The 121,896-nt window shown below is 49.0% G+C and overlaps 3 protein-coding genes across 8 annotated transcripts; 1 reads left to right on the top strand and 2 right to left on the bottom strand.

The window, feature by feature from the left end:
* The first annotated feature begins 1,803 nt into the window (after positions 1-1,803).
* On the top strand, positions 1,804-14,979 carry SDCBP2 (syndecan binding protein 2). 4 transcript variants are annotated; one of them, XM_073308975.2, is made up of 9 exons: positions 1,804-1,887; positions 9,612-9,689; positions 10,120-10,189; positions 10,722-10,831; positions 11,558-11,719; positions 12,185-12,360; positions 12,457-12,628; positions 13,648-13,739; positions 14,556-14,979. In XM_073308975.2, exons 2-9 carry the CDS (start codon positions 9,636-9,638, stop codon positions 14,608-14,610), a joined length of 891 nt encoding a protein of 296 aa, XP_073165076.1. In that variant the 5' UTR covers positions 1,804-1,887; positions 9,612-9,635; the 3' UTR covers positions 14,611-14,979. The 4 variants fall into 4 exon arrangements, with proteins under 4 accessions (XP_073165076.1, XP_073165074.1, XP_073165075.1 ...); XM_073308973.2 differs by having other exon boundaries at positions 11,555-11,719; XM_073308974.2 differs by lacking the exon at positions 1,804-1,887 and adding an exon at positions 1,912-3,712 and having other exon boundaries at positions 11,555-11,719.
* Positions 14,980-16,417: 1,438 nt separating this feature from the next.
* On the bottom strand, positions 16,418-49,430 carry SNPH (syntaphilin). Of its 3 annotated transcripts, XM_073309178.2 has the most exons (6): positions 49,319-49,430; positions 48,965-49,058; positions 27,059-27,149; positions 25,668-25,775; positions 22,463-22,612; positions 16,418-21,091 (listed from the first exon to the last, which is right to left on the bottom strand). In XM_073309178.2, exons 3-6 carry the CDS (start codon positions 27,106-27,108, stop codon positions 19,855-19,857), a joined length of 1,545 nt encoding a protein of 514 aa, XP_073165279.1. In that variant the 5' UTR covers positions 27,109-27,149; positions 48,965-49,058; positions 49,319-49,430; the 3' UTR covers positions 16,418-19,854. The 3 variants fall into 3 exon arrangements, with proteins under 3 accessions (XP_073165279.1, XP_078704441.1, XP_073165276.1); XM_078848315.1 differs by lacking the exons at positions 48,965-49,058; positions 49,319-49,430 and having other exon boundaries at positions 25,668-25,874; positions 27,059-27,123; XM_073309175.2 differs by lacking the exons at positions 27,059-27,149; positions 48,965-49,058; positions 49,319-49,430 and having other exon boundaries at positions 25,668-26,116.
* A 13,733-nt stretch (positions 49,431-63,163) lies between these two features.
* On the bottom strand, positions 63,164-96,760 carry RAD21L1 (RAD21 cohesin complex component like 1). Its single transcript, XM_073309517.1, has 11 exons — positions 96,617-96,760; positions 93,779-93,908; positions 90,760-90,859; positions 88,544-88,650; positions 87,361-87,546; positions 83,780-83,881; positions 82,838-82,951; positions 80,286-80,515; positions 77,304-77,406; positions 72,818-72,957; positions 63,164-63,352 (listed from the first exon to the last, which is right to left on the bottom strand). The coding sequence occupies exons 1-11, from the start codon at positions 96,758-96,760 to the stop codon at positions 63,164-63,166; spliced, it is 1,545 nt and encodes a 514-aa protein (XP_073165618.1).
* Positions 96,761-121,896: the final 25,136 nt, after the last annotated feature.

Below are 121,896 nucleotides of genomic sequence, written 5' to 3'. Positions count from 1 at the left end.
ACAGCAAACAAGTGAAACCACATGAAGGTGAAAAAGGAAACTCACAACAAGGCAGGGGTTCACCCTGGCTGTTTTCAGTACAACACAGAGGAGGGAGACACACTCTGTATCCATTCACTAAGGAAACCCTTTGGGGAGCAGGGCTGTTTTCATGGCCTTTTGGACACTGGTTCCTGGGAAGCCAGCCAGCTCAGCAACAAACTGACCTTTGTGAGGATGGGGGAAGGACTTATTTTATTAGCTAGGAAAGGGAACTATTAATAAGAGTAGGCCCAGGTTGGTATTTTGTTGTTTTGTATTGTAACCATTTGTTTCCACCAGGCTCTCTTGTTTCTAGTTGAAACTTTATTCTTTCTTAAATCAACCTACGTTTGTTTTATGATAAATGCTCACAAGTGCTGTGTGCTATACAGGAATGGTGATTTAAGATAAACCTAGTCAACTGGGGTACACAGCACCTTTGGGGGCAGAGGATCTGGGATTTCTGTGAGTAGTCAGGGGCTGGATATCACAGGGGGATGAGTCAAAGGGTCTTGAGGCCTGGGGCGCACGTATTGTTAACCAGCTAGGCATAGCCAGGACTGGCATAGCCCAGAGGAGAGGGAGTGGCTGATAGGCTGGTGGTGGTAGGAGCTGCCACCCAGCCAAGAACAAGCGAGTCTCCGCACTCTGGAGGCAGAGTGACTCACAGTCCTGGGTACCCCGAGAACCGTCACAGTGTCATATCAATGCTGAGCATTTAGAATACTATGTAATAAATCCGTATCCAGGGACACATTGTCCCTGACTGCAGGGCTTTGACACCATCAGGCTTCATGCTGGAAGTAGCGGTGACACTCCAGAGCACAGATGGAGCTCTTTAAAGCCAATGGAATCTGACGTGCATTTCTCACCTTCAGCAACTCCGGCATTAACTGCTCCCTGGGTGTGTCTGTCTGTGTTGCTTTGTATCCACGTTACCAGGCCACACAACTTGCAGCCATGGCCATTTCTGCATTTGGGGCCATTGTGTCTGTTCTCATCAGGACGGCTAAGGTACTGATCTCCACGCTGTCCCAGCCCTCGTGTCTTGTTGCTGTCTGTGGTGCCCAGGCTGTGCGACGTCGTTGCCAGAGAAAACATGGCTCTCTGGGGGGCAATTAGACTTTGCAACAGCTTTAAAAACGTCCCAGATGGTCCCATTCAGTTGCAAAGAATTTTCAACCAGTGCGCTGAAGCGTGGGAGCGATAGGTTGTGTATCATCAACCCCAGTGTAGAGCCGGGAGGTGACTTACTCATGGCCACAGCGCGGGTGTCAGAGCCAGGCGTCAGCCCTGGTCCCATGACCTGCATCCACAGTACTAGGCCACACTGCCTCCCTGAGGGGCGCCAATGACCGACCTAGACCTTGCAGATAGGCTAGGAGAAGCTGTTCCCCCAGACTAGTCCTGCCTTCCAGCTAGACCCTGAATCCTGGAGCCCATGGGCCATTTTAGTTCCTGTGACTTGTGTAATACAAACCGTCTGTGCTAGACAAAGAGCCAGGATCGTGCCCCGTTGAAGCCATGCACCCAAGAGTCCATGACTCCAGGTTTGCTGCACAGAGCAGCCTGAGTCTCAGACCCACACATATTCCACGCATGCTCCTTGCTTCGGGCCTGGGTGATCCTCACACATTTTGCCAGCGTGGAGCAGGGACAGAGCTTGGCTTCCTCTTTCCTGCACCTGCCTGTTTCCTAGGCTGCTGAATTCCTCTCTGGTGACTATGTCGTGGTCAGCTGACAGGGTGACGCCCCTCCCAGGCAGGCGGCACCTGTGTTTTGCTTCTATTATAAAATCACAGACCTTTGGAAGAGGAAGGCAGAGTGTGCTGGAGAAGAGAAACCTACTCCAGAGCTGTTCGCCAGGTAAGGAGGGGAGGGGAGGGGGAGGGATGCACTCAGCTTCACCTGGCTCTCCCACCCCACTGCTCCTTCTTTGGGCTGTCGGTTTCCTTAGGGTTGGTAATCAAGCCCAGATGTTTGCTGTGGGCTCAGGTTCAGCCCAGCTCTGCATTCAACTCCCCGGAGCAGTAAAGGTTGGTTGTCCCAGGTGGGGTTCTCCTCTCTGGGACACTTGGCTGGGGGTTTGTCTGGCGGGTGCTGTATGGGATGCAGTCTGTTTTTTTCAACCAGGCTGAGACAAGGTGCTTTCACCTGCTCTAACTGAGCATGGTATAGGCACAGATTCTGCTCTCTGGTGGCAGCCCTTCCCTTGGGACCAGTGCGAGCCCCCAGTGCTCATGTCACAACAGGATTAGGCTCAGAGGGCCAGATTGTCAAAAGGGAGCATCACCTGGGGTGCACAGTGGGAGCTCAGCACCTTCAAAAAGCTGGCCTGAAGAGTCACCCGGGGAGCTGCTGGGCGCCGAGCACGGGAACCTCTGGGCCCAGCTGTGCGTGTGACGCACTGGAACATCGGGAGACAGGCCCTCAGCTGATGTAAATTGCCCTAGGTCCATGGACTCCAACTGAATTCTGACAATTTCCACATGTTGAGGAGTTTCAGAGTAGCAGCCGTGTTGTCTGTATCCGCAAAAAGAACAGGAGGACTTGTGGCACCTTAGAGACTAACACATTTATTTGAGCATGAGCTTTCGTGAGCTACAGAATGCATCCGATTAAGTGAGCTGTAGCTCACGAAAGCTTATGCTAAGGTGCCACAAGTCCTCCTTTTCATGTTGAGGAGGTGGCCCGAGCCCTTTGCCCCACAGTGTTAAATTGCTGAGGTCCCTGTGAGGCTTGTGTGAAGGGAGCTCTGTTCTTTTTGCTGGGAAATCACTCTGTTTGGCTTTGGGATCTGCTTCCCTTGATGGTTATCGCGCGTTCAAAGCTGGTGGAATGGTACTAGAACGAGGGGGATTTTTTTTCCTGGTACATTTTCCATCCACCCTGGAGTCATGTTGAGGGCCCAATCTGCTCCCACTGGAGTCACTCAGCAACTGACTTAACTTGTTGAGCTTGATCCCGAAGTTTCTCCTCCAGGATTAGTGCCAGGGACGGGGAAGATGATAACGTTAACGCAGCTCAGGCTGGAGTCTGTTTTCCAGATGCCCTCACTGGCTGGATCTGTGAGTGGAGTTAATGAATTCCTGCTACTTCTGTGCTTTCCAGCTCTGAACTCCTGGGCACTTGAGCGTTTTTGGGTACTTCCACATTCCAGAAGGGCTGAGGTTTAGCCGAGTGTGGGGCATCAGGACCCAGGGTGGTTGTTTTCTCTCTGGCCTCAGGTTTGTGCTGCTGTTCTGAGATCTTGGCCCTTTTCGTCAGTGGCCATTGTCATGGCATTTATTCCAGCAGTTCACGTCATTCGGGAGACCCTGATCTTTTGGGCTGTGTTTTCAGAGCCAGGGGCTGTTTCCCAGCATTCAACATGCCCTTGGAAGCAGGAGCCCTGCTAGCGGGGGGAAATAGTGACCCCTCCAGAACATGGTCTGTTTTGTTCTGACTAATCCCTGACTTGGGCAATCGCTGACCTGCAGAGCGGTAGCGGAACAGAAGGGCGGCTGATGTCACCATGTCAATAAAGTGGGCAGGGATAGCCTTTGCCTTTGCTATTAGATCAGCTGATAGTTTCTTAGGGACGTGGGTGGAAAAAACAACCCCTGCATCACTGGGACATTGAAAACCAGGCTGGACAGCTCAACAAGGAAGAGTGTGACGGGCAGGGACTCAGGCTCAGAGCTGTATTTAGGTGAGTTCAATGGGAGTTGGGCACCTAGGATCTTGGCCTGAGTACCCTAGCAGCTGGTTTTTGTTCTGTAGGATCGGAATGGGCAGAAGGCTAGATTCTTTCCAGGTGTACCCAGAAGAATCGCACGCATTTACACCCACTGAGAACTTGGCCCAGAATCTTTAGGAGAGGTTCAGACCAGACTGCAAGAAGGGTAGAAAGTAAAGCTACACCGCAGAGTAAACCAGGAGTCTCATGTGTCTAACCCTCCCCGCCACCACTCCCCTGCCACCACTCTCCTTCCCTGGTTGGTTTCCCATCACTCCAGCTGCAGACAATGGCAGCTTTGCCTGAGGCCAGCCTGCAGGGTTACAGGCAGTGATGAGCGAGCAGATCGAGGGATGTGATCGTTCCTCTCTATTCGACATTGGTGAGGCCTCATCTGGAGTACTGTGTCCAGTTTTGGGCCCCACACTACAAGAAGGATGTGGATAAATTGGAGAGAGTCCAGCGAAGGGCAACAAAAATGATTAGGGGTCTAGAACACATGACTTATGAGGAGAGGCTGAGGGAGCTGGGATTGTTTAGCCTGCAGAAGAGAAGAATGAGGGGGGATTTGATAGCTGCTTTCAACTACCTGAAAGGGGGTTCCAAAGAGGATGGCTCTAGACTGTTCTCAATGGTAGCAGATGACAGAACGAGGAGTAATGGTCTCAAGTTGCAGTGGGGGAGGTTTAGATTGCATATTAGGAAAAACTTTTTCACTATGAGGGTGGTGAAACACTGGAATGCGTTACCTAGGGAGGTGGTAGAATCTCCTTCCTTAGAGGTTTTTAAGGTCAGGCTTGACAAAGCCCTGGCTGGGATGATTTAACTGGGAATTGGTCCTGCTTCGAGCAGGGGGTTGGACTAGATGACCTTCTGGGGTCCCTTCCAACCCTGATATTCTATGATTCTATGAGCTGCCAAAATCTTAAACCAGTTCCCTCTAAAACGTTCTGATTTAAGGGACATGCCCCAGTATGTATTTTTTGTACCCACAGGGTTACCAACCCTCCGTATCCTCCCGGGAGGAATTTTTAAAATTTAAAAATTCCTCCTGGACAGCAATTTAAGAACCAAAAAGCCTGACCTGTCCGGGAAAATATGGGTGTGTGTTAACCCTGCCGAAAGCTCTTTGTTAAAAAGATGGGCCTGAGCTAGAAATGAGCTCCGTTTCCCATGTGTGGGGCCCTGCCATGCCCTGGGGGTGTGCTGGGGGATCAGATTTCCTGATTTTATAGGGACAGTCCCGATTTTGGGTCTTTTTCTTATATAGGCTCCTATTACCCCCCACCCCCCTCCTGATTTTTCACACTTACTGTCTGGTCACCCTAGGGTGTGCACATGTGTGGGTCCCAGCTGCTCCCTGCCCCCCTCCTTGAAGCAGGTGTGCAGGGTTACTGCCCTGGGAACTGCAGGGCACCAGTGGATGCTGGACCAGCTGCAGACAGGGGCGTGGGGCAGGGCTAGCTGGAGGCAGGGGGTGCGGGGCTGGCTGCGGGCAGGGCAGGGGGTGTGGGGGTGGCTGAGACAGGGGCTGGTGCAAGCAGGGCAGGGGGTGCGGCAGGGGCTGGCTGCGGGCAGGGCAGGGGGTGCGGGGGTGGCTGGAGACAGGGGCTGGCTGCAGGCAGGGGGTGGTTGGAGACGGGGTTGGCTGCAGGCAGGGGGTGCGGGGGTGGCTGGAGGCAGGGGCTGGCTGCAGGCAGGAGGTTCAGGGGGTGGTTGGAGGCAGGGGCTGGCTGCGGCCAGGGGTGCGGGGGTGGCTGTGGGCAAGACAGGGGGTGCAGGGGCTGGCTGCAGGCAGGGGGTGGTTGGAGACGGGGTTGGCTGCAGGCAGGGGGTGCGGGGGTGGCTGGAGGCAGGGGCTGGCTGCAGGCAGGAGGTTCAGGGGGTGGTTGGAGGCAGGGGCTGGCTGCGGCCAGGGGGTGCGGGGGTGGCTGTGGGCAAGGCAGGGGGTGCAGGGGCTGGCTGCAGGCAGGGGGTGAGGGGGTGGCTGGAGGCAGGGGCTGGCTGCAGGCAGTGGGTGCAGGGGCTAGCTGCAGGCAGGGGGTGCAGGGGGTGGTTGGAGGCAGGGGCTGGCTGCGGGCACGGGGGTGGCTGTGGGCAAGGCAGGGGGTGCAGGGGCTGGTGGCAGGCAGGGAGTGCAGGGGTGGCTGGAGGCAGCAGCTGGCTGCACGCAGGGGGTGCAGGGCTGGCTGCGGGCAGGGCAGGGAGTGCGGGGTGGCTGGAGGCAGGGGCTGGCTGCAGGCAGGAGGTTCAGGGGGTGGTTGGAGGCAGGGGCTGGCTGCGGCCAGGGGTGCGGGGGTGGCTGTGGGCAAGGCAGGGGGTGCAGGGGCTGGCTGCAGGCAGGGGGTGGTTGGAGACGGGGTTGGCTGCAGGCAGGGGGTGCGGGGGTGGCTGTGGGCAAGGCAGGGGGTGCAGGGGCTGGCTGCAGGCAGGGGGTGCGGGGGTGGCTGGAGGCAGGGGCTGGCTGCAGGCAGTGGGTGCGGGGGCTAGCTGCAGGCAGGGGGTGCAGGGGGTGGTTGGAGGCAGGGGCTGGCTGCGGGCACGGGGTGCGGGGGTGGCTGTGGGCAAGGCAGGGGGTGCAGGGGCTGGCTGCAGGCAGGGGGTGCAGGGGGTGGCTGCAGGCAGGGGCTGGCTGCGGCCAGGGGGTGCGGGGGTGGCTGGAGGGCTGCAGGCAGGGCAGGGGCTGGCTGCGGGCAGGGTGGGGGGCGCTCACGGGCAGAGCAGCTCGGAGCAGCCGGGGACCCACCCGGCAGCAGCGGGAGCCCCAGGGCCAGGGGAGCAGCCGCAGCTCCAGGGCTCGTGGCCAGGGCCAGGCCGCAGCCCACGTGGCTCCCGCAGCGCAGCGCCCCCGGCGGCCGGAGGAGGAATCACATCTCTTCCCGGTCCGGAGCCCAGCAAAGCCTCAGCGCCCCCTGCAGGGAAGCGGGTTAACAACCGGCTCCAGCTCCCGACTGGTTACGGGTTCGGGCCCCCGTCGGACTCGGGGAGATTCCTCCGCTGCTTTCCGTGCCGTTGGGGTCTGGGCCCCTGTCTCGTGCCCTCTGTCAGTGTCACTGGGGGGTGGGGGTGGGAGCGTGGCACGGTAAAAAGCTGGTTGTCACTTGGTTCTTCGGGGGAAGCCGTCACAGCTCTACCTTGGGGTTGACAAGAAGCCGGAGGGAGAAAAACCCGCAGTTCTGCACCTCATCGGGCTCGAGTCCGAGCACAGCAATCAACCCCAGGTTGCTGCTGTCATCTCAAGCCCCCGCCCACCAGTGGGGCTGCTGGCAGAGGTTGCTTCCACCGGCAGTGGACAGCAGTGCGTGCTCGGCCATCAGACCGAGTTTTAACAGGGCCATGTTAACTTAAACCCTGTGGGCCAACGCCCACTGCAATTGACTCTCATGGATCTATGCCAATTGATACCATATCTATAAAACCAGCCATACCCAGTATCCGGGCCTGTGCTACCAACTACCTACAACTGAGAGGGCTGGTCACACAGTTTGTGTCCTTTTTGCATCTCAGACAAGGGAAGTGACTAGTCAGTTTCACATGTGCTGATGGTCCGTTTCGACTTCTGACACCCCTGCCTCCCTTGCCTTGTTCGCCCTGCTGAAACGTTTGGGTTGTGGAGTCTGCAGGGGAACTTTTTTGGAAGACCCAGGTCTTGCCAGGGAGGGCAAATTGGCAGATTTGATCTGAGAATTTTCCTTGGAGCAGGATGTGAATTTACCTGCAGCATCTTCCAACAGGTGGGTAAGGGGTGTGTGTGCAAGAGAGAGAGAGAGCCTGGCTGTACCCTGGGTTTTGTGTGTGCATCTCTCTCTGTCTATGGAGGTCAGGGGCTGAGGCTGCGAACCGTATTGTCGTATCCTCCCCTGTGCTTCATTTGTAGGCTCCATTTCGGGCTCTCTCTCGCTCTCTCTCACACATGCAGAGGGACAGATGTGCTTGTACCCACACACACATACACAGAGGGACATGTCACTTGGGCACAGAAAGACATTAAAACACCCAGTCATAAGCCCACTGGAGCGCCCTGCAGGCGAGGAGTTTTAAGGAGCTGTGCCAACCTTTGTGGGTGGTGGAGGTGCCTAGGCGAAATAGAAAAGGGATCCTATCCCTTTAAGATGTTCTGGCATTAGGGCTCCTTCCCTTGATGTGCAGAAACCAATCATGTGATGCTGCAGAAACTTGGCCCGGACCCGAAGCTGTATCAGTTCCAGGCCCCACGTGACCAACCTGTTTGAATGGGATCTTTTCATGGGCAGTGCCTGCTGACACAGGCCTCCTGTGCTCTGAGCTCCCAGCGCTGGGGGTGGCTCACAGCTGTGGGGAAATCGGATGCCGGGGCAGGCGCCCACCCCGCTGCCTGTTTATTATGGGGGTATTAATGGCACAGAGGCAGCTATTCAGCCAGCAGGTCACACCAGCTAAAGCCACAGCACTTGGGTAGTTACTGGTAGGGGTTGGAAGCCAGCAAAACACAGAGAACAAATGTATGAGGCATGGCGCCAGTCTTCTACAGCAGCTACCTCTTGGTGTGTAGCCCCCCCAACCCTCGCCCCCCCCCCCGCCGGCCAGGGCTGCAGTGGTTCGAATGCAGTGGCAGGCTGGTCTGGTGGTGTTGGTGTTGAACCAGGTGCTGTGGGTCTATTCCTGGCTCTGCCACAGACTTCCTGTGCGACCTGGGGCCAGGTCCGAGACCACATTCTGCCTCAGTTTCCCCACCTGGCTATAAATAGCTTGTGGAGCTGACTGGATATGTGATACATGTGCACAAAATGAAAGCCTCAAGCGGCAGGAGGGGACAATGCAGTTTTAATTGCACGGGGTGGTGCGGGCACTGACATTGACGTGACAAGGGAAGAATTTGAACCAGGCACGACTCAGCCTGACAAAAACCTTATTGCCCTGGCAATTTCCACTGAAACCCTGATGCCTTATGTGATGCCAACGTGCATCACGTGTGGGGGACTGGCCATGATGCCATGATCCTGTCCTAAGCTCATGCCCCCGCTGGGCTTTTTGCCCATGAAGCTGAGCGGGTTACAGGGGGATGATTGGGCTGATCTCTTTTGCTTTGGCGGCTTGGAGCAGAATTGTGCCCAGCTTGGCTAAGAGAACCCAGACAGAGCTCATGTTCCAAACTAGACACTTGGGCCAGGTGCCTCTTTCTTGCAGATTGGTGAACCTGGTCTGAATTATCCTTCCTGTGGCTGTAGCCCAGAGGGAGGTGAACCATAGTGGTTTGGACTCAGGTTTTGCTTTGAGCTGCTGGGTTCGTTTTGTGGTGTATTTGAAAACTGCTGGAATTGTAGGCTGTCATTTTAATTTGCATGGGGTTTCCTGGTCCTGCTTGCAAGCTAGGGGATGCTGTAGCAAAGTGTGCAGGAGAGAAAGAAGAAAGAAAGAAGCAGGCGGCTTCTGTCTTAAAGCAAGACGGGGGGTGAGTTGTGCATCACTGATTTAGGGAGCCGCCTGCTTTCTCTCTCTGGTTTTGGTTCTGCTACATGAGGGTTCTGGAGTCTAAGAACAGAGCAATGTTACCTTGCAACTAGCAACACTCCAGCAAGAGTGTTTTATGTTTGATCTGACATCTTGGGCTGTGTGTCGTGAACATACCACATTGGAACCTGAAACTTGGGAACTGTGGGACAGTACTTGCCCAGCCCCATGTAGACTGCCCTGCAGCGTGCTGACTCTGGACATTAGTGTAGCAGTGTGTGAAGCTTTGTGCCCTGAGAGGCTGGGCCTTTCCTTGCACTGGTACATCAGGCAGCTCGGAATAAGGTTTGACAATGAATTGGGGGTAGGGGGGAGGAATGTAACCTTTGTTCTCTGCTCCAGAGCATTCATTTCACTCTTGCCTTCGCATGCCCTCTTACAGGTGGTTCCTGTGGACGAAGCAGCCATGTCAACTCTGTACCCGTCACTGGAGGACATGAAGGTGGATCAAACCTTGCAGGTAAGAGGCTGGGTTTTGGGTCCAGTTGACACCGAGCTCAGCTGTTGGAGCAGCTTCTGCCAAGCCTCCAGTGTGGCCCCGCCTGTGTGGAGGGGCGGTGACGGTGTGCCCTGACGGCCTTGCCCCGAGTGATGTGCTATGCCCCTTTTCAAGCGAAGGCCTCGCTTGACACTGAGTGAGCAGGGTGCCCACCTTGCCTGTGGTTTGGTTTCAGTGACCAGCTCAGCTTTGTCGCCCAGCACCCTGCCCTGAGAACGTGTTTCCCAGCCCATTACATGGTGCTGAAAGGGAAGGCGTGGATTCACTCCAGCCACTGACAGAGCGCAAGGACAATCCCAGCTCCCCAGGAGCTGTGGGGGTGGGGTGATAAAATGCACCCACCCTTCTCGCTCTCCATGCCCACATAGTGAGGTCTGTCTTCTCTTCACAGGCTCAGGCGAATGCAGCTAGCAGGGCTCTGGCTGGGGCTGCAGAGAAGTCAGAGCCAGCCAAGGCGACTGGTACGTCCCAGCTGAGACTCAGCCTCTCGCCGCGAGAGCTGGTTTTGAGGGAGAGTCTTCTAGACCAGGAGTGGTTTCCATAGCAGCTCAGGGGGCAGGGGAAAGCAATTATGCCCCAGTGACCAAAGGGTCAATCTCAGCTGCACTGCCCTGCCAGGCCAAGCACAGTGAGGAGGGGCTGTGAATTGGCTGCTTGGGGTGACGCAGGGGGGAGGGACCATCTGGGGGAAGGTCCGATCGTTGCCCTGAGGCTATAGGACAGAGGTGGCCAAACTTCCGAGCTGCCTATGACAATGCTCAGCAGTTCGAGAGCCAGGGCGCACCTGCCGGGGCTCAGAGCATCAGTCCTGCAGTGGGGCGAAGGGCTTCTATCTTGCAGGGTCGGGTGGTCTTGGGGTTGCAGGACGTGGGTAATTGCTGTTCGTCTCAAGGGAGGCACTCAAATCCTGTGGCAGGAGGACAGGGCCCCAGGGCGGTGCCTGGTCAGCTTAGCTCTCTGAATGGAAAATATTCTTCTCTCTTCCCCCCTCAGCCCCACCTGTTCTGTACCCAAACCTCAGGGAGCTTGGGGATTATATGGGGCTCTCGCTCTCCAGTGAAGAGGTCCAGAAGGACCTAGCCCTGGTCCCAGCAAGTGGCAACGTAGGTATCGATGTCTGGCCAGAGAATGTAACTGTGCCTTTCTGTCCCCCGGCTCGTACTACTCACGTCCTAGGCCCCAGTAAGCTGTGTCCTCGTCCCCACCCACGCCAGACACTCTGTAGCATTTCCTGGTAGGAGGGGAAGGAACTGGCAGGCCAGACCCAGGCAAAAGTACCCTTGAAGAAGCAGATGGGTGCCTGAGGAGTGGCCCTGGGAGAGCCAGCCTGAGTCTTGCTTCCTGGCCAGCCCATAGATCTCTCGGGGATTAAGCTGATGCCGGGGATTGGGCTGTCCCTCGTTCCTGGGGAATGTACCGTATCCTTGTCTCCTTCGCCGCTTGGAATCCCGCCTTCCCACACAGCCCCCAGCCACTGGCTACTGCTGATGCAGCCGGCTTTTGCTCCTGCCACCATTGCTGGGTTTTGCACTTGGCATCTGTAACATTCTGCAGCAGTTCTGGAGGAAAGAGCTTTGTCTGAGTCCTGGCCCAGTTGGGTCCAAGGGGCTGGGGGATATGCATGGGGGGAGGGGGTCACCTCCCTTTTCTGCTGCCTGGCTCTGCTACCAGAGAGTCTCCCATCTCCCCCCACCCCTGGCCCCCCACTGCCCACTCCAGTGTTAGACACATGTGAGGGACCAGCCCTAGTGCCATCTTCCCCCACCCCATGGACTATCTGCCCTTGAGTCGACTCAGATTGTTCATGTGCCGGGTGGATTCTCCAGCAGGCAGGGGCGCTGGTCCCTTCCTCCCAGGGTGTGCTGGTCGCTCCACTGACGGGAAACAACCTCGGGCTGCGCAGGGCAGAGATCAGGCCGGGCCTGCGGGAGCTCCACCTCTGCAAGGACGAGCGCGGGAAGACTGGGCTCAAGCTGAAAAGCATCGACCAGGTGGGTTCTGAGGCCAGTGTGCGCCGCTCACCTTGGGTTCACTGGGGTCCCATCAGGCCTGGCTCCTGAGCGCCGGGGCTGGGACCTGCTGAGCAACCTCAGCGTTAATAAGAACTAAGACAAGGAGAAGCAGGACCCCTTTGTGATAGTGATCTGTTTGGTCTGAGGATGCACTTTGCTGTGCTCTGACCGTGAGATGGGACACCAGGAGACAAACCCCTTGGAGCCAGCCTGGTGCCGGGCTCGTCCTGGCAGTGCCCACTGTGGTCCTTTACCTCTGTCACAAACCCTCACATTGCAGCCCCAGGTCTTTCCAGCTGAGGACTGGCCAGCATCCCTTGCTGAGCTGCTCCACAGTCAGCTGGAGTGGTCACCGTTGAGCGATGTGAGCATTTTCCTGGGCATGGGATGCCTGGTGCACCCAGCACCGCCCATGTGACAGTCGGACTCCTCCTCATCCCGCAGGGGGTGTTTGTGCAGCTGGTTAAGGCCAACTCCCCGGCGTCCCTCGTCGGGCTGCGCTTCGGGGACCAGGTGCTGCAGATCAACGGGAAGGACTGCGCTGGCTGGAGCACGGACAAGGCCAACAGGGCCCTGAAAAAGGCCTCCCCGGAAAAAATCGTCGTGATCGTGCGAGACAGGTGCGTGGGGTGGGGGGGCGCGCTCGGTCTGTGTCCGGCTTTCTCAGCGGCGCGTCAGGTCCCGACTAATCGCCCGTGTCCTGGTGCCTCCCCCAGGCCCTTCCAGCGCACGGTGACGATGCACAAGGACAGCACGGGGCACGTGGGGTTTGTCATCAAGAAGGGGAAGATTGTTTCTCTCACCAAAGGCGGCTCTGCAGCCCGGAACGGCCTCCTCATCAACCACTACATCTGTGAGCTGAACGGGCAGAACGTCATCGGCCTGAAGGTAAAGGCCCCCGGCGAGACGTGCCGGGAGGGGTGCGTGTGTGAGACTCCCTGAGCCAGGCCCCTGGCCAGGAAAGGGACCTGCTTGTGACCATCCCTCGCTCGGGGCCTGGTCCCACAGAGGGAGAATCCCGCTTCTCTGGGGCAGCCGTAGGAAGCCCCTTGCATCGGGCTATGGTGCCCTACAGCTGAAGATTTGTCTCTCTCCTGAGAAACGGGACTGAGTGGTCTGAGACGCTGCCACTGTGGGTTACTGCTGCCTCCTCGCGAATTGCTGCTGTTGAAGTGTTTCCTGTGGAGATGGGTCAGACCAGACAGAGCAGCTGGGTACTGAGGAGTTTGCAGGGAAGATTTTCTAGAGCCACCCAGCCCCTTTCAGTGGGACTCGGGTCCCGAACGCCCCCTTGTGGCTTTGAAAATCTCCCCCAGATGGTGTCTTTGATTAAAAGAAAGAACTGGCAGTTGGAGGCTGAAGGAAGCTGATCTCTTGTTAAACGTAGCGGAACTGAAAATATAAACTGGAGTAGTTGGCTGCCGAACACACTCAGTGGCTGTTTTGGTCCCTCTTCCCAGGCCTCCCTCTTACTGGGGGCCCAGCGTGGCCCCAGCACGGGGGTGAAACAAAGTCTTTTTTCATGTCATACAGTGAAGTTAACTGGTGTGATGTCAGCCTGAATAAGGGCTGGTTTGTGGGAGGTCCCTGCAGCTGCCCCTAGTGCAAGAGTCTTTTGGTTTTAAAGCTGCCGGGTTAAAATTTTTTTAAAAAATCAAGGCTGACGGGTTTTTTTTTTTTAACTAGCGAGGTTTGCATAGCAAATAGCCGCCCCATGCATGCCTAACTCATCACACCTAGCAGGGAACTGACAGGCCTACGCTCTGGCCACGCTACATCTCCTTGGGCTGCTGCAGGAGTGCACAGTGGAGTGGCAGGTGTGCGTTCGCTCGGCCTAGGGGGGAGCCCTTGGCCTGTGCAGTAGCTGGGTCTGTGATATCGTGTTTCTCAACTCTTCCCCCCTCAAGGACAAACAAATCCTGGATATCCTGGCTACAGCTGGTAACGCTGTCACCATCACCATCATCCCCACAGTGATCTACGAGCACATGGTCAAACGGTAGGGACATTGGCTTCCCACACACATACAATGGCAAAGTGAGTGCCTCCTGGCCCGGTGTGTCCCAGCTGGAGGCATCTGTGAGACCTTCATAGCGTTCTGTTAGAATTCAGAGCCTGGGCTCCAGCCCGAACCTGACCCAGGCCAGCCACAGCCGTGCCCCGGGGCTTTTATTACAGTGTAGGCATGCCCTCAGTGCCACTGCGCTGGTCCCGTTTGTGCACCGCGGATCAGCCTTCCTGACCCCGCGGGGAGCCTCTGAGCTGAAATTAACACGTTTGTGAAGTGCTGGGTGCTTTCAGTCACAGGTGCTAGAGAAGGGTCTGGTTAATTACTTTAAATTTAAGAAATTATGCCTTTCATAGGTGCCAACAATCCCCCACAGCCTCTTAGCACAATGGGGCCGCTGGCTGCCGCTGGACTCTTGCATCTTTCCCTTTTCAGTTAAAAGGATCAGAACCCATGGTGCCAACAATGCTCATGCAAAGTCCCAAGGACCCTCAGCAGGCTTTTTGCAGGCCCGTTCCTCCACCGTCCTCTGTACCTTGCGTGGTTAGAGTTGACGCTGTTTGAGGGACCAGGTCATGCTCCTTTTCTGACAGCACAGGGCACGCTCTCTGCTACGTACATTGGTTTACCTAGTACAGTTTTTTTGGTGCTGTTCATGAAGAGTCAATTCCTGCCCTCTCCACCCCCCACACATGTACGGCAGGCAGGCGCTGTCCAAGGGAAGGGGGAGGTGTGCTAGGCAAAGATACTGGGCAGATCCTTGGCACAAACACTTCCTAACTGACCTTTTTTCCATCTACTAACTAGGCTGTCACCTGGGCAGATCAAGTCGTCCATGGACCACTCTCTTCCTGATGTTTAAAGCCAGGCACCCGGTCAGTGGGAGCTCAGAGAATCTTCCTTCCTTTTATTAAATGCAATATAAGAAAGACTTTCCTACAATGCCTGGGAAAACAGGTGCATCTCTATGGGGAATATTCTAGAGCAAAGACCAACTGTTTCCTTTAATCTTTTATTCATTCACCTGGACAGGCTTGAGCCTTGTTTTGTCCATTGATCGGCTGGTGTCCGAAGGAGTGTGGGGAGGTGGATGTGGGTAGAGATGCGGGTGTACACACACAAAAGAGAGGTGAGTGGTTGTGGGGGGCCTCCCTGGTGGAGGCCATGTGATGCAACTCTTTCAAGACCCCACACACACAGAGCTATTTTAATAAACTAAATTCAAAATGTTCCTCTTTGCCTGTTCTTAAACCGAGGGAAGTGAGGGTAGTTTTAGGAGCTAATGAATCACTCAGTTGAGTGGCCATTGGCTCAGTGGCCACTCCAGCATCGAGTGTGCCCAAACCACTGTGCAATACTGCCCCAAAGTAGTTTACTATTGAAGGGTGAGCCCTGCGGCTGGATAGCAATGCATTCGCACTTGTTCCTCTTTGCACAAGTTGGGACGTGACAAACTGGGGTGGGGGGGAACCATGGGCATGAGTTCTTCCTCAGTTAAATCCCAGGCCAGCTTGAGGGAGGTGTTTGCAGAGCAGGTCAGATCAGAGGGGGTTTGTCCCATCACAGATTAAGGCGTAGAGAAGGTGAGAATGGGAAAGGCCTCAAGGCAGAAAGACAGGTGCATGTCAATACACCCAGGCTGCTACCCAAAGAGACGTAGTGGGGACTGGTGGACTGAAGTCCTAACACCCTGCAGCATAAATTCCCCAGTCCTGGCTCAGAACGCTGTACTCAACACTAGCAGACGTCGTCTTATTCCTTTCTCCATGGTCCACGAGAGCCACTGCTGGCAAGGGATGTTGTGCTGGGCCTCTGCCACGCTGAGAATCAAGGAGTTAGACGAGAAGTGCCCTATCCCCTGTTTGCTTTATCAGCCTTCCTACTTCCCCAGCCCTCCCTGAGACACACACCACAGAAGGAAACGTGACCTCACCAATGTAGCTTGCCTGAAAGCCTCCGCTGAGCCCTCAAGCACAAGGCTCTCTGGGCGTTGCTGCTTCTCCATCCCTGGCTCGGGTTTGACTGCCCAGGCCTGAGAGCTTGTTAGCGCCCCAGGAGCAGAATGCACATTCTGGGTCCAGGCTTCAAGTCCATGCAGCAGGGGCTAGGCCATGGGTGGCCAGCCTGAGCCTGAGAAGGAGCCAGAATTTACCAATGTACATTGCCGAAGAGCCGCAGTAATACGTCAGCAGCCCCCCGACAGCTCCCCCACCCCGCACCTCCCGCCCACCGGCAGCCCTGCCAATCAGCGCCTCCCCCTCCCTCCCCGCACCCCGATCAGCTGTTCCGTGGCGCGCAGGAGGCTCTGGGGCGGGGGGGCACGGCAGGCTCAGGGGAGGGGGCGGGAAGGGGTGGAGTGGGGGCAGGGCCTGTGGCAGAGCCAGGGGGTGAGCAGTGAGCACCCCCCGGCCCATTGGAAAGTAGGCGCCTGTAGCCCCAGCCCCGGAGCCGGTGCCTAGACAAGGAGCCGCACGTTAACTTCTGAGGAGCCGCATGTGGCTCCGGAGCCCTGGGTTGGCCACCCCTGGGCTGGGCCCTCACCCTAGCAGTGTTTCGCCACTCAGAGGCGGGGACACTTTGAAAGGGGAACATCTGCGGAACGTGCGCTCCAGCCCAGCTCTCTCCAGAGCAGAAGCCTACGGCTGGCTACATGGAAACAGACACGGCAGAGACCCAATGCCATTTATTACATCCACCAACAGACAAAGATTACAGGCCCCTGGGAACAAAAAGTGGTTACAGCTTTTAAGTTCTGTATTTAAAAAATATATAGATTTCTCTTTCAAATATAACCCTACACTGATTTCTCGGCAGAGCTTTGGATCGTCTAACAGACATGTACACACATTCACAAATACATTGCACAAGAGCCTTAGATCCTAGTTCCAATTACAGTTGCCATTTTGACTGGATTTTGTCCATTTCTCCCCAAATGCTTTAGATTACATTATCAAACCCAAGGCTCCTTCACTCCAGGCTCCCCCATGGCTACCACATTTTGAAAATCAGTAGCCCACTTTTACCCTGCAACAAGCGCTTGTCTCAAAGGGATATTGATTTGTGACAGTCCAGACGTGCTGGACACAGGTTGTGAAAGTACGAGCATGTGGCATCATCAACACATGCAGCAACACCCCTCTGCCCCCCCTGCCCCCCACAACAAATGGGCGGGGCACATGACCAAGGTAGCCAGCCATCTCTGGTAAAGTCTAAATAAAGCTGTTTGACAGTCTGACCAAAGGGCAAAAAACCCTGGGAGGTGTACCAATGTGATCAGCCCCAGATGATTGGACCCCACCAGAAAACTAGCTTTAAACCATCACAAAATGAAACTATTAAAATAAATACTCCCTCGCCCAATGTGTGTGGAGGAGATGGCAGCGGGACCGGGAGGAGATGGCAGCGGGACCAGGAGGGTTGGGGGGGATGTAAAAGAAGAAACATTGTTTGTTCAAGTAATCATCAGGGTAAACAAAACCTTTGCAGCCAGATTCAGAAACACGTGTGCAATTCTGTAAACAAAGTATATGTGCATAGTTATCACTGTGCGTGTGTGTGTGTGTGTGTGTACACAAAAATGCACTCGCCATTCTGAAGGCCTGGCCCTTTGGGTCAGTCACTTCACAGAGAAGACAGGGGCAAGGCCACCCAAACCCCAAGTTGATTTTATGCACTCTCAGGGCTGAACACTGCAGACAACCCCGAGCCGATTACCCGTCGGAGCGCTGGAGCGTACGCCAGCAGGCTTGCTCTGAACATCTAGATTGGCAGAGGAACTGGTTTGGATGAGGCCTCATTTTCTCTAGGCATTTGTCCCCAGCTGATCAATCTCGGCAGTGAAATTTGGCTTTTAAAGGGATTTCAGGAGGCCACTTGAAGATGTTTTCTGCCAGCCTAAGTTTTAGACAAGCTGCCTCCAGAGAACAGGGCTATGCGCTCCCTGTGCCCTGCATGGCCCTCTGCCTTCTCTGTTCTGTCCCCGCCACCACTGAAAACAAATCACCACTCCATGCCAGTTTCAGGCATCTCCAGCTGTCAGAATCAGCACCGAAAGCTCTGCGGCAATGGGCAGCCAGATGCCCCCCCACCCCTAGCGTAACCAAAACACTCTCACCCTGCACTCCTATCAGACATTTCAGTACTGAAGGGAGCCACGTCTCCGGCCTGAGGAAACCCCAGCTGCTTCTCTCTGCTCCAGGACGAAGAGCTGGGATGGAAGCAGAGCAGCATCAAAGGACTCCGGGGCCTTGGCTCGTCCTTGTCTGAGTGTAACCCTAAACCCTGCACCTGCAGTGCAGATGTCAGCCTGTCTTTGAAACCTGCAGCCATCTGAGGTGTGCAGCAGAGAAATTTCCACAATGGAGCTTCTGTTTGCAAAAAGTGAACATGGTGCAAAGCACGGAATGAAAGATACAGAATTTAAGGAGTTCTCACCATGGGCAGCCTGGGTGCATATGCAATACTGCACAGAGATACAGCAGGTGGCTCTGGCTATGGAGATTCACATGAGGTATATCTGGCTTCTCTCGCTTGGCCACTGGGCCCTTACTGTCACATCTTCCAGGAGGCGAAAAGCTTTAGAACTGGGTCAGCAAAGCAGGACTTGAACCAACAGGTCCAAATCCCCAGGAGGGGACAAGGATAAGGGAGTGACGTTCACGTGGTTTCCAAAGTGAATTTGTAGGCAAGCATCTGTCCACTCTGTCCTCTGACCCCATCCTCTGGGGGAAGGGATTCTGAGTCACTGACTCTGCCACTGGCAACGGGAGCAGACTTGGGCAACCCTCGTTGCTCCACCCTGCTCCTAGAAGGAGGGAAGCCATGTTCTGCATCGGCTCTCACACTGATTTAGACTAGACTCCTCTCTGCAAACCGGGAATTCAGTCCTCTCCCTGTTTATTCTGCAAAGCATGTTGGGAATAAGGACATCTATTCTAGAGAGGCACCTCCCCCATTCTAGCCCTTGTCCCCATCTCTCCTGCCCATGCCGTCTTGATTTCCCCTTTGTTCTCGACACGTTAAAATGAGTCTCTGCAAGCAACGTCACTTGAGAGCTGCAGCCACTTCAACCATTAACCTGTGTCCCCAGAGCACTGGGCAGGGTTTTACCCGCAGGACTCCCCTCACGCTGACGGCAGGCATGGTGTTTTCCTCTTGGGACTCAGGAACAACTGTAAGAACAAGTACGATACAATAAAAGGCCAGCTGGGCAGCTAGCCTTTCAAATGACCCAGCCATGTCCCGAGGGAACAATAGAAGAGGACTAGTCAGGGGAGGAAAGGTGTAGGGGGAAGGGATCCATCAGTCCAGGAAAGGGTTTGTAGTGCTCTTTCTCCCTAGATGAAGTGACCGTGGGTACATCTGCACAGCAAAAAAGGGTCCCGTGGCAGCAAGTCTCAGAGTATAAGGTTAACGGACTCGGGCTTCTGCAGCAGGGTTCAAAACAGCAAGTTGGGGTTGTGCTGGAGTCTGGGCTCCGATACCTGGTGTGGGGAGGGTGTCACAGCCTGAGCAGGAATGCTGACACTGCAATATGTAGCCCTGCAGCGCGAGCCTGAGACAGCTGACCCGGGCTCTGAGCCTTGCTGCCGCAGGAGGTTGCTCTGTGTAGACGCACCCGGTACATACACACCTGTGCTACGCAGACTTCGCTTGTGGACAGTGCAAAATCCATCAGCTACATCGCCTGCCGGGCAAGTGTCCTTCAGCAGGAGGCTGGGGTGGCCCCCCCTCAACTCTGCGCTTCCAGAATTGGCCTTTTTTAATTCCTCGAACATCTCAGAAGCCAAAGCAAATCCAGAAGCTCATTTCCTCAGGCCCCTGGCAGGCCCCCTGGAAGTGCAGATTCTAGATGCAGCAGATCAGAGGATGTCAGGGTGCATCCGATGAAGTGAGCTGTAGCTCCCGAAAGCTCATGCTCACATAAATCGGTTAGTCCCTAAGGTGCCACAAGTCCTCCTCTTCAAGTTGCCCATGCACTTCGAATAAATAAAACGAACGTTTTGCGTGTCTGGAATTTACAATCCGTGGTCAAATAAATTCTGGTGGTTTCGCAAAGTCGTACCTTGAAGCACGTGCAGTGTGTTTGGCTGGCGGAAGAGGGGAGTTAGGGCGGGGAGCTGCAGCTGCTATCTCGCACGCTGCCAACAGAACGACAGTTGACCTTCCGTAAGGAGTGCAGAGCGACCGTGCAGCACCCGCGGAGCAGCGAGCTGATATTGTATATGGGCTGGCCCTGCCTCCGCTGAGTACGGCACAGCCAGGCTACCGTGGGCACCGCTGGCACCACCACGGCCAGCAGATCCACAAGGAAATGGCGGCTCCAATAGGGTTTCGGTGCTGCGGGCTCCTGGCTCAGCTCGGCAGCGTCTTCCTCCAGGGTGCAAACGACGCTCACCGACTGGCTAGTGCTCGAGGGCTGCTGCACAGCAGGCTTGCTGGTCACCAGCCCCTGGCAGCCCCCTTGCCCCTCCGGAGTCTCTGGCCCGTCTCCTGCAGTCACCACCACAGCGGAGTTGGGTTCAGTCGCCATCAAGTCCGTGGTCCCGGAGAAGTTCTGGGCCTGAGTCTCTGAGCTGGGCACTATGTCTTCCATTTCGGACACCCACACTGAAGTGGGGCTGCCCAGACTGCAAGCCTGGGACTTCATGACCTTTTCCAGGATAGTGTCCAGGTCCGGTTCGTAATGCACAAAGTCAGTTTGGATGGCCTGCTCCTGCATGCAGCTCGCCTGCACTCCAGCCTCCACGCTGCCTTGTGTACCCAGAAGTTTCTCATAGGTGGAGCTGGTGGGAAGTCTGGAGCCCAGCGTGAAGGAGCTCTGTAGAGACCCCTCCTCTGTGCAGAACTCTACCCCTGATGAGAGCAGGCTGCTCTGCTCCAGCAAGTCCGTCCGGCTCAGCGAGTCATCTGCAGCCACGAAGCCACTGTCCACCACCTCCTCAGCTGACAGGGTCTGTGAGTCGCCAGCGTTTCTGTCCCCTGCTGCCTGGTCACTCAGCTTGGTGTAGGTGGAGCTGCGGGTGAGCGACCGGGCTGGAGAGCCCCCCACCGACTCCCCAGCCCCTTCCTCCTTCACAGCCCCATTCTGTGCTATCTCCATGCTGTGCAGCAGTGTCTCCAGCTTCTTATTCTGGATGTTGATGTCCACAAAGTATTTCTGAAGGCCTTTGTCCTTCTCCATCAGGTTGTTCTTCACTGTGTCAATCACCTGCTTTAGCTGTTTGATCTCCTTCCGGGCCTCCTTGAGTGCCAGCTGGGCCTCCACACGGTGGCACTCTTCCTCGATCCAGTCCTCCTGCATCCTTGAGAGCTGGGTCTTCAGATCCTCAATCTCAGTATCCCTGCACCAGACAGACAGACAGACAATCACCACCACTTCAACCGGAGGGGGCCGGCGTGACACGACTGGAGGTCGGAATTTTGCATAGGTGTTGACAGTCCACACTAAAAGTAGTTTGGATGGTGCATTTCTGGGGTCACTCTCTGAGGGCAAATTATTGTCCAAACCCCCTAATCACCATCTTTCTCCTCTCACCTACGCAAGGACCCTCTATACAAGGAGAAGGGCAGACAGGACTTATATGGGTAAAAATGGTCGTAAACCGAAACACAAAGTATTTTGGCACAAAGTTGTTCTGTGATTAGATTGTCCAATCCCAGGTTCCCTTGGGTAACAGCAGCACTGGGGAGGTGTGTGTGTTCAGTGGGGAAGGGGCTTAGAAAGCACACGGGGGGGGTACTTTCTGAGGGAAGCAAAGTGCGGGGACAGCCAAATAGAAACCCTGTGACCATCTCTTACTGTGGTCCCTTCAGATGAGAATCTTCTAAGCTCTGCAGGTTTAAACTAGTGTAAATGGTGGATTCTCTGGAACTTGAAGTCTTTAAACCATGATTTAAGGCCTTCAGTACCTCAGCCAGAGGTTAGGGGTCTGTGACAGGAGTGGGTGGGCGAGGTTCTGTGGCCTGAGATGTGCAGGAGGTCAGACTAGATGATCACGATGGTCCCTGCTGACCTTAGAGTCTATAAGTCTAGTTCACAACTCCATCCCTTTTCCTACACCGCCAAGATATTAGGTATTGGGGGGACGGGGACAGGGGGACGTGGATTTGTATTCATATACAATGCTCAATAAATATACAGTATACAGATAGAAATATAAGAACACCACAGTGTACTAATATCTGCTGCTCAAGAAAATCAGATCAGAGAGCAACTTGATGGAGAATGGGAGAGTCAAAAACCTGCCAGGTGAAAATCACGGTCTCTGCAATCTCCAAATTTGGCAACAAACTTCAAACTGATAAAAAGAAACACTTTGTTTTACACAACTCCTGACTAACCTGTAGAACTCACTGCCACAGGATGTTACTGACTGCTTAGTCAGATTAGCACAAGGATTAGACATTCATGTGGATAATGAGATCATCCACAGCTACACATTTTTATCCTATATACGGGATATAAACTCTCATGCTTCAGGGCACAAACCAACCACAAATTGCCTGCAGCTGGGAAGGCTGTTTCCCCTCTGGTCATAGTTGTCCACTACATGGATTCTGGCGCCGCCCTCTGAAGCAGTGGATACTGGCCACTGTCAGAGACTAGACACTGATTTGGAGGTTCCTATGCATTCAGTTACAACCTTCCCATTTCCTCATCCCCACTGGTGTTGGGACCCTCCTGTTACCTGCTCATCTGCGTCAGCACTTACCTGTCCTGGAGTCTCTCTTGGGTGTCCTTCAGCCGGGCCTTCAGGTGTCTAATGCAGACCTCCTTCTGCTGGAGGGGGGTCAGGTACTGCTCAGGAGTGGGGGGCTTTATCCCATGGTTATCGCTGCACAGACTATACTTGATGGGCCGCCTAGGAAAACAGGACAGTCAACAGCCCCACCAAGCACTACAAGTAAAATGATCCCAACCACATCAGTGCTGCTCCGCACAGAGCCGTTCCAACCTGGCCCTCAGCTCAGCTCATTCCCTTGCCTTTGCTGGAAGGAATTCTAGCACAGCCAGGCACCGGGACACAGGCTGATAGGAGCCAGGAGTCTCAAAGGGAGAGAGGAGTTTCACCAAGTGGGGAACTTTAACCTTTTCCTCCCCACTTCTCAGATCTGAAGTACAAACCCCCTGGATTACACACCTTCCTGGACTCCTGTGAGACATCCCAGCGTGCGCTCAGCTGACCACACCTTGAGCACTCCAGATCGGTACGGAGAAAGGAGCCTGTCTGTGTGACTAACAGAAGACCCCCCTCGCCCTCCAACACCCAGCAGTGTAAGAGCCCTGATATTCCTAAAGTGGGACACATGGTAAGACTATTAAGAACTGCTGAATATCACATATTTTCATTCAGAAATTAAAGCAGGTGTCCTCTGACCAGACTCCTTTAGGACACCCCCCCCCCCAGGTAGACAGTATTTGTGCAGCAGCCCTGAGCTATGGTGGTGGTGATTATTACTAGAGCTTCATGGGGGTACAAAGCATCATACGGACACACTGAAGACAGGCCCTTGCCCCCAGGCAGCCAACAGTCCCTCTGCTATCAGCAGACTGGGCTCTGGGGCATCTCCCTGGAGAGGGACTTCACTTTAGCCCTGGAAAATACAACCACCAGAAGCAAAAGAAAGGGTTCATTATAAAAAAAAGATGTTTATTACAGAAACATCGCCGGCCCTGGTTACTGACACATTCGAACGCTAACACTAAAGCTGGACCTATAAGAAGGGTAGATCCGTCGCAGAGCTCTGCTAGGAGAGAGGGGAACCCTGCAGACAGCAAACACCCTGACCTCTCTGAGCGAGCTCCCACGGCAATGCAAGATTCTTAGTGATTTTCTAAAGAGAGCCCAAGCTGGGATCTCGCCCCAGGAATACGTCACCAGGAGCACGTTTCCAAGAGGCAGAGAGCTCTGGATTAGAACTTGCTTGAGGCAGTTGCTCATCGTGGCCACAAAGGGTCACCCAGAGGACACTAAGGGGCTGGGTGAGTAGTCAGTCACGGGCTAGCTTTTTGCTCCTGCACTCCTACGTTCAAATCCTGGTGGCATCAGACGCGCAAATCAAGGCTGATGGCGGCCACCTGTCCACAGCACAAAACCACTGGACAATGGGGCATGATTAGCAGCCGCTGCTCAAGAAGGCCAGGGCTGAACTAGAAGAGGGGGTTGCCTCTCAGGATGGAAATGTATTGACATGCCTGCATGGGTGCCTGGGACTGGAAAAACAGGGAGTGAACCATGGATGAGGGTTGTGGGTCATTGCCAGAGCTATGGGAGGCAGCCCAGTGCAGCGTCCAGCCGCAGCCTCTGGCTAGTATCATTAGTCCATCGCTGTCCCAAACAGTGAATTCATTCAGAAATTCAAAGCAGAATATCTATCCTAACAGGGCACCCTTGGGCTGTGTGTGCCTCTGGAGAACCAAGGAGATTTGGGGGCCCATCTGGAATGGACTTCGATACAGCCCCCAACCCCAAACACACAAAACACAGCAGACAATGAGTCATATTCTCCGCTGGGGCTAATCAGCACAGCTGCCCTGACGTCAGTGGAACTACACTCATTAACTGGGGAGCAAAGCGTGGCAATGGGGGGACGGGAAAAGTAGAACTATCTTCTCAGCTGTTAAACCCCACTCCATGTATTCCCTGGCCACAGCGCCGACGTTTACCCAGTCCTGACACTTCCTGTTGTATTGGCTGAGTCAAGCACGACAAGACACAAGTGACACAGCAAGGCCCAGATCTGATGTGCAGCACGCGAAGGGCGAAGAGGCACGCGACAAACCAAGCCAGCTGTGCACTGTACTCTTGCTACAGCACTGGAGAGCTGGTCCGTTAGCTGCAGCACACACAGGCGACATGTGAGCAAAGAATTGGTGCCAGGCAGGGAGCAGAGGGGCTCACAGCAGCTGTAATGCAGAGAGAGTGGGGTTTCTGAGCCGCTAAGTCCTTCTCAGCAAACTCGGAGGGGGCCATATGTTTACTCATAGCGAGAAGTTGGTCGATTTCTCCATGATGAGCTTGGGCCATTCGTTGAGGAACCAGCGACTAGGTTTGGGAGTGGAGAAGAGGGATAGAAACGATCCATTACAGCCCTGGGACCAACTTAGCTGTCTGCAGCAGATATCGCAGCATTTCACGGCATCCCCAGGGGGAATTCTACTCCCAAGAGGGAAAGAAATGCAGTGGGAGCTGTGTTTAATATTTGGGGCCATTTCACATGCTCCATGCTCAACTGTCCTTTATCCCAGGGTAGAGTCAAAATTCTCCTCTTCCAACAAGTCCACCGGTCTCCTGCTGTCCAGTCCAACATCCCCCGGGCATCACAAAGGGACAATAACAACAACCTCTTGTTTGCATGGTGCCGTTCCTCCTGAAGGATCTCACGCTATGTCACCAGGGCGTGGGGGAGGGGAGCAGACAAGTGGCGCACAGCGCTCTATGCAACACCGCCTGTGGTGGCGGGGAAGGCGACAAAGGGAAAAGAGTGCTTGGAAATCAAGGTGATGGAAGGGAAAGAAAATGGAGCAGAGAGGGGGAATTTTTTGGACAAGGACACCAGGGCAAAACCTTCCTCTGACACGACCTACCGGCAGATCGGCTGTTCGAAACCCTCATCGCGCCACGCCTTGCCTTACTGCACGTGCACAATTCCCGCAAGCGTCCTGCGGGGACGAAGGGATTTGAGGGGTTTCAAGCCCTTGGCTCAGACTCTAACGCTGCTCTTTGCCAGCAGAGCCAGTGTCCGGGCAAGGGCTTTCAGACTCTGCGTAGCAGTCCGCTTTAGAGGCTTCCACACGCAAGACCCCCATGGGGAAATCTCACTGAGCCGCTGAAGGGCCCGGGTTCCTGTTCCATGTGTCATTGGAGCAGGTGGGCGAGGCTAGGCGGCCTCCCCGTGGCGCTATGGACGGGTTACCTTGGGGTGGGGCTGCTGTCGCTGCCCTTGCAGGAGCCCGAGTTGCTGCTGCTGCTGAGCGAAGAGGTGCCGTAGGTGTCCTGCATGCTCACGGGGGGAGAGGGGCGCCTGGAGGCAGGAAGAAGAGGCTGTTTCTCAGTCGGAGTGGCAGGGGGCGCTGAAGACTTAAAGAACGAGGCCAAGCCACTCCGTCCATAAAACCCCCGGCTTCCAAACCACCACAGACACAAGGACACACAAGACAAAAGGACAAAACAAACAGCGGGGATCAAGATGGAACAGAGCAAGGCTGTCTCACAACGGTTACTGCGACAATAGCAAAGGGAGGGCCGAGGGGCGCTGCACACCGGGCGCTGCCCTCGTTCCCTGGGCCAGGCCCCATCTGCGCCCCATCTCCCATGTCTAATGCCCATCGCAACCAAGAGCTCCTACCTCTCTTGAGCAGCCCTACAGAGGGCACTGCAGACAGGGGCTGGGCTAAAGGGCCCCAATCCACCCCATCTTACAGCAAGGGTCTTGCGCCCAATGACAGCCATGGTGAATTTTGCCTTGGGTGCCGTTTTGGTTTGGAGCCACTCTGCACTCTCCTCTCCCACCCCCGTTCTGTTATAACGAGAGAGCCTTTTCCCATCACACCACAAGCCCAACACTCTCCTGAGCCTGCTGGAATCTCATTGGGTTTTATTTAGAGCGAAGTCAACCCTCCTGCTCCCAAAACATCTGTCTGATGGGCCACCTCTGGGCTCCTCTTCTTCAACAGCATCATGTCGCACTCTGGAGGTACGGCTAGCAAGGCATTGACACAATCAATAGTGAAATAACCCCTGTCCGGGAAGGATGTGAACAATGAACAAACTCTGGTGTGAACAAGCATTTCTTCCCTGTTCTCTGATTGTACCCAGAGTACGGCAGCCTAGGGAACATTTCTTCAAAGAGCAAACCCCTTAAAGCCCCACACCCTCCACACCAGTGGCTGAGGACAAGGACACTCCATCAACACCTGCCTTTGGCCCAACAGAACTGAAGAGATAATCCCGACTTCATGCACTGCAGTGCAGAGACAAAGGCAAGCGTGCATGCAGGAACGTGGGCCCTTGTGCAAGTGCTGTGCAGAAGAGTTGTTAAGACATACCACAAGGTATTTCAGCAGCTGCCAGAACAAATGCCCGACCCTGGAGTCTGGTCTGTACACAATGCTGCCGGTCCAGGTCCAGAAAAGGACCTTGCTAGCTGCCCTTCTTAAATGAAAGCTCTTGGATCTACTCCTGCACTCTGGCTGCACTAATGCATTTGGGAGGAGGGGGAAAATGGCCTCTAGTTTGTATTTTTTATTGGCAAAGGCACTGCACGGATTCCATTGTCGTCTACAATAATGGGTTGGACGTACTCACCTTCGAGAGCCAGTGGAGGACCGTCTGCTTCCCGGCAGGGACATAGCCATAGCGCTGCAGGTCCCGGCAGTGAGGATAATCGGCACGCCAGCTAAATAAAGAGAAAGATAGGAGGAAAGAGAGTGAGAGCTGGAAGTGTGGACGACGTCACTTGAGAGGCACCCCGACTGGAGGGCTGGAGTGTGGTTAGTAATCTGTCTGGGGCAAGGGCCAGCCTTTTCATTGTGTGTGTCCTGTACCTACTGCTCTGGGGCCTGATCCCTGACTGGAGCCTGTCGGGTGCTACAGTAACACAGACAAATAATGGAAGCACTGTGGGATGCTTAGCCTCTCCAATAGCTGGGGAAAGGCCAAGTCCCATCTGAGCAGAGCTCTGCTGAGTTACACCACATGAAGATTTGGTTCAGCATGGTTTTTTTTTAAACTAACCATTCCTGTGCTCTGAATTATTCATCCTCCTTCAGTTCTATCCCCAGCCAGCTAATACTGTATACTCTGCTCTGTGCCTTCCATGCAAGGAACTCAAAACACTTTACACATATTAACCTCCGTTCCCCTGCACACATTTTACTCCTGTGTTACAGATGAGAAACTGAGGCCCAGAGAAGTGAAGCAACTTGCCTAAGGTTGCAGAGTGAGTCAGTCGCACAATTGGGAGTAGAAGTAACTCCCAGCTCTGGGCTTCAGCCAGACCTCTCTCTTCCGTCCGTACCAGAGGGCCTGGTCACGTGCATTTCTCAAGAGAGGTTATGTTCTCTTACTGTTTATTCCTCAGTTAAATCAAAATCATCCATAGCACAAAGAAACCAGATGTGGAAATAGAGGATTCCAGGCAATGCAGCGTGAGCAGAGAATCTCGTGAAAAATCAAAAATCCTGTTTTTAATGCAAATAATGGGCCTGATCTAGAGCCCATCGAAGCCAATTGGAATCTTTCCTTTGGATCAGGCCCCTGGGTGGGAATAAGAAACTGCGTGGGAAGAGAAATCTAGAAAATATGGGGTCAGCACCTAAATTCTCCTTTGATGATATTTTCTAGACCAGGGGTCTCCAACCTTTTTATGCCCAAGATCATTTTTTGAATCTTAGGGCCACCCAGGATCTACTCTGCCCCTTCTGCGAGGACCCGCCCCTTTCCCTAAGCCCCACCCTGCTCACTCCATCCCCCCTTCTCTCCGTCACTCGCTCTTCCCCACCCTCAGTCACTTTCACCGGGCTGGGGTAGGGGGTTGGGTTTCAGGAGGGGGTGTGGGCTCTGGGCAGGGGCCGAGGGGTTCGCAGTGTGGGAAGGGGCTCTGGGCTGAGCCTGGAGCAGGGGATTGGGGTGCAGGAGGGGGTGAGGGGTGGAAGCTGTGGAAGGGTGTTTGGGTGAAGGAGTGGGTTCTGGGCTGGGGCACAGTGTGAGGGTGTAGGAGGGGGCTCAGGGTGGGGCTTGGGGTACAGGAGGGGGTTCGGGGTGCAGGAGGGGTATGGGGTGCTGGCTCTGGGAGGGGAATCAGGGATGGGGGTTGGGGTGCAGCTTCCCATTGGGCTCCCTGCCTACCCAGGAACCAACTTGCTACCAGAAGGGAGCAACGCGCCCCTTTGGCCCCTGGGGCATGCAGGGGGCACGTGGCTCTGCGCGCTGCCCCGCTCTGCAAGCCCCGCCCCTGCAGCTCTCCTGGTCAATGGGAGCTGCGGAGGCGGTGCTTGCAGGCAGGAGCAGTGTGCAGAGGGAGACCCCTGCTTCCCCCTCTCCCCCCCGCCCCCCGGGCCACAGGGCTGTGCTGGCTGCTTCTGAGAGCGGCGTGGGGCTGGGGTAGGCAGGGAGCCTGCCTTAGTGGCAGCCCAGCTGCACCACCGGAGATCGTGATCGACTGGGAGATCCTCTCGAATCGACCAGTCGATCACAATCGACCGGTTGGTGACCACTGCTCTGGATTATAGCAGGCACAGCTGTAATGCTGCGGCGGATTCTCCATCCCTGGAAATTTTCAACTCAAGACCAGATGTTTTTCCTCTATTTCAAATAGGGATTAATTCAGGGAAGTTCTACGGCCTGTGTTATACAGGAGGTCAGACTAGATCAGTGGCTCTCAACCTTTCCAGACAACTGTATCCCTTTCAGGGGTCTGATTTGTCTTACGTACCCCCAAGTTTCACCTCACTTAAAAACTACTCGCTTACTCAACCAGACATAAAAATACACGCGTCAGAGCCACTAGTACTGAAAAAGTGCTGACTTTCTCACTTTTACCAGATAATTATAAAATCAATCCGTTGGAATATACAGATTGTACTTACATTTCAGTTTGTAGAGCAGTAGAAACAAGTCATTGTCTGTATCAAATTGTAGTGTGTACTGACTTCACTACTGCCTTTTCTGTGGCCTGTTGCAGAAGTAGGCAAATCTCTAGATGAGTTGATGTACCCCTGGAGGAGCTCTGCGTGCCCCAGGGGTACGTGTACCCTGGTTGAGAACCACTGGACTAGATGATCAGAGCCATCTCTTTTGGCCTTATATCTATGAATACAGTGTCTCTTTTATATGCCCTCATGTATTCTCACACTCTCCAGCACACCATAAACCTATGGAAAATATGGCTGCTCTGTGCCCTTGTCAGTGTGCTTTCTGGGGAGGGAGGTGCGTCTCCTCCTTTTGGCCCCCACCCAGGCCTCCTCTGCCCCACACGTGAAGGGCAGCAGATACGAGTGGCAGTTTTACGTTGCCGTCCTTGGTGCTTTAAATAGGACTTGACCAGTTTCGCCCCTGCATGGAAAACTCTGCCAGCATCCCTTAACTCATGCTCCTTGGGGGGCGGCAGGAAAGGAAGGGAGAGGGGATGACCAGGGATGGAGCCAATGGCTGTTGAAGGGCTCTCCAACATTCGCTGTAGCTCTCTTCCCTCCTTCTCTCTTCTCCCCAACCCCTTTTTTCTGGGCACATCAAATATGGCAAATTCTGCCTCGTGCCTCTGACTCAGTGCCATTCCCCACTGCCTCCCTGCCCCCCGCAACCTGCAGCCTCTGCGCAGAGGGCTCCCAAACCAACAGCGCTGAAACGGTTAAAGAATCAAAAGCCCTGGCAATGGATAGACCCAGATGAATGCACTGACCGAGCTCGCTGATCAGCGACTTGGGCCAGGTACCGCGTCCTCAGCTCGGGCTGCACAGCATCGAGCGTGCTCTTGGGGCAGTACAGAACGAACAAAAGCCTTGCGAGACATTTGACGTCTCCTTCGGGTCCTTGTGCTCCACCTCGAGAGCGGAAGCTCGGGGTGGCGGCAGCCGGGTGTGAAGGCAGGAGGCAGATGAGCCACGCTGGATCAAAGCTCCACACTCAGGAGCGGAGGAGCCAGTGTCTGCCTCCCTGAGCCAGGCCGCTGCAGGGGCTTTGCAAATGCACCCCCAACCCCACCGCTGCCGCTGCAGAGGCTCAGTGAGTGCCAAGTGCACTGACGGCAGCTTGGGCGAAAAGCAGTCGCTCCAGTGCTGCCAGGGAGTGCAGGAGGCAGCAGCCCCAGGAACATGGCAGAGGATTTCAGGCTGCAGGAGGTGGGCCACACTTCACCGGCTCTGGGTCGGGCTGCAGGAGAGCTGGGGGATAACACTGCAATAACCTGCTCCGAGCGCAGCCCCGGGGTACAGAGAGGGAGAATGTGAATGGCAGCCGCGCGGCGAGAAATCGCTTCTTTCGCCAACCGTTTTAAGACCAGCTGGTGCCTGCGGAGAGCTGCATGTGCTAGACAAGTAGCTCCAGGCCAGCTGGTTCCTGGCTGAATTCCAGGGTGAGCCACAGAACTCCCTAGGAAGGACGGTCTTGTGCCTAAGGCAGTGAATGGAGAATCCTGGCTCTGCCACAGATTCTCTGAATGCCCCATGGCAATTTGCTTGACCTCTCTCTGCCTCAAGTCCCCATATGGAAAATGGGGAGAATAATGCTTCCTCTCTGCTTGTCTAGTTAGGCCATAAGCTCCTTGGAACAGGGACTGTCTTACTGTGTTTCCAGACAGCGGCGAGCACACTATTCACAGCGGGGGCGAGGCACTAGTGCAATATAAATAACTTAGCACCCTCTCTGCAGTAGAATGGGGCAAATGTCTCCTTGCAGCTGGTAGTTGCAAGGTATTGCCTCGACCTCCTGCTCTTACGTTTGTCCACGCGTTTGTCCACATGGAGACACTCTATTTAGTGGGTGACTAAAGAGTTTGTCTTTGGGGGAGATTTCCAAAGTCACCAATGGGATGTAGGCCCCAACCTGCTCTGGGTGCTTCTGAAACCCCCCTCATTAGCCCCTTGCTTCTGGTGGCTGTCAGCACCAGGCTTAATGCAATGCTTGGGCTGGTCAGTGACCAAGTGCTAAGTAGCAAGATCATGCAGGGCTCTACCTTGAAGTATCACATCAGCTTCTGTTTCGGAGACACCCCCCATGCCCACTCCATGGTTAGATGGATACTCCATCTTTGTACACACCCGCTGCACTTAAACGTCCCCATACTGGTATTACTAATAATACCTCAGAATATCGCACCTGGATTGTTTTATTTTTTAAATAAGTCAAACTCAGCATTTCTCGTTTGTTACCTTGTATAGTTTGCTCAGTCTAGACAACAGAACGAACCGCTCCATTTCCCTGTCTGGTTCAGCAGCATTAGCTCAAGGCTGCCATGTTGGAGTTGCAAGGGCCAGAGCAGAGCATTGGGAGGCAAACGAACATGGCTTTTTGATGTTTATATATATTACAATTTTAGTCTGGTAAAACTTTAATTTAAAAAAAGAAAAGAAAAAGGAAAGACAAAAGCCGGATTTCAGGCCAACCACTCCGCCCCTGCCTCTTCATGGCACCAGGGCCCAGAACTGCAGCCAAGGGTTTTGCTTCTACAGAAAGGCAACCCCTCCAGCTGGAAAGTGCTGTCTTACATTCACCAAGAATTCTACTAAATTCCATCCAGCTTCAAACATTCTTTGCTAAAATTGTGTCTCACCTGAACCGCCAATCCCTTGGCCAACTATGCCGTGAAATGCAAACGTGCTCAGAAACCACACGTTCTTTCTTTGTCTTACACAGACATCCAGGTCTGCTTTGGCAGGCTTTTCTCACAGCTGTTTTAACAAGTATATTTGATTTTAATCACCAGTAATAAATCGTCACTATCTTTGCTCTCAAGAAGTCAACTTGGCTATCTCAAGCTTCAGTGTGCAGAAGGGCAGCCAGGGAAGGTCATAGAATCACAGAAGAGGAAGGGACCTCGAGAGGTCATCTAGTCCAGTCCCCTGCCCCCACGGCAGGACTAAGTATTATCTAGACCATCCCTGACAGGTGTTTGTCTAACCTGCTCTTAAAAATCCCCAGTGATGGAGATTCCAAACCTCCCTAGGCAATTTATTCCAGTGCTTAACCACCCTGACAGTTAGGAAGTTTCTCCTGATGTCCAGCCTAAACTTCCCTTGCTGCAATTTAAGCCTATTGCTTCTTATCTTATCCTCAGAGCTTAAGAAAAACAATTTTTCTCCCTCTTCCTTGTAACAACCTTTTACATACTTGAAAACTGTTATCACGTCCCCTCTCAGTCTTCTCTTCTCCAGACTAAACAAACCCAGTTTTTTCAATTTTCCCTCATAGGTCATGTTTTCTAGACCTTGAATCATTTTTGTTGCTCTTCTCTGGACTTTCTCCAAATCTTTCCTGAAATGTGGCACCCAGAACTCGACACAATACTCCAGTTGAGGTGTAATCAGCATGGAGTAGAGTAGAAGAATTACTTCTCCTGTCTTGCTTACAATTAGGTTTGAATAAAGACTGGGAATGGATGGGTCATTACACAAAGTAAAACTATTTCCGCATGCTAATTCCCCCCACACACACACTGTTACTCACACCTTCTTGTCAACTGTTGGAAATGCACCATCCTGATTATCACTACAAAAGGTTTTTTTCTCCTGCTGGTAATAGCTCACCTGAGCTCATCACTCTCCTTATAGTGGGTAGGGCAACACCCAGTTTTTCATGGTCTCTGTGTATATATATATCTTCCTACTGTATTTTCCACTGCATGCATCCGATGAAGTGGGTTTTAGCCCGCGAAAGCTTATGCTCAGATAAATTTGTTAGTCTCTAAGATGCCACAAGTCCTCCTGTTCTTTTTGCTGATACAGACTAACATGGCTACCCCTCTGAATACTCCTGCTAATACATTCCAGAATGATGTTCGGTTTTTTTGCAACAGTGTTACACTGTTGACTCATATTTAGCTTGTGTCCACTATGACCCCCAGATTCCTTTCCGCAGCACTCCTTCCTAGGCAGTCATTTCCCACTTTGTGTGTGTGCAACTGATTGTTCCTTCCTAAGTGGAGTCCTTTGCATTTGTCCTTATTGAATTTCATCCTGTTTACTTCAGACCATTTCTCCAGTTTGTCAAGATAGGCTAAAAAACAAAGTAGAGACTATAGCCTAGATTTCCATCGGATATATAGTTGTGGTAACTGTGCGTGAAAATGCACTAAAGTATCAATTTGCACGCGCCATTATTGCCACTATGGAAATCTGGGTCCTTGTTTACAGTAAGGAGATCGTCCTTCCACAACAGCATCAGCAAACGCAAGATTAGCTAGTCAAATCCGAAAGGTAAGGAGGATACCAGCAGCAGAGTTCAGTTCTACGTACCCTGCCTCAGAGCATTTTGTCAAGAAGAGAGAGTAGACCCCACCCAGTACAAAGCTAATAAGAGTATAAAGGGCAGGCAGTTCTTCACTGGAGGCACAATACTTATTCTGTGGAGAATCGGTGGAAGCATGGAAGCTTTGGTGGACTCCAGGGTTTCGCACTGTTACCTTTATTAGCCACTGGGGTGCTACATTAGGAGAAGCCTGTACACCTCCACGGAAGAATCTCTACCCTGCCCTCTTCATCCCCAGGCATTCAACTCCACTTGGAGCTCATACTCACTGGAAACGCCTGGCATTTCTGATGGCAGCTTTAACGAAATCTATCTTATTATAGCTGTGGCGATGAGCCCAAGCATTGCGGGCAACACGCTCTACTGCGGCTGTTTATCTATTAGTCATTAGGAAAAGTACACAGAGAGGAAATGGAAAGTGCTCAAAGATAAATGACTGAATGCCCACATGCTCTGTATGCTTTCCAGCAATAAAATACACCAGCTGCCACTGGGGATGGCCAAGAAAATGCAGAAGAGTAATCAAAGGCAGGAGAGAGAGAGAGGTGCTTCTGGGAGATCTAAAAGCATCTGGGGCAGGAGAGGATGGGCAGGATTTCAGCGCAAAATGGGAAGGCCAAAGCAGAGACGTGAGGAAGCATAAAAAGGGAAGGTGAAAAAGACATTTAATCTAACTAAGAAGTCACTGCATCAAACAACAGTGGGGTCAGGGGTTATTTACATCACCTAGAAAAGAGAGAGGGACATTGCTAACAATTAAGTGAACAATTCAGTGATGAAGAGTGCCGGGTAAGGCAGGTATCAGTAACAGATCTGTCTTAGCCAGGAGGAAGGACAAAACACTGAAGCAAACCACGATTGTGTCAATTATCCAAAAAAACACCAGGAGAGACCAACAAATTAGCAGGCATGAAGAGCCCCACCAAACCAGCACGGGATGGGTTCCACGGAATCACAGCTGAGAAAGTGACCAAGGGAATGGGGAGGAACATTTCAGAGATTACATATGTAACAGAAAAGCTCATGTCAACAGTTTGAATGAAATCCTGGCTCCATGGAAATCCGTCAGAGTTTTGCAATTGACTTAGATGGAAACAGGATTGCAACCTTTGTATCCAGACAATGGAAATGAATGCATAAAAAATGAAGTATGTATAACAAGCTGGTTTCTGTTTAAGGGTATGTCTACACCACAGCTGCTGCATCTGTGCCACCGTAAAGCCGTAGTGTAGACGCTTCCTACATGGACAGAAGGGGTTCTTCCATCAATGTAGTTAACCCACCTTTCTGAGAGGTGGTAGCTAGGTCAACCGAAGAATTCTTCCATTGACCTTCTTGTGTCTACACAGTGGGTTAGGTTGACCTAACCATCGCACTCAGGGCGTGAACATTTTTCACAGCCCTGAATGGCGTAACAAGGCCAATCTAATATTTAAGTGTAGACCAGGCCAAGCGTACACCCCGGAGCTTACATTGCAATCTCTTGGCTCTCCTCTTAATTAGAGGGCGAGGTTATGGCTCATTTATTGCAACAAAGGGAGCGATCAGCCTTGCTGGTCAGGACAGAGCGATACAGACCAACAGCCATCAGATCCACCTGCTGACATAATTACACAATGGCATTTCTAGTCCTCCTGCATGCAGAGTACAGGTGTCGTTCATACATTCATGCAGCACTGTCTCGCTGAACCTGCGGTGAGGATGCCACAGCACCAAACGAGATGTGAACTTCATCCATTCATCTTGAGGTGACTGTTCCATTTCCATTTGTTAAAGATCACACTTTCCCATCAGGTCGATTGGCTCTTGCTTGCAAGCTGGATTCTGTGATGTCCTGAATAAGATCAAAAGCAGGTGAAATAGTTTCCTCCTCCCATTTAGTTTTGGCAGCAGTTTGGGGACCAAGGATGAGGAGGAATGCTTTGCAGTACTCAAGCAGTGGAATCTAAGGCTTGGTCTACACCTAGAATCGGCATAGCTATCTTGGTCAGGGATGTGAACAAAAAAAACCCCAAACACCCCCCCGTCCAACACAACAGTGCCAACAAACCCTCAGTGAAGACACAGCTATGCCAAGAAAAGAGTCTCACACCTGCAGAAAAGACCTTTTGTAACTGTTGTTCTTCGAGATGTGTTGCTCATGTCCATTCCAGTAGGTCCAGTCCTCCTCCAACACTTCCCAGACCGGAGAGTCCACCAACACCAGACTCGATGGACTCCCCCTTCGAGGCCAGAGTTGACTGTGCCAGGACTGACGGACCAGCCTTCTGGTGTCCCAACATGGGATGCACCATGCCAGAGTCCTGTCCGCTCTTCTTGGTGGGGGAGCGGCCCTGTTCCACCTTCTTCTTTTTATGTGGCACCGGGGATTGTGATCGGTGTCACACCGATGAGCCGGCCTTCCACACGGGAATGGTGCCGATGCTCCTTACGTGAGTCCTTACTCAGGGCCGAGGCCGGTGTGCTGTGCACTGAGGCTGCCGGTGCTGGCTCTTGAGCTGGAGAGCAGGCTCCATCCAGAGGAGCTTCATACGATAGTCTCTCTCCTGCTTAGTTCTGGGCTTGAAGCCTCTGCAGATGGTACACTTGTCTTGCAAGTGACCCTCTTCCAAGCACTTCAGACAAGCGGTGTGCGGATCCCCTCTGGGCAAAAGCTTACCACACCTATCGCACGGCTTGAACGCCTGGGGCCACGGCATGCCCCGGTGACGGGGAAAAATATTGGGGGGGAACCCCAAACTAAAATGTACTAACAAACTAACTAAGATGAAGAATAACAACTATATACAGGGAAAACCACTAGGAAGCACTTGCTAAAGCAAGAGATCATTTGCTCCAACGACCATCACTGGCAGCAAGAAGGAACTGAGCAGGTGATGGGTCAGCAGGGACCTATATACACCATCATGAAGGCGCCACTCCAGAGGGTTCCCTAGCTTTGCAGTATAGACATAGCCTAACAGAAGAAACATGGCAGACTTGAGAGAATTCGATCAGTTCGTAAGTGAACTGATCCTCATATCTTCATGTCATTCGTCTTCAGCCTGTTCAGTCAGTAGGGAAGGAGGGATTACAGCAAAGAGTTTGAAAAGCTTTTAACATGCATAAGAACACCTAATCTGTGAGCACAACTTCTGAAACGGGGCATGCGAGCTCAGCATGCCAAATGTGGATCTGAAAATGCAGATTTTGAAAACCTGACCCTCCCCTGTTCACAGGCCACTTACCATCAGCAACCCTGGATAGCAAAGCTAGTGTCCAGAAGCACGTTTTCCAAAATGGAGTGACTCTGCTGGCACCTGAATACCCCGACACGCTCCAAAGATGCATCTAGCATAAGAATCACAAAGTGGGGCTATACGGGGGTTTAGTACCGGATGGAATGAGGCCTCATGGAATGTTGTAACAAAGAATCCTAAAATAGAGCTGGAAAGTAGTCAGATAATTTTTTTCTTTCTTCATTGCTCTGGGTGTTATCCTACAAGTCACCATTTGCCCTAAAACACAGCTGTCTGGGGAGGGGATAGATCCTTTGACTCTGCTACAGGGCCCGATTAACCGTCTTCTACCCTACAACTGGTATTTCATGAATTTCACCTCTCATGCCCAAACTGCCAAGCCCCAGCTCCCCCCACTTCCTGTTTGTTGCATTTACTGGAGAAAGGACACCCTGCCTTCAGCCACGGCCCCTGGACTTTGGCAGCCTAGCTGTCATTGAAATCCAGCGCCCTGCCAGCCCCCAGTCCCTTCTTCTCAAGGCAGCAGCTACCAGCACCACATAAAAATCCACGTTGGCCTCTAGGTTGCTATAACCCAGCTGAAAGGGTTCTCACAGCAACTGGGATGGGGTTTAAAGGATCAGAGAGCATCTGACGCTGCTGCAGATAGACAACAAACAGCATCCCCTGCGCTACCATTGGGCTGATGTGTTCCAACACCAGGCGGAAGAGCCAGTGGGTTCATATCCCCCAACCTCCAAAATATTCCTAAGACTCGGTGCTATTCAGAAAGTCAGTGGGATAGTCCACCAAAGTCCATGGATACTTGGCTGCAGTGGCTATCTGGGCAGTCCTACAGTTCTGAATTGCCAGCCAGAGCCTCACTCCAAGTCCCTGCCTTTGCTCCTGCTTGGCAGAGATGCCAGGGAGTGCAGAAGAATGCAAAGTTCCCCAACTGCAGTCACCTGGCCCACATGTGGAAACTGGCACTGCCAGCCCCAAGAGCAGGGAGCAACAGCGCTTCAGACAGGTTGGTGTGTGAGTGTATGAAAATGGGGATGGGTAGGGATGTCATGACCTGAGGGGATTACAGGCAGCCAGGGGGCAGCCGGCTCCTGTCGGGATCATGGTTATGTAGAGGGAATTGGATGGCCCTGCCCCCAAGTTATTTTGCATACCCCCACCCCACTAAACTGTAGGACCACCACAGTTGGGTTTATGAACAGGTTAGACAAACACCTGTCAGGAATGGTCTAGTTATTACGTAGTCCTGCCTTGAGCACAGGGGACTGGACTAGATGCTCTCTCGAGTCCCTTCCAGTCCTACACTGCTATGATGCTATGAAGTACTTTTGGGAATTTGCTCCGGTACAATCAGGTTCCATTGCCAGCCGTCAAACTCAGCAGAAAACCATCAAACCGGAGAGAAGCTGTTGGTTCTAAGTGTAACATACTAGCTAAGTGTGTCACACCCTCTTCGAGGGACTGGTCCATGAGAATAACAATCTACCATTGCTGCCACCTGATGGAGTTGCTCCTTTTGCTCACGTGCTAGGGCCTGTGTGCTGGTGCTGAAGCCTCAGGTTCAAACCATGCAGACAGTTGCTGGTGGTGATTGTTATGCAAGCAAGACCAAAAACACATAGGGTCAATCATTGTGTGGCTACAACTCATTTGCCACTTAACAACCCACTGTGAGGTGGTCACCAAGAGAGTATCCGACGGCTCCTTTTCCTTTCACTTGTGACAGAAGTTGCTGTTGTTTAATGCAGCAGATCATTTGGGAAACTCATGAACATCTCACCATGAATAAACTGAAATGGACCTGAAAAAGAGAGAGCTTCTCAGTTGTATTAAACAGTGACCATACTTTGCTCATTAGGCTTGGAACTGGTTTAGTAATCTCTGGAGTAGGGTCCCCACACAGCCAATGCTGCGAGAGATGCCATTATTCAGCAGGATGGTGGTCACCGGCAGGAGTCTAAAATGCAAAGTACAGTTTAAGTCCTTCCTTAACCTGGGCACATCAGTGACGGTCTACACCTGCTGAAAGGTCTTCATTCTGCAGTAATGTTCGGCAGTCACCACAGTACAGACAGTACAGAGTAAGGCAGGGGTTCTCAAACTTCATTGCACCGCAACCCCCTTCTGACAACAAAAATTACTACACGACCCCAGGACGGGGGATTGAAGCCTGAGCTCACCCAAGCCCAGCTGCCCCAGGTCGGGGGGAGAAAGCCAAAGCCCAAGGGCTTCAGCCCTAGGCGGGAGGCATGTAACCTGCCAACCAGGACTGAAGCTCTCGGGCTTTGGCTTTGGCCCCGGGCGGTGGGGCTTGGTCTTCAGTCCCAGGCCCCAGCAAGTCTAACACCAGTCCTGGCAACCCCATTAAAATGGGGTTGCGACCCACTTTGGGCTCCCAACCCACAGTTTGAGAACCGCTGGAATAAAGCAGAGCCAGAATGTGCCCAATCTTGTGTGCAGGGAGGCATGCAAGATGAGACCATCTACACCAGGCAAGGCATTGGGTTTTATGAAGAAGTATTTAGACTATGTTTGTAATCCCAGTTTGCTGGCAGGTGTTGGCAACTTCCTGAGACTCCCTACGCAGTCCAGGGTGATCTCATTCCAGATGGCAGTGGGAGGGCCAGCCATTTCCCAACTCAGAGAGAGAGAGACTTGCACAATTTCTATGGAATTCATATTAGCAGACCCCTCCCCATCCTTAGATCATTTCACCCCATAGACTCCCAAACAAGCTGGATGTAAATTATGCAGCAAGTCCCCTGGATTGTGTGGGACTCTGGTATGGCAGACTGGAATTCTAGGCCAGCTTCGTTTCAGTTTAAAAATGGAGATTATATTGAACTAAACATGAAAATTAATATTACAGTCAGAACACTGGCCTAGGTTTATTTTGATATTCAATTCTTCACCTGATTGCTGTAGTCACTGTTAGACTGCAAGAACTGAGCAGCTGGCTCAGTCATTGCAAGCTCTCTAGTCTGCTGCACGATAGCCGCGTGTACCGGCGAAGCCCTAAGGTTCAGCCCTATGTACCAATGTAAGACTTGTAGCTGGGAGTCAAACTGCAAACTTCCATACTTTGAAGTATACTTCCAAAATCCAGAAGAGCAGATTCTCCATTACATCATGTAACAGCAAATGAGCACATTGTCTCTGGGAGGGCTAGGGATACTATCATTCCAGTCTCAAAAAAGATCCTCTCTGAGCCTCTTACTGGGTTCTAAATTAGCTATAAATTCACAAAAAGAACTGCTATCATTGTGGACAGCTTGGAGGAGATCTCTGTGCTCCATGTGAGGCAGTGCTCATGAAAGACAACCAGATGTTAGAAGGAAAAGGGGATGAGATGGAGAGCAATATTATGCCATTTTATAAATCAATGCTTTGCCTGACCTCAAATACTTTGCTCCCTACACCACATCTCAAAGAGGATCTAACAGAAATATAGAAGGCTCTGAAATGGGCAACGAGAATGACATGGAAGAATGTGCATACGAACAGAGATGGAAAAGATCCGGGCTGAAATTCTCTGCTGTGCTTCTAAGAGGTACAGCACAGAAATGGCAGCAAAGGGGGAGGGAAGGCTAAGATGGCTTTAAGACATCGTTATATACTTTTAAACCGGGACTGCCTGGGGGGCTGGACAGGACCCCGGTGTAACGTAGACAGTCCTGGGGCCTTAGTTGTGGCAGCCTCCCAGAGCTCTGCTATGGACTGCAGCTATGCTCAGAAACTCTGCAGTGCTGCATGCTGCAGCCCTGCCCGCAGCACACCTCCGACACCAGGGCTTGCAAGGGGTTAGTTGGATGGCAGCCTTCCACCCTCACCCACATATGAGGCTTTAGGGCCTTTCTATGGAGCATCAAGGAGCCAGAGTGGGTAAGGATCTCACCCTAGAACCATTTTCCTAATGAACAAGAAGGGACATAAGTCAGAACAGATCACTCCCCAGTGCCAAATTCTTCATAGTTTAATTAGTTGGTTCTTTATTTTTATGTTATTGGTTTTTACTAGGGCTTTGAATGATGTGGAAAGGGTCCTTGGTTCCAATGTGCTGGAATTGAAGGCACAATAATGAATGGCCTAGAGAAGGTAGATCAGCACTTCTATTCATAACACAATAAGAGGAGGAGTGGGGAATATTCAATACAATTGAAAAGGAGCACATTTAACATTAATTAAAGGAAATGCCTGTTCTATGCAACACAATCAGCTTGTGGAACTCATTGCCTCAGAACTTAGCAAGAGCCAAAAAAAAAGACCCAGGCATTTCTATAGATAATGGAACCTCCAGACTTACATGATGAAGGTTAAACAGGAACAAGAGTTTAGAAATGGGAATTAACCCGCAGGGTCCGGGGCATAAGCCAGCCTCGGACTGATGGGAGTTTGGGCAAGTTTATTCCTAAGGCAAATTTCTCCAGGGTTTCCTGCACTTTCTGCTGATGAATCCAGTGCTGGTGGCCACTGTCAGAGTCTGGGTACTGGACTCACTTCTTTGAGCTGCCTATGTTCCTGTGCTCACCCGCTGATACTTTTACCTTCAAACCGCTCATCTGTTCCTTCCCCTTGAAATGCCTCAAGTACCTCCCTCCTCACTCCCACTGAAGATATCTGGCTCACACAGATCCTTGCTACCTTCTCCAGGGGCCTAATCCTGCCAGGTGCTGGACACCCGGGACTGCCGTTGAATGCAGAATCGCCATTTCAGTGGATGACTCTGTTCCACTTCAATCAATGGAGCTTTAAACAGCTCGGGATGGCCAGTCCCATTAAGGATTGGAAGCGAAGAAAAAACGGCACTTGAAGTGATCAGTCAGGAGCCTTTTGCTCTATCTTGTGATTCCAGCAATCACAGTCTGGTGCTTTGCAGGCATACCACAGCTACGGCTATTTCTGGCATTTTATAGGGACAAAATATATATGCAAGTAGACGGATTCAAAAGGCAGTCCTCACTGGAGTCAAAGCGCTAAGACCATCATATACGATCGTATATTACTGCCTGGCCGAGATAAAGATTTGAGTGTTTATATTACAGTGGAACACAGTGTATTGCACCGCATTAAAATGTATATTGGAATAAGTTTGCCATCCACCCAGGGAGGGACGCCAGCTCAGCCACCCTTTCTGTGCCAAGCAGACACACATTTTCAGGTGTCTCCCACACTGAAATTCTGAGCGAATCAGTGGATGCTGCCGAGGTACTGTGCTGGCTCCAGAACAAGGCCAGTGGAAGTCTAACGCTGCAGCCTAGTTGAGGCCTTACACTCCACCATCACGCTTACGGGCACACGATCCTGCTAGGTGCTGGATGCCCTCACCTCCCACCGACTCCAAAGGAAGTTGAGGCCCTCAGCACCATCGAAGCTCAGGCAGGCAGAAAGCTGCCACCTAAAAAGGAGCCAAGCTGTGTGAGAGGGGAATCTGAAGCTTACTGAAAGGGAAGAACAGGGTCTACCCAGTAAATGAATTAAACCCTTCAGTTTGGGGTCTCTTCTCTGCAGAGATATAGACCAGATCCTCAGCTGGGGTCAACTGGCATATATTCCACAACGGCAACAGAGCTATGCTCTTTTGTGCCAGCTGACGATCTACCAATAATGCCGAGAGACCATCTTGTACCTCTTGGCTCTGCCAGGAGCTGGGCGGCCCCTTTGGAGAGGACAGGGCCTGGTTACCGTATAGAAAAGTGACCAGAGAAAGTAAAGGTTGGATAGTTCCCAAGACGATATGAAAATGAACCAGAATTCTTTGATAGGACCCTGGCACGTTCACACTCCTGGGATGTGGCACCAGTGAGACTGGACCAGTGGAACGGCCTAGCAGCGGTGCCTGTTGAAGCGCTCGTGTCCCCGGGTGACTCTGAAGGTTCAGAGGGTGAGGCGGCGAAAGGGTGGCATGGCACTCCGACTCCCTCAGTTCCTTCCAACTGAGACAGCAGACGGACCAGGAACTTCACTGGGTAATTGGAGCAGGATCCATCAGATTGTTCCAAGAGTGGGAATGTGCAGAGGCCACACAGAGGAGACTTGTTTCAGAACATTAACTCTGATACTGAAATTGCATGGCCACCTTCTGTTCCTCACGCAGTGCTGCTATTTTGTCGGATTTAGGATTGTTTTCCCTTTCATTGCTCCTTTTGTTATATTTTACATAATCTGATCTAATGCTGACCTTTTCCAGTTTCTAACAGAATGGCCTCACCTCATGTTTGGGGGCTATGTTGAGGCTTTATCCCGCCTTTTGGAGGATTCAGAACAAAGTTCTAAATAGCAGTTTACATACATCCCAACTGAGATCGCCCTGGGAGCAGAGCTCAGCAAGCTACAACTCTGTTTCAAAATGGCTGTTGCTAACAGTGTTCTCAGGGTTCTCCTGACTGATGGGGACAATCTTTTCCCCCTGAGAGGTTGCAGACTCTGCTATGCTCCCACTCACACAGGGCTTTAAACAGAGTTTGAGAACTATCTTTAAGCAGGGTTTAAACTTGGCTGTGTCTGAATTTAGATTCTAAACAGAGTTTGATCTGTCAGTAGAGAGGGGGCCAGTTCAGTTATAATCGGGCTAATCTACTAGGCTCTAGCCCAGGAAAGCACATTCCTCTCAAAGGTAAAGAGTTTATTTGTACTAATCTAATATCTGCCCTTTGCAGCCTTTACTCTTAATTTAATGGGAATTATAGCCATTTTGGAGCAAGATTTTAACTGACGGGCAATGAATAAATAAAAAATAAAAACAAAAATGCCAGGAACTGGATGGTAAGTTCGGCTTCTGTCCCAAAAGTTAATTTGCACCCTCTTTCCCCATATACTTCTTCTGCACATCCCCAATCCTGCCTCAGGATATGCTAACATGAATCCCTGCACCTGTGGCATCCCACTAAAGTTGGATACACTCTGCATGGGTGCATGGGTCTGTGCGAGGATCCTGATTCAGAACCAGGGCCCTGCTTTTAGAAAGCAAACAAAATATGACATACTTCACACTTCGGTGTGAGCCTCAACCCAGCCTCCAATCCTGTGGGCATAATTCTGTGTCCGCAAATAACTCTGGGCACATATGTCCAAATTTAGACAGCTAACCATCTGATTTGCGGGTACAATCAGGTAAATGTCTAAATGCTTTCATCTGCAACCACAAAAGTGGAGGCCATTTCTGGAAAAACAACAACAACAGGCCCTAAAGGTCACTGACAAACCCCAGGAAATCCTGTGGAAAGGCTGTCTTGGCACTCCAGTGCAGCCACACAGCCCTGACTCTGATAAAAACCCAAAGCGACTGCAAAGCCACGACACAATGGGGCTGAAGGAAGAACAGAAAGACTATCTGAACTCAGAATTGCCTTGGTTTTCTTGTCACACATCACTCCAGTAGCATCAAGAACGCATTTCTGATATAAACATATTTAATAAACAGCAGCACTTACCACGAAATGGAGGATTTACATTTAAGCTCCTATACCCTGCTTTTCACTATACTATTGGGAGATCTCACAAGTACCAGTGTCACTTCCACATCCCGCAAAGTAGCTAATGGGATTTACCCAGCATTCAGCAACTCCAAAGGGTTAAAAATACAGGCACACAGTGAAGGCAGATCCGAACCTTAGTTTTGAAATGGCTAACAAAATGCTGAGGTGCACTTTAAAGAGGCCTCACTACACTATTCTATATTAGGCCTTTTTTTGTTTCGTGTTAAAAAAAAAAACACAAACGAAACATAAACCTGATATGTGGGAAGATGTTCTAAGTTCAGAAAGATCATTATAAATATTTCAATCAGTTATTTTTTTCCCAGGGGTGGGAGGAAGGAGGGCAAAGAATACAAGGTGTTTATATTAGGGTCACATTGAACATAGTGGCAGATTGAGACAGGCTCTTTTGAGCAATGGGATCCAGCCCCCCCCCCATAAACTGGAACCACATGGATTCCAAGGATCTGTTGTCAGTGGCATGGGAGCAGCTGCTCAGTCTGGAGACCTGATGGCCTCTGTACCGAATGAACTTGCACGTGCTACATTCCACTCCTCCTGCCAAAGGGTAACTCCAAGCACTAAGTACTGATCAGCAAATTGCAGCAAAAACACCTGGGGGGTGTTTTGAAGCCATTGGTCTCTCTGGTGCCCAAGTATGGAGGTGACTGTAGGAAGAACCTTGTAATTTTTGTGGCTGTAGGACACCAACAGTCTGAATCCCACCTGTTTGCAATGGAGCAGCCAACTGCCCCATAATACGGATGGACTTAAATTGTGATCTTACTGTTACAATCCAGTGGGGCAGTGTTTGTCTCAGATTTGTTACTTAATAATAAATATGTAATGGAGGGAAAGAAAGAGAAATTCCTGCCTTTGTTAAATGCTTCACCATTTGAACCCCGGGTCTTGGGGACAATACTAGCTTTGTTACAGCTTTGAAATCCAAAGCTTTATTGATCGTATTTAAACATATGTGGATTTGAATCATCTCATGCAGAATACGGAAGATTGGCCCTGATTACCCAGAATCCTTTCCCCTTCATTATCCACCCCGTCCCCAAACTGCTACACGGGGTGAAGTGATGGATTTGAAGTGCATCCGGGGACCTTGCAACCAGACCTGCTTTGCTTCATTGGCAAGGAATAGGCTTGGGTAATGCACAGACAGGTGTGCAAACACTGTCAAAAGCAGATTCACGTTTCCACCCAAAATTTGTTTCCCTGCAGAGCTTTGCAGTTTTCCACTGGGCCAACATCGATTTATTTCTGTGTTTCAACCCAAGCACACAAGCCATCATGGCTCCATTCTGTTTACTTCCTTGACTGCCGTGCTCTAGCCTTACCTACAAAGGTCAGCAGGAAAACACCCCATTCTGGGAGTGGAAATGCTTATTTACCAATGCTACAGAGTAGGGAGTATACAAGCAAAGATATTCTGGGCCAAATTTTCAAAAGAGCTTCATCTCAGCCTTTACATTTGAGCCCACATCATTTGCAGATACAAAGTAACAATTTTGACAGCTAGCTGGTTTGTGGGAATTACGGGCATCTTCAATAGATTTGATTAATAGATTATAAAGCCAGAAGGGAGCACTGTGCTCACCTAGTCTGACCTCCTGTATAGCACAGGCCACAGGACTTCCCTGAAATAAATTCCGGTTTGAACTAGAGCAGGGGCATACGCAAGAATTTAAATTTCACTGCTTTTGGAGGGTCACATTCTGTGCCCCCGCTGAGGCCCTGGGGCCAGAGGAACTCGCTGTCCCCTGCTCCAGCCCTGGGGCCAGAAGAGTTTTGTGTTCCCGCCCCACACTGATTATTGTGGGGTCCAAGGCCCTGCTTGCCCCCACTTGTGCACACCCCTGAACTGGAGCAGATCCTTCAGAAAAATATCTGATCTTGATTTATGGAGAATCCCCCACCACCCGTGTTAGATTGTTCCAGTGGTTACTTACCCTCGCTGTGGAATGTTTGTGCTTTACTTATGCATGACTGTACATGCACAATGGCAGTCGTGGACTGATTTTCAGATGTGCTAAGCACTTGTAAGGCCATGGAAAGCCAGCGAGGGCTCTGTGAGTAAGTTTACACTGCAGCTGGGAGTGAGCCTCGTTAGACTCGTGCTAACTGGGCTCAAGCTAGCATGCTAATGTTATAGCTCGGCTGCAGCTCAGGCTCTCAAGCCCACTCAACCCCCTGCGTCTGAGCTCGGGTGGCTAGCCCGAGTCTCTGCCAGAGCCACAACCGTAGCTCCAGCCCAGCGAGCGTGAGTCTGCATACCCAGGCTGGCAGGCTCGCCCTCCCCTGCAATGTAGACTTATCCTGTGTTCCCAGCATCTCTGACAGTGAGGCCCAGGGAGGCTGTTGGAGCCTTTGGCTCCCCCCAGCAAACACAGTGCTTATCCTTTTACATTTTTAAAAGCTTCTTATCTTAGAGATGGGATGATGGTTTTTAAAGACACAGAATCTGAAGGAAATTTCCTAGGCAAAGTATAACAATTTTATAATGGGGCAAATCTAAGGTTTGCCTTGCTTCCTGCTCCTTCAGATGAAGCATCTGCCCCACTCTAGGATCATTTGATCCTGTGGGCTCTGAGGTTTTTGGTGGTTTCCAGGGGACATCTAGAAGTGGCTAGGGAAAACCTGGTACTTTAGACTAACATGCACATTCAAGATTTGTGCTTTAAGGAGCCACTGCAGCAACAGAAAGGGATTTCTCTGAGAGCTGCTATTACACATGTAACTGGAAACCTTTTCTTTTTTTGGCTCACCGCTAAATGCTGAGTTTGCACCAAAGATCCTATTGAAAAGAGAAACCTGTTAGACAAGAATACATTTTTGTGTTAAGTAGCCAATCAGTTTTTCAAACTGATATTAAGGCGGACAAAGGACGCTGGTATTCCCAGGAGGAAGGGATCATCAGAGGGTAACCCTTTCCCTTCGTGTACAATGGGAAAGCTTCCCCATGTGTCTTCAAGAATAGCTTGAGAAACATATGGCAAGATTCTAAAGCTGGCCACAATTGACACAGTCCCTGTTGTGCAGAAGGGTTCAGTTCATCAGCTTTTCCCAGTTCCACGGGGGTTCACTTGCTGTCAACTTTACATTGTGCCTGATCCAATCTGCAGGGGGGCTGGAGCAATGTTTATAGTGGGGGTGCTGAGAGCCACTGAACCGAACTGTAAACCCTGCATATAATGGAAACCCCTTCAAGCCGGGTGTGCGGCAGCCCCCTTAGTTCCAGCACCTGGGCCAATTCACACAGTATGTGGCATTGTTAAAAACACAGTCTCTTCAAGAAGCCCTGTTTGACGCAGAGTCACCTATTCACGGGCAGAGGCGGGGGGGGGAGGGAGTGGAATTCTGTGGCAGATACTTAGGGACCAGCGGGGATAAGAGCAGGAGCAGATTAAAGGCAGGATCCCTGGGATCTAGGCCCCATGTTCCTAGGTGAGGCCCAGATAGACCAGTGAGTCAGAGAAGCAGCAACCCTGCAGAGCACAGCTGATTACAGAAGGCAAAGCGAGTTGGCCTGCTTGGGGGAGCACCCAGGGGTCGAAGAGACAATTCCATAGGGCGAGGGAGAATGAGGCGTGAAGAGAAATTCACTTCTCAATGTGGAAGAAAGAAGCGAAATGTTGGTATAACCAGCTCCCCTCTAACCTCAATCCACCCTGAGCCAGGAGACACTGTTCACAAAGGGCCAGCCCAAGGTCTATGGCCCACTGGTCCCATTTGAGCTTTATAGGGAGGCCTTTGGGGCTGAAGTGGGGTTTCTGTGGTGGTGGAGACCTTATGCTGGCCTCTAAAGCATGGGCAGAGCCCTTGCTTTCTTTTGAGGACAAGAGGCAGATGCTTAAAGATCAAAGAGACCTAAAAAAGGTTGGAAAAAATGGTTTAACCTGCAGGAGCAAGGTCATTACTTCAGATATGCCTGACCTAGAGACAGGGGCAGAGTGCTATTTTACAGGGATGAGACATGCACAGCAGGGGATTCTTACGGGAGAATCTGCCTTCCCTGACCTTGAGGGGGAAGAGATAAGCAAGGAGCACACGCCTCAATCACCCCCTGTGCTGCGAGCGGCCCCTTTGAGATGCGGCATAAATCATGAAATAACAACCCCACGGCTGCACAACAAGGCCCCGGGGGCGGTGCTGCCGGAGAGGCATCTGGAATGGCCCCTGGAAGACGCAGATTGGGTGTGTGCCTGACCCAAAGTGGCATATCCTCTCCTTCGCCCCAGGGTGCGATCCAGAACAACAAGCAGCCTGCCAGCCTCCGCGCCAGCCTGCTGAGCTCCAGAGCTGCGTTGCGTTTGCAGAGGGTTTTGTGCCGGTCACATGCATCATCATTAAGTTCCACTTATGGGGAGGCTAGAGCCAATGCAGCCTCGCCCCGTACCTCCACTCCAGTCTCCGGGGCATTTCCCCAGCCCCTGGCTTTCCTCCCCTCCAGCCGACACTCTGCCCGCCTCCCCCAAGGTGATGCAGCGCTTTTTGTGCGCATCTCCGGTGCCTTGCGCGCTCACCTGAGTTTGCTCAGCGGGGCCCGCCGGATCTTCTCGGCAATTCCTCCCGGGGGGTGCAGAACCACTGCAGCAGGCAGCCGGCTAGCTCAGCAACCTAGCAGCAGGGAACACAGAGGCAAGGGTAACCCCCCAGAGCCAGCCCCCCAGGCCCTGCCCCTCCCAACCCTCAGCCCCGGCCGGGAGGGATGGGCAGTTTCCTGCACCTATTCCGGGCGCACAGACAGACCCCAGCTCACAGCGGGGCGACCTGCAGGAGCTGTCCACCCCCCGCCATCCGCTCCGCAGCCGAACCCCCTGCAAAGCACCGTCCATTTCCCGTGCCGGCCGGGGGAACGGGAGCTCTGCCTCCATCACCTGCTTCCGCGGCCATGCTGCTGCCTCGCCGGGATGCTCCTGCGCGGCCGGCGGGGCGCTGGGGCTGGGGCCGCGGGGAGGGATGCTCACGGACGGGAGGCAGCGCTTGCCTTCGCTCACATGCTGCGGCGTAGCTGCCGCTCGCCTCTTAAAGAGACAGCGGGCACTGGGCAGCGGCAAGGGCGTCCCCGCCCCGGCGGGCTTTTCCTGCCCCCGCAATGGGCGGTTTTCGCAAAGTTTACAGCAGACCTCCCCCCACCCCCCGCTCCCAGCGGGTCCAAAGCGCTCCAGCCAGGCGTGTTAGGGGGCTCTTTCCTTGAATGACTAAATCCGCGCCACTCCGGCATGATGGGCCGCGTTCATTCCTGGTACCACTCCGGGCGTCAGAGGCCAGGACACGCCTACGGACACATCTCATCTAACCGCACTGAGTTACCTGCCTGGTTGCTCCGTCCCGCTGTAATTCACACCACCTCGCGGTGTTCCGAGTCAAGGGGGAGGGGGAGGGTTAATAAACTGCAGCAGGAGAGAAAGGACAAGAAACTCCATGAATCGCCCAATGGCTTGCACAGCGTGTGAAGGCTGCCACAAAACAAAGAAGAAGGAAAAAAAAAAACAACAAAACCCCAGGAAATGTCACACAGGCAATAATAGTTTCTATAGCAACAGGCATCCCATCCAGACAGATTTCCCCAAAGCACTTTACAGTCTCTAGGGCAGATTCTGATCTCAGGCACCATTCGTGTAAATCTGGCGTAACTCCAGTGCAGGCGATAGTTACTCCAAATTGACAGCACTGTAATCGGTCAGAATTTGGCCCTTCTTCACACCAAAATATGTCATTCTAATTGGAAATCAATAGACATGGCTTCATTCTCCTCTCACACTGGCTAAATGAGGAGTAACTGCAACAAAGTCAATAGAAGTGTATTGGTGTAAAATTGATGGAGAAGAGAGGAGAATCAGACCCAGAAGAGTCAAACAGGGAGATACAGTGACAGTTCATTTGATGGCAGGTGTTTAAGGTATTTGGGATTCTATTTTGTATTTCCTGACTATTCAATCTGTTTGTGACTAGATACTGTGGAAAATCTGTAAAGTGCTTTGAGAGACTTTTGGATGAAAGGTGCTGTCGTTTTAGTCTATAAAGACCGAATCCTGCAAAGACTTGTGTACATACTTAACTTTGTGCAGTATTTGTCAAGCATGTGCAAAAATCACAGCTCAATACACACATACGGCTCACTCACACAGGACAGAAATGCAGTCAATCTCTAGACTGCAATTTACAAAATATATAGCTACAAACACTAACAAACATTAACTAACAAAATAAAAGTTTATCCTTAGTAATGGAAACACACACATTTATGTTTGTACAGCTTTTTAAGAGTCTCTGGATGTCCCCTCAATACATTAGTAAAACTTTAATGGGAAACATCCATTCAGACTCTTAATCCATATTGACAGGTTTCAGAGTAACAGCCGTGTTAGTCTGTATTCGCAAAAAGAAAAGGAGGACTTGTGGCGCCTTAGAGACTAACCCATTTATTTGAGCATAAGCTTTCGTGAGCTACAGATGTATATATGTATATATATATAGAGATGTATATATAAATCTTCTTACTATATGTTCCATTCTATGCATCCGATGAAGTGAGCTGTAGCTCACGAAAGCTCATGCTCAAATAAATTGGTTAGTCTCTAAGGTGCCACAAGTCCTCCTTTTCTTAATCCATATTGACACTCAAGGCAGAGATTCCCTTGTGCAACATATCTTGATACAGGTTTCAGAGTAGCAGCTGTGTCAGTCTGTATCCGCAAAAAGAACAGGAGGACTTGTGGCACCTTAGAGTCGAACAAATGTATGAGAGCATAAGCTTTCGTGGGCTACAGCCCACTTCATCGGATGCATAGAATGGAACATACAGTAAGAAGATCTATATATACATACAGATAAGTTGGAAGTTGCCATACAAACTGTGAAAGGCTAATTAGTTAAGATGAGCTGTTACCAGCAGGAGAAAAAAACTTTTGTCGTGATAATCAAGATGGCCCATTTAGACAGTTGACAAGAAGGCGTGAGGATACTTAACTAGGGAAATAAATTTACTCTTGCTGGTCATACGACGACTCATACATTTTCTTTGATATCTATTTAATATAACTTCTTCTACATTATTTAAAATACAAACATCTAGATTAAATAAACCAAACTCATGGCTCAAATATATGGCTCAAAGCCTTTGCAGAAGGTTTCTGGGGAGGGCTGCCTTATTTCATCCTCCATGGTAGGACACTTTGCCACGCTGAGCCAGTTGCAAGTAGTCTGGAATCATTGCAGCACAAAGCATGGCAGGGAATGGTCCTGGGTTTTGATTGCATTCAAGCAACATTCAGTCTTTATCTTTCTGTGTTAGCCTCAGGAGAGTGATATCATTCATGGTCACCTGGTTGAAATAGGGGAATTTTTGTAAGAGAACAGTAAAAGGACCCCATTCATGCAGAGTTGTTTGCCCTTGGCTAAAAGGAAAAGGAGTACTTGTGGCACCTTAGAGACTAACAAATTTATTTGAGCATAAACTTTCGTGAGCTACAGCTCACTTCATCGGGATCATCCTGGAGAATAGCCACGCGGCGGGGGGGGAGGGGTGAAGGGACCATCCCAGAGAATAGCCACATGGTGGGGTGGGAGGAGGTGGGTGCTGCACCTCCACCAGAAAACTGCAGCCCCTCCTTTAAATATGAAACCCAACCGGCATTGCTTGCTACGGGAAAGGATGGCAATGCAGTTTGAAACCATTCCCACATGTTATGAAGGCATAAGAAGCCAATCCTGCATACCAAAAGGCTTACCATGGCTGCCTGGAAACTGAATTCTGTTGCCCAGCCATTTGTGATGTGTCACCATACTGGCAGGTGCTCAATATAAAAGGCAAAATGCGACCTTGTACCTCAAGCACATGTGCTGTCTGCTGTGAATTGCTTGATTCACTGTGAAAGAGTCTCCCTTTTGTTCTCAGAAATGTATCATCTTAAATTTTACTCTCCCTTTTTATCTCCCCCCAGGTGCAAATGTCTCTATGCTCCCCCATCATCTCCATCCCTGAGGTTATCGCAGATTAGAAGGCGAAAAAAAAAAACGCACTCGTGATGACATTTTTTACGACTGCATTTCATGCAGTCCTCCTGCACTGATAGAGCACAGCTTAATGCATAGAGGCATTCAGTGGCAGAGGCCAGGAAAGTATTAAGTGAGCGCGAAGAGCAGAGGCAGGAGGCGATGCTGAGGCTAATGGGGGAGCAAATGGACATGATGAAGCATCTGTTGGAGCTGCAGGAAAGCCACAAGAGCACAGACCCCCACTGCATCCATTGTATAACCACCTGCCCTCCTCCCCAAGATCCATATCCTCCTCACCCAGACACCCAAGAACGCTGGGGCAGGAGGCTCTGGGCACCCAGCCACTCCACTCCAGAGGATGGCCCAAGCAACAGAAGGCTGTCATTCAAACAGTTTTGATTTGTAGTGTGGCTACAATAAGCAATGTGGCCTTGTCCTTCCCTCCTCCCTCACCCCAACCCACCCAGGATACCTTATCAGTTATCTCACTTTTTTTTTCATTAATAAAGAAAGAATGTATGGTTTCAAAACAACACTTTATTTCCTTTGCCATCTGTGATTGAGGGCGGGAGGGTGGTTGGCTTACAGAGAATTAAAATCAACAAAGGGGGTGGGTTTGCAGCAAGGAGAAACACATACAACTGTCACACCGTAGCCTGGCCAGTCATGAAACTGGTTTTCAAAGCCTCTCTGATGCGCAGCACACCTAGCTGTGCTCTTCTAATATCCTGGTGTCTAGCTGCTCAAAATTGGCTGCCAGGTGATTTGCCTCAACCTCCCACCCTACCATAAACATCTCCTGCTCACTCTCACAGATATTATGGAGCAAGCAGCAATAACAATGGGAATGTTAGTTGCGCTGAGGTCTAGCCTAGTCAGCAAACAGCACCAGCAAGCTTTTAAACATCCAAAGGCAAATTCTACCACCATTCTGCACTTGCTCAGCCTATAGCTGAACTGCTCCTTACTACTGTCCAAGCTGCCTGTGTACAGCTTCATGAGCCATGGGAGCAAGAGGTAGGCTGGGTCCCCAAGCATAACTATTGGCATTTCAACATCCCCAACAGTAATTTTCTGGTCTGGGAAGTAAGTCCCTTCTTGCTACTGCTCAAACAGCCCAGAGTTCCTAAAGATGCAAGCGTCATGCACCTTTCCCGGCCATCCCACGTTCATGTCGGTGAAATGTCCCTTGTGATCCACCAGTGCTTGCAGCACCATTGAGAAGTATCCCTTGCGGTTTACGTACTGGTTGACAAGGTGGTCCAGTCCCAAGATAGGGATATGTGTTCTGTCTACCACCGCACCACAGTTAGGGAACCCCACTGCAGCAAAGCCATCCAGGATGACCTGCACATTTCCCAGAGTCACTATCCTTGATAGCAGAACATCAGTGATTGCATTGATTACTTGGATCACAGCAGTCCCCACAGTAGACTTGCCCACTCCAAATTGATTCCCAACTGACTGGTAGCAGTCAGGCATTGCAAGCTTCCACAGGGCTATCGCCACTCACTTCTCAACTGTCAGGGGAGCTCTCATCTCTTGGTATTCCTGAGCTTCAGGGAGGGGGGAAAGCAACTCGCGAAGTTCCAGGAAAGTGGCCTTACTCATGCGAAAAAGTTTCGCAGCCACTGTGAATCATCCCATACCTGCAACACTATGCGGTCCCACCAGTCTGTGCTTGTTTGCCAGGCCCAGAATCGGCGTTCCACTGTATCAACCAGCTCCACTGCCGCCATGATGTCCCAATTGCCACAGCCCATGCTTTCAGGAATGACTGTGTCCATGTCCTCATCACAATTGCCCTCGTGCTGGCGTCCCTTAGCCTGGTTCTGCACATACTCCAGGATAATGCATGAGGTGTTTACAATGCTCACAACAGCAGCGGTGAGCTGAGTGGGTTCCATGCTTGCCGCAGTATGGCATCTGCACAGGTAACCCAGGAAAAAAGGCGTGAAATGATTGTCTGCCGTTGCTTTCACAGAGGGAGGGAGGGGTGACTGATGACATGTACCCAAAACCACCCTCAACAATGTTTTTGCCCCATCAGGCATTGGGAGCTTAACCCAGAATTCCAATGGGCAGCGGAGACTGCAGGAACTGTGGGATAGCTACCCACAGTGCACTGCTCTGTAAGTCGATGCTAGCCATGGTATTGAGGACACACTCTGCCGACTTAATGCGCTTAGTGGGGACATACACAATCGACTGTATAAAATCGATTTCTAAAAATCGACTTCTATAAAATTTACCTAATTTCATAGTGTAGACATACCCTTGGACACATGCAAACTAAATAACCCCTTTCCTCCTTCAAATCCCTCTTCAAAACACACCTCATTCTGTGGAAGTCTTTCAAACAGTGACCTTTGCAAGGTTCCTAAACCAGCTACAGATCTTGATCTTTAAGTGGAGGAGTCAAAATCTCCAGCATTGAAATCTGGGTCCTATTGAAGATTTCCACAAGGGAGAGATGACCTTTTCTCCCATGAAAGACTTGAGGGGACAGCAGTATGCTTCCTACAGACACTACAGAGTCTGGTGACTTAAAAATACCTAAAAAAGAAAAGGAGTACTTGTGGCACCTTAGAGACTAACAAATTTATTTGAGCATAAGCTTTCATGAGCTACAGCTCACTTCAACAGATGCATGCAGTGGAAAATACCTGCAACACATTGAAAGTTGGGAGTGCCAGTTTTTCTGGACAACTGAACTGTTCCGTACTGAATGGGAGCTCAAAGGAGTTTGTGCAGTCCACAGCAGAAGCCAGAACCGTGAAAGCAGAACAAATAATCTGCTCCAACAATTGTATCCCTAGAGTGCAAAAAGAGAGCTAGGGAAGGTGAGAATGTCCATATCTTCCATCCACAAATGACTAGAGCGCAGCAGAACTCTCTCTAGCTAAGGAAGAGGCAGGGATAGTCATCCCTGCAAGAGAGCAGCATCTGGGTCACCATTACAATGTACCAACCAGTACTGTAGACTGTATTTTTGCTGTTTCATCTTCCTATTCACTGTTGTGTCCTTCTGTATTTGTATTATTGTAGCACCTAGGATCTGCAGTCGTGTCTTCTCATGCACTCAGGTACTGCAGTTATTTTCATGTTCAGACCCTTCTCCCCCCTGCTCTCCATCTCCTGCATCACTGGCATTCATTTTTCTCCACCTGAGTCTCTCATGCAACAATTTTCCTCTGGCTGCACCATACACTGCAGGTCTTTCCTGTTGCCTTCCTTGTATCATACCCTAACATGTCACTTCCTCTACTCTGCACTTGAAAAACAGCTATTAAACAGGGTAGCAGGGATTTATGAAGGCACACAAGGCAGTTGCAGATGTAAAATATGCAGTTAATTCCCCCCCCCCCCCAGTACAGAAGAATATAACATAAGAACAGCCACACGGGGTCAGACCAATGGTCCATCTAGCCCAGTATCCTGTCTTCCAACAGTGGCCAAAGCCAGGTGTTTCAGAGGGAATGAACAGAACAGGCAATCATTGAATAATCCATCCACTGACATCCACTCCCAGCTTCTGGCAGTCAGCTAGCATAAAAGTTAAAGCATAAAAGTTTACTCGAGGAGTGACAAATGATAGAGTCAGTAACTACTCCCTTAAATAGTCAGGCGTAGTCTCAGGAAGTCCTTGAAAACTACCTTTCTGACAAGGAAGCCATTTCCAAAAAATTCCTTTCATAACATCTTCGAGCCTATTTCTCACAAGTTTTCACTTTTGGTTTACAACTACATTTCCTAGAATGCCCCTCATTTGAGCCTTCCTGATTCATATACAAGATGGCTCTTAATGACTCAATGGGGAGACAGCAAGCTCTGATGGATAAGGCCTGGGGCTGGAAGTCAGAGACACTTTTTTATTGCTGTCTTGGTCATAGGCCTGCTCCCAAGGTAACAGTTGCTAGATTTTGAAAAACAAACTCCCTTTTTCTCCACAAATTGGTACTCAGACTCCTAAATAAAAGTGTCTGGCCAGCCCTCAAAGAAAAGAAAAATATAAGCCATTTATAATTACAGTCCCAGGCCAGTCTAAATTTGGATGAGATTTCTCCTGCACATGTCATCAGTGGAAAATGTTCTGCTTCTATAGAGAAAGACTTAGGTCTTTTAGTTCTGCCTGGTAGGGTCTCTTTCTTCACAGAAGGCAACCTATCAAATTGATAGCCCTGGAAAAACTGCAAGGACTCCTTGTTTAATTTGTACCTTAATAGGTTATCTCAAACTGGGCAACAACAAGCAAGCAAACAGCATTTAAGTAATAATTAATGGTTAATTCTACTAACTCTTACTCATGTGAGTAGTCTAACTGAATCAATGGGAAGGGCTCCTCTTATGCAGGATTGGGCCCCGATTCCACAAACAAGTAACTTTTTACACGTCAATGGTGAGCAACATTTGTTTGGGCCCTGAGGAGGTATCCAAACTGACAAATGTGTGGAAATTCAGAAATTCAAAATGAAAATTAACACCACTTATTTAACGTTTTTGGGGAAGGGGCAGTCCTAGGACTTAAACCAATGGCAAACCAATCTTTTTTCCAGTTTCCGTAAATAGTATTTGCTCCCATCTTTTAGACAGTAGAAAAAAATCGTGGCTGATATATTAAAATCCCCTCCATTTTTTCTAACCAGAATTGTGGACATACCCTTAATGCTAGCATCCAGATAAACAACCTGTCTGTCTTCAGTGATCCTTTCCAAAATACTGGATCCACCCATTGCCCTGCATATAAATAGCAATGTTTCCTATAACCAGCAATGTTTCCAATGGAGTATTAAGGACCCAGTCCTGAAACTATATTCACACATGCTCAGGAGTCTTCTTGCTCGTTATGAGCCCAAGTTTGTACTCAATCCATTAATTGAATTAATATTTTTTTTAATCACACTGCATGCATTTTTCTGTATGGATAGTATATGGTACACAGTGAAGCATTACTAACTACTGTATGATCCTTGACTTACCAGGCAGAGGTTCATTTTGCTTTGAAGACAGCAACGAAGCCTTCGATTGAAGTCAAATTATTCCTTATAAGAAGGGCCGTACTCGGTCAGATCAATGGTCTATCTAGCCCAGTAACCTGTCTTCTGACAGTGACCAATGACAGGTATTTCAGAGGGAATGAAGAGAACAGTGAATCATCAAGTGATCCATCCCCTATTGTGCACTCCCAGCTTCTGGCAGTCAGAGGCTTAGGGACACCCAGAACATGCGGTTGCATCCCTGACCATCTTGGACCTATAACAATTAATGGATCTATCCTCCATGAACGTATCTAATTCTTTTTTGAACCCCATTATATTTTTGGCCTTCACTAGATCCCCTGGCAATGAGTTCCACAGGTTGATTGTGGCTTGTGTGAAGAAATGCTCCAGTTTGTTTGTTTTAAACCTGCTGCTTATTAATTTCATGGGGTGATCCTGATTCTTATGTGAAGGAGTAAATAACACTTCCTTATTCACTTTCTCCACTCCATTCATGATTTATAGCCCTCTATCATATTCCCCCTTTAGTCATCTCTTTTCCAAGCTAAAAAGTCCCAATCTTTTTAATTTCTCCTCACATGGAAGCTGTTCCATACCCTTATTAATTTTTGTTGACCTTCTCTGTACCATTTCCAATTCTAATATATATTTTTTGAGATGGGGTAACCAGAACTGCATGCAGCATTCAAGGTGTGGGAGTACCCTGGATTTATACAGTGGCATTATGATATTTTCTGTCCTAATGGTTCCTAACATTCTGATAGCTTTTTGACTGCCACTGTACATTGAGTGAATGTTTTTAGAGAACTATCCACAATGACTCCAAGATCTCTTTCTTGAGTGGCAAAAGCTAATTTGGATCCCATCATTTTGTATATGTAGTTGAGATTATGTTTTCCAGTGTGCATTACTTAGCATTTATCAACAATGAATTTCATCTGCCATGTTGTTGCCCAGTCACCCGATTTTGTGAGATCCCTTTGTAACTCTTTTCAGTCAGCTTTGGACTTAAATACCTTGAGCAATTTTGTATCACCTGCAAATTTTACTACCTCACCGTTTACCCCTTTTTCCAGATCATTTATAAGTGAAAAAAAATGGTCATTTACTCTATTGTAGCTGTGGATCTTTGATATATGTTGCTCACATATATTCCACTCCTGGCATGCACGTGTCCCATGTGCACAAGATCAGAATCTTTTTGAACAGCAGTGTCCACTGGGGCTGCACCTGCACTCTGCATGCCCTCCAGCGCCCTGTGGAGCCGTCTCAACTGTGGTGTAGCGCCTTCATTAAAACAGAACTCAGTTGATACAGGACTCTGTAGTAGTGGGGGAAGGAAAGAGAGTTGTGGAATATATTGTGGACAACAGATCTAGGAAAACTACAGGTAGAGTAGCCAACCATTCATTCTTCTTCAGAGTGATTGTGAACACATATTCCACTTCTGGTGACACACAAGCAGCGAGCTGAAGGCCTGGATGTGGGTGCTCGGACTCTGTTGAAACAATGACTGTAAAACAGCTTTGCCAAAGCAGGCATTGGATCTGGAGTCCTCAGCTAAGGGACAGTGCTGGGTGAAGGTGAGCACTGAACTCCAGGGAGCTGATCTGTAAGTCTCTGAGACTGGACTGCCCCTTTGCAAAGCTGTCGAGGCTGCTTGAGCTCTGGCGGAACAAACCTTGATCTCCGTAGGGGGGTCCAAGTGAGCTATTGCAGAGAAAGTTGTAATGCAGACCAAAGCCCATTTAGAAAACTTTTGTGTGGATACAAACTGACTTTTCATTTTGTTGGCAATGGCCAGAAATAGTCCAGGAGAATTTCTGAATGGTCTCAGTCTGTCCAAAAGGTAAAAGATAGTCCTGACTGCATCCAAGGTGTGGAGTTTTGCTTCACCTTGAGTGGTATAAAGTGTGGGAAAGAAAACTGGCAAGTGGATTACTAGATTCAAATGAAATTAAGAGACAACCTTAAGCAAGAATTTTGGGTGGGGGATTTAGTGTCACATTGTCCTTACAGAACACTCTAGACGGGGTTCCTGCCATACAGACTTGGATCTGTCCTATTCTTCTGGATGAGGTTACAGCCACTAGGAAGGTGATCTTCATAGACAGGTGGTATAATGAACAGCATGCCAGGGGTTCAAAGGGAGGACTCATTAACCCCAATAATATAATTATGAGGTTCCAGAAAGGCTGAACCTCGACAATTGGTGAAACCTAACAACTGCTGGGTGTGAGAAGATCGAGTGACCGTGTATGAGAGGATGATAAGCAGAAATAGCTGCCAAAAGACTCTTATGGAGCTGACGGAGAGTCCTGAACACTTTAGGGCTAGCAAGTAAGCTAGAATAGTGGCTACTGCAGTCTCTAATGGAGGTATGGGCATCTGCATTGCCCAGACAGAGAATTGCTTCAATTTTTCCCCATAAGTTGCTTTAGTGGGGTCCTTTCTACTACAAGCCAGAATATCCTGGATGTTCTTGGAAGAGGATCTGTCTGTGGTTGTTAGCCAGCCAGCATCCAGACTGTGAGATACACTGATGTGGGTCTGGGTCTAGAATATGGCCCTCTGTTTCAATTATTATATCATGTTGAGCTGGAAGTGTGATCAGAGCCTGTATTGATGGACTTGATGAGCCTACCAAAACTGTTTGGGCCATATTGGGGCTATCATTATGATTAAGGCTGCATCCTGTCTGAGCTACATCAGGACCTTATGGTATTAGTTGAATGGGTGGGTAAGCGTACATGGAGGGGAATATAATTAGTCTAACTATAACACCAGTTACAACTAAGTAGGGAAAGCACTGCACCAGGAATGGGACACTGCAGCTTGCTGTTCTGGGCAGTAAGAAGAAACTGAAGGGCAGTTGTGGCTACTCTTCCCTTTATACCTTTGGCTATGGGGCACCGGAGGGCGTGCAGTGTGCAGGCACAGCCCCAACATACATTGCTATTCAAAAAGATTATGGTCTCAGGCGCATGCACACCAGAAGTGGAATACAGGTGGCCAATCACTCAAAGAAGAACTGAGAGATTCTGTCAGGTGGAAATCTATCTATGGCTCTGATCCTGCAGTTGACAGTCCATGGATGTACTGCTGTGCCCCATTTAAATCAACAGGACTCTATGTGGGCACAAAGGAGCACCTGCAGTTGCAGGACTAAGGCCTATATTTATACATCAAAAACTAAGAAAGCAATTCTTGAATTGAAATACAACATTAAAGTACAGTCCTGCTTTGAAAAGCAATGGTAAAAAGGAAAATATATATTAGAATTGGAATTGTGAGATTCCATGTTTATTGTGTCTCAAAGACTCTATAACCAAATGTGCTCACTTTAAAAAATATTTTTTTTAAATGCTAGCCCTGTAAACTTCATCTGGGCTCTGGCTTCTTTCCTTCTTACACATCATTCTCAGTAATGAAAGATCTTGCAAAAATCATAACTTTGGTAACATCTCTGCAGCCCACATGCCTTTAAATTATGCCTCACTTTACATGTGCAATGGAGCTAAGGAGCTGATCCAAATCCCCTTTGGATCAAGCTCTAAAACTCCATTCTTTTGCAATGCCCCATAAAAAATTTAAAAAAACAAACAAATCTAGGAGCTAGCCCCTCCTCTGAATTTTCCACTGTAGCCTGTCTCCTCTATGTCTATCTTTTAGCTTGTAAGCCCACTGGGACCAGGTCTATCTTTATGTCTGGTACAGTGTCAGGCATGTCCTTATTGTTAAACAAAGAATAAGTCTTCCTCAACTTGAAACACAGCTTAATATGTGGTGAATCAAACAGGGATCCCCAGAATTCTATCCAGGAGGCAGAAGCCCAACTGGGAGAAGGAAGGAGCAGAACTGGAGTCCTTGGGATGTACACTTGAGTTTACAGTATTTATTTTAATTTCTCAAAGGCCCTTGTCTGAAGTTCAAGGTGCCTGTACAAATATAAAATACATACAGTGCGATCTGCTAGATAAGTGTCAAACCAGCTCTGCTATTCCCTGTTTTCAGCGTCTTCCAGTCATTCTGGACATCCGTAACTTACAATTTTTCTGAGTTGCACACCAAATCCTAGGAGCAAGCATATCAGCACTTTCAATAACAGTGGTAATAAGCTCACTTTTTCATTAAAGCTACACAAAAATCAGATAATTATGGGGAGAATAGGAACCTTTAGCATTCTGTCTTACATTTAAACTGCTGACAGTTAAAAAGAGACATTTTCTCCAGGATATTTCCCAAAAATGGATCACTGTTAGGGCTGCCCTACAAATCAAGTGTAAACGCTATTTTTTTAACTGTATAATTTTCCAGGCAGCCAGGGAGATGCTAAATCAAGGAAGCAAATCCTGGCTCCAGGATGTCTCTGTTGGTTTTGACACTTTACAGCTGATACCAACAAGATAAGAAGATGTCTGCTTTTGCTTTTTACTGATTTAATCTCAATGGTTTGCACACAAAATACATTAACATTTTGTTAAAAAAATTTAGTGTACATTACCATCTCACATTTCAGTATATTTAAGATAACTAATTTCTCAATGCAGAAAACACCAATTTACAACATTGAAATAAAAGTGATAGAACATCCTAGGAGAAAAGGAAGGAAATGATATAATAATGCACTGAGTTAGTTACATATAAATTTAACAAAGAATTTTAAACATCAACAAATAATTTAAAAAGAAGTAATCTTTAAGAAAAATACTGAGCAGTATTTCATAGTTTAACATGTCTTCCTGATGTTATATGAATATTTTGGGTCTGGAGTAACTTCTCTACAAAGCCCCAAAGAACCAGCAGAGTAACAGAAAATGGAACTATTAGTTTTCTAGAGTAAGAGACATGGTCAGCACTGTTTGAAAATCTATTGCGAGAACTTAAAAAATAAAGTTTAAACTCTCCCTGTAAGAAAGTTATAATTTTAAAATGGATTCTAATGTTTCTGATAAAGACCACTTAAAGGATCACTGTTATCACAAAGTAGCAAAATATTGTTTATTGCTGTTATCCAATACAAATAAAGTTAAAAATAAATACACATGACTTTCAGTTATGAAATAAACAGACAGTACCATGGTTTGTGAGTTCTATATCAGTTTTCAGAGATGTACACAAGTTGAATATTTGCATTAGTTAGTAGGATTTCAGGGACCATTATATATGGACATTTGTATGTGACTTATATAACCTTAGAATGCCATAGGAAATAGTCAAATCTATTCATGGACCCTGTGACATCTGGACTGAATATTTAATAGGTCTTTTTTGAAAAATAACCTAGTGCAAAAGAAATTGGCTTAACAATTTTTAAAAACAGTGTTTGTCGTAACTCTAGACAGGTTTTATAGAACTTTCACAGAGATTTTTTTAAAAAAATTAATATTCAATACAAAATTAGCTTGAATTGAATGCTTATTTTTAGCTTTTCTCCATTAACAAAATATTGAACTATTGATAATATTAAACAAAATATTTTTTAAAAACCTAAATAAACATCTTCTTCATAAATAACCACGAAATATATATGACATCTACGCAAGGTTAGCTATTACATAATCCAGAGAGGAGGTGCAAGGATGAAAAAGGGGGAACTATTTGTCAATTCCTCATGGTTTGATGAGACCAACTCCCTCCTCTGGAAAAAAGAATTTTTGAAAAATTCAGAGCACAATTTTTAACCAGTCTCTGAATCATATGTATAGATAATGCTAGCTCTCAGATAGTATGGAACTTTGGACCCACAGTTGCTATAATATCAGCATAAGGAGCACACTGAGTAAGCTCAATAGCCAGCTGTTTCTTTAGAACAAGGAAGCTGTAAAACTTGGCTGAAACTTGTTTCCGGTCATCGTTCTTACAGAACTTCAGAAAACTGACAGAACTAACTCCTGATTTGTTGATGTTCTGTATAGAAAAAGAAATTGAAAAATATAGTTAGGTCAGTTTAACTGCTCATAAAACTAGATCCCATGGTGTTGGAGCCAAGGTACTGATTTTACAAAAATTTTTGCACAGGAGTAAATATTTACAGGACCGAGGCCTTAAGATGGTTTCTTATCTGTATATTTTAATGTATGTAATTTTCCTAAAGTTCTTCACAAATTTTACAATGTTGCCAACTCTTGCAATTTTATCACAAATCTCACAACAGTTTGTGTTCTCTTAACCCCTCCACTTCTGGAATCAAGAGATTGCACGGGAATCTAAACTTTCATTTAAAAAAAAAATTCTACCCTTTGTGGTTATGCAGAAAAGCTTGAAAAGATAAAGCAAGTGCATCCTAACAGGGCTAAAAAGCAAAAGGCAAACAAAATGAACCTAACATTTATTTAAAAATCTCATCATTTTGTGGGGTCTGAGTCATGGTTTTTGGACTGTTGGAGTTGGCAATACTGTTGATGATACAAGATGAAATGTATCCCATAAAAATCTACTTAGGCCTTGATCCTGCAAAACGTTACATGTATATTTACAGTATAAGTTATTCATTCCATTTAATTCAATGGGACTACTCAGATCCATAAAAACAATCACATGTGTAAGGCTTTGCAGAACTGCCGGTCCTTATGTTATAATTTACTGTGGCTTTTGCTATCTTCCCTTCTAAGTACAGCAAATACCATTAAAAATACAGTAAAGTCTATCACAACTTGGTAAACAATTGTGTGATTTTTGTAAATGGCTATGTGTATGACTATGTAAATATACACACAAGTATCACACCGGATGTGTGTGTGTGTGTGTGTGTGTGTACACACACACAAACTATGTTAAAAGAAGATTAGTAAGGTTGCAAAATCAAGCACTCCAAAGTTAGGAAATGCTCGAATTAAGTTTGCTTATACCCCCCTTGTATGTTTGCATTTTGATACATTCTTTAATTGTATGATCACTATTACTATTTTTTTCCACAGAATCCCTGCCTCATTCAGTGCACAGAATAGTCTATGCTCAATTAATGCACACCTATTCAATATTTTGTTTTCTCCTAATTGTTCAATGTGTGGCCCATGCCTTATTTACCACACATTATTCAAACCTTGTTCTGAAGAATTATTAATTTTCTTATGGGTTTTTCTATAGTACTCATCACTATAGCATCTGAATGCTTCACAGACATTAGATAATTAAATTTCGCAACACCTCTGTGAGATGGAGTTATTACTATCCTCATTTTACAGATTGGGAACTGACGCAGAGAGATTAAGATAAAAAGTATCCACTAACCGTGGGTGCCCATTTTTGAGACACTAAGGACCTCAGATTTTTCAGAGTATTTAGTATTATATAGCACTGTTCAAAGCAGAACTCCTATTGACCTCATTTGCAGCCGTGAGACCCCAGAGTCTCAAGCTAAGCACCCAGAAGGTGAGGAACACCCAAGGAATGACCACTTATGAAATATGTGGTTTAAGTGACTTATCTAGCATCACACAGGAACTCTGTGGCAGAGGTAGGGACAGAATCCAATTCTCCAGGACAACATTCAACTGTCCTAATTACAAGACCATCCTTCTCTTCCTGCCATAATCTTCCTGCCTCATTCATTGCACACTTTCCAACTTCTGCAACAAATGAAGCAAGGATCCTGCAGACAGCAGTCTCCTTTATTACAAAATCCTGATTAACCACCATAGCAGATCCATCCTGTGCACTGAACAAGATAGAGGTCTTGTGGAAAAACCTGTATGTGACTATGCAGTGGCAGACTGTATCATAACGCATGCATGCAAGCAGGCCGAATCAAAGTTGCACAGGCAGTTTTAATTCTGGCATTTCCTAGCTTTTGACTTTGCAGGTTAATAATGTTCTCTTCAAGTCGTTTTCTCTGTGTGCACTTGCCCAGGTTTAAAAAAAAAAGCAAACTTAAAAACAAGAAATTCCATCATGCGGCATCATATTGACACCCATATGGGTCATCAGCAGGGTTGGAATCTTCAGTGCCACTGCATCAACCCCTACCGCATGAGCTAAGGGAGCCATTGATAGGAATAGCAGGATGTCGTCCTCTAGGCGGATCAGCGCTAGCACAGGTTAAGACACTTTGCCAGTAGGTTTCACAGATACTCAAAACAGCGATTTAAATGGTGAGACTCAGAAATCCTGGGTCCCATTACAGGCCCTGGAAGGGAGTGTGTCCTAGTGGGCACACTTTTTTGCCCATTCCCCAAAAGTTTGACCCCTTCTCTCCTGTCCCCTCCCCTCCCATTCCCCACCTCCCCCGCCAGTCCCACTACCCTTGGCCAGCTACTGTCAGACCTCCCCACACTGCCTGGCTCCTTGTCCATGACCCACCCAAATTCCAACTCCTCATCTGAACTAGCCCCCTTTCTCCTCTGGCCTCCTATTGACTGCCCCCAGTCCACATTCCCTGGCCCTGATGGGTCTAAATGCTAATCTCCTGCCCCGGGCTCCATATACAATCTCTTTCCCCTGGCTCATAGTCCCAGTCTCTTTTCCCAGCCAGTCCCAGTCTCCTCTAAAGTCAGACTACAAGATCTAATGGTCCCTTCTGGGATTAAAATATGAAGGTTACTTACATGTAACCGGAGTTCTTCCAAATTACTTTGCAAATTCACATGCATGGGACGAGTTGCATCCGAGAGTGCTGAAGGAATTGGCGGCTGTGATTGCAGAGCCATTGTCCATTATCTTTGAAAACTCGTGGCGAACCGGGGAAGTCCCGGATGACTGGAAAAAGGCTAATGTAGTGCCAATCTTTAAAAAAGGGAAGAAGGAGGATCCTGGGAACTACAGGCCAGTCAGCCTCACCTCAGTCCCCGGAAAAATCATGGAGAAGGTCCTCAAAGAATCAATCCTGAAGCACTTGCATGAGAGGAAAGTGATCAGGAACAGCCAGCATGGATTCACCAAGGGAAGGTCATGCCTGACTAATCTAATTGCCTTTTATGATGAGATTACTGGTTCTGTGGATGAAGGGAAAGCAGTGGATGTATTGTTTCTTGACTTCAGCAAAGCTTTTGACACGGTCTCCCACAGTATTCTTGTCAGCAAGTTAAGGAAGTATGGGCTGGATGAATGCACTACAAGGTGGGTAGAAAGCTGGCTAGATTGTCGGGCTCAAGGGGTAGTGATCAATGGCTCCATGTCTAGTTGGCAGCCGGTATCAAGTGGAGTGCCCCAAGGGTCGGTCCTGGGGCCGGTTTTGTTCAATATCTTCATAAATGATCTGGAGGATGGTGTGGATTGCACTCTCAGCAAATTTGCGGATGATACTAAACTGGGAGGAGTGGTAGATACGCTGGAGGGGAGGGATAGGATACAGAAGGACCTAGACAAATTGGAGGATTGGGCCAAAAGAAATCTGATGAGGTTCAATAAGGATAAGTGCAGGGTCCTGCACTTAGGACGGAAGAACCCAATGCACAGCTACAGACTAGGGACCGAATGGCTAGGCAGCAGTTCTGCGGAAAAGGACCTAGGGGTGACAGTGGACGAGAAGCTGGATATGAGTCAGCAGTGTGCCCTTGTTGCCAAGAAGGCCAATGGCATTTTGGGATGTATAAGTAGGGGCATAGCGAGCAGATCGAGGGACGTGATCGTCCCCCTCTATTCGACATTGGTGAGGCCTCATCTGGAGTACTGTGTCCAGTTTTGGGCCCCACACTACAAGAAGGATGTGGATAAATTGGAGAGAGTCCAGTGAAGGGCAACAAAAATGATTAGGGGTCTGGAACACATGACTTATGAGGAGAGGCTGAGGGAGCTGGGATTGTTTAGCCTGCAGAAGAGAAGAATGAGGGGGGATTTGATAGCTGCTTTCAACTACCTGAAAGGGGGTTCCAAAGAGGATGGCTCTAGACTGTTCTCAATGGTAGCAGATGACAGAACGAGGAGTAATGGTCTCAAGCTGCAGTGGGGGAGGTTTAGATTGGATATTAGGAAAAACTTTTTCACTAAGAGGGTGGTGAAACACTGGAATGCGTTACCTAGGGAGGTGGTAGAATCTCCTTCCTTAGAGGTTTTTAAGGTCAGGCTTGACAAAGCCCTGGCTGGGATGATTTAACTGGGAATTGGTCCTGCTTCGAGCAGGGGGTTGAACTAGATGACCTTCTGGGGTCCCTTCCAACCCTGATATTCTATGATTCTATGGTATTGCACTGCCTGGTGGTGCCTAAAGGTAGACCTTCTCTAAGCAGTGCCCAGAACACGTGCACTCCCCTATCATTCCCCCGCCCCCAGTGTTTTTGAACATTCTGAGAGTGAGGCTTTATAATGGGGTCTTGCCCTCTGTACCGCTTCAGTCCCTTCCACTGTTAACCCAGAGAAACCATAATAAGACTCTGAGAAAGAGGGGATGGTGGGTGGGAACTGTGAATATGCAGTTATCTCACAGAACTCTTGTTACAAGGAAGTAACCTTCATTTCTTCTTCGAGTGGTTCTGCATATTCCCAATTATGTGTAGTGCTGAAAACTCAGGAGGTTGGAACAGAGTCCTAATTAAATAATGACTGAAGCACTGACTCCAAGAGTGGCGGAAGCTCTCTCAAACGGGGGGTGGAGGTAGGGGGAGGGGAAGCGGGCACCAGCACCCGAACCATGACCCCGCCTCCCACTCCGCCTCTTCTCCCAAGGCCACCGTATGAAGGTTCAATATGAATGCCATGCAGTCCACCAGGTCGTAGAACTGAAAAGTATCCTCAGAAGAGGAAGAAGCAGAAAGCACACTCACATGCTCATCAGCTGACATGAGCTCATCAGGTGACACTGAAGTCAGTGTCCATTTGTTCTTGTTCAAAAAGAGGAGCTCTCTCTTCATCTTTCTTTTCAGATAGTGTATCGGGCACCATTGCCTGAGCTGCAATGGATCTGGTGCAACCAGATCCAATGATTGTTGAGACACTGGATCCTTATCAGATGAAACATCACCTCTCCATCCATAAGGAGATGATTCAGAAATTCCTGCAGTGCAATGCAACATGGAGACTAGGACTGCCAGTCTCTCCAACATCTGGGATCTGGAAACACACCATAGGAGGAGAAGCAAAGGAGTGAGGGAATCCAGGCTGAGGAGGCATGAACTGGGATGAATCAGGTGTCTTAATGCTTTCTTTACTCCTCTGAATGAGGACACTACCTCAGAACCACTTTGGATCATACCAGAGACAACAAGGGAACCAGAAGGCAAAGAGAAATAAAAGGTGGGAAAGATCTGCCAGAGGATCTTGCAGGAGTCTTAGGAAGAGGATGCACTGATGGATATGGAGAAAGACGATCTCCTCTGCTCTTCTCTTTCCAGGTGAAGAAGACATCGACCATGGAATGGACGACACCCGTTTCTTCTTCATCGTCCTCTGACTCTCATTTGGTTCTGAGAAGTGATGAGAAGCAAGAAGGTGCACATCAGACAGCACTGTAAAAGTCCTCTTCAGGTCTGAGGACAGTCTCTGAACAGAAGCAGAGGATGGAGCCTGTCTCACTAATTTAAGTACCAGATCCAAGCTTGAAGTTGAATCCAGAATCAACCAGGGTTTCAGAGTCAGAACCACAAATGCCATGTCAGAGTTGTATGGAGCCGATAAAACTGACGTACAGAATCTGGCATTGTTAACACTGGCTGTCTTCTCCCTCATCTTCTTCCTCAGAACAGGTAAGGCTGGAGCCGATCATGTGGCTCCAGGATCTTCAGCAGGAAGATGGCCTTTTAACACGAGTGGTGCTTTCGAAGCCTTGACAGCTTTAACAGAAGGATCCGGAGACCGAACTATTGAAGATCCCAATGTCCAGGGAACCTTCAGGCAGCTTAGTCTTGCTGGAGGAAGCCTCAGGAGCTGAAACTGATCTCTTAGGCTTCAGATCCGATGACCATCTGGAACCAAAGGATTTAGCAGCTAAAGCCTCCATAAGCAGAAGCACCTGCAGTCTATTCTACCTGTCTTTGCATGCTCTGAGCATGAAAGCCCAGCAAATGGAACACCCAGAAGGAGAATTACCTTCAACGCAGCACTTCAGACATCTAATGTGGTCATCCAATGCCAGGAAGACAGCTGAGCACAAAGCACATCTCTTAAATCCCAGATTCTTCTTCTTCTTCTACTGTTCCACAATATAATGAAACCAAACCTACCAACTCTCCTTAACTATCTACACTTATTACTTAACTACACTGCACACTAAGAACAACAACAACTAAAACTATCAAAGGCACTATCAAAGGAGGAAAACCCCTGGATCTGAATGGCCTGGAATGGTTCACTTCTGTCTGCTGCAGCAATTGGAAGGAACTGAGGTGGTGGCCCCTCAGTGCCCCCTTATATAGTCTTGCCCTCAGAACATTCAAAAGCATTGAGGGGAAGGGTGGGGTGAGGGTGTGAGAACATGCGCTCTAATAGGCAGTGCTTGGAGAAGATTCTACTGTTAGGTGCCACAATACTCATAAGTGGGAATATGCAGGGCCATTTGAAGAACTATTAATTCTTTACCCCAATCTCTCACATCCAGTCTCCCCACAGCCATCTCCCAGGCTTGGTCCCATCCCTCTGTTTCCCATTCCTCCCAGGCTCCCCCACCAACTGCCTGACCCAGTCATCTGCCCCCACTACCAGATCTGGCTTATGTCCCCTGTACATTCAAATCAGACAGCTGCCTCCTCAGTGGTGCCTGGGTGCCAGCATGGGGGTGGGGGAGAGAAGGAGGGCATCAAGAGCACAGGAGAGGCAGTCTCCCTGCTCTTACTTCTGATGCCTAGCCCACAGCAGTCTAGACCTGTAGTTTTAGGGAAGTCCTGCTTAGTCCTGGGCTGGAGAATGCCAGATTCTGTATGAACCTTCTGAGTTTTTAGCTGTGAAGCTCTACTAAGCAGTTGTTGCAATTGTTCAAAGACTTACAATTTGGCCGAATTTGGGCAGATTTTCACAGGGAAGGTAAACAGCACATCCCTGACATAAAGGCAAAATCCTCTGCCAAATTTCAAGATCCTGCTGCAAAATATATGGACACAAGAGCTTCTTAAAGTAAAGGTCATCAGAATTTTTTTAATATGGGCAAAACAATGTACATTTCCCTAACATCATTCTGAGAAATGTCTGAATCATTTGGGCTGAAATTTTCCACAAAATTTAGCCTGATGCAGACACCCAGCATGTAAAACTTTAGCTTGAACAGTTTGGCAAAATTTGGCAAAGTTATGAGCAACTGAAAATAGAGGTCTTACAATGGGAAGTGTCAGGCAACCTTAATAATAGGCAGTGCTACCAGACCCACCAATAATAAGATCATGGTCCAGTGTTAAAGCAAACTTCAGAGTGAGAAATCAAATACTCCAAAGTTAGGAAATTTGAAAAATTCCAAAAATTGGGCAGGATTTGCCACTATACAAAGCATTCTGAAGCCTGAGAGTATCCATGTCAACACACAATAAAACATGGTTGTATCACACATGAAACTCTTTCGGAGACCAGTAGCACATGTAATGTATCAACAAATAGAAAGTGGTTGTACACTCTGAAACCTGTCATTATATTTTATGGTTCAATCCAAGTCAATAACTGATTTAAAAAGCATCTAATGGCTAAATCCAACATCATACCCGTAAAGTGTTCAATATTGGAAGAGTTCTTTTGCTCCACCTTCTTTCTTCACTGTCTTGATCATTCCTCACCATATCCTGTATAGGAGATTAATACAAGCATTAGATGTAACTTATAAAAATCACATGCCAAAATGTTAAAAATGGGACAAGTATTTTAGCTCACTCATTTAAATTTCAACACTTATTTACATCCCTACCTGGGGTAAACTTCACTTTTTAAGGCTGCAATTTTTTTTTATGTGACCCGTGTATTATCTATTTTGACAATGCCTAACCACATCAGAGATGTAATTAAGTGTGAAGCTGGGTATTTTGGTAGTTGTGTAGGAGACAGTTGGGGCTTTTGGCACCTGTGGAGTACTAGGCTGTGAGGAATTGTAAAAACATTAGCTAGATATTGCTACTCAGATGGGCTCAAATCTTGTTTAACAGCATTTTACTTACTATGCGAGCTGCCACACTGTCTTCAGTGGGGTTATTTGCAAAGTAAGGTGCTTATCAGTGTGAATAAGAGTATCAGAACCTTTTAAATATTTTGCTACTATTCATGGGCCAATCTGGCATTTAAAATGTTATCTTTGTATTTTGGAGTTAATGCCCTATTAAGATGAATGGGGTACTTCACACCACTCATAGCTACTGTTTCAGGCTGCCTGCAGATTCAAGTTTAAACTTGGTGCAAGTTTTTAAGATTTTCTTCACAACCATTAAGGTCAGAAACATTTTTTTAAATGAAAGCTTACATTTTGCAGCAAGGAGTTGATTTAAGGCAAATTCTACAATGCTTAAATGGTGGAATACATGGGGCCTTGATTACCAAACCAGGGTTTCATATTTGTGCAAATTTTGACACCCACAGGAAAAACCTGACAAACATGAATTCTACATTTTTAAAATAAATAACTTATGTGTTAATTTTTATTTGAAATTGTGGAAGGATATTGTTTTTACTGGCTTCATCCTCTCCATACAGAAAGGAGTATGTACTACCAGTCTTTAATATCTCAGTATTTTTACAGTAACTAATTTTCCCACCCCATGGGCAAGGCACAGACTTGTGTTCTGCAAGAGTGATTGCAATGCCTCCACAATCTCCAATGGAGAGTTGCAACTACCAGATTCATATTCAGTGTGTATGCACAGACTCTGCCCCAGCTTGTTCCCAACCTTCACCTGCACCAAACTGTTCAGAGTCTCCCTCTGTGGTGCACAAAGGATATAGAGGTCCCTCTATGTGACAGCAACACCACACCCTTCTGCAGTGCACTACAGCAATTGCTTAAAAAAAGAGCAGAATGTATTGTAGGACCCACCATATTGCTGTAAAAATATAAACTCTACATTACAGTAAAAACCTCAGATTAAAACAAACAAAACAAAGACATTTTCTAGTTTTGCTTAGGACAGTAAAGGACTTTATAATGTCCAGGCTGATGTTACTAAATATGAGGGAGATCTGAAATTCTAACCTTGATAAAAATGGACATACCATGTATCTTTTCCAGCACACATAAATAATAATTAGGTTCAATTTATAAGTAGTTTATAAAGAATTAATAAGTGAAAAGATACTTTAATAAATGGTTTATAAATTGGTATAGCATCCAACAAGTTTGCTTATAAACATGGTTTATAACCATCTATAAGACATTTTACTAATGTATTTAAAAACATCTATAACACAAGCTACTCATGTCTGTAACATACTTATAACATCTATTAATTATTTACCAGCTCTCTGTAAATGGAAACTTAATATAAAGCATGGCTAATAAATACATGCATTGGTTCTTTTACATTTATTGAAGGTGCTTACTATAGCCTCATCAATTTTATTAGCATCCTCATTTCTGCCATTCTGTAATGCCAACACAAATGAATCATCAGTAATAGTTCTCTCAGTTTCTGTATGAGCTGACTCTTGCAGGTAACTTGACTCTTCTATTATCAACATCTCTATATTAACAAGAAAACAAAGTTTAAAATGAAATTACATTGAATCTCAAAAATCAACCACCATTGACACCTAACGATCATGGAGGATAAGAATCGAAATGAGTGCTGAGCAGAGGAGCTACGTACCCAAGGGTACTTTGGGACAAAAAGCTAGTGGAAGAGTTTTCTTGGAAACATTTAAAGACCGACCTTTCACTTGCAGGAAAATTTTACAAAATAAATGACTGGTTAAGAAGCAGACTTTTTTACCATGGAATAAACACTGTTTTCCACTGCAAGTATAGTTCTCTCAACACATCCTACAGTGAAATTCGGCAAGTGACAATATCGCATTCTACTCAATGTAAAGTATAATGCTGGTTGTCACATTCTCAAATTAATAAAGGAGGAGGAATAAATAAGAAAAGGGACCAATCCCAGCATTGGAATAAAAGGTGCAATTTCTGTTGTTTTCTCTGCACTCATTTATGCCAGGACTGAAATTGATCTAAGGTATACTAGTGCCAAAAAGAGGCGGGATGGCTGTATGTGCGGAGAGAGCTAGTCTATGGTCTGTAACACTTCTGTCCACGCTTCCTTTTGCTTGTTTGGTTATTATGGGTAAGCATACTTAGCAAGCAGCCATCATACAGAGGTGGATTAATGTGTATGTGATACAGGCTGGGTATGACATGCTGTTTATTCACTACCATTGGGCAAACATTAAAGTATGCCTATAAATTTTTATAATTATGCCATGAGGCTGCTCAAAATGAACTGGGTGAATCTGGGTCTGAAAATCTTTTTAAAAAGAGACAGAGTACATTGCTAAGTACTGAGGAAGAATAATTGTGGATATAGGGGTATCCTAATCTATTCCTCTAACTAACTTTTTGACAACATTACAGATTGTTTTCTCTAGATGAATTGAAAACCAAAATTGGGTGGAACACCTGTAATAAAGAGTTTCCAGAAGAAACGTGTCTCCTTCTGGATGTTCCACAAAGTCTCAGTCATCCAGAATAGAATAGACCTAAATATCTGTTTTGGGACAGTGGGCTATTATTGATCAATCTCAGAATAAAATGAAAGCCTTTTTTTGTTTCAGTGGTCTCCCAGATAAAGAGACCCTCACAAACCTAACACACCACCAGGAGAAAAACAAGTCTGCTAACAAATGTACTATGCCTCTTATTCTTAAGCATTTTTTAAACAGGGCATTGAAGTATTTATAAAAGCAAAATATGTATTTCTTCTTTATAATTAATTAGGGTTGTCAAGCGATTAAAAATTAATTGCAATTAATCACACTGTTAAACAATAATAGACTACCATTTATTTAAAATTTTTGGATGTTTTCTAGATTTTCAAACATACTGATTTCAATTACAACACAGAATATAAAGTGTACAGTGCTCACTTTATATTTTTTTTATTACAAATATCTGCATTGTAAAAAGCAAAAGAAATAGTATATTTCTGTTCACCTAATATAAGTACGGTAGTGCAATCTCTTAATCATGAAAGTTGAACTTACAAATGTAGAATTATGTACAAAAAAACTGCATTCAAAAATAAAACAATGTAAAACTTTAGCGTCTACAAGTCCACTCGGTCCTACTTCAACCAATCGCTCAGACAAGTTTGTTTACATTTGCAGGAGATAATGCTGCCCGCTTGTTTACAACGTCACCTGAAAGTGAGAACAGGCGTTTGCATGGCACTGTTGTAACCGGCATTGCAAGATATTTACGTGCCAGATGTGCTAAAGATTCATATGTCCTTTCGTGCTTCCACCACCATTCCAGAGGACATGCATCCATGCTGATGACGGGTTCTGCTCAATAACAATCCAAAGCAGAGTGGACCGATGCATGTTCATTTTCATCATCTGAGTCAGATGCCACCTGTAGAAGGCTGATTTTCCTTTTTGATGATTTGGGTTCTGTAGTTTCCACATTGAAATGTTGCTCTTTTAAGACTTCTGAAAGCATATGCCACACCCTGTCCCTCTCAGATTTTGGAAGGCGCTTCAGAGTCTTGAACCCTGGGTTGAGTGCTGTAACTATTTTTAGAAATCTCACATTGGTACCTTCTTTGCGTTTTGTCAAATCTGCAGTAACAGAGTTCATAAATCAAACAACATGTGCTGGGTCATCATCTGAGACTGCTATAACATGAAATATATGGCAGAATGAGGGTAAAATAGAACAGGAGACATACAATTCTCCCCCAAGGAGTTCAGTCATAAATTTAATTAAGCACTGCTTTTTTAATGAACATCATCAGCAATGGAAGAATGTCCTCCAGATTGGTGGCTGAAGCCTGAAGGGGCATACGAATTTTTAGCATATCTGGCACGTAAATACCTGGCAATGTCGGCTACAAAAGTGCCAGGCGAATGCCTGCTCTTACTTTCAGGTGACATTGTAAATAAGAAGCAGGCAGCAGTATCTCCCATAAATGGATGTAAGCAGAGTCAGAATGAGCTCCACCCTGACATCTGGTGGTAGGTGTGGCAAGTTGTGGAAAAGAACTTCAGGGGCTGATCTCATTTGCATAGGCACACCCACCCCACCTAGAATGAGGCCATAGCTGCCCAAATGGTCACTTTGGCTGCTGTGGGATCCCCAGTGTCTCTGTTATTGGGGTAGGAAGATTAAATTGTTATTACCCTGATTATGGGAACTGTGCTTGGAACTGTACTGGGCCTTTTGTTATGATGGAGGGACTCGCCATCAACTAAGTAGCACTCGCTAGGCAAGGGACATGGGTTCCAAAACTCTGTGAATTGAGAGAGGCTGGGGACAGGTATTTATACTTGGTGGCATGGGCCCCCTGGTGAGGGCCTTACATGCTAATTGCACTTTTCCCTCTCTCCACTGTGGAATATCAAGAGCTAATGTTGATTCCATTAGGAGTCTAGTTACAGGCTGCTGAGCTGAATTCACTTTGGGCTAATGGTGCACCAGTGCTAAGGCTCCCCTACTACAAGCTGAAATCACAAAAGAGCTAAAAACTGACTAAGAGCTGACATCACTGAGTGTTGTGTTAAGTAGTGGGGTAACCTGAAGATATATTGGGGAGCAGTTTGCGGGATGGCTGGAGTGGCTTGTGGACCAGCTGGTGGAGCAGTTCATGGGACGGTGGGGGCTGCTTGTGGGACGCAGAGCAGAGCGGAGCAGTTTGTGGACTGGCTGGGGGAGCGGAGCGAAGCCCTATGGAGCTGTGGGGCAGTCAGCTTCAGATCATGTAAGGTGCCTCTTACCTCTCCCCCCCACCATTCTCCACCCAGGTTGGGAGGTAAAACTTTGCAGATAAACTTTCGAACTCTGGGGCTGCCCTGACCAGAGACAGAGACTTTTGGGCCATTGGACTTTTGGGACTTTGGGTGACTTCGGGTTGCTGGACTCAAGAACCCAAGGGAAAGGACATGCCCCAGTTTGCTTGGGGTGGGTTTTTGCTCATGGGCTGTGTTATGAATCCTGTTCGTGGTGTTTCCCCAACATAATGCCACATTGTTTCTCTCTGTTATTAAAAAGCTTTTTGCTACACTCAGACTCTGTGCTTGCGAGAGGGGAAGTATTGCCTCTGGGAGGTGCCCAGCGAGGGTGGTATATATTTGTCCCAGGTCACTGGGTGAGGGCTGGAGCCGGTTTTGCATTGTGTTGTTGGAATGGAACCCCTAGATACTGAACCCGGCCCTTGTTGCTGCCAACTCTGATAGGCAGAAGGGTTTCATGTAAACAAACTTAAAGTTTGTCTTAGTGATTGGCTGAACAAGAAGTAGGACTGAGTAAACTTGTAGGCTCTAAAGTTTTACATTGTTTTGTTTTTCAGTGCTGTTATGTAACCAAAAAAAATCTACATTTGTAAATTACACTTTCACAATAGAGATTGCTCTACAGTACTTGTATGAGGTGAATTGAAAAATACTTTCGTTTATCATTTTTACAATACAAATATTTGTAATAAAAACTAATATAAAGTGAGTACTGTATACTTTGTATTCTGTGTTGTAATTGAAATCAATGTTTCAAAATGTAGAAGAGCATCCAAGAATATTTAATAAATTTCAATTAGTATTCTATTGTTTAACAGTGTGATTAATCGTGATTACTTTTTTAAATTTTTTGAGTTAATCACGTGCGTTAACTGCAGTTAATCGACAGCCCTATAACTAAGATAAATGGTTAAGTGAGTAACTAGTTTTCTTAAACTTTCTTGCCTTTCTGGTTTGTCCAGTGATGCACATTGAATGTTTTGTGTCTGAAACACTAAATAAAATGTGTGAGTTTAAAACAAAATATTTGCTGGTGGTTAAATAATAAAATCAGTTGAGACAAGCAGAATTATAAAAATCTCACCTGTAGTCTCTCTCTCTTGTCTTGTTTCTTCAGTTTCAGACTCTGTCTGTATACCTTGTCTTCCAGTTTTAAAGCCATGATACTTAAAGCAATTTGAAAACAACTGTAAAAACAAAGATTTGTTTCTTTTTTATATTTCTAGAATGTAACTTCAGATTAATAACTAGCAACAAAACATAGCAGAAAATACAAGGAAATGATGGACAGTTACTGTATATTAATTGCTTTAATTCCGAATTTAGAGACACTGACTCAGACCCTGTTAACCAATTTTGCAGAGATTCTCTAAATCGGGGTTCCCAAACTTCATTGCACCACGACCCCCTTCTGACAACAAGAATTGCTACGTGACCCTAGGAAGGGGGACCGAAGCCTGAGCCCGCCCGAGCCCTGCCCCTCTGATTAGGGGGGTAGGGTGAGGCCTAAAGCCAAAGTCTGAGGGTTTCAGCCCCAGGCATGAGGCCTGTAACCTGAGCCCAACTGCCCAGGGCTGAAGCCTTCAGGCTTTGGTCCCAGACAGTGGCGATTGGGCTTCAGCCCCTGGCCCCAGCAAGTCTAAGCCAGCCTGGCAACACCATTAAAACGGGATCACGACCCACTTTAGGGTCCCGAGCCACCATTTAAGAGCAATTGTTCTAAGTGAGAAAGTGGCAAAGCTAACACTGGGCTGGCTCATCTCTCCCTACCAACCCCCTCACCACGCCAATAATGAAACCCACTGGAGAGGGATAAGGGAAAGAAAAATCTGTGAGGTTATTCACATGGGAGTTTCTCTCATATAGTTGTGGGGGGATGATTTGTCTCTATGTGGAACAGGGTGTGGCTCTGTCCCTAAACCTTGCAGATCTGAGGGATCTGTATGGATCCAAAGGATTAACAAGAGGTTGGGGCCATCTGCATGGACACCTGTGCCTAAACACCTGCTCTTGCACTCCAGTGTCCTCTTCCAGAAGCTCCCCTGGAACACTCTTATAGGGAGGGGTGACCCACTAAAGAGGTGCCCCATATAAAAGGTAATACAGCCTACACAATCTCTGTGGGGCCAGTAGGGGGACACTATGTGCTTCCTTTTGCATTACTCCCACCCAAGTTGGGCTCTCCCAGCAGTCTTCACCCCATCATGGACCCTGAACCAACAGAAAGTTGTCTGGAAAGTCCCTGAAATCATGGGAGAGGGAGCAGGGAACAGTGCCACAAAGCAACTGATACCTCCCTCCTGTGGAAAAGAGGTGAGGATCCATGCCTGGAAGGTTCTTCCATGCATGATTTGACCTATTTTTCCAGCCAACATCCTTCAGAATAATAAGAAGACAGTGTTCAAGAGATTCTTGTCTTGCAACGTGCTAAGAGATGTAGACATAGCTGGATACAGAGATAAGTTTTAGGTCAATGGCACACTAGTAAGTATGTTATTATCAAAAAAGATGTAGTACAGTGTCTTATTGTAATTAACAAATGAAGGTTTTTACTTAAAATTAAAAATTAAAAACATAGGTTAAGATTTTGAAAGCAGTGCAGGGGATTTTGCTACACAAAGACATGTATCTAAATCCCCTGCACTGCTTTGAAAATATTAATAATTATATTTCATGCAAATAGTCTCATTGGTTTCAATTGCCTTCCTCTAAAATAGTTAATAAAAGGGAAAATTAAAAACATTTCAAATAAAAGTATAAAAACAGGTATACCACAGGCTTCTGGTTTAAATATACACACTGTTGTTCAGGATTCACAACATACTTCTTCCTTCTGCTTTGCTTCAACATTTATCTGACAGAAGTATTCTTGTGATAATGTTCTATTCCAATTACTTTATTCCCATTATACTGAAAGACTGAAGTCTTTTGTCTAACAGTCGATGGAGCAAGATAGTGACAGCTGTTCACTGTACCATTATTGAATAGCTGAATTCTGATTGGCTTAGAGAAATGACTTGTGTGCTTCAGATAAGAGCTTAAAGTACAGTTTTGTTTTTTTAAAAGCATGTTCTACTTGTAACCAGATGAAGTTTTGTTTTAAATCAATAAATAAGTAGCCACCACCAGTGATCTGATTAGCTGGCACTATTTCCATTTGGTGCAACTGAAAACATGTTTCAGTAACTAAAATGAATGAAATGACAATTTCAGTAAAACTGGACATGTCTACAGATATTTAAAACAATTTTAACACCATTTCTCTGTAAGACCTCTTGCCTTATAAGACTGTTAAAATGTTCTTTCTAACATAAGGCTCTTACTACAACAGTACAGTGTCAGGTCAAGTCACACATTTTTCCTCAAGCTGATCTTATTTGGCTCTACAAATTTAAAGGTTAGTAATTTTTTTTCTTGGAATTCATTGTTCAAAACTAGGACATCCTAGAATATAATTCCTGCTCAATTATATTATATTAATAAAACAATAATCATAATACATTTGTATTTACTTGGTAGCCTGAAGACCTCAGAACACTTAAACAAAAAACAAACAAAAAGCACTTTGAAAACTACGGGTGGAAAGCACTATATAATATTTTTATTACTATTATAACAAACAATCATTGCAGAAGGTCAATATGGTCTAGTACTAATTACAGAGCAATACATCAGAAAAATAATAATGTACCAGTGTGCAATCAACGAAGTGCCTATATGTGAAATCACAAACATACGCTCATATTTCTATGCCGTCTTGTACTGGTTCTTGGAATTTTGAAGATTAAGGGCCTGAATTCTAGAGATGGCAGACTTTTCTGTAGAAGCAAATACCAGTAGATACAAATATAGTCATCAGATGTCCAATTACCTGAATTTCTGTACAATTAGATAATTCAATTGTTAATATTTTCACCTGCAGTTTATTGGACACACAGTTACTTGGGCACACAAAATTAAACCTGAAAAATTGGAGACCATCTCTGATAATCAGGTCCTAAATATGCAACAATCCCATCACTTATATGGTAATGTTGTAATAGCATACAAAGGCATAAACCTTTACCATTTGTAGCTCAGCATTAATCAAAGGCTGTGTAGTACGGGACAGAAGTTTATCCACTCCTCCTGACTTCTTCCATATCATCAACTTTCTTGTGGGGGGTGCAAGATCCAACATAGTGAGAGTATCCATGCTGTTGCTAAGCTGTTTGTAAATAGTACTGCTGCTGAGCTCCTTCACTACATCAACAAGCAACTTCCTCTTTCTTTTAAAGCTCCTTCTCCCTATGACAACTAAGCATAAGAAACATTCACAAACATGGACGTTTATCTACTTTTCTGATGGATGCTTATCTATTACTATACTAGGGTGCTGGGTATCACAGGACACAGCTGAAGTAAACTATGCTATTCAAATTGAATTCTTTTTTCCATATTTTCATTGTTCAGCATGTTGGTGTCAACATCTGAACAGGAGCTCTCCCTTCCTCATAGTTCTGATGACAGCATATACTGTACCAAGAGTGTGGAATGGGGAGGGGCTGGCTTGTGATCTTCTTAAAGCAGAGATTTGGATATTAGGCCACCCTGACATTGCTGACCTTCCCTTTGTGGGCCATTTTCCCCACTTTACTTCCAGTCCACAACTCTCTTCGTAAAACATTCTTGCAGCAACTTAGAGGGCATTTTGTTTATTGCATGTGTTCTGGTAACACTCCTTGAGAAGCTAAAAGTATTGCCTTCATCTCCCACACCCCCACATCCTGAGGTCAATCTTTAAGCTAAAAAAAAACAGTGTCAATACAGCAACCACCAGCCAAACAATAAGGACATTTTGACTACAGTTTAGAACATTTTCCTCTAATTTCTTGTTGAATTATGAATATATACGAACAAGTTCTGATGCTTTAAAACTTAAGCATTAATATAATAGTTGGAATAAAAAGGACAGGCTGGAAATAGTTTAGAAAAAAGTAGAGTGAACTGGAGAATTACATTGACAATGAGGGGACCATTTCACCAAAAGTTTTCAGAAAGACAGCCTCTTCATTTTTTTGGGAATTCTGCACACTCTCAAGTTCAAATACCTCTAAGTACAGGAAGATTTATGAATATTGTACTGAAAAAGCTGTAAAGTAATGGTTTATTTAAGTAAGAGGATATGATTAAGTGTGTGAGAGACAGACAATATACCTCAAAAGCTTGTACCTTCCACCAACAGAAGTTGGTCCAATAAAAATATTATCTCACCTCCCCTCTCTCTCAGGTATTGTAAAGGCAGTTTACTCTACTGAGAAGATAGCAAGGCAAAGAATCACTAACATCCATAAAAAATAGTATTTTAGAATTAATGTCTGTTTTTGTCAGTTTTAACCCTTTAAGAGGTTGAATGAGGAGAACACCAACACATGGAGACACACATATATGCATCTCAATAGTCATTTGGCAGGAAAATTGGAAAATGTAAGCATTCTAAGGTTTAGTTTCAATATGAATGGTGCGGGTGTTTATTTCATAACATTCTTTTCCATTGTATCATTTTATGTATTTGATAACACCCACAAATGTACCACATGAGTTGGCCAGTGGATGAAACAAATTACACTTTCATTTCTTGTATCTCCAAGGACTGAAGATATCTCTTCAAGACTTCCAATTTTAATCTTCTTGAATGAACTGACTTTGAACACCTGTTAATCACAGTAATGAGGAATTTTTTTCCTTTTTCAATATCTTAGGGAAATCTTTATGTTTAAGTAAAATTAAGACCATGAAAAAAAGCATTAAAAGGTTGGAAATCTGAAGATAAGACTGTCATTCTATGCATAAAGAATTGTTGATGTTCCAGAGAAAACTGTTAAAATTCATTTCTATACAGAATGTTTTCCAACCTTAGTGTGGAATTTTCAAAAGCACACAAGGGAATTAGGAGCACACATTCAATTGAATTTTAAATCAGACCTAGTTTCTGAGGAATATTTATGAACATGCAACACAGAGATAACAATTCATCTGAGAAATTAAAGTGTGACTTGACCCTAAAAAGTGACCATAATAATAGCATGACTTCCAAAACAAATCAGATCAATTTATAAGTAAAAAGATGTTTTTTTCTGACTGCAAACCCTGAAAATTCATCCTGGAATCTGAAAGTCAATGTTGGTTCTTTCTGGCCACAACTCACAAACAAAGATTCTGCAACTGGAATTGAGTTAACAATTCTGTTGATGGTATATAAGCCAGAATTGAATACAGTTCACTCTCCTACAGCAGTATTGGTTTTGCATTGCTCACAGGAGTGAAAAGTAATAAAACTTATTTTAGTAAGTGGAGAAGACTGTGAATACACATTGGGAGTGGATCAGTTGAGTAAGAAAATGCCCTTTTTCCATAGTCACTTTTCAGAACAGAACTGAACTTTGACAGCAGGAACAGATGAAATGTACGTAAATAAAAATAATCTCTGACACAAATATCCTTAGTAATAATGAGTGAGGAGAGTAAAGCAAGTCATATAACTAGAATAATTTTATATAAAATGCTTTTCAGGGTTTTCCATGCAGCAGGAATTGTAATCTTTGCATGCACCTAACAGGAAACTGATTGAACTCTGACCTGTAGCATCAACTGGGTCAAGTGTAAATCCTTCTTTTTCATTTGTCAACAGTGTAGTTTCACTCATCTGGTGGTTTTCTTCTGGATGCATAGAACCTACATAGCTGGAATTCACTGTAAAACACACATCCCACAATCCAATAAAAATAATTTAATTAATTCATTTGGTATCAAAACACAAATATTAGAGTTAGAAAAATGAGGGTAAGTCTTAAGGTACAACCGAATTTTTTTTCTCCCTGAAACTAGTTTCTAGAACAATACTTTAATACAAATATTTTGCACTCTGCAGTTTCTTTCATCATAGGAACATAGGACTAGAAGAGACCTCCTGGGTCATCAATTCTAGTCCCCTTCTATCACAGGTATCCCCATCAGGTAAACCCATACATAAATTTATCAAGCTCCATCTTAAATCTCGATATTTTTTTCCCCTGGTACACCTACTGGAAGACTGTTTCAGAACCTCACTCATCTGATGGTTAGAAACCTGCTTCTGATTTTCTGCCTAAATTTATTCATAGCCAGCTTATGCCCATTTGCTCTTGTGCCAACACTGTCCTTTAAAAAGCTTAAATAGCTTTTCTTCTTTCCTTGTGTTTACCCTCTTGACGTATTTATAAAGAGCAATCATATCCCCTCTCATCCAAGGAGCTGATATCAAACTAAACCTCACAACATCCTATGAGGGAGAAAAAAGGTATAATGTAAAAACATGTTTCTATCAATGTCGAGTTACAGACACAGAATTCCAAGAATTAATTATACCTGAAAGGGGAACAAAGTATATAAGAAAAAAGGAAAACAGAACCCAAGGCAGCAACGAAGCAAAGGATATGATTCTGATCACATAATGCCTGCATAACACTAGTATTGTACATTAACAAATAAGTGAAGTGCTGATTTAGGTAATCAGAAGGAACAGAAACACTACAGACTCACCCACTACATTATCATCAGGAAGCTCCTGTGACAAAGGAACTTCTTCCTCCATGTCAAGAATGTCATAAATTAGGCTATTTTGCTCAGTCCTCAGCAGATTTTCTTGAAAATAAAATGCATAATTTTAATCATTCTAAGCTTTAGTGGTAATAAAACAAATGACCCGGCCAAATGTTACTATTTAAATATTAGTCTTGCGTTTAAAGCAAGAGACCGACTTAAACAAGTCTGAAGATTTAGAATTAAAGGTTTCTTAATACAAAACAATGTGTATAAAGGAGAGAATTAGACTTAATTTTGAATTTTCTGCCTTTCACCTGTGAAAGTATGATCTTTAATGTTGTTTAAAAATTTTTTTTATATATAACTTCCTTATTCTAAAAAACAAACAAAGCCCCAAACGTGTTCTAGCTTATACACAGCAGGAATCACCAAAAGCTAAATAAGTACATTTCAAAATTAAAACTAATCTGCACATTATCATATTTTACAATACCCTATGGTATATCTACTACATTAATACAAATGTAAATTTACATTTCAATTTAAAAAGCTATTAAGTCAGTCAACAGGGTAGTCATATATAAAAATGTTTTAAAATAGCATTATTTATGCAATAGGCCAGCAGAATCCATTATAATGAATTATTTAGAAGGAATTATATAGAGCTCAATCCTGCAAGATGGTGTGCATCTCTTGCGAAATCAATGGGAGCTGAGGGTGTTTGGCTAATAAGAAGAGGTGTGCAGCATCCTGCCAATGAGGCCCCAGTGCTTACAGAGAGTGCTTTATAATTAGTAAAATTCTATGTGAAAATGTCAAAATTGATTAACTCATATTACAAATTTAATCACTTACAAGACAGCTGTTTGTAAACAAACTATTTTGAGATAAATAAGCAGAAAACACCACCATACTTTGGTAAAATGTCTATTATTTTATATTTTTACACGTCTTGCAAAATCATAATGAAAATTTAACAGACCACGTACAAAGTGTACTTAGCTGCTCTTGCTATTATGAGGAGGACGAAATTAAAAAAAAGTTTATGATATTTTACTTCTTGTCAAAAAAAAATATTTGGTTTAAGTTGGCATCTATGTTTCTGCATCTATGTTTCTCCCCTGAAAGTTAAAAACAATCATTTTTTTCTTCTTCCAGCAGTTTAAAAAAAATGTACATACCAACTTTTATCCAAGTTTTTTTTTATAGTTTCATTATTAACCCTTAAAATAAGGGGTTTGTATGTAAATTCTAAGACCATTAATTATAGCTGTTTACAGTGCTGGTCCTTCAAAACGGCAGGCATAATGACACACTTGACTTGCCATTAATTTCCAAATATTTCTTTTGAGAAAAGTATTTTGTTGTAGTACAACAGGAAAGGCTGTAGTTCTAAAATGTTTTTGCTTGGATATAGATGCAAAAAACACAAGTGGAGGAAAATGGACTGAAACCAGTTTTAAGCATAAATTTCAAATGATGATTTACTTGTGATGTTTTATTATGGAAGCACCACTTGCAGTGATATATTTCAGAGTAACAGCCGTGTTAGTCTGTATTCGCAAAAAGAAAAGGAGGACTTGTGGCACCTTAGAGACTAACCAATTTATTTGAGCATGAGCTTTCGTGAGCTACAGCTCACTTCATCGGACGCATACCGTGGAAACTGCAGCAGACTTTATATACACACAGAGATCATAAAACAATACCTCCTCCCACCCCACTGTCCTGCTGGTAATAGCTTATCTAAAGTGATCATCAAGTTGGGCCATTTCCAGCACAAGTCCAGGTTTTCTCACCCTCCACTGGGTGAGAAAACCTGGAGAGAAAACCTGGACTTGTGCTGGAAATGGCCCAACTTGATGATCACTTTAGATAAGCTATTACCAGCAGGACAGTGGGGTGGGAGGAGGTATTGTTTTATGATCTCTGTGTGTATATAAAGTCTGCTGCAGTTTCCACGGTATGCGTCCGATGAAGTGAGCTGTAGCTCACGAAAGCTCATGCTCAAATAAATTGGTTAGTCTCTAAGGTGCTACAAGTCCTCCTTTTCTTTTTGCAGTGATATAGTAAAGCCAGAGCTGAGTTTTGCACTTAAAGCAGCGATTCAAGTACTTTGTTACGTATGAAGATACAGCATATCCTTCCCAAAACTACTGTACTTACTCTTTGGGAACATAATTAATTTTCTCAGAATTTACAAGTAAATTGTTAATTAGATTAAGTTAAAATTAATTTAAAAAGAGATCCTCTAAAAATATGGCATAGAATGTAGGGCTCTTTAATTGTCCTGAATGATCTTAATAACAGAATAATACAAATGATTCAGACTTTATTTACAGTTAAAACTCACTCCATAGACTACATCTGAAGACTTTATTTTTTAGGATTAATGGTAATTTCTCCCTGTTTATTCTTTATAGCTGAACATTTCTCCTCAGCAAGGGGATAACAAATAACATTCCATTACAATGAATTCTGTCTAGAACTGCCCTCTTTCATAATGGCTGCCATCCCATTTTTCTCAAGAAGACTCTGGACATAACTTAAGACATAACTTGTCCACAGTTAGGTGATCATTTTGAGAAGGTCACCTATTTCCCATTGTTCTCAGTGGGAGTGTGACCATACAGTGCTCTTAACAAAAAAGATGGGTGGCTTCACTCTTCCTGGGAACAGTGGAAAGTAGTGGTCATTTTTAAATGGGGTACATTAACTGAGGGAAGACATGGCCTCAGTCCTGCGTTGAAACCATTTTGAAAATGGGCAATTCTATGTAAGTTTCACTGAAGAAGATTCTCATGTACAAGCTTGTGCTGATGGAGAGACTTTCACTGGTAAAAAAAAAATGACAAAAAGTGACAATTAATGCTAAACATTTGTTTTCAAAAGCAAACTGTTGCACCACATCTACTAAACAGAGACGACAGAATGGGGAACCAGGGGTATAGTGCAGGAGAGGATCAGTGGGGAAGGGGAAAACTGGTTTGTGTGCACACATATGCATGTGCTGGGAAATGTGGGGTGAAGGAGAGAGGGCCAAGCAGGTGACACAATGAGGTGAAATAAAGAAAAAAACCTAATGTGTTTTAAAATATCACTTTAATTGAATCTGGAACCAAAACCACTAAAATGCCTTAATCAAAATCAAATGGTTATTGCTTGGTGTCACGAAAGGGCAAAGTTAAGACTGTCTGAATGTCCTAACTGTGCATTTCCATACCTTAACGTGTTTGAATTTCTTTTAAGTTTAACCTTAACTCTCAATTTCCTGGTTTTATAATGCCTGATTGTGGGATAATTGCACATTCCCAAAATATATTTTACCCTAAACTGCTGATATGTACTCTCACCCTTAATTTCATTTTAACGGAGTTTTGGTCTGGGATTATATAAATGAGTTCAGTTTATTATTAAGTAGTGAAAAACTAAAAATGCAAAGGAAACACACAGTAAGTTTCAGAAAAAATGTTTTCAAATACAAGTTCTATTTTTATTTACATTTTGTGTAGGGTTTTTACAGTAAAAATACTTTAGATAGAATTGATTGGACAGTGTTCATCTATGACAAACCATACCAATCATATCCCCCGGGACATCTTCATCTCCAAAACCATCGAGTTTGAATCCATGTGTGTCGTCACGTAGTATAGATTTGTCTCCAGAGAGGCTCACTGAGCTCTGATCAAGCAAGAGACTATTAGTACTGATTAATTTGCCATCATTGAAGAAGCTATGTCCTCTTAGTATTTCGGTCTCCTCACCTGAACAAACATATATAATTACTGATAACTCCTTATGTCAATACAGTTGAAATACATATATGTCAATTTCCTCAGAATTTTAGAAAATTCTCAAAATGAGGTTGCATTATAGAACAAAGAATTTAAGCTAGTTCAGTAAAAACACAAAATATATTAGGCTATATCTACATTGCACACCTTACAGTGGCACAGCTGTGCCGCTGTAAGGTACGCAGTGTCGCCGCCCTTTGTCGGCAAGAGAGAGCTCTCCTGCGGACAAAATAAAACCATCCCCAACAAGTCATGTGTGTGTGTTTTTTTCACACCCCTGACCAACTTTACCAACGAAAGTGCAGTGTAGACTTAGCCTTCGGCTTGATTTTCCTTTACATTAAGGCCTCTTTACATTCCTCTAGCAGAGGAGTGGTTGTGTTAGCTGTTCAAGTGTGATCAGCGATCGGGCTTTAATCTGTATTCTCTGATGGGCCAGCCAACTCAAGTGAGAGATTTTTGTGTGTGGACGGGACTTGGGTTGGGGTTGGGTAAGAAGTCAAGTTAACTCTGCAGTTAACACAAGCCTAAATTGCATATATTATGTTTCCACTCACTTAAAGGGGCGGCACATTTTATTACTTGATTCGACTGAAAACAATTATGTATTATTATCTGTAAGCTACAGGTAAACAAGAATTGTGCCCATTAAGTTTTAAGGCACTTATTGCTCATTTCAAAGCCCACTTTAACCAACAGGTGCATTTTCATTGACTTCAGTGGTCTTTGGATCAAGCCCAAAGAGAATAAGTAGACTCAGCAATTACAACAAGCAAACAAATCCTTCATATGAGTAAAAATAAGCTTTATGAGCTTGCATACAGTAATTAAATCTTAAAGTGTAATTTTATAAATCATTATCAATGTAAATGCATTTGCTTATGAAGTACAAATCTAATAAATTAGAAAAAATGGCGGTAAAAATTCTTACAAATTTTTCAAATTCTAATTTATCAGCTGTTCTCACCAAAATTCCCATCACTGGAAAGCATAGTCCTTCTATAATCTTCTGGAAGTGTGATGTCTTCAGGTCTGCTCTGATTCAAAGTAAAGTGTTCAGCAACATCAATGGCACTAATGAAAAATGTAAAGATATAAAAAACAACATGAATTGACATTGGCCATGTTGCTGCATGGCAAAAAGCTTGTAACCAGAGGGTCCTCAAGCCTCATATGTTTTTATTTAAAGACAAAAAGCAATAAATTACTACTTTTTAAGACTCCAAAACACCCCAGCTGATGTCAACTCTTATTCAGGGAGAAAGGCAATCTCCCAGGTAGCCAGAGCCCAAACCACTTAGGGCTTTACTGATTAAAACTGACACTTCTCATTGCATCTAGAAGCTAAAAGGAAGACAGCATAGCTACTGAAAAATAGATGCTATATATTCCCTGCATTTGATACCTCGAAGCAAGCAGGCAGCTGCCTTCTGTACATGCTGAAGCTTCTAGGTAATCTTCAAAGAAGTTTGCACAACCCATTAAATAATCTAGTCATGAAGTCACAGAGGTACAAGGACTGTGGTAAGGTCCACACTAGAGAGAAAAGCATTTAGGGTAGTGATTCTCAAAGCCAATCCACTGCTTGTTCAGGGAAAGCCCCTGCCGGGCCGGACCGGTTTGTTTACCTGCTGCATCAGCAGGTTTGGCCAATCGCAGCTCCTAGTGGCCGCGGTTCACCACTGCAGGCCAATGGGGGCTGCAGAAAGCAGCGCGGGCCAAGGGATGTGCTGGCCGCCCTTCCCACAGCCCCCATTGGCCTGGAGCGGCGAACTGCAGCCAGTGGGAGCCACTATCGGCCGCACCTGCGGACGCGGCAGGTAAACAAACCAGTCCGGCCCGGCAGGGGCTTTCCCTGAACAAGCGGCAGACTGGCTTTGAGAACCACTGATTTAGGGTATATCTTCACTACCAACGTTAAAACACTGCCGCGGCAGAACTTTAATGTGGCTGTGTAGTCATGGCACCAACACTGGGAGTGCTGTAAAAAACCCACCCCCACGAGGGGAGTAGCTCCCAGCGCTGGTGCACTGTCTATACTGCCACTTTACAACACTGAAACTTGCTTTTATTCCCACCCCCCTGTGCAAGAAAGTTTCAGCGCTGTAAAGTGGCAGTGTAGACAAGGCCTTAGCCTAATGCACTTAGACAGAGGAGCTCTTGGCTATTAAAACTACCTCCGAATCCAGGAGCAATTTGTAATCAAGATATACCCCATGACTGCAAACTTGCTTGACAGGGGAAAACATCATCCCTATCATGTTCTACAAAAACTTATTTTTACCTACCAACCACACCTTCATGTTGTCCAACTTCAGCTTCTATCAATTACATACAAGTCCCATTTTCTGCCAGATACAATGTCACATAATGGACTCCTCAATATAGCATATCATCTGTAAATTAAACCCTATAAACTCTTTAATTAATTTGAAAAAGGGAGCTCCATCATTGTTCCTCACACAGTGGCACATTTTACTACTTGATTCGACTGAAAACAATTATGTATTATTATCTGTAAGCTACAGGTTTTCTGAAATTAGATTTATAACAAAAAATAGCAAAGACTTTCAGATCCAAAATAACTACATTTATTGAGATGTAAAGGGAAAATGTCTGAGAAGGTGCACTATGCTTTGGCTTTGACCCCACTAAAGTCCATCAGAAACAAGTGTTTTAGTTCCCAGATCTTAATAACTTCTGAAGTGTCAACATGCTGCCTCCCATTGCCTACCAGACCTCAGGGAGCAAAAGACCAGAATTTTAAATTCAGTTTTAGATCATAGCAGCGAAGGATTGCTATGCCATGGATCCAGGCTACTCTGTTCTTACAACAGAATGAAATTTAGGCTACTTGGGCTGCCTCCTCTGGAGCATAGCAGTTCAACTTTTCTGTCTCTAGTATTCATTCAAATAAATTAAATGAAAAACTTCTAAAGCCTAAATTGAAACAACTACTTCATTGAAAAGGACTGTGTTCATAAAATGGGATTGGAAGAACTATACCAATACATAATTCTATGGCTTAGAATATGGAAGAATCAGGTTATCAAATTCAAATAACTGGAATAACTGTACCACCTGCATGCTGAGTATGGGTCAGATAATAAGCAAGAACATACAGTTTTACCTCTGAGAAAATGAGGCCAGACAAAATATAAAAAAAAGCTGAGAAACATTTACTTCAAGTCAGGTAGTTGTGTGTCAAAATCAGGAAATTCTTCAGGCAATGTAATGGAATTATAAGCAGCTTCAAAGCTCTCTTCTGGAAGATCAACAAGTCCTAAAAGAAAAGCAAAATATAACAAAATAAGCAGTGATAAGGAGTCATGTTCTCACAAGTGTTTACAAAAACTTATGTTTACAAACACGAAAGCTTATGCCCAAATAAATTTATTAGTCTCTAAGGTGCCAAAAGGACTCCTCGTTGTTTTTACAATAAGACTGTTAATCTATCAAGGAGTTCTGGTGCCATCATAAACTAAGTTTACCATTGTTACTAGGACCCAAAAATGGAATTTAATCTTTAATTCATGTACATTTCAGAGGCATACTATTTATTGGCATACATACAAATGTATGGTGCCATTGAAAAATGCTAGAGGTTCTGAAATGCTGTCAGTCTGCTGGAACTACTAACTAGTAGTTGTTTAAAGACCATGGAAAATTTTGGTCACTAACAACCACTAAGGCAAGGTATACACTAGGAAATTAGGTTGACATAACTACATTGCTATGGGGTGTGACAAATCCACACCCCAAGCTACACAGTGAAACTGACCTAATTCCCTCCATAGACAACGCTAAGTCAACAGGAGAATTCTCCCGTTGACATAGCTATCACCTCGCAGGGAGGTGGAGTACCTACACCGATGGGAGAAGCGTCTCCCATTGGCATAGGTAAGGTCTTCACTGAAGCACTGCAGCTATGTCACTGCAGTGGTTTATGTGACGGGATCCCTGGGGCATATCCTGGGACTGTGGGACTGCTGTGTCCCCTTAACTCTCCAGCCTGGGCTGTCTCTCTCAATGCTTTGCTTGTGACAAGAAGCAAACCCCTCCAGGTGCTGTTATAACTCAACACAACTGCATGTGGAGCCCCATACCCAGCTAGAGTGCATGAATGCTCCCAGAGCCACTCATGAATCACACAGAGAAAGCACCAGCCAAATCCCCCCCAGCTCCCAGCCTTGTAATTCAGGACCATACCATTTTGCACTGCTCAAGACCCATGGGGCCACTCTGTTCTGTTTTATACATATCCCTTAGTCCAGTGGTTTTCAAACTTTTTTTCTGGCGACCCAGTTGAAGAAATTTGTTGATGCTCACGACCCAACGGAGCTGGGGATGAGGGGTTTGGGATGTGGGAGGGGATCAGGGCTAGGGCACTCGGTTGGGGTACGAGTGTGAGGGCTGCAAGGTTGGGCCGGGAATGAGGGATTCACTTTGTGGGAGGGGGCTCTTGCCGAGTCAGGGGGTTGGGATGCAGGAGGGGGTCAGGGCTCTGGTCTGGGGGTGCAGGCTCTGGAGTGGGGCCGGGGATGAGGGGTTTGGGGTGCAGGAAGGAGCTCTGGGCTTCGGGGGGCTCAGGGCTGAGGCAGGTGATTGGGGCGCAGGGTTGAGGCCCGGGCTTATCTCGGGTGGCTCCCGGTCAGCAGCACATCAGGAGTGCTAAGGCAGGAGGCTTCCTGATGGTCCTGGCACCGTGGACCGCGCTGCGCCCTGGCAGCAGCCAGCAGCAGGTCCAGCTCCTAGGCAGAGGTGAGCAAGTGGCTCTGTGCAGCTCTCACCCGCAGGCAGTGCCCCACCAGCTCCCAATGGCTGGGAACAGGCCAATGGGAGTGCAGAGCTGATGCTTGGGGTGGGGGCAGTGCACGGAGCCCCATGGCTCCCCTGCCTAGGAGCCTCACCTGCTACTGGCAGCTTCCGGGCGCAGCACGATGTCAGAACAGGTAGGGACTAGCCTGCCTTAGCCAGGCAGCACCACCAACGAGACTTTTAATGGCCCAGTCAGCGGTGCTCACCAAAGCTGCCATGACCCTTACATTCCGCAATCCCATACTGGGTCATGACCCACAGGTTGAAAACCACTTCCTTAGTCCATGAGCTTGGAGAACATAAGTCCAGGCATGTATGGCGGTCATTGCTGAGTCACCAGGCAAGGCTGGTTGAGCAATTCTCCTGGTGTGGCCTTGTTCAAACGAGTAATTGAATTGTAATTCCCTTGCTGGACAATGGCTGTTGGTTGTTTGATACCCACCCAGGCGTTGGTTAGCAACCTTGTCCTTGACTCTGGGGATCTAATACCTAGACAATTCCCCAACTCACAGCATATTTTAGTGACAACCATAAAACACAGTCTCATTACTTCATATGCACTAATGATATACGTATTTAGATAGAACAATGGCTTTCAGCATATCATAACCTTTCCTTTGATACACCACATGGCATGCTTTATGTGAAATATCACAGTTATATATAAATGATGAATATGTGGGTTACAGGGCACTCCCGCTAGGTATATAGTGTCACAGTTTAAGTGTAGACCTGCCCTAGACCATAAAAAGGTTAAATGACTTGACAAAGGTCATATAATTACTTAATGGTACATTTGGGAATAAAGCCAAAGTTCCTCTGTTCATAGCCCTCTGCTCTAAGCATGAAACAATACTACCTCCCCAAAGGAGCCAAAAAGATCAAATTACATTCAAAATAACCATTAATTCTTTTTGTTAAGCACCAGGAAGTCCAACTTGTGTTGAAATCAATAATGTATATCTGACTGGAATATCCCAAATGAAATTTAAAGATAAGAAGCTGTAAAGCAGTGGTCCTCAAAGCCGGTCTGCTGCTTGTTTAGGGAAAGCTCCTGGCGGGCCGGACCGGTTTGTTTACCTGCCGCATCAGCAGGTTCGGCCGATCGTGGCTCCCACTGGCCATGGTTTGCCGCTCCAGGCCAATGGGCGCTGCAGGAAGGGCGGCAGCATGTCCCTTGGCCTGCGCCGCTTCCCGCAGCCCCCATTGGCCTGGAGCGGTGAACCGTGGCCAGTGGGAGCCGCGATCGGCCGAACCTGCTGACGCGGCAGGTAAACAAACCGGTCTGGTGCACCAGGGGCTTTCCCTGAACAAGCGGCAGACTGGCTTTGAGAACCACTGCTGTAAATGACATGGACAGACAAATGCAGAATTCGGTACATACCTGGACGAAAGGCCATCTTCATTTTCACTAAAGCTTCACTGCAGTCTGCCAAAAGGTATTTTGCCTTCCTATGATAGATTCGCACCACTCCCAAAAGCAAGTGTCCTGAGGTGCGCAGAGCAATGTTAACCTTTAATGATTTTTTTAAATGGTTCAAGTATTAATATTCGTGGCAAAATCATTAAGACAAAATGATAGTATAGTTACTATACAAAGCAAAAGGTATACTAGTGAAGTCTTTGAACAGTTTCTTTATGTGCTAGCTAAGTATAGAAAAAGAGCTCAATTAAACAATAAAACAACATGGTATGTGTCATTCTGAGATATTCAGGCTAACACAGAGTTGGAGATCAAGAGCTATTGTCACTTAAAAGAAGACAATTCCTGGTGGATAGGGTACTGGACTAGGACTCAGAAGACTTTGGTTCTGTTCCTGGCTCTGCCACACTTGCTATGTGACCTCAGGCAACTCACTTCACCTCTGTGTTCTGTCTCCCCCACCCACACTTTATCTGTCTTGTCTATTTAGATTGCAAGCTTTTCAAGACATGGACTAGCCCTTACTATGCATTTGTACAGTGCCTTGAACTGGGGCCACAATCTTGGCTGGAGTTTCTAGGAAGAATTTTTGAACAAATGCACCATGAAACCAGGGTTGCTGGAACAATTTTTATAGTGGAGGTGCTGAGAGCCATTGAACCGAACTGTAAACCCTGTATATAATGGAAACCACTTCAAGCTGGGGGGTGCAGTAGTGCCCCCAGCACCCCTAGTTCTGGCACCTATACATGAAACCAATGATATACCTGAGATACATCAATTATATTTTCACCCTCTGGAAAGACAACTTAGAAATTCGTTATCGACAGCCAGGCACTCAGATACCACAGAATATGCACCAAGGAGAAAGTCCAGGATATACACCTTAACACACTGAAAAACATCTTCACCAAAGAAGGACATTCCACCAGAGAAGCAGACCACATCATGGAATGGGCCACCCAAATATACCTGCTTCAATACAGAAATAAAGCCCTCTCCGACCGCACACCCCTACCTCCGCACACTGGAACTCATATCGGATATCATCGAACAACTACAACTCATACTTGATGGGGATCCCACCCTGAAAGAAATCTTTCCTGAACCCCTTCTTCTGACCTTCAAACAACACCCCACCTCTCCAAGCTCATCATCAGAAAGCAAGCTCTACACAGATCAGGACCCAGCAACTCAATGCAGCACCAGACACAGCCAGAGCAACAGATGCAAAACCTGCAGACATATCTACACTGCTACAATGATCAACACCCCTGCAACTCACCTTTCAAGATTCATGGATCCCACACAAACCTATCACAAAATATGATGTACCTCACCAGTGCACTAAATGCCCAAATAACAACGATGTGGGTGAAACGAGATAATCACTCTGCTCTCAAATTAACTCTCACAGGAAAATGATAAAAGACAACACCACCACATCACCTCTGGGCAAACACTTTTCACTAAGTGATCACTACATATCTGACCTCTCAGTCCTTGTCCTCAAAGGAAACCTGTACAACACCTTCAAAACATGAGCCTGGGAGATTAAAGGCATAACTTTGATAGCCACTAAAAATCATGGGAACAGAGAGACTGAATTTATTGCTTATTACAATAATCTATGCTATTAACCATCCCCCCCACCAGCTGCCTTCCCCCTCTTCCGTTGCCCCACTTCACCTCGAAGGGTCATAAGAACATAAGAATGACCATACTAGGTCAGACCAAAGGTCCATCCAGCCCAGTATCCTGTCTTCCGACAGTGGCCAATGCCAGGTACCCCAGAGGCAGTGAACTTAACAGGTAATGATCAAGTGATCTCTCTCTTGTCATCCATCTCCACCCTCTGACAAACAGAGGCTAGGGACACCATTCCGTAACCATCCTGGCTAATAGCCATTAATGGACATAACCTCTATGAATTTATCCAGTTCTCTTTTAAACCCTGTTATAGTCCTAACCTTCACAACCTCCTCAGGCAAGGAGTTCCACAGGATGACTGTGCGCTGAGTGAAGAAGAACTTCCTTTTATTTGTTTTAAACCTGCTACCCATTAATTTCATTTGGTGGCCCCTAGTTCTTATATTATGGAAACAAGTAAATAAATTTTCCTTATTCACTTTCTCCACACCACTCATGATTTTATAGACCTCTATCATATCCCCCCCTTAGACTCCTCTTTTCCAAGCTGAAAAGTCCTAGCCTTTTTAATCTCTCCTCCTATGGGACCCGTTCCAAACCCCTAATCATTTTAGTTGCCCTTTTCTGAACCTTTTTTAATGCCAGTTTATCTTTTTTGAGATGAGGGGACCACATCTGTATGCAGTATTCAAGTTGTGGGCGTACCATGGATTTATATAAGGGCAATAAGATATTCTCTGTCTTCTTCTCTATCCCTTTTTTAATCATTCCTAACATCCTGTTTGCTTTTTTGACTGCCGCTGCACACTGCGTGGACGTCTTCAGAGAACTATCCACAATGACTCCAAGATCTCCAAGGTCCCTTGATATATGTTAAGTATTTATGCTAAACAATCCGTTCCACATTTTATTTAGCTGTGGCACTAAGGAGTACCTTTCCCACACCTGAAGAAGAGCTCTGGGTAAACTGGGCTTGGCTCCCACACCAACAGAAGTTGGTCCAATAAAAGATATTACCTCACCTACCTTGTCTCTCTGACTTCAGATATGGACCTTTACACTATTTGTTGATGTATTCTTTTTCAAAAAAAAAAAAAAAAGGATCTACCTTTCTCCAACTGGTCTTAAACATCTCAGTCAGTTACATACCTTTGGTGAAATGATCTTTTCAATGGTAGTCTCCAAATTGCATTCAAATATGTGAGTTTTTGTGAGCTTCTTCTCCCAGTGAGCGGCGAGCCATATTTTGGCCAATGGCCCACGCTTGTTCATAAACAAATGCATATAGAACATTTTGCCTATACTTGGTAGCTGAATTCACGTGAACTAGGGAAAAACATAAGAATTAATCTTAAAAACTGGAATGCACAATTTTAATGGAGATTAAAGAAAACTGACTTTAATGTTCATTATAAGATAAAGGGATAAAATACTTCGGATTGGATTTTCAGGCAGTTTAGGTCTGCAAAATGTTTGTGTAATTAATCCTATTGTGTGTAGAAATTGTGTGACTACGCATGAAAATGTGTCTGATTAGCTGTTTCTGTGCATAATAGTGGTAACTACACAATTACACATGATTTTTGGGCCCCTAGACTCTCTAAAAATCTAGATCTTTCAGTAAATTATTAGAAGCCATCTGCTGGTTACAGCCACATACAGCTCTTATTTTGATAGGGACATATGTCGGATAATCTGTATAAAATAAAGTGACAAAATGTAAGCCATGCTGAACATTTCTGTTGTCAGAAATCAAAGAGCGGGTGTTTTTTGAGCGGAATGCTTATTTTAAAAAGTACTTGGCTCAATAGTAGAGAAGAAAAGGGAATAGGAAAAAAGCAGGGGAAATGGAGAAAAAGTAGGAGAATTAAAAGGAAATCGATATTGAAAAGAAAAAAGGGCATGAGGTACACCCAACTACAGAAGACACTCTCTTTTGTAGCACTAGCTTATAAAGGCAAGAAAGGACCGTTTCTAGCTTCTGGGTAGAGGCGGGAATAATGCTACTTACTTTTCTTTGTACTTTTCTTTGAGATCTACAGACAAAACGTGCTATAAAATATATAAGTATTATTATCTCGTTACCCGTACAGAGTCAAGAAGCAGCCATTGGCTGTCTCCCACCACATAGAGGGTAAAAAGAGGCTGCCATATTCATTACAATCCCTGCTGAAGAAAGGAGCCACTGCCTCTGAAGTACCAGTGAGCCACAGTAGATGGCATTCTAGGGCATGGACTTCCCAAAATGCATTTTAATAAAATGTTGCCATGGTCTTCAGAAAAAGGAGGAGGAGTAAAGGGAATACTATAGATCTGCTGAAACAGAAAGTACAAGCAGTTACTTTTCAGATCCTCTTCCAAATACCCTTCCTCTACTTCCTTCTTGTGAATAGCCACCCATTGTTCCTCTCTTTCACCCCAATCTACCTTTTTTTTACTTTGCACATATCGAAAAACTTTGTCAGTATTATTCATTCTGTAAAGTGGCTTTGTAATGTGGTATGACAGAGAGCAGCTAAGGTGTCATAGTCCTTTCCGCTCCCCATGGATAATTGTTGAAGTATTGTTTCATAGCAGGTGGAGGCTCATGAGGGGAGCCAAGTGTGTGTGTGTGTACTGGATAGTTATGACAGTTGGATGGAGGCTTTATCTTTGCTAATGGGACAATTTCGAGTTAAGAAGCAGCTTTTCATGAAAGAATGGATGAGAGGAAGAATTTAGGGCTGCAAGGGTTTTCATTTGTGGGGGATAAGGTTGGAAGTTGGGAAGGTTTCACTACCATGGGGATTCAATTTATAGGAAGATAAGCAGATTCCAGCTAGGGTGTGGAATATTGCAAAAGCAGACTGGAATGGAACAGAAAGTTTCTGGCCTTCCATCCCCTCTTTCCAATCACCACCAACTAGCCGTCCAGCCTCTTGCCCTCCTCCTCCGAGTGTGCCACAACCCATGAAACTGTGCACACCAGAGTGTGCAAAACAACTGGTGCACACCAGAGGGTGCAAACCCATGTCATTAGCACACACACAACTCAATGTGGAAGTTCTTGAACCACTGCAGAAGGATCTAAATTTGTTGGTGCAGGGAAGAGAATGTTTTCAAAACATGGGCTGCCCACCTAAGCTTTGTTTAGTTTGCCAGAATAGAGAATGAGTGTGAGGGGGGTTTGGGGAGATAAAGAAGCGGGGGTAGCTGGAGAGAGGAAATAAAGTTGGAGAGTGGGAAAATGTGTAGGGGCAAGGGCTAGGGGAGCAGCTATGAACGAGGTATGTGGAGAAAGCAGGTTGTAAGCCAGGTACATGCAGTGGAGAATGAAGTGAAAGAAGGGGTATGTGGGGATGAGAGCTGTATTATATGGCATGTAGGGGAAAGGGGTATAGGATGAGGGGGAATCAGGAATACGTGGGGAGGGGCACAGGGAGAAGGTGCAGGAGAGATGTGGGGCAGGGAATGATGGATTATGTGCAAGAGGAGGGTGGTAGAGGGAATGAGAGGGGTACATGGGAAGAAGACAGAAGGGGCAGGGGTATGATAGGGCATGGGGGTACAGAGTGAAGGGGAAGATAAGGCATATATAAGAGGAGGGGTGTATGGTATGATAGGTAGAGGCAATATAGGGCATGAGGGCACGTATATGGAGTAGGGATATGATAGGACACACGACATAGACTGTGTGTGTTGGTGTATGGGGTGAGGGCAGGGATGATATAGGGCATTGGAGTACATGGTGGGATGGTATGTGTGGGTGTATGCGGTAAGGTGGTACAAGGCATGGGGAATGCAGGTTAGGGGGGTATGTGGTACTCCTGAGGGCATTCTGTGCCAAAAATTTAAAAATTCTGCGCACAATATTTTAAAATTCTGCAAGTTTCATTTGTCAATAAACAAACGTAGAGGCTCCAGCATGGCAGCAGAGAGCACAGGCCATGGGCTGCACGAAGGTGGGAGATCACTCTGCAGCCTCCCTACCCCTGACCTCAGCGGTGAGGCTGCACCAGACCCTGACAAAGCACAAGGCCTGGGCCTGCCCCAGAAACACCCTGGGGTCCTGACCCTCTGAGCCAGGTGCACTAGGTGTAGGGCAGGTAGGCTCAACAAGGCAGGATCCAAGTGTGAAGGGGCATAGTGTGGGGGGATCCAGGTGTGGGGTGAAAGGGTTCTGTGTGGGACAATATGGGTGCAGGCAGCTCAGTGGGGGGACCTAGGTGTCGGGGGATCTGGATGCACAGAGGTTCATGGTGGGGGTGGGGGGAGTTCCAGGAACAGGGGCAATTGGACTGCAGGGGCTTCCAGGTGAAGGTGCTCAGAGGGAGGGGTCTGGGTGCTGGGGGAGTGGGGCTTGGTGGGGGGGGTCTGGGTGCAGGTACTTGGGGGTCAGTGGCATGGGGGTCTGGATGTGGAGGCTCAGGGTGGTGCAGGGGGTGGTGTAGGTGCATCAGGGTGGGGGTTTGAGTGCAGTGAGCTCATTGGGGCATGGCCTGGGTGCAGGGGTTGGAGTCCGGAAGCTAAGGGGCCAGCTGCAGGGGGGGCTCCAGATGCAGGGGTTGCAGTTGAATAGGATGGGGTTCAAGTATGGAAAGCTAGTGGGGGTTCTGGATGTACCGGGTTAGGCTTCACAGGGGTGTCTGGGTATGGGAGGTTCGGATGCACGGCGGTTGGGTGGATGAGGGAGCAGCTCCCTGTATAGTAACCCCACCCTCCCCCAGTTGAGGAGCGATGTGGGCAGGAAGCAGGGGAGGCGGCTGACCTTCCTGCAGCTGGGGGAGGTTCTGACACAATCCCAGCAACTCCTTGCAGGCGAAGAGGAAGTCCCATCCTCTACTGCCTCCACCCCAGATGGGACTAGCAGCTGATCCCGCTTCATGTTATGAGCCATTGGCTGGGGTGCGATTTACCTCTCTGCCGGCTGCCTGAAACGATGTACCCACACGGCTAGGGAGTGGTACGTGACTGCTCTTGCAGCTTCCCTTTGCTTCCCTGTCAGAAAGTCATTTTTCTGCAGGGAAGCAAAGAAATCTGTGGGGGACATGAATTCTGTGCACATGCAGTGGTGCAGAATTCCCCCAGGAGTAATGTGGGGAGTACAGGTATATGGAGTGAGGATGGCATAGGGGTGCAGGGGATGCTGGATGGGGGGGTACGCAGGGATGTATGGGGTGTAGGGCATGGGGTATACATGGGGGTGGAAGGTAGGTGTGTCAGGGTGGGGTACATAGGATATGAGGTGATGGGGTGGAGGACATGGGGTGTATATGAGGATGCAGGTTGGGGATAGTGAGGTGAGGGGGTGTGGAGTACAGAGCAGGGGTGAGGGTGATGGAGGTCCTGGGAGTGCAGGGTGTGATACATGGGGTGAATATGGAGGGGGATGGAGGTGCAGGGTGGGTACATGGGGTGAGGGGGACGGTGGTGGAGGGCACAGGGTATATACGGGGATGCAGGGTGGGGTACATGGGGTGAGAGGATAGAGGGCATGGGGAGTGTGTGGGGGTGCAAGGTGGGGTACATGGGGTGAGGGGGATGAAGGGCACAGGGAGTACATGGGGATGGAGGGATGTGGGGTGAGGGGTACAGGGGAGAGGGGGGTGCAGAAGGCACGGGGAGTACATGGGGGTGCAGGGTGGGGGATGTGGGGTGAGGAGTACTTGGGGTAAGGGGGTGCAGAGGGCATGGGGAATGTGGGGCTGCAGGGTGGGGGATATGGGGTGCAAGGGTGAGGGGGGTGCAGGGTGGGAGACGGGGGTACAGGGGAGAGGGGGATGCAGGGCACGGGGAGTACATGGGGTGCAGGGTGGGGGATGTGGGGTGAGGGGTACATGGGGTGAGGGGGGTGCAGAGGGCACGGGGAGTGTGGGGGGGCTGCAGGGTGGGGGATGTGGGGTGCAGGGGTGAGGGGGGTTCAGGGGCACAGGGAGCATGGGGGGTGCAGGGTGGGGGATGGGGGTGCAGGGGTGAGGGGGGTGCAGAGGGCACAGGGAGTGTGTGTGGGGGTGCAGGGTGCATGGGTGGGAGTACATGGGGGTGGAGGGATGTGGGGTGAGGGGGGTGCAGAGGGCACGGGGAGTGTGGGGGGTGCAGGGGTGGGGGATGCAGGGCACGGGGAGTACATGGGGGTGGAGGGATGTGGGGTGAGGGGGGTGCAGAGGGCACGGGGAGTGTGGGGGTGCAGGGGTGAGGGGGGTGGGGGTGCAGAGGGCACGGGGAGTGTGGGGGGTGCAGGGGTGAGAGGGGTGGGGGTGCAGAGGGCACGGGGAGTGTGGGGGGTGCAGAGGGCACGGGGAGTACATGGGGGTGGAGGGATGTGGGGTGAGGGGGGTGCAGAGGGCACGGGGAGTGTGGGGGTGCAGGGGGTGGGAGTGCAGAGGGCACGGGGAGTGTGGGGGGTGCAGGGGTGAGGGGGTGGGGGTGCAGAGGGCATGGGGAGTGTGGGGGTGCAGGGGTGAGGGGGGTGGGGGTGCAGAGGGCACGGGGAGTCTGGGGGGTGCAGGGGTGCAGGGGTGAGGGGGGGTGCAGAGGGCACGGGGAGTGTGGGGGGTGCAGGGGTGAGGGGGGTGGGGGTGCAGAGGGCACGGGGAGTGTGGGGGTGCAGGGGTGAGGGGGGTGGGGGTGCAGAGGGCACGGGGAGTCTGGGGGGTGCAGGGGTGCAGGGGTGAGGGGGGGTGCAGAGGGCACGGGGAGTGTGGGGGTGCAGGGGTGAGGGGGGGTGCAGAGGGCACGGGGAGTGTGGGGGGTGCAGGGGTGAGGGGGGTGGGGGTGCAGAGGGCACGGGGAGTGTGGGGGTGCAGGGGTGAGGGGGTGGGGGTGCAGAGGGCACGGGGAGTGTGGGGGTGCAGGGGTGAGGGGGTGGGGGTGCAGAGGGCACGGGGAGTACATGGGGGTGGAGGGATGTGGGGTGAGGGGGGTGCAGAGGGCACGGGGAGTGTGGGGGTGCAGGGGGTGGGAGTGCAGAGGGCACGGGGAGTGTGGGGGGTGCAGGGGTGAGGGGAGTGTGGGGGGTGCAGAGGGCACGGGGAGTACATGGGGGTGGAGGGATGTGGGGTGAGGGGGGTGCAGAGGGCACAGGGAGTGTGGGGGGTGCAGGGGTGAGGGGGGTGAGGGTGCAGAGGGCACGGGGAGTGTGGGGGGTGCAGAGGGCATGGGGAGTACATGGGGTGGAGGGATGTGGGGTGAGGGGGGTGCAGAAGGCACGGGGAGTGTGTGAGGGGGTGCAGGGGTGAGGGGGTGCAGAGGGCACGGGGAGTGTGGGGGGTGCAGGGGTGAGGGGGGTGGGGGTGCAGAGGGCACGGGGAGTACATGGGGGTGGAGGGATGTGGGGTGAGGGGGGTGCAGAGGGCACGGGGAGTGCGGGGAGGGCACGGGGAGTGTGGGGGGTGCAGGGGTGAGGGGGGTGGGGGTGGAGGGCACGGGGAGTACATGGGGGTGGAGGGATGTGGGGTGAGGGGGGTGCAGAGGGCACGGGGAGTGTGTGAGGGGGTGCAGGGGTGAGGGGGGTGGGGGTGCAGAGGGCACGGGGAGTGTGGGGGTGCAGGGGTGAGGGGGGTGGGGGTGCAGAGGGCACGGGGAGTGTGGGGGTGCAGGGGTGAGGGGGTGGGGGTGCAGAGGGCACGGGGAGTACATGGGGGTGGAGGGCACGGGGAGTGCGGGGAGGGCACGGGGAAGGTGGGGGGTGCAGGGGTGAGGGGGGTGGGGGTGGAGGGCACGGGGAGTACATGGGGGTGGAGGGATGTGGGGTGAGGGGGGTGCAGAGGGCACGGGGAGTGCGGGGAGGGCACGGGGAGTGTGGGGGGTGCAGGGGTGAGGGGGGTGGGGGTGCAGAGGGCACGGGGAGAGTGGGGGTGCAGGGATGAGGGGGGTGGGGGTGCAGAGGGCACGGGGAGTGTGGGGGGTGCAGGGCACGGGGAGTACATGGGGGTGGAGGGATGTGGGGTGAGGGCACGGGGAGTGCGGGGGGTGCAGGGGTGAGGGGGGTGGGGGTGCAGGGGGCACGGGGAGTGTGGGGGGTGCAGGGATGTGGGGTGAGGGGGGTGCAGGGAGTGCGGGGAGGGCACGGGGAGTGTAGGGGGTGCAGGGCACGGGGAGTACATGGGGGTGGAGGGATGTGGGGTGAGGGGGGTGCAGAGGGCACGGGGAGTGTGGGGGGTGCAGGGGTGAGGGGGGTGGGGGTGCAGAGGGCACGGGGAGTGTGGGGGGTGCAGGGCACGGGGAGCACATGGGGGTGGAGGGATGTGGGGTGAGGGGGGTGCAGAGGGCACGGGGAGCACATGGGGGTGGAGGGATGTGGGGTGAGGGGGGTGCAAAGGGCACGGGGAGTGCGGGGGGTGCAGGGGTGAGGGGGGGTGCAGAGGGCACGGGGAGTGTGGGGGGTGCAGGGGTGAGGGGGGTGGGGGTGCAGAGGGCACGGGGAGTGTGGGGGGTGCAGGGGTGAGGGGGGTGGGGGTGGAGGGCACGGGGAGTACATGGGGGTGGAGGGATGTGGGGTGAGGGGGGTGCAGAGGGCACGGGGAGTGCGGGTAGGGCACGGGGAGTGTGGGGGGTGCAGGGGTGGGGGTGCAGAGGGCACGGGGAGTGTGGGGGTGCAGGGGTGAGGGAGGTTGGGGGTGCAGAGGGCACGGGGAGTGTGGGGGGTGCAGGGGTGAGGGGGGTGGGGGTGCAGAGGGCACGGGGAGTACATGGGGGTGGAGGGATGTGGGGGGTGCGGGGAGGGTACGGGGAGCACATGGGGGTGGAGGGATGTGGGGTGAGGGGGGTGCAGAGGGCACGGGGAGTACATGGGGTTGGAGGGATGTGGGGTGAGGGGGTTGGGGGTGCAGAGGGCACGGGGAGTGTGGGGGGTGCAGGGGTGAGGGGGGTGGGGGTGCAGAGGGCACGGGGAGTGTGGGGGGTGCAGGGGTGAGGGGGTGCAGAGGGCACGGGGAGTGTGGGGGGTGCAGGGGTGAGGGGGGTGGGGGTGGAGGGCACGGGGAGTGTGTGAGGGGGTGCAGGGGTGAGGGGGGTGGGGGTGCAGAGGGCACGGGGAGTGTGGGGGGTGCAGGGGTGAGGGGGGTGGGGGTGGAGGGCACGGGGAGTGTGTGGGGGGTGCAGGGGTGAGGGGGGTGGGGGTGGAGGGCACGGGGAGTGTGTGAGGGGGTGCAGGGGTGAGGGGGGGTGGGGGTGGAGGGCACGGGGAGTGTGGGGGGTGCAGGGGTGAGGGGGGTGGGGGTGCAGAGGGCACGGGGAGTACATGGGGGTGGAGGGATGTGGGGTGAGGGGGGTGCAGAGGGCACGGGGAGTGTGTGAGGGGGTGCAGAGGTGAGGGGGGTGGGGGTGGAGGGCACGGGGAGTGTGGGGGGTGCAGGGGTGAGGGGGGTGGGGGTGCAGAGGGCACGGGGAGTGTGGGGGGTGCAGGGGTGAGGGGGGTGGGGGTGCAGAGGGCACGGGGAGTGTGTGAGGGGGTGCAGGGGTGAGGGGGGTGGGGGTGGAGGGCACGGGGAGTGTGGGGGGTGCAGGGGTGAGGGGGGTGGGGGTGGAGGGCACGGGGAGTGTGGGGGTGCAGGGGTGAGGGGGGTGGGGGTGCAGAGGGCACGGGGAGCACATGGGGGTGGAGGGATGTGGGGTGAGGGGGGTGCAGAGGGCACGGGGAGTGTGGGGGGTGCAGGGGTGAGGGGGTGGGGGTGCAGAGGGCACGGGGAGTGTGGGGGGTGCAGGGGTGAGGGGGGGGTGCAGAGGGCACGGGGAGTGTGTGGGGTGCAGGGGTGAGGGGGGTGGGGGTGCAGAGGGCATGGGGAGTGTGGGGGTGCAGGGGTGAGGGGGGGTGGGGGTGCAGAGGGCACGGGGAGTCTGGGGGGTGCAGGGGTGCAGGGGTGAGGGGGGGTGCAGAGGGCACGGGGAGTGTGGGGGGTGCAGGGGTGAGGGGGGTGGGGGTGCAGAGGGCACGGGGAGTGTGGGGGGTGCAGGGGTGAGGGGGGGTGCAGAGGGCACGGGGAGTGTGGGGGGTGCAGGGGTGAGGGGGTGGGGGTGCAGAGGGCATGGGGAGTGTGGGGGTGCAGGGGTGAGGGGGGTGGGGGTGCAGAGGGCACGGGGAGTCTGGGGGGTGCAGGGGTGAGGGGGGTGCAGAGGGCACGGGGAGTGCGGGTAGGGCACGGGGAGTGTGGGGGGTGCAGGGGTGGGGGTGCAGAGGGCACGGGGAGTGTGGGGGTGCAGGGGTGAGGGAGGTTGGGGGTGCAGAGGGCACGGGGAGTGTGGGGGGTGCAGGGGTGAGGGGGGGTGGGGGTGCAGAGGGCACGGGGAGTACATGGGGGTGGAGGGATGTGGGGGGTGCGGGGAGGGTACGGGGAGCACATGGGGGTGGAGGGATGTGGGGTGAGGGGGGTGCAGAGGGCACGGGGAGTACATGGGGTTGGAGGGATGTGGGGTGAGGGGGTTGGGGGTGCAGAGGGCACGGGGAGTGTGGGGGGTGCAGGGGTGAGGGGGGTGGGGGTGCAGAGGGCACGGGGAGTGTGGGGGGTGCAGGGGTGAGGGGGTGCAGAGGGCACGGGGAGTGTGGGGGGTGCAGGGGTGAGGGGGGTGGGGGTGGAGGGCACGGGGAGTGTGTGAGGGGGTGCAGGGGTGAGGGGGGTGGGGGTGCAGAGGGCACGGGGAGTGTGGGGGGTGCAGGGGTGAGGGGGGTGGGGGTGGAGGGCACGGGGAGTGTGTGGGGGGTGCAGGGGTGAGGGGGGTGGGGGTGGAGGGCACGGGGAGTGTGTGAGGGGGTGCAGGGGTGAGGGGGGTGGGGGTGGAGGGCACGGGGAGTGTGGGGGGTGCAGGGGTGAGGGGGGTGGGGGTGCAGAGGGCACGGGGAGTACATGGGGGTGGAGGGATGTGGGGTGAGGGGGGTGCAGAGGGCACGGGGAGTGTGTGAGGGGGTGCAGAGGTGAGGGGGGTGGGGGTGGAGGGCACGGGGAGTGTGGGGGGTGCAGGGGTGAGGGGGGTGGGGGTGCAGAGGGCACGGGGAGTGTGGGGGGTGCAGGGGTGAGGGGGGTGGGGGTGCAGAGGGCACGGGGAGTGTGTGAGGGGGTGCAGGGGTGAGGGGGGTGGGGGTGGAGGGCACGGGGAGTGTGGGGGGTGCAGGGGTGAGGGGGGTGGGGGTGGAGGGCACGGGGAGTGTGGGGGTGCAGGGGTGAGGGGGGTGGGGGTGCAGAGGGCACGGGGAGCACATGGGGGTGGAGGGATGTGGGGTGAGGGGGGTGCAGAGGGCACGGGGAGTGTGGGGGGTGCAGGGGTGAGGGGGTGGGGGTGCAGAGGGCACGGGGAGTGTGGGGGGTGCAGGGGTGAGGGGGGGTGCAGAGGGCACGGGGAGTGTGTGGGGTGCAGGGGTGAGGGGGGTGGGGGTGCAGAGGGCATGGGGAGTGTGGGGGTGCAGGGGTGAGGGGGGTGGGGGTGCAGAGGGCACGGGGAGTCTGGGGGGTGCAGGGGTGCAGGGGTGAGGGGGGGTGCAGAGGGCACGGGGAGTGTGGGGGGTGCAGGGGTGAGGGGGGTGGGGGTGCAGAGGGCACGGGGAGTGTGGGGGGTGCAGGGGTGAGGGGGGGTGCAGAGGGCACGGGGAGTGTGGGGGGTGCAGGGGTGAGGGGGGTGGGGGTGCAGAGGGCACGGGGAGTGTGGGGGTGCAGGGGTGAGGGGGTGGGGGTGCAGAGGGCACGGGGAGTCTGGGGGGTGCAGGGGTGCAGGGGTGAGGGGGGGTGCAGAGGGCACGGGGAGTGTGGGGGTGCAGGGGTGAGGGGGGGTGCAGAGGGCACGGGGAGTGTGGGGGGTGCAGGGGTGAGGGGGGTGGGGGTGCAGAGGGCACGGGGAGTGTGGGGGTGCAGGGGTGAGGGGGTGGGGGTGCAGAGGGCACGGGGAGTGTGGGGGTGCAGGGGTGAGGGGGGTGGGGGTGCAGAGGGCACGGGGAGTACATGGGGGTGGAGGGATGTGGGGTGAGGGGGGTGCAGAGGGCACGGGGAGTGTGGGGGTGCAGGGGTGAGGGGGGTGGGGGTGCAGAGGGCACGGGGAGTGTGGGGGGTGCAGGGGTGAGGGGGGTGCAGAGGGCACGGGGAGTGTGGGGGGTGCAGGGGTGAGGGGGGTGGGGGTGCAGAGGGCACGGGGAGTGTGGGGGGAGCAGGGGTGAGGGGGGTGCAGAGGGCACGGGGAGTGTGGGGGTGCAGGGGTGAGGGGTGAGGGGGGTGCAGAGGGCACGGGGAGTGTGGGGGGTGCAGGGGTGAGGGGGGTGCAGAGGGCACGGGGAGTGTGGGGGTGCAGGGGTGAGGGGGGTGGGGGTGCAGAGGGCACGGGGAGTACATGGGGGTGGAGGGATGTGGGGTGAGGGGGGTGCAGAGGGCACGGGGAGTGTGGGGGGTGCAGGGGTGAGGGGGTGCAGAGGGCACGGGGAGTGTGGGGGTGCAGGGGTGAGGGGGTGGGGGTGCAGAGGGCACGGGGAGTGTGGGGGTGCAGGGGTGAGGGGGTGGGGGTGCAGAGGGCACGGGGAGTGTGGGGGTGCAGGGGTGAGGGGGGTGGGGGTGCAGAGGGCACGGGGAGTCTGGGGGGTGCAGGGGTGAGGGGGGGTGCAGAGGGCATGGGGAGTGTGGGGGTGCAGGGGTGAGGGGGGTGGGGGTGCAGAGGGCACGGGGAGTCTGGGGGGTGCAGGGGTGCAGGGGTGAGGGGGGGTGCAGAGGGCACGGGGAGTGTGGGGGTGCAGGGGTGAGGGGGGTGGGGGTGCAGAGGGCACGGGGAGTGTGGGGGGTGCAGGGGTGAGGGGGGTGCAGAGGGCACGGGGAGTGTGGGGGGTGCAGGGGTGAGGGGGGTGGGGGTGCAGAGGGCACGGGGAGTGTGGGGGGAGCAGGGGTGAGGGGGGTGCAGAGGGCACGGGGAGTGTGGGGGTGCAGGGGTGAGGGGTGAGGGGGGTGCAGAGGGCACGGGGAGTGTGGGGGGTGCAGGGGTGAGGGGGGTGCAGAGGGCACGGGGAGTGTGGGGGTGCAGGGGTGAGGGGGTGGGGGTGCAGAGGGCACGGGGAGTGTGGGGGTGCAGGGGTGAGGGGGGTGGGGGTGCAGAGGGCACGGGGAGTACATGGGGGTGGAGGGATGTGGGGTGAGGGGGGTGCAGAGGGCACGGGGAGTGTGGGGGGTGCAGGGGTGAGGGGGGTGCAGAGGGCACGGGGAGTGTGGGGGTGCAGGGGTGAGGGGGTGGGGGTGCAGAGGGCACGGGGAGTGTGGGGGTGCAGGGGTGAGGGGGTGGGGGTGCAGAGGGCACGGGGAGTGTGGGGGGTGCAGGGGTGAGGGGGGTGGGGGTGCAGAGGGCACGGGGAGTACATGGGGGTGGAGGGATGTGGGGTGAGGGGGGTGGGGGTGCAGAGGGCACGGGGAGTGTGGGGGGTGCAGGGGTGAGGGGGGTGGGGGTGCAGAGGGCACGGGGAGTACATGGGGGTGGAGGGATGTGGGGTGAGGGGGGTGCAGAGGGCACGGGGAGTGTGTGAGGGGGTGCAGAGGTGAGGGGGGTGGGGGTGGAGGGCACGGGGAGTGTGGGGGGTGCAGGGGTGAGGGGGGTGGGGGTGCAGAGGGCACGGGGAGTGTGGGGGTGCAGGGGTGAGGGGGGTGGGGGTGCAGAGGGCACGGGGAGTGTGGGGGGTGCAGGGGTGAGGGGGGTGCAGAGGGCACGGGGAGTGTGGGGGGTGCAGGGGTGAGGGGGTGGGGGTGCAGAGGGCACGGGGAGTACATGGGGGTGGAGGGATGTGGGGTGAGGGGGGTGGGGGTGCAGAGGGCACGGGGAGTGTGGGGGGTGCAGGGGTGAGGGGGGGTGGGGGTGCAGAGGGCACGGGGAGTGTGGGGGTGCAGGGGTGAGGGGGTGGGGGTGCAGAGGGCACGGGGAGTACATGGGGGTGGAGGGATGTGGGGTGAGGGGGGTGCAGGGGGTGCGGGGAGGGCACGGGGAGCACATGGGGGCGCTCGGCCAGTCAGAGGCCTGCGGGGGACACCGTACACTCAGGGCCGCGGCCGCCGCCCCACCCGAACCCGGGGGGGTCGAGTCAGTCGAGCCCCTTCCGGCTCGGCCGCAGCCGCACTTCGCCCCTCAGCTCAACCGCCGCCGCCGGTCCGACTCCCGCGCCCTGCGCACGCGCAACGGTGGCGCGAGGAGCCAACCGCCAGTGGCGCGCGGAGCGGGGGGGCCGCTGCGGAGACCCCGGGTGGGCGCGTGCGGCGGCGGCGGCGGCGGGGCTCGCGCGCCGAAGCCAGGCTGCAAGAGCCAGTGGGCGCGGGCGTGCCCCCTGGGCAGAGGGGCTGCCGGTGTGGGGAAATACCCCTTTGTTGGTGGTGTGAGCCTTACGGCACGTTATTGTTTAGGTGCCCAGCGGCCTTTGTTGCTGTGTATTTGAGTCTGCCAGGAAAATAAAGAACCAAAACCTGTAAACACCGGGAAGTGTGTGTGTGTGTGTGTGTGTGTGTGTTATGCCATATGTATAATACCCACACGCAGCTGGAGACATGGACAAACGTACCTCCCCTGGCTCGATGGGTAAACACGAGTAAGCCACTTCTCTTCCTGCCTTCGCTTCCCCAGCCCTACAATCAGCCAGTACCTAACCTCCCTTGTAAAGCACTTTGAGATCCCGAGGAAAGGGGCGATATTAGTGCAAAGTGCTATTGTTAATTCGTATTCTATTTATTATCAAGAGCTTTTTGCGGGCTCAGGCCCCGATCCTGCAATCGCTGGCACACATGCTTAACTTTAGCCACAGGACGGTAGGAAACTGGTTTTTTTTTTTTTGTGGCAATATGTTTGGTTAGGCTGCCTTGGGTTTTGAAACTATCTTTAAAAGAAAAACAAACAGAGTACATCACTGACAACATTTAACACAAAAAGAACAGGAGGACTTGTGGCACCTTAGAGACTCACCAATTTATTTGAGCATGAGCTTTCCTGAGCTACAGCTCTGAAGTGAGTAGCTCAGGAAAGCTCATGCTCAAATAAATTGGTGAGTCTCTAAGGTGCCACAAGTCCTCCTGTTCTTTTTGCGAATACAGACTAACACGGCTGTTACCCTGAAACCAACATTTAACACAAACACCCGCTTTTACCCATGGCCCTAGGCTTGGTTCAAAATGAACTAAAAGCAGCCTTCACCTCTAGGAAAATGGACTGAATTTTATTGAAATTCACCTTGCCTATCAGTGAAGAAATGTGTTCGCTAGATTGGCTAATCCAATTTACAGTGGTTGCCCTTTAAAATCCTTCATTACCTGCTCCTATTGAAATTAATGGCAAATCTCCAGTTTACTTTAATGGCAAGAGACAAAGGAGTATATTCACCAGTCTGAAATGTGTACTGATCAAGCTACTCTCTACTCTGCTACATGCTTTGTTCAATGGGCTGTCTGAGTGCCTAAGCTAACATTCATAGGACACAATAAACTCACATCAGTTAATAAAAATAGGTGTAATGGTTTATTAATTACACAGCACCCATCACCATCACACCTAGAAAAAACAATAAGGAGCCCTTATGACACCTTAGAGACTAACAAATTTATTTGAGCGTAAGCTTTTGTGGGCTAAAACCCACTTCATCGGATACATGGAGTGGAAAATACAGTAGGGAGGTATAAATACATAGCATATGAAAAGATGGGAGTTGCCTTACCAAGTGGGGGGGTCAGTGCTAACGAGCCAATTCAATTAAGGTGGAAGTGGGCTGGTCTCAACAGTTGACAAAAAGGGGAGGAAATCACTTTTGTAGTGCTAATGAGGCCAGTGTAATCAAGGTGGCCCCAGGGGTGAAAGTAAGTTAGAGGATTTACCAGTATGCTGGAGTCCTGAGCAAGGGGCGTGGCCTCAACCAGAAGAGGCAGGGCCTTAAATCCCCGGGCCCTTTAAACCTTGATTTAAAGGGCCCCGGCTCTAGCTGCAGTAGTGGCGGCTGGGAACCCGGGGCCCTTTAAATCACCCCCGAGCTACCAGCTGCAGAGGCGGCTGGGAGCCCTGAGGCTTGGGGGCGATTTAAAGGGCCCAGAGCTTCAGCGGCTGCTACCGCAGCAGAGCCCCGGGCCCTTTAAATCACTGAGGAGCCCTGGGGGCTCCCGGTCGCCATCGCTACCCTGGGGCTCTGGGCTCTGGCAGAGCTTTAAAGGGCTGGGACTCTGCTGTGGTAGCAGCTGCCAGAGCCCCGAGCCCTTTAAATCCCCACCTGAGCCCTGATGCCCGAGCCCTGGGGTAGCGGTGGCCGGGCTCCATCGGGGATTTAAAGGGCCCTGGGGTTCCAGCCGCCGCTACCACCCCGGCCCTTTAAATGCCCACTGGAGCCCCACCGTGCTACCCCAGGGCTTGGGCAGCAGGGCTCCGGCGGGGATTTAAAGGGCTGGGGCAGTAGCGGTGGCTGGAGCTCCAGGGCTCTTTACATCCCTGCCAGAGCCCCCCCACCCCTACCCCAGGGCTTGGGCAGCAGGGCTCCGGCCGCCACTACCGCCCCACCCCTTTAAATCCCCTCCGGAGCCCCAACGCCGCTACCCCGGGGCTCGGGCAGCAGGGCTCAGGCGGGGATTTAAAGGGCCCCGGGAGGGTAGTGGTGGCTGGAGCTCCGGGACCCTTTAAATCCCTGCCAGAGCCCCAACGCCGCTACCCCGGGGCTCGAGCAGCAGGGCTCAGGCCGGGATTTAAAGGGCCCCGGGGGGGCAGTGGTGGCTGGAGCTCCGGGGCCCTTTAAATCCCCGCCAGAGCCCCAACGCCGCTACCCCAGGGCTTTAGATTGCCCTCTCGGAAAGCCGGTCCTGGTACAGTAAGCTGTACCAGGGTGTACCGGCTTACTTTCACCTCTGGGTGGCCCATTTCAAACAGTTGACAAGAAGGTGTGAGTATCAGCAGGGGAAATTAGTTTTTGTAGTGACCCATCCACTCCCAAGTCTTTATTCAGGCCTAATTTGATGGTATCCAGTTTACAAATTAATTCTAGTTCTGCAAATTCTCGTTGCAGTCTGGTTTTGAAGTTTTTTTGTTGAAGAATTGACACTTTTACGTCTGTTATTGAGTGTCCAGGAAGATTGAAGTGTTCTCCTACTGGTTCCTGAAAGTTATAATTCCTGATGTCAGATTTGTGTCCATTTATTCTTTTGCATAGAGACTGTCCGGTTTGGCCAATGTGCATGGCAGAGGGGCATTGCTGGGAGATATCTATGTAATAAATCCCATCATGTGCCAGCAATGCCCCTCTGCCCTTGAGCACCTGCTTCATGAGTTCCTAGTGTAACACCAACAGACCCCGGTTGTCTGTGGGCGGGATCGAACCTGGGACTTCTGGAGCTAAATGCATGAGCCTCTACTACGTGAGCTAAAAGCCACATGGCCCTTAGCTAAGGTTGTAGAGCAGACTCATTAATCTCTCTCTAAGTGGTCTTGGTGCCCACTAGATGGGACAGAACACCACACCCAGGAGGTGTGTAGGTTACATTAGCAGTCTGCATCAGCTGAAGTATCTGAGCTGCTTCATTTACTCCGGTTAGCTATGCACATGTGCAAGAGTGAGCTGGGTTCCATTCTGCCTCCTCTATTCTCAGCAGAAATGCCGGCTACGTTCCAGTTGCGCCTTCTTAGACTATGAGGCGGAAATCTGGACACAGCTGGATTTTCACATCCCTGGCTTAATATGCAACCGTGGCAGTGAGAAAAAACTACTTTGATTTGTGAACCAAGCGCATTTTAAATGAGACTAAATATAGAACCCCACAGTGTCATTTTACAATCACATTTCCAAAATTACATTTTAAAGAGTAACTTACATGACCTGGACACCAGGAGGCCCTGCCCCTATCTGGTGATCTGACAGCTGCACTAACAGACACTTCTTCAGTGAACGACACTAAGCAGCTCATCATGAGACTGACAGACAAGTCACACATGCTGGTTTTGCATGTTCTAGAGAATTAACACAATGGTACGTTCCAGTTCATACTCCTGCAGGGAAGAAGGTTCTCACTGCTTTTCTGCAATTCTGTTGCAGTGATTCTCCCCGCATATATGAAATTACCCAAAACATTTGCACGGGTGCTAGCTCAAAGTGCATCTGAATTACTGTGGCTTTGCCCAGTAAGAAACTTTCTTCCCTTTCCTCTTTCTTCATTCAAGAAGGCAGCAGAAGCAGGAACATGAGTGAGATGGGATCATGGCTGAGGGCAGAAAGCCCTGCAAACTAGGGGCTCTTTTGAAAGTCACCCCGTTTTTCATTTCTTATGCTGAGTAATTTTTAACTCCTTCCTGCTACTATATTCTAAGGCAGGGGTTCTCAAACGTGGGGGTCGGGACCCTCAGGGTGAGGTTATTACCTGGGGGGTCACAAGCTGTCAGCCTCGACCCCAAACCCTGCTTTGCCTTCAGCATTTATAATGGTGTTAAAAATATATAAATATATATATTTATAACACTTTGAATGGTCTCTTGCAACATATGTTAACCCCTTATCTGTTCCACCTTGTATTTAGCTGTGATTCTCTGAGTACTATCCCAGCCCTGAAGAAGAGCTCTGTAAGTTCAAAAGCTTCTCTCTCACCAACAGAAGTTGGTCCCATAAAAGATATTACCTTGCCCACCGTGTCTCTCTTATGTTGATGATGTAATTTAGTTTCTTGCAAACATTTCAAAAGATAGGGTTTTTTTCCTTTTTCTTTTCAGCCCAAGTACTTCGAATGGTCTGATTTAAACCCAGTGAGCCTGGTTTTCTCATTTACATCAACTTTACACCAGTGTGAGAAGAGAACCTAGTGCACTTCTGGGAACCTCCTGTAGAATGTACCAAGAAACAGAAGACAATTTGTAGAAGGGAAACATGGGCTGGAAGAACTAATGTAGGGAATTCAATATAGCTTGGTGAGGAGACTCAGAGGTGCTGTGTCAATCAGCAAACATCTAACTGGCAGGAACACTGAGCAGTGGATCGGGCCGGGTGCTACGGGAAATCATAAATAAAAGTCATGGCATGGAATTTCAGAAAACCTCTGGCCATACTAGAAATCACAGATAGCAAAAGTTAGACCCCCGCCTCTGTTGTATGTGGAGAATCCTTCGTTTCTGAACTGCAGTGGTGGTGATATATGCAGCTGTGTGTGTGTAACTGGCCAGGTGTGAGCTGATAATATGCAGAATGGCACATGGCCCCCCCTGCCTCCCACAAATGGTTTCAAGGGGTAGCTGGTCAACCCCATTGATAAATATTCCAGCACAAAGAGGAAAGCAAAGAGAGTTCTCACAGCTTGGTCATGCCTACTTTGCTTTACATTAAAGCCAAGCACAGAGGACAGCCTCCTGGGCTTCAAAGCTTCAGCCAGACACATCAGCTGCTGCTGCCTCTCCGCGCCAGGGACAGTTCTTCACCCTGTTGCTTTCCCCATCTCCCCAGTGGCCTGGTGCTAGCGGAAGATAATTAGACATCAATTATCATCGGTTACATTTTCACATGTTTCCCATGCAAATCCCTGGCACATCTAGTGGGTTCTGGCCCATCCCCCGAGCAGCTTTTGGAGTCAGAAATCGATCCTTTGCCTTCTGGTTCGCATATGTGCTGGTGCTAGGCCCCCCCTAGGTGAAGTACTTACCTTACAGCACCTGCAGCGTGGCAGATCAAACGCTGCATTTCTTTATGGGGGATGACTGATTCCCGGCATGGGTACTTGTCCTTCCTTCCGCATGGGTTTCACTGGGAGAGGGATAAGCTGCTCATCATACCCACATTAGCCCTGAGTGATTGCCCTGCAGTAGGTGTCATTGAAGTGAGTGGGAACCTCTCGTGACAGTTACAGAGAATCCAAAGAAAGAGGAAGAAAATGGAGCAGGGTGGAATGTTTTTTATTATCATTATCAGGACACAGCCCCATTAACACAGTCACTGCAGGTATCTCTACAGCCTCCTCCTTTAGTAGCTGGCTCTTCTACCTCCTTTCTCCTGTTGGCAATAGAAGGCTGGTTGCAATTGCACTCTCCTGGTACTGGGCTATTCCCCAGGTGGATGGCATTGTGTAGCACAGGCTAACCCTGTTTAACAAAGCTCACTTCACCTGACCAGACTTTGTTGGCTCTGGAGAATTCATCCCCTCCTTTAAAGAAAACCACCCAAAGTGTCCCAATCACCACATCTCACGCAGGGAAGGGTGCCTCACTACAAATTATTCTTAAAGTGCCTTGAATACAATAGGGAAAAAACAAACAAACCCAATCATGGTGGCCTTTTTGGAAGATGCTTTTGCCAGACACATGTTATCTGTCTCAATATGGAGGTAACTGGATGACATTTAATAGCCTGGGATCTACAGGAGGTCAGACTAATGACCTAATGGACTTTTGGGGCCTTCAGCTCTGAATATATGTATCAGACCAGAAGTCACTCTCTGGAGAGTTCCTGCGGGCACAGGAGTGCATGGGAAATCAAGAGACTTCCAGAGTAGTTCTAAATAAGTTCTATTCTGTTCTTTTCTTTTTTAAAAGGACAGTGCTGATTAAGTCTTAAAAGAAATGAGTTAATTGAACGTATGGTGCAATAACTTTGAACATTTCCTGCCTTGCTCATGGATTCAGCTGGGATCTGCGTTTCCTGTGTCCCCCTCCTATATCAGATGGAACTCCTTGCTGTCAAGGATCAGTAAAATGCCAACTCCTACTGATGCACTCCCAGCACCAGTCGCAGTTATGGAGATACTGGAGTGAAGGCAGGTATCTTGGAAAGCTCTTCTGCAAACACATTATACGCCTGCACACACAGACACACACACATATTCGGATTTAGCAGATAGTTATTTCTATTAATAAGACTGTGTCCTCTCTGAGCTGTGGGTACATTTTCGTGAATAAAAAGCACAAATCACAACCATTGTAGCATCATGCTGCCACACCTTTCAGTCTCTGGGAGCCTTCCTTTCCCTAACTACCACGATAACAGAAATAATAGCTGTCATGGAAGCACTAATCCATAGATGTCAAAGGGCCAGATTCTGATACTACTATTAATTATCTGCATTAGTGTGACACCTATGAGACCCGTCATGGAGCAGGACCCAGTTGCGCTAGGTGCTGTACAGACACAGAGCAAAGAGAAGGTCCCTGCCCCAGGAGCTCACAATCTAAGTATAAGATAAGAGACAACAGATGGATACAGACCAACAGGAAAGTGCAGGGAAACAATGAGACAGTATTGGTCAGTACCATAGGCAGAGATCCCAGCACACTAGCTGATGTGCTCTTAGCTATGTCCATACAGCAGCTGAGAGGGTGCTTCCCAGTGCGGGTGGACAGATACAGGCTAGCTCTGCTTGAGCTAGTGTGCTAAATAGAGCAGTGTAGCCATGGAGGCATGGGCAGCAGCTTGGGCTAGCCAGCCCGACTACAAGCTTGTGTGACCCCTGGGTACATTCGTGGATAGCCCAAGCAGCTGCCTCTGTTGCCACAGCCACATTGCTATTTTTAGCATGATAGCTCAAACAGAGCTAGTGTGTGTCTGTCTACCCACCCCGGAGATCACCCTCACCAGCCTGTGTAGACATACCTTTAACTCTGGTTTAGTGGAACCTTATTCCATGAGGAGTCCTGTTGACTAATGGGAGTACGGTGATTCCGAATGGCAATAAGGATGTCAGAATCTGGGCCTCAGGTACCAGACCAAATCACTTCACAGGCTTCCTTGAATTTGGAAGTTCTCATGAGGATTTGCCCCAAGCCAGGGGCAGTGTGTTGGGAAGTGAAAAGGAAGGTTCATGAAACACGCACGCCTGGGGCAGTCTTTTATTGTGCATGTCGAGATGTTTCCCGGAAGGGGCGTTTGGGTAGAAAACATTCCCTGGTGTTCACTGAAGGAGGCCTGTTGGCCGGGACCATCGTGATCAGGTAGGCTGAAGACACCAATACTGACGTGGCAGTAACACTGATCCATGGCGAGCGTTTCAGACTCTTGGTTCAGTTCATGGAGAGAATCTCTGGGTGGCAGTGACCAGCTCAGCCCTAAAAGGAGCAGTCACAATTTATGCCTCAGGATGACCATTACAAAAAAAGAGAGAGATGATTGTTTATTTCCAGATGAATTTAACATTGACGTGACCATCAGTTCTGTTCCCCAAATAGCTTGAGCTGCCTTATGGGATGGAGTTCCTCCTGCTTGTCTCTCCTTTCAGGGATGGAGCTGAGGCTCCTGTGGGAACTGGAGCACCCATGTCTTCTGAACTGGACCGAGCTCTGGCGCGGATCGTCTCCCTGATTGTCTCTGAACTCTCCCAGTAAGCGCATTCCACTTTCAGCTCCTGCATGCTGGTGTGCAGCTGTAACAGCTTCTCCAGCAGCTGCTGATCCTGGAGCTGCATCTCTGACTGGAGCAGGGCATAAAAATATATATATATAGCAACGATGCTGAGTCTTTAGCACTGAATCAGTCTTTGGTTTATGAGACTCTTATTCCATCCATCCAGAGAAGGGGGGAAACAAACATCAGGGGCACAGTCCAGTCACTGGTGTGAACTGCCTGATCTAAACGTGATGGAACCAGAACTGGAAACCCTCAGCCTTTCATCCCCTCCCTCCTTGCCACAGTCTTCCAGCACTTACTAGTGTTTCTGAGGGCAGAAGGGGACTTTCTGAAGGGGGAGTGAACATGGGGAAAGAGGCTGAAGCCCAAGGGAGGTAGGGTTGCTGAGTCACGGGTGAAGGGTTGTTGAACACGGGTGTCTGAGTTGGAAAGGTGGGTAGACGAGGCTGAAAGAATGAAGTGATCTTTGCGACGAAAGGACAGGCTGGAAGGATCAGAAGTGTGAAAATGTGGGGTAGGTCACCGCATCTTAGGCCTTGTCTACACAAAGTAGCAGCGCTCTAACTACCCTGGTGAGGTTAAAGCGATACAGCTCCTTGAATGTGGACTCAGTTATATTGGTTTAGAGGTGCCTTGTACTGGTCTAGCCATTCCTGTGGGAAGAGGGATAAGCTATACACATAAGGCACCTTTATACTGATATAGTTGTGTCCACACTAGGAGTTATACTGATACAGCTATTTCAGCAGAAAAGAGACCAGTTAAGCCGGTATAAATCCTGGCCATACCTAAAGCCATAGGCTGCAACATCAGCTGTGTCAGACTGCAGAGCGTGAGTAACCAAACATGAGACTGGAACAGTAGAGCGTGTCACAGAAGAGAGAACATACGGGATAACTCAGTGGGATCAGAGAAGTAATGTGCTAGTTCCTTAAAATGGGCCAAATCTTCCTTGTCTTATTCATGCAAGTAGTACCAGTCGAGATAGTTAAGTCCAAAGGTGACTGTGAAGCGTTACAGGGGAGCTCACAAAACTGGGTGACTGGGCAACAAAATGGCAGATGAAATGCAACATTGATAAGTGCGAAGTAATGCACACTGGAAAACAATCCCAACTACACATGTATAATGATGGGTTCTAAATGAGCGGTTACCATTCAAGAAAGTGATATTGGAGTCATTGTGGATAGTTCTCTGCAAACTTCAGCTCAATGCACAGCAGCGATCAAAAAGGCTAACAGAATGTTAGGAGCTATTAGGAAAGGGATAGAAAACGAGACACAAAATATCATAATGCCACTATATAAATCTGTGGTACATCCACACCTGGAATACTGTGTCCAGTTCTGGTCGCCCTATTTCAGAAAGGATCTAGTGGAACAGGAAAAGGTTCAAAGAAGGTCAACAAAGATGATCCAGGGATGGAATGGCTTCCATACAAGGAGAGACTAAAAAGATTAGAGCTGTTCAACTTTGAAAAGAGATGATTAAGGGGGGGAGGGAATTATTGTAGAGGTCTATAAGATCTTGAATGGGATGGAAAAAAATGTTATTTACCCTTTCCCACAATACAAAAACCAGGGGTCACCCTATGAAATTAATAGGCAGCAGGTTTTATATGAACAAGAGGAAGTACTTTTTTCACCTAATACACAGTTAACCTCTGGAACTCATTGCAATGGGAAGTTGTGATGGCCAAAAGTATAAATGGCTTAAAAAAAACAAACAAATTTAATATGTCCCTCAAGGCTATTAGCCAAGATAGTCAGGGATGCAACCCCATGCTTGGGATGACCCTAAACTTCTGACTGCCAGAAAGCAGGAGGGCAAGATGGGGTGGATCTGTCCAAGACTGCCCTGTTCTGTACACTTCTCCTGAAGCTCTAGTACTTCCCACTGGTGGAGACAGGATACTGGGCTAGAGGGACCACTGAGCGGACCCCGTATGGCAGCTTTTGCGTTCTTATGTAGTCAGTGACACCACTTGCATGAGAAAGTTGAGGAAAAATTGGCCCATTCATTACAGTGAATGATTTCACAATCATAAGGGGTAAGGGCCGATGTAGCTGAGGCTGTCTTGTGCTGTCTGGGAACTCCCAACAGATCAGGGCACCTTACATCAGCTTCCCAATATAGAAAGGTCCTATAACAGTGACCCTCTCACTGTAGTCCTTGGAACACCAGTCGTCTATTGATTTTTTCTGGCTGTCCCACAGAATGAAACAATTTGAGAAGCAAGCAGTGGAAGGTTTGGGGTTAGGAGGTGATGTGGTGGCTGGGGGATTGGCACAGCAAGTGGGCCCATGGGGAAATCTCTCTCCCTCACTCACTGGTCAGCACAACAGTAAAGTTGAAGTAAACCTGTCTGTAGAGCAGATAAAGCTGGGCTTCCCTATCAACCGAGCTGTGTAGCCTGAATGGGTGTTGCCTTGCACCCGCACTTGGCTGGAGGTCAGAACTTCGTAGATTGGAAGGAATTCAGGCACCCCAGACTTCAAAGAAAGGATGAAGAGAACCTGAGCCCAATCCAAAGTCCATGAAGTCAGTGGGAGTCTTTTCAATTATTTCAGTGGACTTTGGGTCAGGACCTTGATGAGTGAAGCTGCATAGCGACAGAGACTGTTCACCACTGTGCTCCCCTGAACCCCTAGGGAGGGACAAAACTGAATCGGCCTGGGCAGACCCTACACCACAGAAATGGAGGTGCAGGATCAGGGTCTAGCTGAATGCAACGAGTGATGGACATAAAAACAGAGCAACCCTTGAAACTCTGCTCTACAGTGACCCTGTGATTTTTATTGAGCCTGGCATCGCTGCCCACACTCAGAGCTGGGTTCGTGGGTTAAACTCAGGCCGTTAAAGAGGCCTGAGCTCACAGACAAGTCACTTTGAGCTCTGCTGAATAACGTGAAAGCAGCCCTCACCTTACCCCCATGCTGTTCTGTCACTGTAGGATCCGCAATTCTAAATGACTATCATCATCTTGGCTGCGTTTCCCGGTCTCTCAGGAAAGGGCCCATGGTAGAATATCATGGAAACACGGGGTGCACTCCCCTGGAAATGCCCCTCTCCTTGTATGGGATCTCATCTGTGAATGGAAGATGAGGCCATTAAACCTTGAATGGGCATTAGAAAAATGCCCCTTTGTGGTTTTAAATGAAAGCTTGGATTCTAATGAATACGGTGCAGTTTATTACTGTATTATGTAGCACCTAGAGAATCCAACTGAAATCAGAGCCCCACTATGCGAGGGGCTGTACAAACATATAACAAGAGAGAGTCCCTGCCCCAAAGACCTTACAATCTAAACAGATAAGGCAGACAAAGTAAGGATTATAATATCCCCATTTTCCAGGTGGGAAAACTGAGGCACAGAGGGAGTACATGTCTCACCCAGGGTCACATGATGAGTCAGTTGAAGAGCCAGGAATTGAACCCAGGTCACCAGTGCCTTAAGTTTAGTTGCCGTCTATGTGACAGTCCTAATTCTGCAACTCTGGTCATGTTTCCGTGATTGCCAAAGATTAGTGATTTTGAGTATGTGTAAGTGTTTAATTGTGAATAGGGGTGTGACAGCGTGTGGACATGAGCAATGAGACACCATGATTAGGGGGTGTGTGTGTGTGTACGTGTGTGCATATTGCCATCTATTGTTTGTATTTAGAGATTCTATCTAAGCGCATGTCCAGGTGCATAACCGTGAGGCAGTGGAGTGATAGAAAGTGCCTCAGTAGATGCAGTTCTTTGCCTCAGTATAAAGCTGCCCTGGAGCTTTCAGCTGGCTCCAGATATCTTCAGCTGTTTTTCTTGTCATCAAGACCCGACCTTTGAGTCACCTTGAGCTGCATTCAGCTGCTGGTGTTCAGTCTGCTGTGGAAAGCTATGAATACTAAAGAGGCAGGAATGAAACTTTACCTCCCCAGCAGAGCTGGGAGCGAATGCCAGCTCTGCCCTGGGCCAGGATGGAGTTCAGCATTCACACACACACACACACACACACACACTTCCCCTTTTCCTCCAGTGAAATAACAATGCATTGGAGGAACCTAAATAAACAGAACCAGCTTCACAGTCCTGCTCATGCATCTCTCTCGTGCCCCTTTTCCATTTCTTCCCTCCCAACTTTCCTCCTCCTCTCATTTATGGGCCATTTATCTGCTTCCAATCTCTCTCTCGCTTC

The sequence above is a fragment of the Lepidochelys kempii genome, chromosome 13 (genome assembly GCF_965140285.1).
Source record: "Lepidochelys kempii isolate rLepKem1 chromosome 13, rLepKem1.hap1, whole genome shotgun sequence".
In the NCBI taxonomy this organism is placed as follows: Eukaryota; Metazoa; Chordata; order Testudines; family Cheloniidae; genus Lepidochelys; species Lepidochelys kempii.
This window is presented reverse-complemented; position numbering and strand designations above follow the sequence as displayed.

Bases quoted from the DNA above. Each gene is read 5' to 3' on its own strand.
- SDCBP2 (XM_073308973.2), top strand. From the start codon at position 9,636: ATGTCAACTCTGTACCCGTCACTGGAGGACATGAAGGTGGATCAAACC. The intron at 10,832-11,554 runs GTAGGTATCGAT...TGGATTCTCCAG, and splicing joins TGGTCCCAGCAAGTGGCAAC to CAGGCAGGGGCGCTGGTCCC. The intron at 13,740-14,555 runs GTAGGGACATTG...TCTACTAACTAG, and splicing joins TACGAGCACATGGTCAAACG to GCTGTCACCTGGGCAGATCA.
- SNPH (XM_073309175.2), bottom strand. From the start codon at position 26,080: ATGGGCATTAGACATGGGAGATGGGGCGCAGATGGGGCCTGGCCCAGG. The intron at 22,613-25,667 runs GTAACCCGTCCA...CTGTTTTCCTAG, and splicing joins GACAGCAGCCCCACCCCAAG to GCGGCCCATCAAGTATAGTC. The intron at 21,092-22,462 runs GTAAGTGCTGAC...TGTCTGGTGCAG, and splicing joins CAAGAGAGACTCCAGGACAG to GGATACTGAGATTGAGGATC.
- RAD21L1 (XM_073309517.1), bottom strand. From the start codon at position 96,760: ATGTTCTATATGCATTTGTTTATGAACAAGCGTGGGCCATTGGCCAAA. The intron at 80,516-82,837 runs GTCAGAGTTCAA...TCTTATGCTTAG, and splicing joins TGACCCAGTTGATGCTACAG to TTGTCATAGGGAGAAGGAGC. The intron at 72,958-77,303 runs GTGAGATTTTTA...TTGTTAATATAG, and splicing joins ACAAGAGAGAGAGACTACAG to AGATGTTGATAATAGAAGAG.